The sequence below is a fragment of the Toxotes jaculatrix genome, chromosome 9 (genome assembly GCF_017976425.1).
Source record: "Toxotes jaculatrix isolate fToxJac2 chromosome 9, fToxJac2.pri, whole genome shotgun sequence".
Classification (NCBI taxonomy): domain Eukaryota; kingdom Metazoa; phylum Chordata; class Actinopteri; family Toxotidae; genus Toxotes; species Toxotes jaculatrix.
Genome location: NC_054402.1, coordinates 19,995,727 through 20,139,905, shown reverse-complemented (window position 1 = coordinate 20,139,905; position 144,179 = coordinate 19,995,727). Strand labels below are relative to the sequence as shown.

General features: G+C 40.3%; 5 protein-coding genes across 6 annotated transcripts; 2 read left to right on the top strand and 3 right to left on the bottom strand.

Annotated features, from left to right (window-relative positions):
• Nucleotides 1–27,263: 27,263 nt before the first annotated feature.
• On the bottom strand, nt 27,264–38,138 carry LOC121187720 (protein pxr-1-like). Its single transcript, XM_041047110.1, has 15 exons — nt 38,009–38,138; nt 37,420–37,517; nt 36,728–36,867; nt 36,304–36,414; nt 35,560–35,646; nt 33,771–33,867; nt 32,925–32,968; nt 32,820–32,844; nt 29,596–29,666; nt 29,412–29,438; nt 28,669–28,782; nt 28,419–28,532; nt 28,236–28,331; nt 28,096–28,140; nt 27,264–27,972 (listed from the first exon to the last, which is right to left on the bottom strand). The coding sequence occupies exons 2-15, from the start codon at nt 37,439–37,441 to the stop codon at nt 27,589–27,591; spliced, it is 1,377 nt and encodes a 458-aa protein (XP_040903044.1). The 5' UTR covers nt 37,442–37,517; nt 38,009–38,138; the 3' UTR covers nt 27,264–27,588.
• Nucleotides 38,139–38,603: 465 nt separating this feature from the next.
• On the top strand, nt 38,604–44,633 carry tp53i13 (tumor protein p53 inducible protein 13). Its single transcript, XM_041045808.1, has 9 exons — nt 38,604–39,081; nt 39,222–39,299; nt 39,610–39,645; nt 39,922–39,980; nt 40,252–40,330; nt 41,316–41,444; nt 41,901–42,110; nt 42,262–43,405; nt 43,634–44,633. Exons 1-9 carry the CDS (start codon nt 38,965–38,967, stop codon nt 43,738–43,740), a joined length of 1,959 nt encoding a protein of 652 aa, XP_040901742.1. The 5' UTR covers nt 38,604–38,964; the 3' UTR covers nt 43,741–44,633.
• A 335-nt stretch (nt 44,634–44,968) lies between these two features.
• Nucleotides 44,969–68,707, bottom strand: git1 (G protein-coupled receptor kinase interacting ArfGAP 1). Its single transcript, XM_041045807.1, has 21 exons — nt 68,337–68,707; nt 63,738–63,871; nt 63,205–63,317; nt 61,999–62,104; nt 61,503–61,589; nt 61,257–61,387; nt 61,000–61,094; nt 60,880–60,922; nt 60,078–60,104; nt 59,248–59,296; nt 58,681–58,753; nt 57,829–57,926; nt 56,701–56,812; nt 54,893–55,017; nt 53,720–53,872; nt 52,255–52,602; nt 50,846–50,926; nt 50,394–50,470; nt 50,100–50,273; nt 49,302–49,365; nt 44,969–49,150 (listed from the first exon to the last, which is right to left on the bottom strand). The coding sequence occupies exons 1-21, from the start codon at nt 68,386–68,388 to the stop codon at nt 48,935–48,937; spliced, it is 2,358 nt and encodes a 785-aa protein (XP_040901741.1). The 5' UTR covers nt 68,389–68,707; the 3' UTR covers nt 44,969–48,934.
• Nucleotides 68,708–69,772: 1,065 nt separating this feature from the next.
• Nucleotides 69,773–108,659, top strand: ankrd13b (ankyrin repeat domain 13B). The gene is made up of 15 exons (XM_041045988.1): nt 69,773–70,109; nt 85,111–85,246; nt 87,947–88,071; nt 89,190–89,235; nt 89,665–89,808; nt 90,914–91,154; nt 94,341–94,407; nt 95,917–95,998; nt 97,647–97,711; nt 98,972–99,108; nt 100,107–100,264; nt 100,561–100,749; nt 101,331–101,494; nt 104,111–104,187; nt 106,761–108,659. The coding sequence occupies exons 1-15, from the start codon at nt 70,002–70,004 to the stop codon at nt 106,960–106,962; spliced, it is 1,941 nt and encodes a 646-aa protein (XP_040901922.1). The 5' UTR covers nt 69,773–70,001; the 3' UTR covers nt 106,963–108,659.
• A 1,580-nt stretch (nt 108,660–110,239) lies between these two features.
• On the bottom strand, nt 110,240–141,408 carry ssh2a (slingshot protein phosphatase 2a). Of its 2 annotated transcripts, XM_041045987.1 has the most exons (15): nt 141,236–141,408; nt 137,807–137,850; nt 121,757–121,869; nt 121,037–121,101; nt 120,391–120,512; nt 119,977–120,042; nt 119,714–119,779; nt 118,849–119,043; nt 116,090–116,183; nt 115,698–115,826; nt 115,400–115,446; nt 114,674–114,820; nt 114,387–114,587; nt 113,348–114,293; nt 110,240–112,537 (listed from the first exon to the last, which is right to left on the bottom strand). In XM_041045987.1, exons 1-15 carry the CDS (start codon nt 141,296–141,298, stop codon nt 110,858–110,860), a joined length of 3,978 nt encoding a protein of 1,325 aa, XP_040901921.1. In that variant the 5' UTR covers nt 141,299–141,408; the 3' UTR covers nt 110,240–110,857. The 2 variants fall into 2 exon arrangements, with proteins under 2 accessions (XP_040901921.1, XP_040901920.1); XM_041045986.1 differs by lacking the exons at nt 137,807–137,850; nt 141,236–141,408 and adding an exon at nt 128,697–129,213.
• Between the last annotated feature and the right edge of the window lie 2,771 nt (nt 141,409–144,179).

Sequence of the window (144,179 nt, the reverse complement as noted above, 5' to 3'; positions counted from 1 at the left end):
TGACGTTTTTTATGACATTTTGAGGCCGAAAAAAATTTTGACTTTTTTTGCCCGAAAAAAACGCCTTACTATACTATGACGTTTTTTATGACATTTTGAGGTCGAAAAAAATTTTGACTTTTTTTGCCCGAAAAAAACGCCTTACTATACTATGACGTTTTTTATGACATTTTGAGGTGGAAAAAAATTTTGACTTTTTTTGCCCGAAAAAAACGCCTTACTATACTATGACGTTTTTTATGACATTTTGAGGTCGAAAAAATTTTTGACTTTTTTTGCCCGAAAAAAAACGCCTTACTATACTATGACGTTTTTTATGACATTTTGAGGTCGAAAAAAATGTTGACTTTTTTTGCCCGAAAAAAACGCCTTACTATACTATGACGTTTTTTATGACATTTTGAGGTCGAAAAAATTTTTGACTTTTTTTGTCCGATTTTGACGCCTTACTATACTATGACGTTTTTTATGACATTTTGAGGTGGATAAAAATTTAGACTTTTTTTGTCCGAAAAAAACACCTTACTATACTATGACGTTTTTTATGACATTTTGAGGTCGAAAAAAATGTTGACTTTTTTTGTCCGATTTTGACGCCTTACTATACTATGACGTTTTTTTTTACATTTTGAGGTCGAAAAAAATTTTGACTTTTTTTGTCCGATTTTGAAGCCTTACTATACTATGACGTTTTTATGACATTTTGAGGCCGAAAAAAATTTTGACTTTTTTTGTCTGAAAAAAACGCCTTACTATACTATGACGTTTTTTTATGACATTTTGAGGTCGAAAAATTTTTTGACTTTTTTTGTCCGAAAAAAACGCCTTACTATACTATGACGTTTTTTTATGACATTTTGAGGTGGAAAAAAATTTTGACTTTTTTTGCCCGAAAAAAACGCCTTACTATACTATGACGTTTTTTATGACATTTTGAGGTCGAAAAAATTGTTGACTTTTTTTGTCCGATTTTGACGCCTTACTATACTATGACGTTTTTTATGACATTTTGAGGCCAGAAAAAAATTGTGACTTTTTTTGCCCGAAAAAAATGCCTTACTATACTATGACGTTTTTTATGACATTTTGAGGTCGAAAAAATTGTTGACTTTTTTTGTCCGATTTTGACGCCTTACTATACTATGACGTTTTTTATGACATTTTGAGGCCAGAAAAAAATTGTGACTTTTTTTGCCCGAAAAAAAACGCCATACTATACTATGACGTTTTTTATGACATTTTGAGGCCAAAAAAATGTTGACTTTTTTTCCCGAAAAAAACGCCTTACTATACTATGACGTTTTTTATGACATTTTGAGGCCGAAAAAAATTTTGACTTTTTTTCCCGAAAAAAACGCCTTACTATACTATGACGTTTTTTATGACATTTTGAGGCCGAAAAAAATTTTGACTTTTTTTGTTCGAAAAAAACGCCTTACTATACTATGACGTTTTTTATGACATTTTGAGGTCGAAAAAATTTTTGACTTTTTTTGCCCGAAAAAAACGCCTTACTATACTATGACGTTTTTTATGACATTTTGAGGTCGAAAAAAATGTTGACTTTTTTTGTCCGATTTTGACGCCTTACTATACTATGACGTTTTTTTTGACATTTTGAGGTCGAAAAAAATTTTGACTTTTTTTGTCCGATTTTGAAGCCTTACTATACTATGACGTTTTTTATGACATTTTGAGGCCGAAAAAAATTTTGACTTTTTTTTTCCGATTTTGACGCCTTACTATACTATGACGTTTTTTATGACATTTTGAGGTCGAAAAAAATGTTGACTTTTTTTGTCCGAAAAAAACGCCTTACTATACTATGACGTTTTTTATGACATTTTGAGGTCGAAAAAAATGTTGACTTTTTTTGCCCGAAAAAAACGCCTTACTATACTATGACGTTTTTTATGACATTTTGAGGTCGAAAAAATTTTTGACTTTTTTTGCCCGAAAAAAACGCCTTACTATACTATGACGTTTTTTATGACATTTTGAGGTCGAAAAAAATGTTGACTTTTTTTGCCCGAAAAAAACGCCTTACTATACTATGACGTTTTTTATGACATTTTGAGGTCGAAAAAATTTTTGACTTTTTTTGTCCGATTTTGACGCCTTACTATACTATGACGTTTTTTATGACATTTTGAGGTGGATAAAAATTTTGACTTTTTTTGTCCGAAAAAAACACCTTACTATACTATGACGTTTTTTATGACATTTTGAGGTCGAAAAAAATGTTGACTTTTTTTGTCCGATTTTGACGCCTTACTATACTATGACGTTTTTTTTGACATTTTGAGGTCGAAAAAAATTTTGACTTTTTTTGTCCGATTTTGAAGCCTTACTATACTATGACGTTTTTATGACATTTTGAGGCCGAAAAAAATTTTGACTTTTTTTGTCTGAAAAAAACGCCTTACTATACTATGACGTTTTTTTATGACATTTTGAGGTCGAAAAATTTTTTGACTTTTTTTGTCCGAAAAAAACGCCTTACTATACTATGACGTTTTTTTATGACATTTTGAGGTGGAAAAAAATTTTGACTTTTTTTGCCCGAAAAAAACGCCTTACTATACTATGACGTTTTTTATGACATTTTGAGGTCGAAAAAATTGTTGACTTTTTTTGTCCGATTTTGACGCCTTACTATACTATGACGTTTTTTATGACATTTTGAGGCCAGAAAAAAATTGTGACTTTTTTTGCCCGAAAAAAACGCCTTACTATACTATGACGTTTTTTATGACATTTTGAGGTCGAAAAAATTGTTGACTTTTTTTGTCCGATTTTGACGCCTTACTATACTATGACGTTTTTTATGACATTTTGAGGCCAGAAAAAAATTGTGACTTTTTTTGCCCGAAAAAAACGCCATACTATACTATGACGTTTTTTATGACATTTTGAGGCCAAAAAAATGTTGACTTTTTTTCCCGAAAAAAACGCCTTACTATACTATGACGTTTTTTATGACATTTTGAGGCCGAAAAAAATTTTGACTTTTTTTGTTCGAAAAAAACGCCTTACTATACTATGACGTTTTTTATGACATTTTGAGGTCGAAAAAAATTTTGACTTTTTTTGTCCGAAAAAAACGCCTTACTATACTATGACGTTTTTTATGACATTTTGAGGTCGAAAAAAATGTTGACTTTTTTTGTCCGATTTTGACGCCTTACTATACTATGACGTTTTTTTTGACATTTTGAGGTCGAAAAAAATTTTGACTTTTTTTGTCCGATTTTGAAGCCTTACTATACTATGACGTTTTTTATGACATTTTGAGGCCGAAAAAAATTTTGACTTTTTTTTTCCGATTTTGACGCCTTACTATACTATGACGTTTTTTATGACATTTTGAGGTCGAAAAAAATGTTGACTTTTTTTGTCCGAAAAAAACGCCTTACTATACTATGACGTTTTTTATGACATTTTGAGGTCGAAAAAAATTTTGACTTTTTTTGCCCGAAAAAAACGCCTTACTATACTATGACGTTTTTTATGACATTTTGAGGTCGAAAAAATTTTTGACTTTTTTTGCCCGAAAAAAACGCCTTACTATACTATGACGTTTTTTATGACATTTTGAGGTCGAAAAAAATGTTGACTTTTTTTGCCCGAAAAAAACGCCTTACTATACTATGACGTTTTTTATGACATTTTGAGGTCGAAAAAATTTTTGACTTTTTTTGTCCGATTTTGACGCCTTACTATACTATGACGTTTTTTATGACATTTTGAGGTGGATAAAAATTTTGACTTTTTTTGTCCGAAAAAAACACCTTACTATACTATGACGTTTTTTATGACATTTTGAGGTCGAAAAAAATGTTGACTTTTTTTGTCCGATTTTGACGCCTTACTATACTATGACGTTTTTTTTGACATTTTGAGGTCGAAAAAAATTTTGACTTTTTTTGTCCGATTTTGAAGCCTTACTATACTATGACGTTTTTATGACATTTTGAGGCCGAAAAAAATTTTGACTTTTTTTGTCTGAAAAAAACGCCTTACTATACTATGACGTTTTTTATGACATTTTGAGGCCGAAAAAAATTTTGACTTTTTTTGCCCGAAAAAAACGCCTTACTATACTATGACGTTTTTTATGACATTTTGAGGTCGAAAAAAATTTTGACTTTTTTTGCCCGAAAAAAACGCCTTACTATACTATGACGTTTTTTATGACATTTTGAGGCCGAAAAAAATGTTGACTTTTTTTGCCCGAAAAAAACGCCTTACTATACTATGACGTTTTTTATGACATTTTGAGGTCGAAAAAAATTTTGACTTTTTTTTTGCCTGAAAAAAACGCCTTACTATACTATGACGTTTTTATGACATTTTGAGGCCGAAAAAAATTTTGACTTTTTTTGTCTGAAAAAAACGCCTTACTATACTATGACGTTTTTTATGAATTTTTGAGGCCAAAAAAAATGTTGACTTTTTTTGTCCGAAAAAAACGCCTTACTATACTATGACGTTTTTTATGACATTTTGAGGTGGATAAAAATTTTGACTTTTTTTGTCCGAAAAAAACACCTTACTATACTATGACGTTTTTTATGACATTTTGAGGTCGAAAAAAATGTTGACTTTTTTTGTCCGATTTTGACGCCTTACTATACTATGACGTTTTTTTTGACATTTTGAGGTCGAAAAAAATTTTGACTTTTTTTGTCCGATTTTGAAGCCTTACTATACTATGACGTTTTTATGACATTTTGAGGCCGAAAAAAATTTGGACTTTTTTTGTCTGAAAAAAACGCCTTACTATACTATGACGTTTTTTATGAATTTTTGAGGCCAAAAAAAATGTTGACTTTTTTTGTCCGAAAAAAACGCCATACTATACTATGACGTTTTTTATGACATTTTGAGGCCGAAAAAAATTTTGACTTTTTTTGCCCGAAAAAAACGCCTTACTATGCTATGACGTTTTTTATGACATTTTGAGGTCGAAAAAAATGTTGACTTTTTTTGTCCGATTTTGAAGCCTTACTATACTATGACGTTTTTTATGACATTTTGAGGCCGAAAAAAATTTTGACTTTTTTTTTCCGATTTTGACGCCTTACTATACTATGACGTTTTTTATGACATTTTGAGGTCGAAAAAAATGTTGACTTTTTTTGTCCGAAAAAAACGCCTTACTATACTATGACGTTTTTTATGACATTTTGAGGTCGAAAAAAATGTTGACTTTTTTTGCCCGAAAAAAACGCCTTACTATACTATGACGTTTTTTATGACATTTTGAGGTCGAAAAAATTTTTGACTTTTTTTGTCCGATTTTGACGCCTTACTATACTATGACGTTTTTTATGACATTTTGAGGTGGATAAAAATTTTGACTTTTTTTGTCCGAAAAAAACACCTTACTATACTATGACGTTTTTTATGACATTTTGAGGTCGAAAAAAATGTTGACTTTTTTTGTCCGATTTTGACGCCTTACTATACTATGACGTTTTTTTTGACATTTTGAGGTCGAAAAAAATTTTGACTTTTTTTGTCCGATTTTGAAGCCTTACTATACTATGACGTTTTTATGACATTTTGAGGCCGAAAAAAATTTTGACTTTTTTTGTCTGAAAAAAACGCCTTACTATACTATGACGTTTTTTTATGACATTTTGAGGTCGAAAAATTTTTTGACTTTTTTTGTCCGAAAAAAACGCCTTACTATACTATGACGTTTTTTTATGACATTTTGAGGTGGAAAAAAATTTTGACTTTTTTTGCCCGAAAAAAACGCCTTACTATACTATGACGTTTTTTATGACATTTTGAGGTCGAAAAAATTGTTGACTTTTTTTGTCCGATTTTGACGCCTTACTATACTATGACGTTTTTTATGACATTTTGAGGCCAGAAAAAAATTGTGACTTTTTTTGCCCGAAAAAAACGCCATACTATACTATAACGTTTTTTATGACATTTTGAGGCCAAAAAAATGTTGACTTTTTTTCCCGAAAAAAACGCCTTACTATACTATGACGTTTTTTATGACATTTTGAGGCCGAAAAAAATTTTGACTTTTTTTGTTCGAAAAAAACGCCTTACTATACTATGACGTTTTTTATGACATTTTGAGGTCGAAAAAAATTTTGACTTTTTTTGTCCGAAAAAAACGCCTTACTATACTATGACGTTTTTTATGACATTTTGAGGTCGAAAAAAATGTTGACTTTTTTTGTCCGATTTTGACGCCTTACTATACTATGACGTTTTTTTTGACATTTTGAGGTCGAAAAAAATTTTGACTTTTTTTGTCCGATTTTGAAGCCTTACTATACTATGACGTTTTTTATGACATTTTGAGGCCGAAAAAAATTTTGACTTTTTTTTTCCGATTTTGACGCCTTACTATACTATGACGTTTTTTATGACATTTTGAGGTCGAAAAAAATGTTGACTTTTTTTGTCCGAAAAAAACGCCTTACTATACTATGACGTTTTTTATGACATTTTGAGGTCGAAAAAAATGTTGACTTTTTTTGCCCGAAAAAAACGCCTTACTATACTATGACGTTTTTTATGACATTTTGAGGTCGAAAAAATTTTTGAGTTTTTTTGCCCGAAAAAAACGCCTTACTATACTATGACGTTTTTTATGACATTTTGAGGTCGAAAAAAATGTTGACTTTTTTTGCCCGAAAAAAACGCCTTACTATACTATGACGTTTTTTATGACATTTTGAGGTCGAAAAAATTTTTGACTTTTTTTGTCCGATTTTGACGCCTTACTATACTATGACGTTTTTTATGACATTTTGAGGTGGATAAAAATTTTGACTTTTTTTGTCCGAAAAAAACACCTTACTATACTATGACGTTTTTTATGACATTTTGAGGTCGAAAAAAATGTTGACTTTTTTTGTCCGATTTTGACGCCTTACTATACTATGACGTTTTTTTTGACATTTTGAGGTCGAAAAAAATTTTGACTTTTTTTGTCCGATTTTGAAGCCTTACTATACTATGACGTTTTTATGACATTTTGAGGCCGAAAAAAATTTGGACTTTTTTTGTCTGAAAAAAACGCCTTACTATACTATGACGTTTTTTATGAATTTTTGAGGCCAAAAAAAATGTTGACTTTTTTTGTCCGAAAAAAACGCCATACTATACTATGACGTTTTTTATGACATTTTGAGGCCGAAAAAAATTTTGACTTTTTTTGCCCGAAAAAAACGCCTTATTATGCTATGACGTTTTTTATGACATTTTGAGGTCGAAAAAAATGTTGACTTTTTTTGCCCGAAAAAAACGCCTTACTATACTATGACGTTTTTTATGACATTTTGAGGCCGAAAAAAATTTTGACTTTTTTTGTCCGATTTTGACGCCTTACTATACTATGACGTTTTTTATGACATTTTGAGGTCGAAAAAAATTTTGACTTTTTTTTTGCCTGAAAAAAACGCCTTACTATACTATGACGTTTTTATGACATTTTGAGGCCGAAAAAAATTTGGACTTTTTTTGTCTGAAAAAAACGCCTTACTATACTATGACGTTTTTTTTGACATTTTGAGGTCGAAAAAAATTTTGACTTTTTTTGTCCGATTTTGAAGCCTTACTATACTATGACGTTTTTTATGACATTTTGAGGCCGAAAAAAATTTTGACTTTTTTTTTCCGATTTTGACGCCTTACTATACTATGACGTTTTTTATGACATTTTGAGGTCGAAAAAAATGTTGACTTTTTTTGTCCGAAAAAAACGCCTTACTATACTATGACGTTTTTTATGACATTTTGAGGTCGAAAAAAATGTTGACTTTTTTTGCCCGAAAAAAACGCCTTACTATACTATGACGTTTTTTATGACATTTTGAGGTCGAAAAAATTTTTGACTTTTTTTGTCCGATTTTGACGCCTTACTATACTATGACGTTTTTTATGACATTTTGAGGTGGATAAAAATTTTGACTTTTTTTGTCCGAAAAAAACACCTTACTATACTATGACGTTTTTTATGACATTTTGAGGTCGAAAAAAATGTTGACTTTTTTTGTCCGATTTTGACGCCTTACTATACTATGACGTTTTTTTTGACATTTTGAGGTCGAAAAAAATTTTGACTTTTTTTGTCCGATTTTGAAGCCTTACTATACTATGACGTTTTTATGACATTTTGAGGCCGAAAAAAATTTGGACTTTTTTTGTCTGAAAAAAACGCCTTACTATACTATGACGTTTTTTTATGACATTTTGAGGTCGAAAATTTTTTTGACTTTTTTTGTCCGAAAAAAACGCCTTACTATACTATGACGTTTTTTTATGACATTTTGAGGTGGAAAAAAATTTTGACTTTTTTTGCCCGAAAAAAACGCCTTACTATACTATGACGTTTTTTATGACATTTTGAGGTCGAAAAAATTGTTGACTTTTTTTGTCCGATTTTGACGCCTTACTATACTATGACGTTTTTTATGACATTTTGAGGCCAGAAAAAAATTGTGACTTTTTTTGCCCGAAAAAAATGCCTTACTATACTATGACGTTTTTTATGACATTTTGAGGTCGAAAAAATTGTTGACTTTTTTTGTCCGATTTTGACGCCTTACTATACTATGACGTTTTTTATGACATTTTGAGGCCAGAAAAAAATTGTGACTTTTTTTGCCCGAAAAAAACGCCATACTATACTATGACGTTTTTTATGACATTTTGAGGCCAAAAAAATGTTGACTTTTTTTCCCGAAAAAAACGCCTTACTATACTATGACGTTTTTTATGACATTTTGAGGCCGAAAAAAATTTTGACTTTTTTTGTTCGAAAAAAACGCCTTACTATACTATGACGTTTTTTATGACATTTTGAGGTCGAAAAAAATTTTGACTTTTTTTGTCCGAAAAAAACGCCTTACTATACTATGACGTTTTTTATGACATTTTGAGGTCGAAAAAAATGTTGACTTTTTTTGTCCGATTTTGACGCCTTACTATACTATGACGTTTTTTTTGACATTTTGAGGTCGAAAAAAATTTTGACTTTTTTTGTCCGATTTTGAAGCCTTACTATACTATGACGTTTTTTATGACATTTTGAGGCCGAAAAAAATTTTGACTTTTTTTTTCCGATTTTGACGCCTTACTATACTATGACGTTTTTTATGACATTTTGAGGTCGAAAAAAATGTTGACTTTTTTTGTCCGAAAAAAACGCCTTACTATACTATGACGTTTTTTATGACATTTTGAGGTCGAAAAAAATGTTGACTTTTTTTGCCCGAAAAAAACGCCTTACTATACTATGACGTTTTTTATGACATTTTGAGGTCGAAAAAATTTTTGACTTTTTTTGCCCGAAAAAAACGCCTTACTATACTATGACGTTTTTTATGACATTTTGAGGTCGAAAAAAATGTTGACTTTTTTTGCCCGAAAAAAACGCCTTACTATACTATGACGTTTTTTATGACATTTTGAGGTCGAAAAAATTTTTGACTTTTTTTGTCCGATTTTGACGCCTTACTATACTGTGACGTTTTTTATGACATTTTGAGGTGGATAAAAATTTTGACTTTTTTTGTCCGAAAAAAACACCTTACTATACTATGACGTTTTTTATGACATTTTGAGGTCGAAAAAAATGTTGACTTTTTTTGTCCGATTTTGACGCCTTACTATACTATGACGTTTTTTTTGACATTTTGAGGTCGAAAAAAATTTTGACTTTTTTTGTCCGATTTTGAAGCCTTACTATACTATGACGTTTTTATGACATTTTGAGGCCGAAAAAAATTTTGACTTTTTTTGTCTGAAAAAAACGCCTTACTATACTATGACGTTTTTTATGACATTTTGAGGCCGAAAAAAATTTTGACTTTTTTTTTCCGATTTTGACGCCTTACTATACTATGACGTTTTTTATGACATTTTGAGGTCGAAAAAAATGTTGACTTTTTTTGTCCGAAAAAAACGCCTTACTATACTATGACGTTTTTTATGACATTTTGAGGTCGAAAAAAATGTTGACTTTTTTTGCCCGAAAAAAACGCCTTACTATACTATGACGTTTTTTATGACATTTTGAGGTCGAAAAAATTTTTGACTTTTTTTGCCCGAAAAAAACGCCTTACTATACTATGACGTTTTTTATGACATTTTGAGGTCGAAAAAAATGTTGACTTTTTTTGCCCGAAAAAAACGCCTTACTATACTATGACGTTTTTTATGACATTTTGAGGTCGAAAAAATTTTTGACTTTTTTTGTCCGATTTTGACGCCTTACTATACTATGACGTTTTTTATGACATTTTGAGGTGGATAAAAATTTTGACTTTTTTTGTCCGAAAAAAACACCTTACTATACTATGACGTTTTTTATGACATTTTGAGGTCGAAAAAAATGTTGACTTTTTTTGTCCGATTTTGACGCCTTACTATACTATGACGTTTTTTTTGACATTTTGAGGTCGAAAAAAATTTTGACTTTTTTTGTCCGATTTTGAAGCCTTACTATACTATGACGTTTTTATGACATTTTGAGGCCGAAAAAAATTTTGACTTTTTTTGTCTGAAAAAAACGCCTTACTATACTATGACGTTTTTTTATGACATTTTGAGGTCGAAAAATTTTTTGACTTTTTTTGTTCGAAAAAAACGCCTTACTATACTATGACGTTTTTTTATGACATTTTGAGGTGGAAAAAAATTTTGACTTTTTTTGCCCGAAAAAAACGCCTTACTATACTATGACGTTTTTTATGACATTTTGAGGTCGAAAAAATTGTTGACTTTTTTTGTCCGATTTTGACGCCTTACTATACTATGACGTTTTTTATGACATTTTGAGGCCAGAAAAAAATTGTGACTTTTTTTGCCCGAAAAAAACGCCATACTATACTATAACGTTTTTTATGACATTTTGAGGCCAAAAAAATGTTGACTTTTTTTCCCGAAAAAAACGCCTTACTATACTATGACGTTTTTTATGACATTTTGAGGCCGAAAAAAATTTTGACTTTTTTTGTTCGAAAAAAACGCCTTACTATACTATGACGTTTTTTATGACATTTTGAGGTCGAAAAAAATTTTGACTTTTTTTGTCCGAAAAAAACGCCTTACTATACTATGACGTTTTTTATGACATTTTGAGGTCGAAAAAAATGTTGACTTTTTTTGTCCGATTTTGACGCCTTACTATACTATGACGTTTTTTTTGACATTTTGAGGTCGAAAAAAATTTTGACTTTTTTTGTCCGATTTTGAAGCCTTACTATACTATGACGTTTTTTATGACATTTTGAGGCCGAAAAAAATTTTGACTTTTTTTTTCCGATTTTGACGCCTTACTATACTATGACGTTTTTTATGACATTTTGAGGTCGAAAAAAATGTTGACTTTTTTTGTCCGAAAAAAACGCCTTACTATACTATGACGTTTTTTATGACATTTTGAGGTCGAAAAAAATGTTGACTTTTTTTGCCCGAAAAAAACGCCTTACTATACTATGACGTTTTTTATGACATTTTGAGGTCGAAAAAATTTTTGACTTTTTTTGCCCGAAAAAAACGCCTTACTATACTATGACGTTTTTTATGACATTTTGAGGTCGAAAAAAATGTTGACTTTTTTTGCCCGAAAAAAACGCCTTACTATACTATGACGTTTTTTATGACATTTTGAGGTCGAAAAAATTTTTGACTTTTTTTGTCCGATTTTGACGCCTTACTATACTATGACGTTTTTTATGACATTTTGAGGTGGATAAAAATTTTGACTTTTTTTGTCCGAAAAAAACACCTTACTATACTATGACGTTTTTTATGACATTTTGAGGTCGAAAAAAATGTTGACTTTTTTTGTCCGATTTTGACGCCTTACTATACTATGACGTTTTTTTTTGACATTTTGAGGTCGAAAAAAATTTTGACTTTTTTTGTCCGATTTTGAAGCCTTACTATACTATGACGTTTTTATGACATTTTGAGGCCGAAAAAAATTTGGACTTTTTTTGTCTGAAAAAAACGCCTTACTATACTATGACGTTTTTTATGAATTTTTGAGGCCAAAAAAAATGTTGACTTTTTTTGTCCGAAAAAAACGCCATACTATACTATGACGTTTTTTATGACATTTTGAGGCCGAAAAAAATTTTGACTTTTTTTGCCCGAAAAAAACGCCTTATTATGCTATGACGTTTTTTATGACATTTTGAGGTCGAAAAAAATGTTGACTTTTTTTGCCCGAAAAAAACGCCTTACTATACTATGACGTTTTTTATGACATTTTGAGGTCGAAAAAAATTTTGACTTTTTTTTTGCCTGAAAAAAACGCCTTACTATACTATGACGTTTTTATGACATTTTGAGGCCGAAAAAAATTTGGACTTTTTTTGTCTGAAAAAAACGCCTTACTATACTATGACGTTTTTTTTGACATTTTGAGGTCGAAAAAAATTTTGACTTTTTTTGTCCGATTTTGAAGCCTTACTATACTATGACGTTTTTTATGACATTTTGAGGCCGAAAAAAATTTTGACTTTTTTTTTCCGATTTTGACGCCTTACTATACTATGACGTTTTTTATGACATTTTGAGGTCGAAAAAAATGTTGACTTTTTTTGTCCGAAAAAAACGCCTTACTATACTATGACGTTTTTTATGACATTTTGAGGTCGAAAAAAATGTTGACTTTTTTTGCCCGAAAAAAACGCCTTACTATACTATGACGTTTTTTATGACATTTTGAGGTCGAAAAAATTTTTGACTTTTTTTGTCCGATTTTGACGCCTTACTATACTATGACGTTTTTTATGACATTTTGAGGTGGATAAAAATTTTGACTTTTTTTGTCCGAAAAAAACACCTTACTATACTATGACGTTTTTTATGACATTTTGAGGTCGAAAAAAATGTTGACTTTTTTTGTCCGATTTTGACGCCTTACTATACTATGACGTTTTTTTTGACATTTTGAGGTCGAAAAAAATTTTGACTTTTTTTGTCCGATTTTGAAGCCTTACTATACTATGACGTTTTTATGACATTTTGAGGCCGAAAAAAATTTTGACTTTTTTTGTCTGAAAAAAACGCCTTACTATACTATGACGTTTTTTTATGACATTTTGAGGTCGAAAATTTTTTTGACTTTTTTTGTCCGAAAAAAACGCCTTACTATACTATGACGTTTTTTTATGACATTTTGAGGTGGAAAAAAATTTTGACTTTTTTTGCCCGAAAAAAACGCCTTACTATACTATGACGTTTTTTATGACATTTTGAGGTCGAAAAAATTGTTGACTTTTTTTGTCCGATTTTGACGCCTTACTATACTATGACGTTTTTTATGACATTTTGAGGCCAGAAAAAAATTGTGACTTTTTTTGCCCGAAAAAAATGCCTTACTATACTATGACGTTTTTTATGACATTTTGAGGTCGAAAAAATTGTTGACTTTTTTTGTCCGATTTTGACGCCTTACTATACTATGACGTTTTTTATGACATTTTGAGGCCAGAAAAAAATTGTGACTTTTTTTGCCCGAAAAAAACGCCATACTATACTATGACGTTTTTTATGACATTTTGAGGCCAAAAAAATGTTGACTTTTTTTCCCGAAAAAAACGCCTTACTATACTATGACGTTTTTTATGACATTTTGAGGCCGAAAAAAATTTTGACTTTTTTTGTTCGAAAAAAACGCCTTACTATACTATGACGTTTTTTATGACATTTTGAGGTCGAAAAAAATTTTGACTTTTTTTGTCCGAAAAAAACGCCTTACTATACTATGACGTTTTTTATGACATTTTGAGGTCGAAAAAAATGTTGACTTTTTTTGTCCGATTTTGACGCCTTACTATACTATGACGTTTTTTTTGACATTTTGAGGTCGAAAAAAATTTTGACTTTTTTTGTCCGATTTTGAAGCCTTACTATACTATGACGTTTTTTATGACATTTTGAGGCCGAAAAAAATTTTGACTTTTTTTTTCCGATTTTGACGCCTTACTATACTATGACGTTTTTTATGACATTTTGAGGTCGAAAAAAATGTTGACTTTTTTTGTCCGAAAAAAACGCCTTACTATACTATGACGTTTTTTATGACATTTTGAGGTCGAAAAAAATGTTGACTTTTTTTGCCCGAAAAAAACGCCTTACTATACTATGACGTTTTTTATGACATTTTGAGGTCGAAAAAATTTTTGACTTTTTTTGCCCGAAAAAAACGCCTTACTATACTATGACGTTTTTTATGACATTTTGAGGTCGAAAAAAATGTTGACTTTTTTTGCCCGAAAAAAACGCCTTACTATACTATGACGTTTTTTATGACATTTTGAGGTCGAAAAAATTTTTGACTTTTTTTGTCCGATTTTGACGCCTTACTATACTGTGACGTTTTTTATGACATTTTGAGGTGGATAAAAATTTTGACTTTTTTTGTCCGAAAAAAACACCTTACTATACTATGACGTTTTTTATGACATTTTGAGGTCGAAAAAAATGTTGACTTTTTTTGTCCGATTTTGACGCCTTACTATACTATGACGTTTTTTTTGACATTTTGAGGTCGAAAAAAATTTTGACTTTTTTTGTCCGATTTTGAAGCCTTACTATACTATGACGTTTTTATGACATTTTGAGGCCGAAAAAATTTTTGACTTTTTTTGTCTGAAAAAAACGCCTTACTATACTATGACGTTTTTTATGACATTTTGAGGCCGAAAAAAATTTTGACTTTTTTTGCCCGAAAAAAACGCCTTACTATACTATGACGTTTTTTATGACATTTTGAGGTCGAAAAAAATTTTGACTTTTTTTGCCCGAAAAAAACGCCTTACTATACTATGACGTTTTTTATGACATTTTGAGGCCGAAAAAAATTTTGACTTTTTTTGTCCGATTTTGACGCCTTACTATACTATGACGTTTTTTATGACATTTTGAGGTCGAAAAAAATTTTGACTTTTTTTTTGCCTGAAAAAAACGCCTTACTATACTATGACGTTTTTATGACATTTTGAGGCCGAAAAAAATTTGGACTTTTTTTGTCTGAAAAAAACGCCTTACTATACTATGACGTTTTTTATGAATTTTTGAGGCCAAAAAAAATGTTGACTTTTTTTGTCCGAAAAAAACGCCTTACTATACTATGACGTTTTTTATGACATTTTGAGGTGGATAAAAATTTTGACTTTTTTTGTCCGAAAAAAACACCTTACTATACTATGACGTTTTTTATGACATTTTGAGGTCGAAAAAAATGTTGACTTTTTTTGTCCGATTTTGACGCCTTACTATACTATGACGTTTTTTTTGACATTTTGAGGTCGAAAAAAATTTTGACTTTTTTTGTCCGATTTTGAAGCCTTACTATACTATGACGTTTTTATGACATTTTGAGGCCGAAAAAAATTTGGACTTTTTTTGTCTGAAAAAAACGCCTTACTATACTATGACGTTTTTTATGAATTTTTGAGGCCAAAAAAAATGTTGACTTTTTTTGTCCGAAAAAAACGCCATACTATACTATGACGTTTTTTATGACATTTTGAGGCCGAAAAAAATTTTGACTTTTTTTGCCCGAAAAAAACGCCTTACTATGCTATGACGTTTTTTATGACATTTTGAGGTCGAAAAAAATGTTGACTTTTTTTGCCCGAAAAAAACGCCTTACTATACTATGACGTTTTTTATGACATTTTGAGGCCGAAAAAAATTTTGACTTTTTTTGTCCGATTTTGACGCCTTACTATACTATGACGTTTTTTATGACATTTTGAGGTCGAAAAAAATTTTGACTTTTTTTTTGCCTGAAAAAAACGCCTTACTATACTATGACGTTTTTATGACATTTTGAGGCCGAAAAAAATTTGGACTTTTTTTGTCTGAAAAAAACGCCTTACTATACTATGACGTTTTTTATGAATTTTTGAGGCCAAAAAAAATGTTGACTTTTTTTGTCCGAAAAAAACGCCATACTATACTATGACGTTTTTTATGACATTTTGAGGCCGAAAAAAATTTTGACTTTTTTTGCCCGAAAAAAACGCCTTACTATGCTATGACGTTTTTTATGACATTTTGAGGTCGAAAAAAATGTTGACTTTTTTTGCCCGAAAAAAACGCCTTACTATACTATGACGTTTTTTATGACATTTTGAGGTCGAAAAAAATTTTGACTTTTTTTTTGCCTGAAAAAAACGCCTTACTATACTATGACGTTTTTATGACATTTTGAGGCCGAAAAAAATTTGGACTTTTTTTGTCTGAAAAAAACGCCTTACTATACTATGACGTTTTTTTTGACATTTTGAGGTCGAAAAAAATTTTGACTTTTTTTGTCCGATTTTGAAGCCTTACTATACTATGACGTTTTTATGACATTTTGAGGCCGAAAAAAATTTGGACTTTTTTTGTCTGAAAAAAACGCCTTACTATACTATGACGTTTTTTTTGACATTTTGAGGTCGAAAAAAATTTTGACTTTTTTTGTCCGATTTTGAAGCCTTACTATACTATGACGTTTTTTATGACATTTTGAGGTCGAAAAAAATGTTGACTTTTTTTGTCCGAAAAAAACGCCTTACTATACTATGACGTTTTTTATGACATTTTGAGGTCGAAAAAAATGTTGACTTTTTTTGCCCGAAAAAAACGCCTTACTATACTATGACGTTTTTTATGACATTTTGAGGTCGAAAAAAATTTTGACTTTTTTTTTGCCTGAAAAAAACGCCTTACTATACTATGACGTTTTTATGACATTTTGAGGCCGAAAAAAATTTGGACTTTTTTTGTCTGAAAAAAACGCCTTACTATACTATGACGTTTTTTTTGACATTTTGAGGTCGAAAAAAATTTTGACTTTTTTTGTCCGATTTTGAAGCCTTACTATACTATGACGTTTTTATGACATTTTGAGGCCGAAAAAAATTTGGACTTTTTTTGTCTGAAAAAAACGCCTTACTATACTATGACGTTTTTTTTGACATTTTGAGGTCGAAAAAAATTTTGACTTTTTTTGTCCGATTTTGAAGCCTTACTATACTATGACGTTTTTTATGACATTTTGAGGTCGAAAAAAATGTTGACTTTTTTTGTCCGAAAAAAACGCCTTACTATACTATGACGTTTTTTATGACATTTTGAGGTCGAAAAAAATGTTGACTTTTTTTGCCCGAAAAAAACGCCTTACTATACTATGACGTTTTTTATGACATTTTGAGGTCGAAAAAATTTTTGACTTTTTTTGCCCGAAAAAAACGCCTTACTATACTATGACGTTTTTTATGACATTTTGAGGTCGAAAAAAATGTTGACTTTTTTTGCCCGAAAAAAACGCCTTACTATACTATGACGTTTTTTATGACATTTTGAGGTCGAAAAAATTTTTGACTTTTTTTGTCCGATTTTGACGCCTTACTATACTATGACGTTTTTTATGACATTTTGAGGTGGATAAAAATTTTGACTTTTTTTGTCCGAAAAAAACACCTTACTATACTATGACGTTTTTTATGACATTTTGAGGTCGAAAAAAATGTTGACTTTTTTTGTCCGATTTTGACGCCTTACTATACTATGACGTTTTTTTTGACATTTTGAGGTCGAAAAAAATTTTGACTTTTTTTGTCCGATTTTGAAGCCTTACTATACTATGACGTTTTTATGACATTTTGAGGCCGAAAAAAATTTTGACTTTTTTTGTCTGAAAAAAACGCCTTACTATACTATGACGTTTTTTTATGACATTTTGAGGTCGAAAATTTTTTTGACTTTTTTTGTCCGAAAAAAACGCCTTACTATACTATGACGTTTTTTTATGACATTTTGAGGTGGAAAAAAATTTTGACTTTTTTTGCCCGAAAAAAACGCCTTACTATACTATGACGTTTTTTATGACATTTTGAGGTCGAAAAAATTGTTGACTTTTTTTGTCCGATTTTGACGCCTTACTATACTATGACGTTTTTTATGACATTTTGAGGCCAGAAAAAAATTGTGACTTTTTTTGCCCGAAAAAAATGCCTTACTATACTATGACGTTTTTTATGACATTTTGAGGTCGAAAAAATTTTTGACTTTTTTTGTCCGATTTTGACGCCTTACTATACTATGACGTTTTTTTATGACATTTTGAGGCCAGAAAAAATTTGTGACTTTTTTTGCCCGAAAAAAACGCCATACTATACTATGACGTTTTTTATGACATTTTGAGGCCAAAAAAATGTTGACTTTTTTTCCCGAAAAAAACGCCTTACTATACTATGACGTTTTTTATGACATTTTGAGGTCGAAAAAAATTTTGACTTTTTTTGTTCGAAAAAAACGCCTTACTATACTATGACGTTTTTTATGACATTTTGAGGTCGAAAAAAATTTTGACTTTTTTTGTCCGAAAAAAACGCCTTACTATACTATGACGTTTTTTATGACATTTTGAGGTCGAAAAAAATGTTGACTTTTTTTGTCCGATTTTGACGCCTTACTATACTATGACGTTTTTTTTGACATTTTGAGGTCGAAAAAAATTTTGACTTTTTTTGTCCGATTTTGAAGCCTTACTATACTATGACGTTTTTTATGACATTTTGAGGCCGAAAAAAATTTTGACTTTTTTTTTCCGATTTTGACGCCTTACTATACTATGACGTTTTTTATGACATTTTGAGGTCGAAAAAAATGTTGACTTTTTTTGTCCGAAAAAAACGCCTTACTATACTATGACGTTTTTTATGACATTTTGAGGTCGAAAAAAATGTTGACTTTTTTTGCCCGAAAAAAACGCCTTACTATACTATGACGTTTTTTATGACATTTTGAGGTCGAAAAAATTTTTGACTTTTTTTGCCCGAAAAAAACGCCTTACTATACTATGACGTTTTTTATGACATTTTGAGGTCGAAAAAAATGTTGACTTTTTTTGCCCGAAAAAAACGCCTTACTATACTATGACGTTTTTTATGACATTTTGAGGTCGAAAAAATTTTTGACTTTTTTTGTCCGATTTTGACGCCTTACTATACTGTGACGTTTTTTATGACATTTTGAGGTGGATAAAAATTTTGACTTTTTTTGTCCGAAAAAAACACCTTACTATACTATGACGTTTTTTATGACATTTTGAGGTCGAAAAAAATGTTGACTTTTTTTGTCCGATTTTGACGCCTTACAATACTATGACGTTTTTTTTGACATTTTGAGGTCGAAAAAAATTTTGACTTTTTTTGTCCGATTTTGAAGCCTTACTATACTATGACGTTTTTATGACATTTTGAGGCCGAAAAAAATTTTGACTTTTTTTGTCTGAAAAAAACGCCTTACTATACTATGACGTTTTTTATGACATTTTGAGGCCGAAAAAAATGTTGACTTTTTTTGCCCGAAAAAAACGCCTTACTATACTATGACGTTTTTTATGACATTTTGAGGTCGAAAAAAATTTTGACTTTTTTTGCCCGAAAAAAACGCCTTACTATACTATGACGTTTTTTATGACATTTTGAGGCCGAAAAAAATTTTGACTTTTTTTGTCCGATTTTGACGCCTTACTATACTATGACGTTTTTTATGACATTTTGAGGTCGAAAAAAATTTTGACTTTTTTTTTGCCTGAAAAAAACGCCTTACTATACTATGACGTTTTTATGACATTTTGAGGCCGAAAAAAATTTGGACTTTTTTTGTCTGAAAAAAACGCCTTACTATACTATGACGTTTTTTATGAATTTTTGAGGCCAAAAAAAATGTTGACTTTTTTTGTCCGAAAAAAACGCCTTACTATACTATGACGTTTTTTATGACATTTTGAGGTGGATAAAAATTTTGACTTTTTTTGTCCGAAAAAAACACCTTACTATACTATGACGTTTTTTATGACATTTTGAGGTCGAAAAAAATGTTGACTTTTTTTGTCCGATTTTGACGCCTTACTATACTATGACGTTTTTTTTGACATTTTGAGGTCGAAAAAAATTTTGACTTTTTTTGTCCGATTTTGAAGCCTTACTATACTATGACGTTTTTATGACATTTTGAGGCCGAAAAAAATTTGGACTTTTTTTGTCTGAAAAAAACGCCTTACTATACTATGACGTTTTTTATGAATTTTTGAGGCCAAAAAAAATGTTGACTTTTTTTGTCCGAAAAAAACGCCATACTATACTATGACGTTTTTTATGACATTTTGAGGCCGAAAAAAATTTTGACTTTTTTTGCCCGAAAAAAACGCCTTACTATGCTATGACGTTTTTTATGACATTTTGAGGTCGAAAAAAATGTTGACTTTTTTTGCCCGAAAAAAACGCCTTACTATACTATGACGTTTTTTATGACATTTTGAGGCCGAAAAAAATTTTGACTTTTTTTGTCCGATTTTGACGCCTTACTATACTATGACGTTTTTTATGACATTTTGAGGTCGAAAAAAATTTTGACTTTTTTTTTGCCTGAAAAAAACGCCTTACTATACTATGACGTTTTTATGACATTTTGAGGCCGAAAAAAATTTGGACTTTTTTTGTCTGAAAAAAACGCCTTACTATACTATGACGTTTTTTATGAATTTTTGAGGCCAAAAAAAATGTTGACTTTTTTTGTCCGAAAAAAACGCCATACTATACTATGACGTTTTTTATGACATTTTGAGGCAGAAAAAAATTTTGACTTTTTTTGCCCGAAAAAAACGCCTTACTATACTATGACGTTTTTTATGACATTTTGAGGTCGAAAAAAATTTTGACTTTTTTTGCCCGAAAAAAACGCCTTACTATACTATGACGTTTTTTATGACATTTTGAGGTCGAAAAAAATTTTGACTTTTTTTGTCCGATTTTGACGCCTTACTATACTATGACGTTTTTTATGACATTTTGAGGTCGAAAAAATTTTTGACTTTTTTTGTCCGAAAAAAACGCCTTACTATACTATGACGTTTTTTATGACATTTTGAGGTCGAAAAAAATGTTGACTTTTTTTGTCCGATTTTGACGCCTTACTATACTATGACGTTTTTTTTGACATTTTGAGGTCGAAAAAATTTTTGACTTTTTTTGTCCGAAAAAAACGCCTTACTATACTATGACGTTTTTTTTGACATTTTGAGGTCGAAAAAAATTTTGACTTTTTTTGTCCGATTTTGAAGCCTTACTATACTATGACGTTTTTTATGACATTTTGAGGCCGAAAAAAATTTTGACTTTTTTTGTCCGATTTTGACGCCTTACTATACTATGACGTTTTTTATGAATTTTTGAGGCCAAAAAAAATGTTGACTTTTTTTGTCCGAAAAAAACGCCTTACTATACTATGACGTTTTTTATGACATTTTGAGGCCGAAAAAAATTTTGACTTTTTTTGCCCGAAAAAAACGCCTTACTATACTATGACGTTTTTTATGACATTTTGAGGTCGAAAAAAATTGTGACTTTTTTTGCCCGAAAAAAACGCCTTACTATACTATGACGTTTTTAATGACATTTTGAGGTCGAAAAAAATTTTGACTTTTTTTGCCCGAAAAAAACGCCTTACTATACTATGACGTTTTTTATGACATTTTGAGGTCGAAAAAAATGTTGACTTTTTTTGTCCGATTTTGACGCCTTACTATACTATGACGTTTTTTTTGACATTTTGAGGTCGAAAAAATTTTTGACTTTTTTTGTCCGAAAAAAACGCCTTACTATACTATGACGTTTTTTTTGACATTTTGAGGTCGAAAAAAATTTTGACTTTTTTTGTCCGATTTTGAAGCCTTACTATACTATGACGTTTTTTATGACATTTTGAGGCCGAAAAAAATTTTGACTTTTTTTGTCCGATTTTGACGCCTTACTATACTATGACGTTTTTTATGAATTTTTGAGGCCAAAAAAAATGTTGACTTTTTTTGTCCGAAAAAAACGCCTTACTATACTATGACGTTTTTTATGACATTTTGAGGCCGAAAAAAATTTTGACTTTTTTTGCCCGAAAAAAACGCCTTACTATACTATGACGTTTTTTATGACATTTTGAGGTCGAAAAAAATTGTGACTTTTTTTGCCCGAAAAAAACGCCTTACTATACTATGACGTTTTTAATGACATTTTGAGGTCGAAAAAAATTTTGACTTTTTTTGCCCGAAAAAAACGCCTTACTATACTATGACGTTTTTTATGACATTTTGAGGCCGAAAAAAATTTTGACTTTTTTTGTCCGATTTTGACGCCTTACTATACTATGACATTTTTTATGACACTTTGAGGTCGAAAAAAATTTTGACTTTTTTTTTGCCTGAAAAAAACGCCTTACTATACTATGACGTTTTTTATGACATTTTGAGGTCGAAAAAAATTTTGACTTTTTTTGCCCGAAAAAAACGCCTTACTATACTATGACGTTTTTTTATGACATTTTGAGGTCGAAAAAAATTTTAACTTTTTTTGCCCGCAAAAAACGCCTTACTATACGATGACGTTTTTATGACATTTTGAGGTCGAAAAAAATTTTGACTTTTTTTGCCCGAAAAAAACGCCTTACTATACTATGACGTTTTTTATGACATTTTGAGGTCGAAAAAATTTTTGACTTTTTTTGTCCGATTTTGACGCCTTACTATACTATGACGTTTTTTATGACATTTTGAGGTCGAAAAAAATTTTGACTTTTTTTGCCCCAAAAAAACGCCTTACTATACTATGACGTTTTTTATGACATTTTGAGGTCGAAAAAAATTTTGACTTTTTTTGTCCGAAAAAAACGCCTTACTATACTATGACGTTTTTTATGACATTTTGAGGTCGAAAAAATTTTTGACTTTTTTTGTCCGATTTCAACGCCTTGCTATACTATGACGTTTTTTATGACATTTTGAGGCCGAAAAAATTTTTGACTTTTTTTGCCTGAAAAAAACGCCTTACTATACTATGACGTTTTTTATGACATTTTGAGGCCATACTAAAGCATGACTTTTTTTGGCCGATTTTGACGTCTTACTATACTATTGAGAAACTGATCAGCATACAAAAGAGAACAGAGTGACATGCTCATATACACACATACAGCACCTAGTGGGGGAGAAGACATGTCTTTTGTACATGTGAAATACATTTGAAATAGTTCTTAATTGTTGAGAAAGTAGAGAAAGCAAAGGATTTGGACATGTAAAGAGCACACAAACACAGTAGAAATGTAGAAAATGCACTAGAGCTCTGTAGTGTTCCAGCACAAAAAAAAAAATAACAGTACATATAAAAATACAAATTCAGAAAAACAGGTAAAATTGACTGCAACATATCTCTTTTCTGCATCACCAATAGAAACACAAAGAAGAATATAAGACATCATTCATCAATCTGAAGACACCACTGAACCAAACAACTATTCCCACTAAAGTCCCACCTCCTTATATTCATCCATTCATTTTCTATACCGCTTAATCCATCAGGGTCGCGGGAAGCTGGAGCCTATCCCAGCTGACTATGGGCGAGAGGCGAGGTACACCCTGGATTGGTCGCCAGCCAATCGCAGGGCTACCTCCCTACATTTAATCATGAAATGTGTATGGTTAAAATACAAAGTATACAATGCTTTGAAAAACAATGTCTAACTTTTAACAACAGGCTCCATTAACCCGTTTCATCAACATCTCTCAAACTGAACACTGTGTGAGTTATCCTCTGACAAACTTCATGATACTTTTTCTTAACGTGCAACTTTCTTGTAACCACATTACACATGTAGTCACATAAACACAACTCACTCAAAGTACAAATGTCCATTAAAGTTAAGTAAACTTTTTCATATATATATCCATAAATACTAGGATGTATTTAACCAAGGACATCCTGGTATTCTTAACATATGTGGCTGAAAATAACACCATTGAAATGTCTACACAAATTCTAAACAACACTAAAGTAATTTACAAATAACACATTGTCCATTAAATCAAATTACATGTCTGCACAGATAATCAGGATGACCTTCACACTCTCAACTCATTTATATGCTCATATGATGATACACCCATTGCGCCCCCTGTTGGGAGGGGGCCATGTCTTTTCTGTTGCTCTATACTACTGTGCTTCTCTGGGGAGAAGAGCAGGAGAAAGGAGAGGACATAGGAGGACTCTTGTGCGTGGCTGTGCTGGCTGCGACTCCCATGGCTCACAAGCGGTGCCCATCGCTGCTTGCAGCTTTAATTTGTTTTGTCTTTTTTTTTTAAATTTCTTACTTTACATTTGGACTTTTCTGTCTCTGAGCCCAAGACATGGAGCTGTCAACCTGTTGATGTTAGTCTGCAAAAGCTGTAAACTGCAGTAGGAGACAATAGCGTCTTCTCAGACTGTCTCCATGTACGTCAGGACATTGGACTTGCTAATTACTGCTGAGCCTCTGTGGAAGGGTTTGCAAAGGTCACAAGACCACGGCAGAACATGCTGAGGAGGCGTTCCACAGGCAATACAGAACTGGAATGTGATGAAGTTTCGAGTTAATGGACTGATGGATAGATGACTTCAGAGACTCCCAGCAGACTTTCCACCCTGCAGGGATGGATGCACTGGACTGTTCCACCACAGTCTGTGTCAAAGCAGCAGACACCAGAGTCAGGAGAAGTGAGAGAGAGGCAACCAAAGGTAAGTTCTGACGTCATGTTGAAGGTTTCCTTTTTACTGATGGCTAATTTTTTTTCCCTCTGTTTGACTTACATGTCCAACTTTAAGGAAGGCTGGAAGGGGAATGTTGTGGCCTTACCTGATCCACCAAGCCCTGGACACCGCCTAGATCTCCGGACCTCACCTCTGAAGGACTGTTGCAGCCCACATCCCACAAGTCTGCAAGATGGTCTTCAAACTACAGGACATAACCAGGAAGTGAGTCTGCTGCATCTAGGAGGTGGATGGGCTGATTTTCTGTGTAGTGAAGCTCAAGTGTTGATTAAGCACAGACCATTTATTAACTCCGCTGTTGGAACTGAAGTTTTACCAGCTCTTCACTTGTGATGCCTGAAGCTCATAGATCACGTGTTATGAATGAATTTTCCAGCTATATTTTTGTTTTTTTTCTTATATTCATAAACAAACAAAATCTTTGTATGTGTGTCAGAATCAGAGAAACTTTTGTAATCCCTGGAGGAAATTCTTTAGTTACAATTAAACTCCCAATAGAAAATGAAGAACACGCAACATAGTACGCAGAAGAGTCTTTTTTTTTAGATAAATTTAAATTCTAAATAACAAGTAGAATTAAAAAAAACTACAATACCCACCCCTTAGAATATACATATACCCCAATATCAGTCTTCATATTTATATGTACATCACAGGTCTACTGTTTATAGTGATTACTGTTGAGGTAAAAAGGCAGAGTGTGAGCAAGGAGACTGATGACTGGTTTAAATGGAATTATTGATAGAACATTGCTGTTCTGATCTGATGAATTGGTTGTAAATGTGTTTCTGATGTTGGCTTTCAGCCCATGGATGATGTTTTATGAATGCATTTAAAATCTGTATTGGCATCTGAGATACATTTGTGATCACATTTTTTGAAATTGAGTAAAATCATTGATCAGTAAATGGTGGAGGGTACACAGGCAGGTCTGATGTAGATCGATTGGGGATCCTCCAAAGTAAGAGTTGTTTTTTTAATAGTATTCAGCCTGTGTCCTGAGCATAGTTGCACTGCTGTCCATCATCACCACCCAAATTTTGGGAGGGTGAGTTGGACTTTGAGGTCAAACACTGGCTCGTCTCACTCACACTGCCAAGTTTCGTTCCAAGGGGAGACTGGAGTAGGACCTTTCTGGTTTGAAGTAGGTGCAGTGAGGAAATGTTTTGCGAGTCTTACATTTTTTTTTGGCGTTGGCACATAGGGAGGCCTCCGGGCAGGGGAATCTTTCCCGCCCCTGTAAAGCGCTACATATAGTCAATCGTGGACAAGATTCACTGCAACATCAAGCGGCATGGGGTTATTTGGGTCAGATTTAAGTGTAGGTGGGTTCGTACCTTTTTTTTTTAAATTGCGTGGTGAACAGGGTAAGTGAAGGAAGCCTGGCAGAGACATAACTCAGATAGCTCAGACGATTTTAAAGATGCGCCCAGTTTAGGTATATTTGCTTCATTTTCCATCTAGTGGTGATGATGAACGCAGTGACCACTGTGAAAACCTAATAGATGTGTCAAGTTTACCAGGTTGAACAATAATGATTAATTTGCTCCTTCTGAGCTACGTGCTATTGACATACTTGAAGTTGAACACCTGAATCCAAACCCTCGAGAAACTGTCTGAACATGTGCTGGTATCTGAGTTTTTTAAAAGTTTAATTCTTTGTATTGTCTTTTATTTAGTGCTCACATTTTGGCAGTATTTTGGTGTTATTAACAGGATTCAATTAGCCAGAACCTCTCCGTTATATAGTGAATAAGGTCAAACTGAATCGACTCATATGACATAAGATGTGATACTAATATGACATAGTGCTGTTGTAAATAGTTATTGTTCATTTAGACTGTTGCTGACTGTCTTAAAGCTGCATTTTTACTAAGTGAGTGATTTTATGAATGAATTTCAAAACTGTATTGGCATCTGAATTATGTGTATGTTTAACAGAAGAAACCATATCAAATTATTGTTCTAACTTTAGGTTCTTATGATTTGGGATATTCTGCTGTTTCCAAGGTTACCATTCTCAGTTTGTACTGTGAGGTTGGTATTAGCTGTTATTGTGCTCTCTCCTGATTGTTAGCTGATGCTCTGTGTCATTTCCAGTCTCTGGTCAGTCTGTGTTTAAGTATGTTCATGATATAACTGAATGTGATGTAATTAAAGACCCAAAGTAATTTCTTCATATTTTATTAAATTTTATTTAAATCACACACACACACACACACACTACTATTGACATTCTTCCATCCTTTATCCTCCCTAACTCCTCTTAAGATCTCCTACTCATTTTTATCTCTTTCCTCCCTTTCCTAACCCCTCTGTGCCCCCATCCCCATCTATCCATCCTTTCTGTGTCCTTCCTCTACCCTCCCTTCCTTCCTACAGTGATTTTCCATACTAGCCCATTCCTCTCCCCTCTGTGAATCGGACCCTTTTCTATCTGTCCTACGCTCCCTCTCTTCTTCTTCTCCCACCCTCATCATCATTGATCATCTAAGAGATGAATGAAAACTGATGTTAAATAACCCTGTCATATTATTACCTGCTGACTGTTACTTTAAAGTGACGCTACCTCCAAGACAACTGGCACTGAAAATGTGGGAGAATCATAATAACAGGCACAAGAAACAAAACAAATAAAATCACCTTGTTTTATTCTCCAAAGCAAGAATTTGAAATTATTCCATGTGATTGTGAACATTTCAGTTTTTTTATTCTTACCAATTGAAAAAAAAATCATTTTCATGGTATTATCTTCCTCAACTTGAAATTTTTCACCATGTCAGAATGCATGTTTACCCACTAGCTCCTTTTATTTTTCATGATGAGCGATCATATTTGTCTTGCATAAAACCTGTATCATTAGAACATAGCTCAGTGTCACATTCAGCTTCCTCCAATGTCATGTAAGACATGCTGTTTAAAAATCAGTAACATTATTATTTTGATCTATGACATGTCATCATTGGTAAGGCTTGGGGCCTCTCAGTAGATCACTTGAGGTGAGGTGGGTGGTGGAACGAGTCCCCATGTCTCCAAACCTCCTTGGGCTCCCCATCAGGGACTCCATGGGGCTGACAGGTCTGCGAATGGTGGCCCTGTCTCCCATACTCAAGGAGGAGGCAGAGACAGAGGGCTTGGATACAGATGAAGGAGGAGCAGGATCCAGCTTTAAAACAGGTTTGGAGGGGAGCGACACAAAGGAGGTGACAGGAGCACCACCAGGCTGGGAGCTGCTGCCACTGGTAGCAGAAAGTCCGCCACCACCTGAACCTGAGACTGTTTTTGGCTCGCTGCTTTGCTCGCCATCAGGGCTGGTTAACCTTACAGAAGGTGAACAGACTGTCTGTGAGGAGAGATTAGGGCAGTTTGCTTAGCTTGAGGAAATATCATCTTGACCCAAGAATGAAGTAAAGCTTGTAATCACCCAAAACCTTTTTCACATCATTTATGTTACGAGCAAACTTACGATCTTCTTCTTCTTGTCAGTTTCACTTCCTGATGATTCTGAACTCTGGGGGGCAAACAGAGAACCAATAAGATTCAGACTTTTCACCTTCACAGGGAACATAATCTAATGATATTCCCATTTGAGAACGAGTAATTTACCTCCTTCTTCTTTTTCTTGTCTTTCTTATCCTTTTTGTTTTCCTTGTCACTGTCACTAGAACTGTCAGATGAACCTGATGAACTGGAGCTTGAGTCCTGATCAGATTTAAAGGATGTCAATCATCTTTTTTTTAAGAACAACATGCACAAAGTTGTATTTTTGATCATCACATACTAAATTACCTTCTTTTTGTCCTTCTTCTTTTTCTTCTTCTTGTCCTTCTTCTTTTTCTTCTTCTTGTCTTTCTTCTTCTTTTTCTTCTTCTTGTCATCATCACTGCTAGAAGAATCTGAGTCCTTGGATGTAAACACAGTAACTGTGTCACTGCGCTGCCATTTTTTTCTTGTTTTGAACGTTCTATTTTAATATGTGCTGGAAATCGCACATACCACTTTAACTAGCACCAAATACAACATGTGCACATTGCTTTACCTTTTTCTTGTCTTTCTTTTTCTTCTTCTTCTTCTTCTTGTCCTTTTTCTTCTTCTTCTTTTTCTTCTTATCATCATCGCTAGAAGAATCGCTGGAAGAGTCAGAAGAAGAATGCTGGAAAGAGAAGTGAAATCATTATATTACACATCACATTTCATTCATACAGTAGTACTTTTCCCTTCTCCAGAAGTTTCAGAATTTTGTCTTTATTAAACTTTTTTAAAGCTTTTTTTGGAAATCTTTGCCAATTTTCAGGTGTTAATATCCCCAGAAGTTGTTTGAAATATTATAACTCATATTTTCAACCAAAAACCCGGAATGGAAAACAAAAGATGAGGCATTCTCACCTTCTTCTTCTTCTTTTTCTTATCGTTCTTCTTCTTCTTATCTTTCTTCTTCTTCTTTTTCTAAAGTAAAAAAAAAACTTACTCATGGTGAATTGTGCAGCCATTTATCTCAGTAAATTTGGGTGCAGATCAATCATTTACAGTTTAGAGAATATTGTATTTATGAATGGATTTGTGTGTCATCTCACTTTGTCATCGTCACTATCAGAGGAAGAGGAGGATGAGGATGAGGAAGAAGAGGAGCTGTCATCAGAAGAGCTGGCCTTCTACAAGTATATCACTGAGAGTCAATAACAGAAGTGCATCCTTGTTCTTTAAACTCAAAAAATCTCTACTTAAAACAAGTAACAACAGTGGAAAAGGAACCATTTTTAAACTTATCACATATTTTTTTACCTTCTTCTTCTTTTTCTTTTTCTTCTTCTTGTCATCTTCGCTGGCAGAGGAGGAGGAAGAGCTGGAATCCTGCTAAACAAAAGTGCCAGGAATGATTTACTATCAGTACAATACACAGCTGAAGCTCTCAAACCAGCATGAGTACAAGAAATGGAATACACAGAAGTGTTGTGAAGACACAAACCTTATCCTTCTTCTTCTTCAGCTTCTTCTTCTTTTTCTTCTTCTTTTTCTTCTTCTTTTTCTTCTTGTCATCTTCGCTGTCTGAAGAGGAGCTATCAGATGAAGAGGAGCTGGAGGAGTCCTATGGATCAAATCAAACAAAAAAAATATATCATTTTTATCCCGACATGCAAAACGTGTCACAACATGATATACAGCCCTATTTCTACACCATCAGCAGATACAGTATAAACACAGTGTTCATGGCTCTCTGTTTACCTTTTCCTTCTTCTTCTTCTTTTTCTTCTTCTTATCCTTTTTGTCATCGTCACTGTCTGAAGATGAGCCAGAGTCCTGTAAAAACACAGAAAATGATTCTGAAAAAAAAATTCACTAGGAATTTTGATCTTGATTGTCCTGTAACATAACTGTATTATATTAAAAAATAAGTAAATACTGCCTGAGTACATCGTACAGACTAACGCATTCTTCTTCCTTAGCAGCATGTACAGAGCATGATTACCTTTTTCTTCTTCTTCTTCAGCTTCTTCTTCCTGTCCATGTCCTGGCCTCCTTCTCCCTCATCATCGCTCAGGTGGCCTTCCTCAGTAGCATTAGGGAATGCCTTTTCTCCCCCTGCTGGACAGGAAACTTCCTTACAACCACAACAAAAATACTTTTCCAAACCTCCGCTCGCTGTTTGATTTGTGTAAGAGCCAGAGCTGCCCACATACCAGCCGATGCAGAGGACAGTTTGCCTTCTGCTGCTGCTTTAACCTCTTCAGTTTTGACCTGTCATGACAAAATGAAGCAGTGACTTTCAGTGTGTTTGTGCGTACACTACTGGTCAAATGGTTTAGAACACCTCCATTTTTCCTGCTGTTAAATTTACATAATACATTGTCTGAGTTGGAGATTTTAAAAACAAGGAATCACTGAATCTTCTTGTTGAACTAAATTTAATCAAAATTTTTGACTCATCCAGCAGCCAAACAAACGTGTGATGTTGTTTCTACAATAGAAACGCAAATTTGTTTGGAAAGCTCATCCCAACACTGTTGAAGAACTTCTCACAAATGTGTTGCACTTGCAGGTTTCTTTGCTTTCACCTCCTGTAGTGTAGTGTAGTGTAGTGTAGTGTAGTGTAGTGTAGTAACACACTCTGTTCCAACATTGCCTTTGTACAGACAGAGAGTTTGTTTGTTAGTCATCAACTAAAGTTGGGTAACCTGTAGGAATCGTTTGTTTGAAAAGTTTGTATCAACTTTCAAGGCTTCATTTTCTAATCCAGGTTAATCAATTTCTTTATCCCTGAATAATGGCTGTTTTCTGTGAGATTTACATGATTTTTTGGTGGCCTTTCAGTTTACCACTGACCTTCATACCATGTAAGGTTATTCATTCAAAATTCAAAATAAAAACTGGAGAAATAGGGGATGTTCTAAAAGTTGTGTCCGGTGCAGCATGAATACAAAAATGTGTGAGTATTTCACCTTGTCAGCATCCTCATCTTTCTTTTTATCTCCGTCAGTACTTGGTCCTGCAACCTCACCACCTATAGAAACCGAGAAAGTCCAATACTGTTGCATCAAAACCACGAACAGTGATGATCGTTGTTGTGATTTCCATGCCTTACTGTGTGTTTCTGAGTCACCAAAAAGAGGAAACACTCACCAGCTGCTGAAAGAACAGGAACACTGCTGAGCTCATTCTGCTCTTCATCCTGTGAAAATACAGATGCAATCAAGCTCAGGCTTATGGTATAGACTGTGCCCTTTTCCCCTGTAAATCTACATATACAGAAAAGCACACCTAAGAACATACTTCTGTAACCAGTGTACAGACCCATTTCATTGTCTCTGTAGTAGTAAAGAATCTGAATAAACAACATAAGGCGAGGTGTTGCAGCCCAGTGGTAAAACTATCTATCTTTACATGCCTTTCTCTTACAAGCCCTGACAGGCACACAGACTACTACTCATTTTCTCAGGAGGCATGTGCACCGTTGGGGAATCAGGTTTGTTCTGCGGCCCAAAGTGAATACAAGCCTTTCCACAGTCATGCAATGAGAAATGAAGAGTTGTCTCTTAACCCAGATACTTTTCCCAGTTACTGCATAACTTAACAAAACCTAAGCCTCCTGTATACAGAAAACACAAAAGGAAACTGTGACCGGACCTGAAAACCTACATTCTTTATAGGCTTTAGGCTTTTTAAAATACAAGAAGGAGAATTTTACCATTGTCTTATCCTTCTTCTTCTTCTTTTTCTTGTCCTTCTTCTTCTTCTTCTTCTTTTTCTTCTTATCTTTATCGCTGTCAGAAGATGAGGATGAGGATGAAGAGCTGGAATCCTGTGCCATTAAAAAATAAACATTTCAGTTTGCCACTCATGCAAAAATGTGTAAGACTTGCAATTTACAGTATTCTGCATCACAAATCATGCATTACTAGTCACTGGCAAGAAAATGTAGAGTATATTTGACTCACAGTCAAACCTTTTATGATTAACATGATTAATTAACATGATTATTGTAAAGGTATTACTGTATAGTTTCTGTAGAATCTTCCCAGTATTGATTTACATACTAAATAATTGTAGTGCTTACAAACAGAACAGGTTGAAGGCTGATTGGGACGAATGAAAGAACCTGCTTTACCTTCTTCTTGTCTTTCTTTTTCTTCTTCTTCTTGTCCTTTTTCTTCTTTTTCTTCTTCTTCTTGTCATCTTCGCTGTCAGAAGAGGATGATGATGATGATGATGAAGAGGAGGAGCTGTCTGAGGAAGAGGAGCTGGAGTCCTGTAGAAGAAGAAGGAGAAACTAAATAATTAACACATTAGTTCTGATTATTATACAGAGGCGGAGCAGAGATCAGTTGTTATTATAGATGTATAGTGTTAAACAGTTCTTTAAAATCTTACCTTCTTCTTTTTCTTCTTCTTCTTCTTCTTCTTTTTCTTCTTCTTCTTTTCATCCTCACTGTCAGATGAAGAAGAGGATGATTCCTGGGACAGAGGAAGTACAGCAGAGATATTAAGTCATATAAAGGTTTACAGTGTTATTTATATATTAATGATTCATTGTATTATTTAGTGATGTGTACTAACCCAATAAAACAGTTCATTATTGCTGTGTAATCTGCTGAATTGCAAATCTGCACATTCCACATACCTTCTTTTTCTTCTTGTCCTTCTTCTTCTTCTTGTCCTTCTTCTTCTTCTTCTTTTTTTCTTTCTTCTTGTCACCCTCGTCATCTGATGAGTCCAAATCCTGAAACCAACAAGTAAAATTCTATAATGACAAGTTTAACAGCATGTTTAAAATGTAAGGTCATTTGTTTTCTCTCTCACCTGGATCTTCTTCAGACCCTCTCCAGACACGTGTTCATCAGAACCTGAAAACATTTCATACGTTCAAATATAAAGCATTTGTTTACTAAATGAAAAACTGATTCAGATTCTGAATCAAAATATTTGATTCAGAATCTGAATCAAATATTTGATTCAGATTACATTTCATCACTGCTAGAGATATCAAGGGAATTTGTAGACAATCATGCAGGTCTGAATATTGTTCAGTGTAATTGTGTTTATTTCTTCCCAAAAACATTCATCTAACTTTTTATTCATCTAAGTAAATGAAAGAAATTAAAATCTGAATGAACACGTTTTCATGAGCTGCTGTAAACACAGAACTTTTTAGAAACTTATTGACTATATCTGCAATAATAAATATCAGAACGTGCATGTCAGAGTTTGAAAGACAACCCATTCTCCTCTTTGTCACCACATACTTAAACTGACTTGGGAGATCATTCGATAAGTGGAAGATCTGGACAGACTGCAAGTTTCAGCTGAATTCTGTAAATGTGCCCTTTAGCAAGAGACCAATTTTAAAACGCACCACTTTAATCTTTTTTAAATAATGTTTACAGATGAATCTAAGCAGATGTAAGAAAACAATATTTAAGTAAAACAGCAGAAGACAAGATAAAATTTGCCACTTCTTGCAAATAATATTTCAAATTTTGGGACACAAGAATACATTAAAATGGTATCACCTGAAGTGGGACTATGATATGCAATATAAACTTTTGTAACTGTGAACGCACAGAGCCTAAAAATGCATTCACCTCTAAAAACATCAAACATCAAAAACAATTTCACACTGCAAATGAGACACGCTGTTTCTCTTACCAGCATAAGATATGATAACGTTGTCCCAGACGTACTCTTTCTTCTCATCCTTTTTCTTCTTCTTCTTCTTTTTCTCTTTCTTCTTCTTCTTGTCATCCTGCAAGGGAGTGTTGATTCATTCATAACTGTATGTCAGATTTTTTTTTTTTAATTATTATTCTAATGCATATGTGCACATGCATGAAGGTTGTTTGCAAAGTGAGTTTTAGATTTGCCTAATAAAGTTTAATAAGAGAGATAAAGATATCACGATCAGGGTTGGGTGTCCTACTAGTTGTAGATTAAGAGTTTTCTGCCCTCCCTACAATCAGATAACAAACATCTGCACCTGCTGCGGTCATGTAGCCAAAACTAACACATGAGAAATGATATGCACAGACTATATGACACATGCAGTATTATAAACCGGGTGCACAAGTATGCAGTACTACTACTACATATCTATACATGTAAGCATGAACACACACCCACATTTTTGTGACGTCTGGGGCGTTTCCACTCAAATAACACTACACAGATCACACATGACTTTATTGTCATGTCATGACTTGCTGTGTTGGATACGGTAATGAAAAATACTAAGCATTTGTGATTATCTTTGTAGTCAACAACCATGAACTGTAGCGCTCTTCTCTCTGCAGACTACTTGTTACTCTGTACTGGGCATGAGCCTCTTTGCAAAGATAAATAAATAACCCAAACCTTCTCTCAAAGTCTTTATTCAGTCTCCTCATAGATTATACACTTTTTCCCACAACAATAGACAGTGTGATCCAAACATTGTTACTGGGTGTGTTCCTCTACTGGTCAGATAACGTCTGCTATCAGATTCAGGTCATTAGAGCCTCCGCCTAGTGCCCAGGGTGAAATGTATTCCAGTGTTGCGTACACTTACTTTTCCAGTTGTTCCCCTCTTGCAATTTTTAACCTTACTGTTCTACATCAAAGTCAGTCCTATCAGAAAGTGAATCAGTGAGTGGAAACACACATTGTGGAATACAACAGAAATTCAGCCTCAACTTTTTTCCTTTCCTTTGTCTTAAAAACTTGCAGTGTCACTTGCTTTTCCTGAATCTCCTGATTTTCCACCCACGCCCCCAGAAAATGAGTGAGACATCATGCCATCATGTGACTGCAGTCACCTGCAGCAAAATGTTACCAATCTGGACAAAAAGGTGAAATACTTTAAGTGTTTGTGTGCTCTTTGATTTACAGCCATTTCAAAGCTGAAACTGTTGACAAAGTTGGGCTCATCCTCAAACTTGCCAAAATGCAAGATAAAAGCTCAGTGTTTCAATTTCTAAATATGCTACAGTTAAATTTTACAGCCATTCCAGCCTAAATACTCTTCTGACAGCTTTTATTGTCAGCTCTGACAAACTCACATATCCTCACCTAAGGCAGTGACATAGTTAGAAGGGACAATCTGCTATGAGCTGCTGTGAAATTGTTTGTGCTTGTGGCCGATGATTTAATTTAGCAGTGCTGCAGGAAAGAGCTCTAAATCTAAAGGATTAGCATAAACAACACGGCACCGTCAAACAACAGATCTGCAGTTTCTTCAACTTGTTTGAGGGAAGTATTTTGGATTCAGTTGAATCCTGAGAGCTGTGCGCAAGGAACTCTCAAAGGGCTCAATGCAAACAATGTAGGTATGGAGAAGTCTAAGGCAAAGCTCTGTGGTACTGAAAGGCATGTGATGACAGCAACTAGTGTGTGACATGTTGCAGCAAGACAGGAGGAGCGAGGAAGAACAGCAACCTCGCTCAGCACTTATGCCATAACTTACCTCACTGTCACTGTCTGAAGAGCTGCTGGAGGAAGAAGAGGAGGAGGAGGAAGAAGAAGAAGAAGAAGAAGAGGATGAGCTGGAATCCTGTTGAGAGCAAGGAAGGGAAGTTATTGCTCAACTTCATTTGCACAATGAACAGGTTTATTTATACGCTCCTTTGTTGGTGAAAGTGGTAAATGAGAATCTAAATGAATGAGTCACTACAAACACACTGCAGTGGGGCTTTGTGAGAGCCGCTTAGAGAAGGCGCAGTGCCTGGCAGCAGAAGGGAAGGGCTTTTCAAACACTACATGAGCTGCTTGTTTTACAAAAAAGACACACAGATGCAAAGACACACACACACACACACACACACATATTCACGCCCATACCAGCTATGTCGTAAGCCAGTCAACCCCCTATTGCAAAATGACAGATGATTGACATACTAAAAGTAATTCCATTCTTAGTTCTCTCCTATTTGACTATGTGAAGCCTACGCTGCACTTCCTCCTCTGTCAGATGTCGGGACTGTTCAAACTCATGATTTCTGCAAAGTAGCCCAACGTGTGTAGCCTCAAATCAAGGAAACACCCTCAAGAAGCCACAAGATCAACTGACTGTTGTGAAATGACATGACTTTATCTTATTAGATACGTCAGACTGAGAGATTTCAAGAAAATACTCAATAATAATATAAACATTTAACGGAGGTTATTGCATGATTAGAGGTGAAGATGAGATTTTTTTTAAGACACATACTTTTTTCTTCTTCTTCTTCTTCTTTAACTTCTTCTTCTTCTTCTCTTTCTTGCCAATGCCCTCATCTTCGCTGTCTGAAGAGGACAGAGAGCTGTCTAATGAGTACAGCTCCTGGTGACCGGCAAAAGAAGAAAGAGCAGAGATTTAATGTGTCCTTCACAATCATTACAATTAGATGTCTGAGTGGAATAAACACACACTAACAGAGTCATTAAGCATAACAGTAACACTTAATGTTTTTACTATGATGCAGTTAATTAATTTGCAACTGCAGGTCCATTTTTTTCATGTTGGATTAGTGTCATGAAATTATAACTAGTGGATACCAGACACATAAAGCTTCTTGAATATACGGTGCTAAAATAAAATGGATCAGTGCAATCAACTGATTGTTATGTGTCCTTTGAATATCTCTCCTGCTCACCTGTCCACCTCCTGAGGGGTGTCCAGGCTGCCTTTTGTCTAGCAGGTCTGCAGGCTCTGCTACCTCAGCAACAGGCTGCAAACCACCAGGAGGGGCAGCTGCTGGCGGCTGGACACCTGCAGCGCCTGCTCCACCTGGATCTAAAAAGCACAGGGATTAGAGATTAGAGATGTTTTTAGAGATGTCTTTTTTTTTTTACTTTAGAATCCTTAAAACTCAAAATAAATGAGCCTACAAACTGTAAGGAGGATAAACTGTTGAAGCAACCTATTTTATGATCATGGCCGTATCAAGACAAATAAGGGAAACGTGTGACTGCACTTCCTTATTCTCCCACTCTCCCACTTCCTCAGGTTAAAACAGAAGGGAGTATAGTTCAAAAAATAAGATGCTAAATCGATAAAATGGTGCCTGCAAATTGATGACTTTTTCGTGCCATAAATACAGAAAAATGTCCAAATATTACGGTGCCACACCCCTAACACACAAGGAAAGAAGACAACGTCTTTGTTTTGTGTAAATAAATTACATTAATTTAAAAAAACACCTCTATGAAACAGCAATGAATGAACAACTTGCTTTCTTCCGGAAATGACTGTTTTCTGCTGACTAAAGAAAGAGACAAGCACGCACTCATCAAACTATAAACTAGTCAGACTGCTACACAAATCATAGTCGAAAAGACAGCAAACCTTTGGGGAGGGTGGACTCCATACAGGTCCAGATTACTCCTCTGTCCACAGACCCAGATCTCCTTCAGACAGACCCACCTGTGCAGTTGTGTGGCAAGCTGTGGGTGTGTAGAGCCAGAGTTTTTATGGGTGGGGAAGCAGGGAAAGTGTCAAGAAGACTTCCCTACCACAACTTTCAAAATAAGTCCCACTCTGAAAGAAAATATTTAATATTACAAAATCTGCAGCTACTATGAACTTAATGTACCAGGCCTGCTGTTTTCATAAACATTTTCTTCTTCTGTGAGAGACAACTTACAGATTGTAAGCATTTATTTCAGAGTATTTTATACTGTCTCTTCTATTTTGAAAACAACAACGTATTGTTATTCTCTGAGTCTTAAGCACCTAGAATGGCCAACAGGTTGTTCTTGTTTCACTGCCTCGGGTGACAGGGCAATAGCCTGTCTGCAATGTGTGCATGAGTATAAAGTCCAGTGGTCCTGCGGATAAACATTACTTTTACTATGTTTGACGGGGAAATACCAGTTGCAAAAAAAAAAAAAAAAGAAAAAAATAATAATAATTATCAAATTGTCATCCATCATACCTACTGCACGACTCCAGTGGAGTAGGCTTGTTTGTTCTTATTTCGAGCAGCTAAGGAACAACACTTCGTCTGTAAACACGGTCGCAGAGGTTCTCTTTTGTCTGTGGTAATCACGCACCAACTGTAAGAGATAAAATAAACAGTTTAAATCAATAAACATGATTTAAATCATGTAATGCTGTTGTGTCGCCTCCCAGTGGACATTCAGAGGTATAACCACGGGGTCATATTTTACTACCAGTCTAACTTCTGTCTTATGCTCCTTTCCAGCTTCCGTAGTTTGACATTGTGTGAAGTTAGAAATACCAGAGTCTGCTAATTCCGGATATAGATTTTTATCATTAAAATAAAAGAAAATATTTTGTAATTAAAATTGAAAAGAAAAAAGGAATACACGATGAATTGTACATATTTACAGAATATATTTCGTAAATACTTAACTGACTCATTGGATACCAAAAAAAGATGAACATAAGATATTAGCATAGCTAATAAAGTTGGTACAAAAGTTATATTTTTAAATTCCTGAGGAAATCTTTCTTTCAACAATTGATCTTTCAACAATGTAGAGAACTTGACAGATGTGTATCGTAAAGTGGTACAGTTGTTATGGGAGTCAGTGACACTTTCTTTTACCTTGTTCTGCTTTAAGTAACTGTGTCCATCTCATTATTATTGTACTTTATAATGTAGAACAGCAAGCCAACGTTGGCTTAACCTGAAGAGGACGGCGAACACACGGCCCCGTGCGGCGGCGGTTACCTTTTTAACCGTCATTCGCACGTCTCACCCGCTCCTCTGTTATGGGACTTTGCCAAATAAATATTGTCCTGAGATTATGAAAGGTCAGTTCTTTATCAGCCGATCTGTAGCTAGTGGACCAAAGGTAAGCTATGACGACTAGCTAGCGTTAAATGTGGGTCCCTTCACACTTTAATGACTGACTGGTTGTCACCATGCCGTGCCAAACGACGTCCCCGCCGCTGACAGTGACGGTCCTGGCCGCGCTGTGGGTCAGTTTGGGTCGGTGCGGTGTCTCCGAGTCTCCCGGGCCAGGATGTGACAATGGAAAGGTACGGTTTAATACCTATTATGTTTGCTGGTGTGTGTGTGTGTGTGTGTGTGTGTGTGTGTGAGAGAGAGAGAGTGTGTGTAAGAGAGACAACAGCGTTCTATATGTTAAGGTATTATGTGTATGTGTGTGTGTCCATAGCTCTCTTTGGACATGGACCTGCCTGCTGATGCTGGTTATTGGGACTGTTCAGTGTCTACCTGGCCAGAGTCTACTCAGGTAACCATGGATACGACAAACCTCATCGTCGTCATCATCATCTGTGTTAAACATTATGGCCTCACTGACTCTGATGGGTGCGGTGTGCTACAATACACTTGTAGCCAGGAAGTTTAAACAATCATGAGGAAGTTATTGTTGTGGTAAATCCTGTGCATGTGGCACTGCCAGTACTATCAGTTTTCAGCTCCCTGGCTCTCTTCTGATCACTTCACACGAAGGCAACATACAATTCAGTGGCCATTGTTTAGGTTGTTCAGATTGCTCTCTCAGTGCTTTAACCTGTGTTCACTCCCTCTCCTATCTACAGAGACATCCCAGTATTGACACAGTGTATGATCTCGAGGTAAGTAAATGCTTTTCCAAGCAACTGCTGGCTTTATAGAATTTTCCCTCAGCCTTTGACCATCCAGTCACTAACATCACATGGCTGTTTCCTAAAATCAAAGCCCATTCAGATAACCTCAGTGCTATATCCAAATTAAAGTTCACAGTTTTCATGCTAATGCATGAAATGAGCCAAAAGCTCCACCCTGCATGGTTGCTGAAAGAGTGGGTGTTTAGAGTTACCCCAGGAACAGAGTGAAAAAATCTAAGTGGATCTAATTTCTTTTCACTGCAGCCAGCCAGGCAGATCTGTATGGATGAACCTATCTCCTACAGTCACACCATTCCCAACAGGTAAGACTGTGTGGACAGATATATTATCCAGTAGGCTTAGCAGAGATGGAAAGTCCTTCTCTGAACGGCCACACACACATCAAAGGCCTTTAGTTGTTAAATATAAATACAGCTGACACGCACACGGACCTTTAGTCACACTGCTTTTATTGTCCTTATCTGCTGCTTTTTAATGCTGCAATTAAGTTATCGACAGATGTAATTTTTTTCACATATAGTCGAGCTATCCAGGATGTTAAGTTGTGTGTCTGTGTTTGTGTGTGTGTTGTAGTGGAGCGTACAGACCTGTAAGGGCAGAAAGTGGAGAGTACTTGTACTGTCCTCCTCAGCGGTGGCTCAGTAACTTGCACGTAAGTTGCAGCGTCAGTCATCTCTTGGTTTTGCTTCAGCCTCTGTCTCCACTCTCACTGCAATTTAATCACTTGATCTGCTTAGTACAGAAAATGAAAAGATATTTATATTCAGGGAATAGATGAAGACACTGACAGTTTTAATAGTAACTGTGGTTGTGAGACACACTCCAGTATACATTCAGCACTTGTGACTATATACCACAAGGTATTTAATGTTGCAGTAAAAGAAAATGACCTTTTTACTTTGCCTATTTTAAAATATACCTACATCTGTTTAACATTTGAATCAGATCAATTTTTAAAGCAGCATGATATCACATAAGTGATATTTATTTTACATTACATGCCATATTAGTTTTTTTATATCATGACAAACAGGGTTTATTGAGTAGTTCAGTGGTTGTGTACAGCAGAATACAGATTTCTGAATTAACAGCTTGCTCACAGTCCCTTTTGTCCTGTTTCCCAGTCTGGCAATCTGTTTAAACCTGAAATGCATCAAACTGGGGAGTTAAGACACAATCGATGCATTGTTTCCTTGCAACTTAAATTAACAGTAACACAGGGAAGGCTGCCAACAACTCACATTCGTTTGGACCCTTTGGTTGCAGAGCTGCCATTGCACATGGACTTTCTTGAATATCAGGGATTTAACAAGCAGTTATGGCGTGTCGGGGATTTTTAGCCTGTTGTGCATCATAATACCAGAATGCTCTGTAGCTGGTTTATAGCTGGTTTAACACATTAGTTAGTGGTTGGCAGATGTTTTTCCCCACAGAAGAAATCATATTTTTTCCCTTTAGGCATCTCTGTCAGCTGAAAGACATTATTCACAGATAAGGAGAGAATACAATATTTACATTATTTTAAGCACTTAGTTATTTTGCGTCATCAATTTTGGTGAAAACTAATTTGGTGGCAGAGGATGGGGACAGTGATAGTCACATGTGAGATTGAGTTTTTGTTTCTGTGTATTTTCCAGCATGGAGCTACTGTTTTGCTCTACCACCCCTGTGCTCCTCTCCACGAGCGTCTCCTGCTGTCTGTCCTGGCCCGCTCCTGTTTGTCGGACTACATCGTCACCCCTCATCCACAGCTCAGTAAACACATGGTAAGAAAACACCTAATGTCAGTGAGATTAAACTTAAAAGTTTTTCTTTTCAGTTCACACGCCGCAATATTTTGAGCTGTGCAAACTTTGATTACATGTCTTCAGTAGCTTAGTAGGCCTATCAGGTATCTGTTAATCCACGTCTAAGGGTGTAACAACCTTTGTGTGGGTGTAACAGAGAGTCTTCAAATTTTCAGTATGTATGTTGAGGCAGTCCACAGTATGTGAAGTGGATGAGACACACTACATAAGAGGTGCCAGAGGCCTTGTTTGTGTCATTACAGTTTTGTTACAGTGTTACATGTTGTTATTGGAGGAAAGAGGCACGGATGACTTTTGTTACAGACGATTATTACAAACGATTAGTGTCCCATGACTTAAATTAAATCAGGAGGTGAGCTTCTATGGAAGAAGATAAAGAGGGTGGTGAGTGTTCACTACTGTCTCTGTGTTCAGCCAGTAGCTTTGGTGTCCTGGGGTCGCACTTTGGAGCTGCCTACTGTGGCCTCTTCAGACGTCTGTGATTGGCTGGAGACCACTACAACCACAAGAAATAAGTTCAGAGGTGCGAACCACATCAGAAAATACAACCTGCTGTTGACCTGGCCAGCTAAGCAGCACGGACTGCAGCACACACATCCAGAGGAGCGTTCAACAGAAATTAAGGTTCGGAGACCTCACTGATGATTATGCTGACTTTGTTGATGCACATGTTAATTATCAAGGATTTTACATGTACTGTATTAAAAGCAGTGTTGAAGAGTCATTTCAGCAGTCTTGTAAGAGTCTCTAAGTAGCTGTTATTGTAAATTCCCAGGAGTCTCTGAGGCAATGCTGTGAGCAGACGGTCTCTTCTCTGCTGAATGAGGCAATGGGGGCAGAGCTGGAGTCCACGATGAAGAAGGAGAGCTTGAAAAAAATGGAAAAGGGAGGGAAAAGCAGACAGATAAGAGCTGCCATCAGAGAAACACAGGAGGACGCTAAGGATAAGAAGGAGAGAGACAATACAATACACGCTGCCGCCTATTTGGCCAACCACACCAATAAAACCATCCTCAGGAGGACACTGGGACCATCAGCTGATTCTCCTCCAATGAACAGCACACTGTCAGATCATTCTGGTCCAAGGGAAGCTCAATCCAAGATCCAAAATCTGAATCAGAGCCTTACACCCAGGCCTGTAACTCCTTTGGGGTCAAATATGTCTACACTTAGAAGTGATTCTTCAGAATTGAGGTCTTCTGAGTCCCAGAAAAGCTGGCTAACAGTACAGCCAGCAACACTGCAGCTCAGCCCTAAACACACAGACCCCAAAAACAAAAACCCTTCAGCGGACGTGGATGTTCTTGCAGATCATAACCACACTGCAAGGCCTGTAGCCGTGGCCTTCAGTTCCAAAAACAAAGGTACTGAGTCAGCCAAACCGGGAGACAAAGACTCTGCTAAACACAGCATAAAAGAGAACAGCTCTAAAGAGAAAAACTATGATAAAGTTATCACAGCAGATGGCAAGATGAAGGATAATGAGGTAGTAGATGTAAAAGAAAGGGAGTTGGAGCATAAACAAACACAGAGTGCCACACACTCTCACCACAAAAGTGAAAACAGTGGCTTTGATTCTGTTTCCAAATCCCAATCAGAGTCTCCACCCCAGCCACAACAACACCCACACCCACAGTCAGCTATTTACCTGCCCAACAGCCAAGACTGTGACAGCTGCAAGTCAGGCAAACACTGTGACTGCACCAAGGCCTCAGCAGCCGAGGCCCGAGCCGCCATTGTGAATAAGGGGTTGCCGAGGACCCCCAGGACGGATGAGGCGGTGTGGGCGGCAGCGGCGCTGGGCTTCCTGCTGATTCTCCTGACGCTGTCCGTGCTTCACACTCGCCTGTACCGGCACTGGAGAACCACGCCCAGCCTTTACTGGCATGACCCACGCCAGGACTATGACAGTGTGGCAGGTAAGTGGACCACAAAGGGATCCGTTACCAGTCCTGTTAACTAATCAGTTCCTCCTTGGCCTTATTAAGTGACCTTAGTTCTGTGAGGTCTTTTAAATAGCCTTTTTTAGAGATTTTGCTAATTAATACAGGCAGCAATTTTAGCATAACCATAAAACCTCTTAGGTGGAGACAAAAAGGCCTCTTTGTTTACATCAGTAAGCAGTCTAATCTGTGTGTGTCTTCTAGATGTGATCCGCAGGAGGTTGCGAATTGCAAAGAGGAGGAGGAAAAGGGGCCGAAGACAGGAGTGTGTTCTCCTGCCGAGCTCATCCAGCTCCGATGATCTTCCATAGAAAACATCCCCAAGAATGCCAAGAATGAGCCCCAGTCTCATGCCTGTAGAGGAGGTGAAGAGTGGACTTTCTCCAGAGCAGAAGAGGTGATGTGTTGAATATACATGGACCCGTCTTGTACATAGTATGCTGTTTATCCGACAGGGCTGGACTGGACCACCCTTATCAAAAGGGCAGACGTGCTGCTGGATAACCTAAAAGCAGAAGATGAAATGAAAGAGTTTTTGACCACCCAAAAGGAGTGCTGTGTTATGAACAGCCAGATCACAGAAATTATGTATACATGGAGACTGGTATAGATTTAACCTAAACTCAGTTTTTCAAAAGTACAAATAACAACTAATAAAGAAGATTTACAAAAGAATCAAACCCTATAAACTTTACATCAAGGAGTCCAAGAGAAGCCCCCAGGTTTTATTTAGTGCACCACAATTGTTATATATTTGAACAGCTTCTTTCATTACATCTGTCTGATCATAGTCTCCTACACAGTGCTCAGTTAATAGGGCCCCATTTTCTACGCTCTGTGTATTACAATCAATATTCATTTTCCAGCTCTGGCCTTGTCAGTTTTTCTATTTTTTTTTTTTTACATTTTTTGTCACATTTTGTCTTTATTTTGTTTTTATAAGTAGAAGTATGGTAATATGTTGCTTTTACCTGTAAAAGTTTAGTATGTGAAAATGTAAGTTGCTGTTCTAAGCAACGCTGTGTTGTCAGTGAATGGTACGCACATGTGAATCGCTGTATTGTAAAGACGTTTTTAGGCAGTCTATAGAGAAGAATTCACATAGACAATAAATTCCTTGACGGAAGTATTGAGTGTGTGAACTCCTGTTTGATGTTTTCTCGAATAACACTTGGGGACTTGGGGAGCAAGGGGCAAGTCAAATATGGTATAAATACAATTTTAATGATTTGTTTTAATGAAGAAAATAATTACAAAATTTGACTCAAGGAGGCTTATTATCGCTGCTGGAATGAAAAATCTTTTAGTGAGACATTTTAAGAGCAAGAATATTTATACAGGATGGAGTTAAGTATTTAAGAATATTTATTTAAGATTAAATTCAGGCAAAAAAAAAATAATTTGTGAGATTTCTTTTCTTAGTGAGATGAACTCTGTCCTGTAGTTTAATTCTGGCCCTTTGCCCTTTAAGAGGAGAGTCAGGGCCCTCAGTCTTGACTGAAACTGTCCTTAACACATTTAGAAATGTAAATTCACACTCTTCCCTGTTGGAGAGAAGAAACTTACTGCAGACAGATCCAGGACAATTAATTTGTTTTATTATTTTATTACAAATGTACAGCTTATGAGCTTCCATTACGATTGACCTTTTTAAGTCATTGTTTTCTCTACTTTATACAGTTTTTAACGTCTTCTGTTAAAAGATAACTCTCCCGTCACCCATCTCCCAAAGTGTAGAGCTGTGAAGAAACACAGGGACAGCAACAGTACAGGCCAGAGTGCACTGCCAATGGCTGAGTATCAGAAGCATGTGTTTGTGTGTGTGTAATTTACTGGCTGCAAATATAATGTTTGTACTTGTGGAAGGCTTGGTCCGACTGATAAGTGTTGAGGGGTGTGTGTTTGATGTTGGAAAAGTATGTGCTGAATTCTGGACATGATGAAGGTGTAGAGAGCGTGTCGGACATGAACTGACCGAAGCATTTAACATTCACACGAGAGGCACCCTACGCAGTGTCCACGAACTCGGAGAAGGACTAGGCCATGTGCGTTTTAGACCTTCCTCCCACCGTTTTGAGATGACTGTAGTGCTAAGCCGAAGTGCGCTTCAGACCTTTTCTAATTCCCCTATCCCAACATCAAAGCCCTGCGTCCTGCACCTTATGTACCTGAACTAAGACCTTTGGAAGAGTGCAGTACATAATGTAGATCCTACTTCATCCAGCTGGTGTTTGAAAATAGTGCAACTAAGACCACACCTGGATCAAACTGTTGTTCTCACGCTAAACGTCCTGTGGATTCTAATAGGATCATTAATATGTACAATATGAAGACATAAATGGGGGTAATACCACAGCATAACCATACTCAAGACTTAAAATATCTACAAGTACATCAGGTGGCAAGACTAAAGAGCTGAATGACGATTTGGCCTGAAGCTCACTTGGGCAAACAAATAGACAAATATCTCATAAACATAACCCTAACATATAGCTTAATATAAAATATAGCATGAAAATATATGTTCAATATATATGGCTCTAGTCTAAAAACCTGGGCGATCATGATTGAAGGGACGAGCTTTCCTACTGGCCCCTGTGTGTGTGTGTGTTTGTATTTCTGTCGTTTCAGCAGTCAGTACAACATCGCTGTAACTCAGCCAGTCAAACAGGAGATGATGATGATGTGCAAAGGCATTCAATATCAAACAATGATACATTTCAAGAGTCTTGTGGACATGATTTGTTTTGACAGGGAACAGAGAAAACACCCCAACCTCATCCTACAGAGACATGTGTGCAACTGAATGAGAGACTGAGGAACACTGACAGTCAGACACCCCGAGTGATGATCGGGGAGGGGGTGGGGGGGTGGGGGGTAGTGAAAAACTAAACATGAATAAAGTGGACAGTGAAGTGCTGAAGGTGGTCTGGCATCAGTCTCTCAAAGTGTTTGGGGCAAATTAAGGTCTAATTGCTTCTTGCTGAAAGGCAGCAATACAAGGAAAAAAAATGAGATGAACTGTAATTGCTGTTTGAAGGATGCTGTTGTTTCAGGCGAGTAAACTGAATGTGCAGAGGCCACGAGCAATGAGGAAGATTACAGAACAGGCCGAAGCAAGAAGAACCAACTATTAAAGCCACAAACACTTTGAGAAACGAGCTGCAGAATCATTAGAGAAAGGTTAGAGGTCAATCTAAACTAGAAGAGGACGGTCCTCCTGGCAGCTAGCAGAGACTTTATAGATCCCATCTGAATCCTTAGTTACAGATATGACCATATTTGTACGGCACAGTACAAGACTTAAACCTACAGTAGGCTAAGTGCGCTACATTAAAAAAAAAAAAAAAAATCTTTGTTCCCAATGCTGTCTCTCATTAGCAGAGTTCAGAGACAGTGAGCTAGAAGTGAAAACTTCTGTGGCCCAGATCAGCAGGCCGTGACAGAGAATCAATCAGAAAACAGAACGTGGGCTTGATTGTGCTTTGCCACACAGTCTGAAATGTGAAAATGATACATGGCAAAGAAAATCAAGCACACTTGAAGTGGATGAATCAATGACAAACCAATAAAGTTTCATTTTCAAATAAATGATATGATGAGTATCTCTCACCATATGCACGCTCCAGGTTACTAGATCTGGTGCTTTCCACAGGTCTACTTAAAGCTTAACTGCCCGCATACCAGTATGTCGTATCAACACAATTTGACTCAACATTTGTTAACATGCATGTAAATGATGGATGCTGTGTCATACAAGCACCCAGGGGCACACCAGCCATGTCCATAACATACTGCTTTAAAGCAAGACCAGGGGCAGGGGTTTAATCCTCATTCACAAGCTGGGACCAAATGGTGCGCTTGATTTTATTATCCTGCTTGGCACAGCAAAAAAATGAATATGGGATTGATTCTGAGATGATTCCACTGGTTCTATTAAATGAGACAAACTGTAAGATAAGTCAAACGCATAATGACAGCTGAGGATACATGAAGAGAGCATTTTGATCCAGGTCCTGTCATAACGCACCAAGGGGCTTTCAGTCTGACAGAAAATCAAAACCAAAGACAAATCTACCCCACCCCAACACCCACTCCCCTTTGGCAACTGTTCAGCCCCTTGGCCCCAGGACATTTTCCAACATAATAGAAAAACACCTCGACTGTCACCCAGAAAAGGAGCGTGACAAATGTTGACGACCATTTCACAGGTTTTTTTGTTTTTTTTTATATGTGTATGTGTGTGCATGTTTTCTTAAATCCCAGTAAGAGGTTGAGCACAATACTCCCATCTGTCTCCCTATTCCACTAAATGAGAATCATATTTGAGACAATGAAATAAACATACATAAACAGTTAAATCAAGATGACAGTCAGTAAAAATATCAATACAAAAAAAAACAATAGGCATGATAAACAATAACAATAAATCACAATTATTCCAGTGTAAGTGTTTTGTTCTTGTAAGTCAGTAATGTTTGTCCTCAGAGGCGCAGACCAAACCAATCTGCATATTCCAAAAAAAAAAAAAAACACAAAGAAGAGAGAGAAAAGAAATTAAAACATGCCAGATCATGCTGTGTACCACCAACAACAGGGGGCGATGACATGTTGCAGAAAAGCCGGAGCCCCCTGCAAAAAGCTAACCCAGGAGGAAGCGTCTCAGAGCCCGGGTGGGGTGTGAAGTGGGGTGGCGTTAGATGGATCCCAGGGGGTCCTTCGCTGCACCAGGAGCTCATCCTGTACGGGACGGGATAAAAGACAGAGAGGCCCTGTGTCTGGTTGGAGAGAGAGAGAGAGAGAGAGAGAGAGAGGGAGAGAAGGGGGCAAAGGAGCAGGCCGGAGATGAGAGGAGAGGAGAGGAGAGGAGAGGAGAGGAGGAGCGTCCTGACTCCTCACAGGATGGAGGGACGGAGATGGAGTATGTCGTGGTTGGTCTATCTACTTCCCTCTTTTGCAGCATACACCTCCTCCCTCTCCGATTAGGGTAAACAGTGAGAGGGAGGGATGACGAGTGACAGGTGAGAATAAATAAAGCAGTAACCTCTCAGGATCCAGTTCACTGTACATTGCCGCCATTGTATTTCACATATGCTTATCACAGTTTAACGGTTTATTATACACATCTGATTCCAACTGTTCATTGAGGTTGCTCCAGGCTGTAGTTCCCACGTTGGATCCTCCCACTCGTCCTCCCCTACTTTCACTTCCACACCTGTGGAATTTCTCCTTTTTCTGTTCTCTGTAGTGTTTCTACTAAACCATCAGTGCTTTCGTCAGATTCCTTTCCATGCATTTTCCAAACTTCTCTCTAGTTTTCATTTCCTCATCGTGCCCATCATTCTCTCGGTCACTCCCCCCTCCCCAGTTCTCCCATATTTAGTGTCGTCATATCATCCTTCCTTCTTCCTCTCCTAGAGGCCCCTCCCATACCTCTTAGCCCACCTGTGCATTGATCTGTTCTCTCTCCCTCTTCCCTCTCCGTCCATCCATGCATTTGTTGGGTCACTGTTTCTTCTCACGAGTGGTGATGGTGACCAGTTGCTTGGCAGCCTTGGCGATGTCGTAGGCGCACTGGATGACCTGCTGAGTGAGGAGTTGGTAGTCCACGGCGGGGGCCCCGGGCTCCGAGGGCGCTGCCTTACGGCACTCCACCTGCAACCGTGAGGCACTGGAAGCCAACAGGCGGAGGGAGCAGTGGACTGCATCCAACGCTGGGCGCTACAGAGAAATGAAGGGAATCAAAACTCAATTCACATGGTGGATGGTGCAGGATTTAAACAGATGGAGGAAGATAAAGAGAGCAACGCCCAGACAAAGACGGAGAAAAAAAGAGACAGGAAAAAATGAAACATAAGTAGAGAAAACTTACTTTAGGAAAGAGTGAGGCCATCTCAGTGACAGCAGAGTGGATCTTCTCAGAGCACGGAACAAAGCTAAGGAAGAGCGAAATTAATTAACTTGGCAGCCGACTCTAAGTTTTAAGTTTAAGTTTTTAAGTTTTAAGTTTATACTTTATTGATCCCTCTTGGGGAAATTACTCTTTGCATTTTATCCACACAAAGTGAACAAAACACACACACACAAGCATGCACATGCTCTAGAGATGCTGTGGCAGGGGGCTTCCCTAGAAGGAGCCCGGGGAGCTGGGGTAGATCGGTGCCTTGCTCAGGGGCACCACGGCCATGGTCGCAGAGGCGGTGGCGGGCGCGTCTCCTTAACCACCACCCATATCCATTGTGCTTGGTCGAGGAATCGAACCAGCGACCCTCCGATCTCCGGGTCGTCCAAAGCCGCTCACACACTTGCTGCACCACGGCCGCAACAAAGATTAAAGCAACAAAGCTGTTCCTGTTGCTTTCACACCAAATCTCTTCATTTAAAACACACTCTAGAACTTTATCTCATTTAGTTTAATTTTAGTAAAACCTGTTTTGGATAAAACTCTGGTTTGGACTAGAGATGGAGCAATTGCAGATGCAGGATGACAATCCCCAGAATTTCTGATTTAAAAATAAAAAAAGATGGCTCTGGTGCTAAATGTTCCTGTAATTTAATGTGTTCAATTAGGAGGATCAGGTTGCACTAGTCAGCAAGGACATAACGAGTAGTATTTATTCTACAATAGACAAAATGTTTTCCATCTCCTTAGTCAGTGTCTATCACCCACCTGTCATGTTTGAACTCCTGAGCAGCCCTGAGCAGCTCCTGGATGTTCTTGGTCACCTGCTCAGTCTTCAGTATGACATCCTCTGTGCAGGGAAGGGTGGGATCAGGCTCCCCCGCCTCCCCACCTCCCTCCTCAGACTCCCCACGACCTTCCTCTTCACTACTGCGGCCCATACTGAAAAGAAGAAAACACACTTTTAATAATTACCACCTTGGGAAAGAGTTCACAGTCAAAAAGCTTCAGATAAAGATTCAAAAACACTCCTGTGTACAGCGACTTGGCCGTGAGTCTGACCTTAGCGAGAGGTCGTACGTTTGTGTGTTGTCATAGTCACTGTCTGTTCCACTGCCGTGCTTCTCTGGTTTAGAGACCTGGGGAGGGAAACACAGCACCAATATGTTCAATCATTACACTAATCACAAAGTTCAAGCATTTGTTCCCATTTAAATGTGATGGTTTCCAGTGGGGTCCACAATGTTGTTTAAATTTGCAGCCAAATTGGAGTAAAGGAGAAGATTCTATCTTTGGTTTTTGAACATCTGTAGTCTGAACTTTTCTCACAGGACGTTAGAGATTATCTGTGACAGAAATGCTGGATTAGGCTCCATATTCCTCGCAGTATTTGCAGGAGACTCATTCTGATAAAACAATGTAAGCCTATAATCTCAACTTCCTGAATGGACTGAGTGCTGTATCATGAGAGTGGGAAAATGCATCTAAAAAAAAACTAAACTCTGTAAACTCACCATGTATCTGCCCATCTCTGTAGATCCAGACAGATGCTGGCCTCCATACGGCGCTGGACCCCCTGTACTACCCTTCCTTACCTGCCAAGAGAAGCAAAACAAGGATGGAGAGAGGAAGAGAGAGAAGACAGAGATGGACAGATAGAGATGAGATGCAAAAGAAATGGAGAAGGAAATAAAAGTTTTGCAGAAAGAAATGGATGATGAAATAGGAAGGGGAAAAAAGAGTGTGGGGGACAGAAAGAAGAGACGTTTTTATAAACAGTAGAAACACAAAATGCAGGAGCCAGTGAGAGCAGCACCAGATCAACTCAGCAGCTCACCCATCATCCTATCAAGACTGAATGCCTCTACAGTTATCAAAGACTGAAATTCAAAGAACGCGCAGCTAAACTAACCAGCGATGAACAGCTACATACCACACAGAGCATCTAAAACTGACTACACATACTATAAGCTATTGTTGACTAGTATTAGAATGCACAGTAAGCAGAAGTGGTGCACAGTGTGAGAATCCTACATTTGAGGACGAAGTGACAAACAATGCAATGACAGACAGAATGCTTACATCCAGAGGATGCACGGCTGCACTGCAGTGAGCAAAGGACAGACAGGTGAAGAGACAGACAGACAGAAAGAAAACAGACAAACAGGTAAATCTTTGTGGAAAAAGATGGTGAACTGGACACTTGACTTATCGTCCGTGGAGGTTTTCGGTAGTGATAGGAGACAGTGTATTTGCATACTGTGGTTTCATAGATGTTGCTGTAAGTTAAATGCTACTAAATTCTGTGCCTAGTCACCTAGTGATCAGACATTTTACCATTGTTCACAGATCCTCTTTCATCTACGTCCTTCTCTAGTTTGTGTGCGTATGTGTGAAACTGTGTGTGTGTGTGTGTGTGTGTGTGTGTGTGTGTGTGTGTGTGTGTGTGTGATCCTAGCATCTCCCGATCAAGCAGCTGTCCAGCAGCAGGAGAGCTAACTGGGAGGTCAAAAAGGGTTGAAAATGTAAAGGTTAAAGGGTGCAGAGCAGACTAGAGAGCGGAGCATCAGCAGTGTTGCCAGGCAACCAAACAGACAAGACAATCCCTTTTTCGTCCATCCTTCTCCTTCAGGTCACACTTGTGCACTTCCCCGTTTGTGGTGCTAAAAAGCACAGGCTGAGGTCTGATTGTACTTCAACAAAGCAGTGTTACACTTTCACATTTAAATGTGGATCATGCACAACTGGAGCTTTCAAAGAGAAGGACCGGCAAACTCAGATGCAGGGAGAGAGAAAGTCAAAGGGAAAATAGAGAGATCAGGATTGGACCGTCACCCATCAGCCAGGCCAAAGAGAGCCAATCAGGGCCACCAAAAGGAGGGTGGGAAGTAAAGGGGGCTGGGGGGGGGGAGTTCTAACTTACGCTGGGTGTGTTGAGGGGCTGCAGGCGTGCCAGGGAGTCCAGGGCTGGGGGACCATGGGCCGTGGGGCCGGGGGCTGCCCCTGGCTCGTACATTGAGAAGGCCTGGCGGTCCCTCCGGTGGGAATAGGAGTTGGGGGCGACTGAGGAGGGCACAGAGAGCCCCGGCGGGTCCACTCCTGGCCCAAACCCACCCAGACCCCCTCCGCCTATTCCTCCTCGCATCACACCCCCTTGCCAGTGGCCTCCTCCACCTCCTCCTCCACCAGGCCCCCCCACCCCATGGCCAGCTGCCCCCCCAGCCTGCTGGCCCCCCCGCAGAGCACTGTTCTCTGTCTGCATCCGTGTGATCTACAGGAGAGGAGGAAGGGAGCAGGGAGGGATGAGAGGATGGAGGGAGGGATGGAGGGAGGGACATGGGGAGGTTGAAGGGAGGGGGGCGGGATGTCAACTGAATAGTCAAAAACAAGCATCCAACCATGTACCGTAAAAGGCTCATACAGGGCTTCATATATTAACTCACATCATTACTGGGGAGGGAGGGTATGTGTGGTAAAGACACTTCAATAAGTTACATGTCAAGGCAGGGCTAGCGAAGGGATGGGGGGAAGGCTACATACCTGTATATACACAGAGTTTGCTTTAGAGGGGTCAGCGAGGGGTATGCAATGTTGACTACCATCTCATTTTGTTTGTTTGTCTCATGTTTAGTTGTGTACATGCATGTTTGCCTCAACTCTTCACTGAATCCTCAGTCGAGGGACGACAAGAACACATGAATGAATCATGAGTCACGTAAGCTGACACTGGCAGCCACTAATGAATACATTAAGCTAATGACGATGACTCACAAGAATCCAAATGAAGCAACGATGAACAACAAATGAGCAATATCAAAACTAAAAATGTCAACTAAAATGAGAACGGGTATTTGTAGCACCCTCGCTCCGACATGAGAATGACAGCTGCTTTAGTTTCTACATAACTCTGAAAAGCTGTCACCAAATTCATCTTCCAGAGACAGCAGTGTAGGAAACTGACACCCTGTCAGGAAACATACATCAAATTGCAAAGTTATTAAAATATTGACCTGTCTCTCCATCATCCTGCCCTGGTTCAGTCTGATTCACTTTCATTCTCGCTCTGCCAACCTGTCTTCGTCACTTTGTCTTGTGTGTTTTCAATATGACCCTGTCATCTGGGCATCATCTCCTATCCGATTTTATATTCCAAACTTTTTAAGAAACAATTCATGCTAACCTTTCTTGCATCATCCTATCTCTCTTCCTTATGCCCTGTTGCTCTCCACTATTAGTACATAAGAATTTAAAAAGTAAATAAAATGTCATGTGTCTCTCCTGCTCTGTATTCCTGCTCTGTACACTGGTTAAGGTTCTGCATATGTGGACCCTCTGACCTTTTTTGCCTGATTTATCCATCCTTTCTTTCCCCCCTTCGTACTCCCTACCTCCTTCTGGAGCCGCCGGAGCTCCTCGCTCAGGTTGTTGTTGACCTTCATGAGCTGCTGCACCTTGGCTTCTGAGGACGCCAGTGCCTTCTTCACCTCCAGGTACTCCTGCAGGGTGATGGGACCATCTGACAAGTCCGACGAGTCCATACTCTTGATTCATACAGGCAGGTGGACAAAAATACAGAGGGGTGGAAAGTGAGGTACAGACAAAGTGAAAAAAAACTTGGGAGATTTGCGTAGCTACTGCAGTTTTTATACACAGGTAGCATGGGTATATACAGTATGAATCAATGGCGTTCTAGCTGGGTTAAAAAACAGAGCTTACTACTGTGTGAGAGGAGGAGGGCTGGCCCACAGCCTGCAGGGTAGTACTACAGCTGATCACACATACAAAGACAGTAGAGCCTTAGTTCTACTCTCAATACACCATCCGCCCCCACTTCCTGTGACCCTGGAGCATGCTCAAACTCAGTCCTATACCACTCCCTAAAACCATTAAAAAACATTAAAAACATCTTTCATACACTAGTCTTCAAAGCTCTTTGTTTACAGTTCATCCACCTCCTACCCAAACTGTCTATTTCACTCTTATGCCCCCACTTAATACATACGTTCAGTCACATTTCATACCATACCATTCTTAAATCTTACAAGCACAACAAAATAATGAATGCACATATTTCAAGCATGGTGATGGAGGTGGAGCCTCTGACTCGTGGTCTGTCAGTACTTTGCCCACTGAGCTAAATACATTGACTGTTGTTTACTTTGTCATTTCTACCACTCCCACTCCTGCACCACTTCTCCCCTCATTCTCTGTCTCCTCTTCCCTCCCTGTACACAAAAACTCTCTCTGTATGAACAATGCCTCTCTGACAGGGACCCAGAATAGCTGATGATGTCACTCAGGAGCTATGTGGCAGCCCTGGCTGTGGCCACTCCCCGCAAAGCATGCTGGGACAAGCAGTCTTAAAGAGGACACCATGGAAAAGCTTTGCTGGCTAATATTTTCAGACACTGAGTGAGAGGAACCGGACTGAATTTACTGAGTAAAACTGCTAGTGTGTCAGCATGCGCTGAGTTGTGTTTTAGTGGGTTTTACCTTGAAAAAGTGTGTTGTATATTATTAAAGTTACAGAAGTAGTAGTAGTAGTGGGTCATGTACTATACCTTCGCACGGTTGCTGCGTTGTGTGTTGTTGTTGTTCTGAGTGGTCAGCTCGCTGTCTGTGTCTTCATCAGATGCTACACTGTCATAGTCATGCTGGTCATCATCAATGCCGAGGTCCAGTGGGTCTGGCAAAGGAAAGAATGTGCTCATTTATTACAGTTCTTTCAATACTGAGTGTATCAGCCCTGCTCTTCCCTTTCATCTCTCTCTAGGGACTGCTCAAACTGATACTACTGCTGACTGATTTTGGCCAGCTTATCCCTACTTATTTCAATGTGGATCTCATGTTGGTTTCAAATAAGTACCAGTTGTTGATGCACATGATGTAAGTCAAATGTCTGCACAGATAAAAATATACCACCTGGTCTGGCACAGATTTAGCTCTAACAGTAAATCCCAAAAATCCTCTTTCCCTTCTTCTCTAAATTGCTGGATTGTACCCGTTCATCATGTTGCTGCTTGCAGCTATAATCACAGTTGCTTCTAAAAGGTTTTTAATATGCTTTATAGCTTTAAAAAAAAGCGTCATGCTGCTCACACGTGTCTTAAATTGCCTCCCGGGGACAAATAAAGTTCTCTGAATGTGAATCTACAGTATAACACTGAAAGGTGTTGGAAAAAGTCAACAAACTGATTTTCATCTATCCCTATTTGTAACTGGGTTAAGTCACAATGCATTCAGAAAGTCTTCAGACCCCTTCATTTTTTCACAATGTGGTATGTTGCAGCCTTATGCTGAAATAGTTTAAATTCATTCACTAAAACAGAGGTGTCCAAACTGTTCCACAAAGGACCATGTGGCTGCAGGTTTTTGTTCCAACCAAGCAGCAGCACACCAGACTTGACTCATTTAATCAACTGATCTCAGTCTTCAGACAGTTGATTGGTCAAACTGTGTGCTCTTGATTGGTTGGAACAAAAAACAGCAGCCACAAGGCCCTTTGTGGAACAGTTTGGACACCACTGCACTAAAACACCCCCACAGCCTGATGCTGCCACCACCATGCTTCACCATTGGGATGGTAGTGAGCAGGTGATGACCAGTGACAGTTCAATTTTGGTTTCATCAGACAAGAAAACCTTGTTTCTCACTGAGTCCTTTAGCCCTTTAAGTTTCACCCATCTCCACACAGGATCTCTGGAGCTCAGCCAGAGAGGCCGTTGGGTTCTTAGTCACCTCTCTTACCAAGGCCCTTCTCCCCCAATTGTTCAGTTTGGCCATATGGCCAACTCTAGGAAGAGCCGTGGTTGTTCAAAACTTCCTGTTTCAGAATGATGGAGGCCACTGTGAAGCATAATTTTTTCTGTAGCCTTCCCCAGATCTGTGCCTCGACACATGTCTCTGAGTTCTGCAGGCAGTTCCTTCAACCTCATGGTTTGGTTTTTGCTCTGATGCGCAGTGTTAGCTGTGAGACCTTATTTAGACATCATGTTCAATAAATCAAATTTACCACAGGCAGACTCCAATCAAGTTGTAGAAACACCTCATAGATGAACAAGAGAGATAGGGATTGGAGGCAACTGAGCTAAATTTCAAGTGTCAGAGCAAAAGGTTTGAATATTTATGTCAATGTGATATATCTGTTTTTCCTTTTTAACAAATTTGCAAACTTGGGTGTTGGCTGATGAAGGAAAGAATGAACTTAAATATTTTTTAGTATAAGGCTGTGACATAAAATGTGAAAAAAGTAAACAGGCTTGAATACTTCATGAATGCAGTGCATATGTTCTTGTTTTTGCTCTTCTTGAGAAAGCTTCCCCTCAGCCCTCAGTCCTAATCTGTCTGTCCTTTCCTCCCAGGGTCTCACCAGTGGGGCTGCTGAGACCTTTTCCCTGCTGTCTCCTTTTGGCGTCACTCAGGATGTCGATGATGAGCGTGGCAAACTCCCGAGCGTTGAAACGGGCCAGCTTCTGACGGCCCTGAGAAAAGAATGAGTCAGGACTTAGGATTTTTATTGTTATCTAAACACATGCACACTCTGGCATGACCGTCTGAAGTGCAGCAAAAATTTCTTCTAAAGAGTTCTATCTAGAGTTGTGCAGTATGCAAAAACAATCCAGCCCACAGTCATTGCTTCACTGCCTATGTGACTTCTGTGGTCAACTACCATGTGCTGTGGAAAAACACAGTCATACTGAGGACTCGCAACACACTAACACACGCACTCAAATACACAACATCACAAGTGTGCTCATACATTCACAAACATTAGCAGTGAAACATAAAACGTGCAATTACACTAGCATGCTGACATCCATGTTTGAGAATATAAAGGTCAGTTTCCACTGCAGTGCTAGACTGGAATTACTACACAAAGCGATGTGCTATTCAAAACACACCAGTTTAAAGACAAAAGGAGGTAAAAAAAAAAGTTCAACTCTAAATGTGTTTCCCACCATAAATAGACAGTAGTTCCTAACCACAGTGAACTGCCCAATCAGGGCAGAGCAAACGTGGCGATTTGGGTGGTTTTTTTTTTTCCTGTGTGTGTATACACTCGTGTTAAAAGTCAATGTTTACACTAATGAGCCACACAGATGAGGCGAAACTATGTGAAAGGACATATGGGATTTCTCTCTCACACACAGAGTGAGGGAAAGGGAGGAAAGAGAGAGAGAGGAGACAGAGAGAAACACAGATGGATTACATCTTCCCTTCTTTCTCACAGCTGAAGAACATCCCTTGTCAATTTCACACTCATTCTTCCCCCCACCCCCAACACAGTGTCTAACAGTCTAAGATATCACAAGGCTCTATCTTTTCTTTGTACTTGCCAGTTCTTTCACCTTTCTCTTCTTTTCTCACAGTTTTGTCACTGTCTTCAGTCCAAAATGTCTACAGTTTCTCAAATATGTATTTATTTGTAACAGCCAATAGGTATGAGTGTATGCATGCTGCCTGTCGTTATTTGCATTGTATGATTGTGCATGTTTACCTGGTTGCGTGTGGCAGAGTATTCAGGATTGACTGGTAGGAAGGGCACTGCGCTGCGTTCTGTTACCAGAGTGCTGTGGTTCTGGGTCGTAAGCCACACTAGAGACAAAAACATGAAGCAAAAAATAAGCCTGTGTGTGTGTGTGTGTGTGTGTGTGTGTGTGTGTGTGTGTGTGTGTGAGAGAGAGAGAGAGAGTGTCTTCAGGCCACAAGGTCGTCTTAGCTGGAACATGAGCGGCCAAACACCCGGTCCATCCACCCACACAGACACATAAACAAGTACAGTGAAAAAAGAAAAAAAACATCATAATAATTAGATATTAAACCAGGATTCCAGCCCCTACAGTGCACTGCTGTGCTCTGAGCCCTCCCACTGTGTGTGGTTCAGTGTGTGTATCCTTGCTACTTACCTGCGGTGCATCTGTCAGAAAGCACAATTTGACTGCTACCGCTACTGAAGTAAAGGGAAAGAAGAAAAGGAAAACAGAGAAAAAGAGCAGAGGAGGAGGAGAGAGACTCAAGAATTTCTGAGGCACTTCCTCGCTCGGACTCTCCTCCTCCTCCCTCCCTCACTCACTCCATTTGGCCTTCCTTTACAGTAGTCATTTTCCTTTTCTCCTCACTGTGTCCTTCAAATTCACTCTGTTCTCTCAACATCTATTTTCTCTGTGAATGTCTCTCTTTTTCTCTCCCCCACTTCCCTCTCAAAGTTCATGTCAACAATGTCTTGTGGAGGTGTTTTATACTTCAGTCAACATCAAGTTTCCATAGGGAAAGAGTCAAAACGCAGGCAAATATTTCTCCCACGTAGAGGACAAAACAGGGAAGTAATGAGTGAGGAGATGAGGCTTACCTGCATCGTTTTCTCTGCGATCCACCTCATCATAAACATCCATCGCTAGCTCCTCAAACAGCCGATTATTGAGCTGTCAGACACAAGCAAAGCGACCCCAGATATATCAACATGTATGTATTTGTACATGACTAGTGTGATAAACACCAGTGTGAAAAACAAGCTGATGTATCTGGGCTGCAATTTTTAAGTTTTTATCTGACAAGCTGTCTCATTTGGAGCCAACCATCACATTTTTCCAAAAACTTCTGTGTCATGGTTTGTGATTAAAGTCCTTCAGATGTTAATAACTGACCATCAGGTCTCCGTTGTTGATTATTAGCATTCTGTGGGGCTAAACAGATGGCCCTGGAGCAGACAAACATTATTTTGGCAAGGAGCAGAAATTCTGGCTGTGACACAAACCAACTATTTTGCCCCCTTTTTATTTTACCAAGCACTTAACTTTTTACATCACCTCCAGGGCATAAGAAAACTGGCTAAACTTTGACCCTACACCTGTCAGCAGAACTGTAATGTAAATGTACAATAAGCCGTGATTTAAACTCAGACTTCAACCCAACTCACCGCTTGGAGCTTCTTCTTGGCAGCCTTGGCCAGTTCTGAGAGGTCCAGACTGAAAAACAGAGATGATGACAGTCAGACAGGCATCAGAAAGACATGGTGGAATAAAGAGACAGAGAGGGAGGCAGGGAGGAAGATGTGGAAATGGAAAGACGAGTGAGGACTGGGAAGGGTAATGCGCTAAAATGGAGGGACAGGGAGGTGTGATGCTGGTGTCAGATTGAATACAATGGTGACTGTCACATTAACCTAAAATTAATCATCTGTACAGTCCCCGGGACAGGGTGTATTTGTGGTTTTGCAAGCCACTGCTAGATAACTAAAAACTATAAAATCTGAGCGTGTATTTATTTAGTCAAAGTGTAACTTTCTTACTATATGCTGCTGTAGACTAACTGCATGAGATATTAAAGAGCTGTCAAACGCTTTAATATATTGTTTTATTTTTATTTTAGGTAGACTAAATTTACTTCAGAAAAAACTCTTGTTTTTTGTTGCCAGAAATGTTCACTAAGCATACTGGTATATGCTAATGTACAATTTGGATATATGGTGATTTCTGGTGTGAGTCTCCTGAGCACAGCAGCACCTTGCTTACTGCAGGAAACCCTCTGAACCTCTACTGCCTAACAGCCTTTAGTCATCTAGAATATTTCCTTCAGAAGTAACTGCACAAATCTGTTTTCTCATGATTTCCCTTTCAAGAAAACGTTGAAGAAGAGGCTGGGTTGAATTCAACAGAGAATTCTACAAAAGATGGGATAGCACAGACAGAGGACTGAAATGAAGGAAGAAATTCTGGGAACCAAAAGGAACAAGGAAAGTAAAGATACCTCTGTGTCGGGCACTTAGGACGAGCTCTGGCTCCACCAAGCGCAGCGAAATGGAGAGAACAGAAAACGAGTGAGAAAAAGGAAGAAACAGACAGAAAGAGGGGTAGAGAAGCCACATCAGAACAGCTTTAATTGTTATTATCAAGAGGAAACATTCACCAGAACAGAACAGTTGCAAGTGGAGTTAGATGGCAGCTCAGAAGCAAGACCCACTTCAGTGGCAAATAGTTTTTGAGGTGTGCGTGGTTTAGCTGCCTTACATGTACATTGTTGAGTAGGACATATTTTTTTAAATTCTTCTTTGCCTCGGCTGAGAAAACCCAGCACCTCTCAAATATTTGAAAGAAGCTGAGCCAAGTATTACTGGACTTGATTTATCGTGGCCTGACTGTGCACCTCCCAAATCAAACCTGCAGTTTAGGGATTATTAAACCAAGCACACCTCAAGGATCTAAATCATCGGAGTTACCTGTAATACTTTAGATTAGGCATTTACAGCAAACAGCCAGCTTTGACAGAGATGCCAAAGACCTCGTTTCTCTACCTCCTTTTTTTGGGTGGGGTTACATATACTATGGTGCCACCCTCTGGTAAGACCACTAAACTGCATCAGTATCAATAAATCCGTGCCAGGGAGACGCAGTGACAAGAAAAAGTAATAGAAGTATAACAAGTGAGGTAGCTGCAAAGTTCAAGGATACCAACAAAGGTACTTCATGCAATCAAACCACACCATGCATGCTACAACAGAGTGTTTGTTCATAATCAGCTTAACACAAAAAAGTACTCTCATGGTCCATACCTGTCTGCCATTTGAGGAATGATATAATGGCCATTCTTGTGATCTGAGGAGAGGAGTAGAGAGATTAACTGTTTTGCTTAAGGGCATGTGAACTGCGGGTGGACTGGTGCAATGAGTTACCTGGACGCCGTCCACACAGGTAAAAGGCTAGCCTGTCCGTCAGCTCATACTGACACTCCACAAGCCGCTCTGCTAACTCTATATGGCCCGCCTGCCTGGAGCACACAAAGACACTTTTATTCTACTTTCTTACTGTTTTTACCTCACTGAACTCTTTTTCTTTTTCCCAACATAACTGTCACATAACACTTTCAATGTGAGATTTCATTTAAATGCTATTTGTATTATTAATGAAGTGTGTTTTCACTGTCTTGTACCTTGCATAGTCCATAGGCGTACGTCCGTTAACGTCAGGTGCTCCGGGGTCTGCACCGTACACCACTAGCAGCTCAGCCTGCAAGATCTGGCCTGCCTTGGCTGCCACATGGAGCGGTGTAGTGCCTTTTTCCTGGAGGGTCAGGTACACACACAGAGTCAGGACAACAGGCCTGGCATAAAGAGAATAACTGAACAGCGTGGCTAATTGCTAGACGGGGTGAGTCAGCAAGCAGATTTTTCCTCACCGGGTGGAAGAAGTTGGCCTGAGCGCCGAGGGACAGGAGCCGAAGACACGTCTCTAAACTTCCCGTCCGCACACTAGAGTGAAGTTGCTAAGAGAGAAACAAAGAGGAGGGGGATTGAGGAGAGAGATGGAGAAATAGAGAGATGTGGGTGGAAAGATTAAACATCATGGAGAGAAAGAAACAGGCAGAATCCCCTTATTAGCCCAGTGGAGCTCCACAGCATTAGAGATCATTATTACATCCTGCTGTGTCATTCAGATCACTTCCTGCCAGGGGGTGTTATCAGCGAGAGTGCAAGTGTTAGTGTTTGTGTGAGTGAGTGCACACACATAGATGAGTATGCATGTTTATGTATAAGGTCTCCCACTGACATCTATTAAAGAAACATCCTTTGTGCTTACACATGCTGTTCTACAGTATGGCTATATCTGTATAGGCTAATTAACCTGACCTCATTATGTCTTTGCCCCTCAGCTGTGAAATACTGAGTCCTCACCTTACTGAGGTCCTTGGTAGTGACGCCATCATCATCGCGGCAGGGCAGCTTGTGCACAAAGGCCAGCATCTGGTATTTGGCTCTAATAAACTCTGACTTAGTGGGACTGCACAGGAAGAGAAGGTAAGGTGGTTAGCACAAATCCAGACCTCAAAGGAAAACAGGTTAAAGATAAAATATATCAATACAATTCCTGTCAATGTAACAAATAGGTTATGCTGTGCATAACATTTTCTTCGAAAAACCACTATGGATTCTTCTTTTTGCAAATGCCCTTCAGCATTATGAGTGTATAAAAATGTACACAAAACTTTTGTTAGGACAGGTCCCTGTGGGACTTGAAACCTGACACAAGCTAAGGTTTATGTTTTCATACTAATGGGTTGTCCTTTCAGAAACTAAAGACCATTTTCCATTCGACTGCGCAAGCATGATTACCATTTTCCAAAAAAAACACGGGGAAAAAATGACATGGCATTGTATGAGAATGCATGAAGTGGGCATGAATTGCAAACTACTTTCAAAACAACTGATTTGTATTTGGACTGGGGAGGAAAAATCAAAGACTGAAGTAGTTCATTCTTTGACTTTTTTCTTTTTTCCCTTCTCCATTTAAATCTTTGTGCTGGGTGAAAAACACAAATAAAAGCTCACCCACTCTCTTATTATATGAATGTCTTGAGTAAAGGGCTAGATGCCAGCAAGACTGCTCTTTCAAAGCAAGCCATGAGTGTGGCTCCTTCACATTTTACTTTACAATAATAAACATAGCAGAAAAAACAGGAACTTCCTACTGATACTACAGATAATTGATCTCCAGAATGAGCCAAAATTGACAGGTTATAACTGGATTCCTGCTTGTTTTACAAAGACAGCATTCAATAGAGCAGATTTTACACATTTACCTTTCAAGCCACTGAACCTCCCATGGTTGTATTTCAACCAAAAAAAAACACACTGGCAAAATTTGTTCTGTATTTAGTTATACAAAACATCCTATGAGATAAGAGAAAACTGTTTGGAGGGCATTAAGGACAAACTGGGTGTAATTACTCTTCACTGGTGAAAATACCAATTATGTTCAGAAAGGTTTTGTAACATTCCCGTGTAGAAGAGACAATAATTTCCCCCAGAAAAGGTGACAGGAGAGGGGGGTGTGTGATAGTATTGTTCTGTGTATCTTGAGCCAGCAGGGAGTCTACTTACTGGACTTTGTCCTGGGGGTTGGGTTTCCTACGACCGCTCTGCACCTGAGCAGGGTCCAGGAGACTGTGTTCCCATATGGAGTTGGCCCCGTTGCTGGCCAAGGTCTGAACCATCTGAAACACACACACACACGCAGTCGTGACTCAGTTATGGTACACCACGTACAAGAAAATCACCACCATCACAAGAAAATTGTTGAGTGATGTGACTTTGCATCTCTAGTGCAATACTCTAAGTCCTGAATTTACTGATTTTAAAAATGACCAAAAACCTAAAAAGAAATATAGACAAACAGGTTTAGGTGCTAAATTTAACACTGATAGAGAAAGAGACAAACTTTTGTGGAAACAATACACACAGATAGAAAACTGTGAAATGGATAAGCATCCTGGGCATGCTGAGTCAGATTTCTGTAGTAGTGCTCAGCTACTGTGGCAGTTTTCTGGGCCTCACGTACTGAATTTGATTTACTTTTTCCAGCCTTTGCCTGCTCCTATTTCCTTTTCCCTCACTCTTCATTTCTCAAGCCGTACCTGCAGAAGTGCGGGAGGCCATCCGCTGTGCCTCAGGTGTTTGACTATGGAGATGTGGCGCCCTAAGCTGCGGTGGACCGAACAGCATTCATCGCAGATCAGGACCCCTCGGTTAATACTGGTCCAGCCCGGGTCTGACAGACAAAAACATGGATGGTAGCACATGTTTCATAAACAGGCAGTTTGAGATGGTTAAACTGTTGAGCATTACAAAGAATCTTAAGTTATTCACCACAACATTCACTTCAGTCCAGGCTGCACGAAAAACTCACTTCTCTATCTTACAGTAAACCCCGCAATATCCTAGCAGTGTAATGTGCAGGGTCTAAATTACAGTTTACTAAAACAAGATGGTATGATGCTATTTTTCCCAGAGAGACGTGTGCTCCATCTATGGTTCTACCCTGCCCAGACTTCATTCAAGGTTAAGTCAAACATATGCTCCCTGCGGTGAGAAATGTTTCATGAAATATGTGGATATGTATAAACAAACAGCGACAAGCATAAAGATGAGGAACAGCAGAAAGTGTAAAAGTATGATCATCCTCTGTCACCAAGACTCCAATCAGATTTATAAATCTTTCAGAAAGCACAACAGAATGTGGAAATGTACAGTACAATGCACATTAACAGAAAAGCAGGCTTGCACTTTACTTGATCTGCAATTTCTATGAGTCAAATGGCTGTGTTAATGCAACAGGATTGTAATTAACAAAATTTCTTAAAAAAAATACTGAGTTACTGGGAGGTATAGGAAATTAAGACAAATTTAATTTTTCAATAATAATAGTGATCTCTTTCCTTGCAATTGTATTCAGTATTTAGACATTAAAATTCTCAACAGTAATATTCTCAATCTGGCTATTTTGTCACAATAAAAAGAAATGACACATGAATTATCAGCTTGTACAGAGTTATATTAGCTACAGCTGAAAGTGCTATTTACCAAATACCTGGCTAAATCTGGACCATAAACACACTGTACATAGGCTGGATTCTTCCAAAATTCCCCATAGCTCAGCTCACTCTGTGAATTGTTACTCACGAATGAACTAATACATGCACAGAGCCCAGCTTTAATAACGTGCCTGATAATGGTGGGCTAAATTGATCCAGTAAGAATAATTTAAACCTAGTCACGTCAGTGTTGCACAAAAATGCAGAAACAATGTGCAGCACGCAGGACTGAAGGTCAGAGTCAAGGCAACACAAGTCCAAGTTTTATATATAGGCAGGTGCGTGCCTTTCCAAATCATGTTCAATCAATTGAATTCATCAAAGGTAGATTCTCATCAGTGTGTAGAAACATCTCAAAGATGATCAAGAGAAATGGGAGTGTCATAGCAAAGGGTCAGAATACATATCAGACCCTTTGCTATGTGATAATTCAGTTTTTCCTTTTTTAAATGAACTTGCAAAACTTTGTTAAATTCTGTTTTCGCTAGGTCATTATGGGGTATTGAGCGAAGAATGACAAGGGAAAAAATGAGTTTAAACTATTTTAGCATGAGGCTGCAACACAACAAAATGTGAAAAAAAAGTGAAGGGGTCTGAATACCTTCATGACTGCACTGTATGCTCAAACACATTTACACACACAGAAACATATTCTTTAAACAGGCACAGATGTGTGTGAATGAGGCGAGGATGGAAGGGGAAGCAGTGAAGGCCAATGTCTACTGACACTGGCAGACTAGTCCTAGAGTCTGGGTCATATTTATGCCCTCAGGACCCTGATGTGATGAGCAGCTCACAGCTAACACAGTCTGCAATATCAAAACAAACACACTTACATGCACTTGATGCATGCGCAAACACACACATCTACTATCTGTATTAGTCACTCTCAGGCTGGGATAAAACTGTCTGGGCTTAAGGTATTAATGGAGCTAAAATAGTCCATCATCAGATAAACTGACATGCTGCAAGTTATTTTTCCTGCAGAAAAAAGTAGCAGCAAATGCAAAATGTTTTGGTAAAAGCTATAGCCTAGTTTAGAACAGTAGCCTGTAGGCTTTAAGGGCCGGACTGCAGCAATTTAATTCCTTAATCTGTGTAATAAATATAAAAACTCCCATAGGCTATGCGATCTGCTTGGCTCCCTAGATCAATATGAGGCTACACCATTAAGCTATTAGACCTGGACAGACTATTGGCAGCAGTATATTGGCCAAATCTGCAGCATGACATAATTTAGCCTAAAGTTGGCCGAATTCGTCAATACAGCATTGACATTTGTTTTTATAACTGTCACTTAAGCCTGCGTAAAAACATGTATTGTATTGAGCATTAATGGTGAGTGATGCCATTTCAAGTCTGGAAAACTCTTGCGGAAATTAGCACTGTAAATGCTGTATAAATTTGACTGTTAACTGACTACACTGATATTTATAACACTTTTCATAAATAATTTTAATATCGAGGAGCAACATGTAGGTCTACTTTCAGGTTGACATCGCTAAAAGGTTTATTTCAATTCATACATTATCACCTCTAAGGTTTGCTTTTTAAACTCAACCAAACACAGGTCAAAACATCAACAGCATCGACTTGACAATACAGCACAATATACAGATTTGACGCCACTGTCAAACTGCTCCAAACGCCTGCACAAGAGCCTCAGTTTCTTATACAATTGCATCTGTGTTCAATAAAGAGTTTACCAACATGACAACATGATTCATTGTTGCTATAAACCCTGCAGATTGCCATGGCGTGATATTAAAGACTCCTGAGGCTTGGCTAGGACTGGGGGAATCAGTTGTCCTTTGTAGCCATGCCATCAAGTTATCCCCTAGTATGACACAAAGCTGGGTAGCAGGGAGGTGGCCTGTCACCAGTGGCTAGGTCAGCATTTTGCAGAACGCACTGCGTGTGTGTGCATGTTGTCGTAAGGAGGGGCTACATACAGATAGCTCATGGTGGTAGAGGAAATATACAGCCAGTAACAGGTATGCTGACACAAACAAGCTAACTACATTTACAAAAAATATGTCATTTAGTCTAATTAAACCCATGAAAATAAACTATAAAATGAACATGTATCTCTTCTTTTTTCCCCAAACAGGATTAATCTGTCAGGGATGTAGCACATTAATCATACTGTAAGTTGCTATAGCAATCAAGGAAAGTGGTTCAAATGGCATTGGTTAGTGCTGATCAGATTATGAAAAGCAACTGAGGGGGCAGGAAGACAGACAAACAGATGCTGAAGTGAAAAGGTATGTGTAAAGTAGAAGCAGTGAACAGGTTCAGGTCATAAAATCAGTAGCAAGGTGTAGCCAGCATTTTGAACACTTTTTATAACATAAGGGCCCTAAAGCTTATAGACAGTTATGCACAGCACAACACACATACACTCCTGTCAGGGGGAGCAGCTGTGAAGAGAGCAGCTGTTGTAATACATGTACACATGAATGAATACAAAAAAAAAACACGCACACACACAGAAGCCCCAATAAACAAGTGCTTCAAACTAAACATGAGGGCATGTGAGGTTACATCTGCAAGGCAGGGGCAAGGGAGGGAATATCTAAGGTTGTTTTGGCAGCATCTCCTTACCTCACTTTCCTACTAAAACAGATGGGAGAAGCGAGGTAAACTTAATCTACAAATGAGTGTTCATTGCAGCGGTCATATCTAAGTCAAACCCACCAGTATGGTTAACATGGTCCTGTCTGACAGGTGACCTTTGAACATATTTCAATTTCACGATGAATCAGGTTCAGATATTTCACTTTACGGTGCCTTTCAAATGAATTTTCTTCTGTAAATTCCCTCAGCGTTAGTCACTTTTTATTATTTGAAAACTGTGGAGGAGAGTATATACTGTCATGAAATAAAGGAAAAAAGCGTGGGAAGTTCTTTCAAGGTTTTTAGATAATAATTTTACGTGAATTATCAAGATCTAATGTCAGGTACCCTTAGAACGACTGACTGGTAGCTGACGCGTTAGCTGAATCAGCTTAGCAACAACTTGCCGTTTAGCAAAAGTTAGCTAGACTAGCTAACGTCGTAGCTAAGCTAGCAGCGTTAGCCAGAAACACAAAATAAAAATGCCACGGCCATGATGTGGCATTAACACAGGGATTTTAAAATTTAAGCATGCTACTGTATGTTAGTTCATTAAGTGCAAGCTAAATATTTAATCACAGTTAGCTACACAGTGACTCAAAAACGCTAGCTTCTTAGCCAGGCTAAGCTAACGTGTTAAGAAGTCTATCCCGGTCACGAAAATCAAAACAAACGTCTCTCCAAGCGGCGAGGCGACATAAATCTGACACTCACATCTTCCACTGCAGCAAACAAACTGGTCGCCTTCACATGTAGTCTTAGTCAAATAAATAGACATATCTAGCAGCTCAATTGAGCACATTAAGGTTTAGCAGCTATTAGCTAAGCATATTTCCCGTTGTGATAACGCCTATTTTTCACTGTTTATTTTGGGCCTAAGCGACGCTTGGTAGCCCTGGCCGTTTTCCTGCTCTGCGGACCCGCTGACAGTGACAGGAGCGTCGGCCCTGTTGTCCCACCATATCGCCCTCTCGACGTATTGTTCCAGTGCAGTAATCTATTTTGATTTATTTTCCTCCTCCCTACCTGGCGCACTGCAGTCGGCGCAGACTTCTGTCCTCTGTAGCTTTCTTGACATCTCGAAAAGTGGCTGAAATCGAGAGGTGGATGTCGGCGATGATGTGGTTGCTCGCCCTTTTCCCCCGAGCTACCGACCGACGTCTGCCGTCAACCGATGCGGCCCCTGAATCCCCGGAAGCCGGGTGGTGTGATCGGCTTTCCCGGCCAGCTGACAGTTGAATTTCCCGTTTGTCCCTGCGGTCTCTTCGCCCACGTTCAACACTTAACTCCAAGTCCAGTGCCAAGTTTTGTGAACATAGTTAATCTGACTGTTTGTGTGAGCCCTCATATCGAAATACTAAATCTGTTCGTCGCATTGCCTGCAACTCACCGAGAGACGGCAGCTTTCTACCTGTCAGTTTCCGCACACACACCCAACATCCCTGCAGCCTCTACCTATGGAGGGGCAGGGAGGGGTGAGGGGGCAAGACATAATCATATTCTTTAAAAGGCAGGATGGATTTCACAAACAGATCAAAACAGAAAATGCACCATTGTTTCATATTTTCTGGCCAAAATGTAGTTTGTTGTTGTTAGACATTTATAAGCATAATTTAAATGTTAGACATCATATTGACTTGAGCCTACCATTATTATTTTATTATTATTAACAGAACTGGTTTAATAAAAATATTTACTGCAGATATTTTGTACCCTAATAGTCAACTGACAAAATAACCAAAGATCAGTGCTTCATATGGTCCCTTTTTGACTTCTCTTTCATACTTAATCTCATGAAAGCTATTTATTTACTTAATTATTTACATAAAATTCTTAGGTTCATTTGGAGCTTTGACAGCTACCAGATAAAGATATTCAATGCATAAATGTATGTAACACTCTCATCTCTATTATTATTATTTGTATTATTTGTATTATTTGTTTATGTCTTAGGCAACAGTGCAGCACACTTACAAACACAGACGAAAAAAAAAAAAAAAAAAATAAGCTGACACTGGGCGAAAGGAGGGGTACACCCTGGACAGGTCGCCAGTCTGTCACAAACTGACACACATACAGAGAAACACTATAAAAAAAATAAAAAATAAAAAAAAAATATATATATATATATATATATATATATATATTGACCAAAGGTGTTAAACTTTATCTTTACATGTATCTTTACATTTTAAATCTATACATTTTTTAATTTGAAAAAAATACTTGTGATTTCTGCGGTGCTCTTTGATGAAGCAGCAATGACAGCGGATTGGCTGCGTGTGCGCACATTTCATTGCAGCTTGTCAACGCATCTTTTCTCAGTCACCAGCGGATGGGAGGAGAGGAGGAGGATAGATGTGTTAGAGTAGGCAGGGGAGATAGAGAGGGGAGGCAAGAGGTGGAGGAGCGGTTGGTTAAGAAATAAAGGTGTAGCCTAATATACTGAGACAGTCAGACGAGGGGGTTCTTTCTATAGCCTTAATGATTTTCACGGGGCTTTGGCGTTTATTCTAGGCAAAACGAGTGGAGAATCATTCACTGCTCCTGACGCGTAACGCTGCCCCTACACGCCTTTGGTCATCGCCGCCGGAAAAGGATGATAGGCTTGATTATATAACGTAAATTAAGAACAAAGTATCCTGAGAATCCACAGTGAAGAAAGAGAAGGAGGCAAACTATGATCCGAGGATGATTTCTGCTAAGAAAACTCCGGAGAAGAGTCGTTATCCTATCCACTATTTGGTGTGGCACAACAAACACCGACAGCTGGAGAAAGAGCTGGCAGCGAACGAGCAGGTGAGGCAGAGAGGAGCGATCAAACACATATCTCCTTACAGATGTAGGCCTGTGTCTTCATTATATGCGATTATTATCTGGGCGTGTGGGTCCATTAATAGGTAGAGATTTAGATGCCATCCAAGGACCATCTCATACAGGAGCTCAATAAAATGGGAATAGCGCAGTTAATTGTTATCTGTAGGGTGGAGGGAGACACTTGTAGACCTTGTCATGGGACTTGAATTTAGACTTTTTTGGTACTGTCATTCATTTTTATATCACGGACTGAATCACAGACTTCATATGTCAAGGATCTCTGTTATTTTCTGCACTGAGGCTTAAAATATTCATCCTCCCAGTGATTTTAATATGCATGGGAAGTTGTATCAGGAGTTAATTCTTGGAAAAATTCCAAGTTCAAATGACTGCAATTCATACATATATATAGTGTGTGTGTATATGTGTGTGTAAGAAGCATTATTGTGTGATCTACTAAAAACTGTAGGCTCTCTACCTTCCCACCAGCACCTAAGCCGTTTGTGAGTGGGTGAGACAATGCGGATACTAAGCATGTGGGCGAACAGTTGCCAACCACCACAGTAAATACAGTAATGGAATCATTAAGGTACTGTATTAGGTTTCCACAGAAGATGTTTGTCATAATCAAAAGGACAGAAAATTATCATCACCCACTGGTTAAATTGGAGTACTTCAGCTTAGGGTGAGGGACTCGATGATATGATAAGAATTACACTAGTGTGTGTGTGTATGTGTAAGAAAGAGAGTGACTATGCAAGTGCATATTTTTTTTTTGCAAATGTATTGAAGCGCTTTGCCATTACATAAGAGTTGCTCTGCAGGTTAGCAACTAAACAGATTTTTGAGTGCATGCATCATGCAGTGGTCTCAAGACATCACACTTCCACACACATGTAAGCACACTTGCCCACACATATTTATGCACACTTACTTGCACATGCACACCCTTACCGTCCTATGGTTATAAAATCATAACCCACGGAAACCTTCTCTTTACACCAAAATAATCAGCAAGTGCCCCAAAGCCAGCCATCAACTGGTTTACTGCAATCCCTACATTTACAGTAAGGGAGTGCAGCAGTAACATTTACCATTTAACCCTTAACCATAATTATGACTATTGGCAAATAAATGGCAAAACTGATCACACCTCAAAGTGATGAGGCTCTAAGAACTATCTAAGACCTTTGGTATATAAGTCACTGTCAGATACTCTGTTTCATAGAAAGGGGAGCTGGAAATGAACCATGTATGCTCTAGAGGCAGAGGAGACAGCGAAACCTTTTCAAACCCTCGTAGCTTTGCCAGTGTTGTTTACTCATTTTCACACTGTTATGGCTGATCACTGACATAAAAAGAGCAGATCACCAGTCACTGTTTCTTTAGTTTCGAATTCATGGGTTCAAGGTATGGGTTCCCTGTAGACTACTCACAAAAATCCATCTTTAGCCAGTAGCTACACTAGCTGCACGGCCCCCGACAAGTGTCAGTAGTCCGTTGGTCCGTCAGTTCGACACTTTAGTCAGTCCAGTTTGAAATGTCTTGAAAAATACTGGATGATTTGCCGTGAAATTTGGTACAAAGCACAGTCATAGTCCCTATTGACATGGATGTACTTAGGTAAACTTTCACATGAAGTTCTCCAAACTGAAACTTTTTGCTGTTTATTTTTTTACAGATGGGCTCAATAAATTAGTCCTCTCAGCCCCATAGCCATTCATTTTTTAGGAATCCTTGTATCAATAAATATTTTATGATGCAGATTTTATTACTGTTCTGGCTGTGCATTTGGACCAAGGATCTTTATATCATACTGTATCGTTATTATTTTTATAAACTAAGCCAAACAGACTGCCTTGTAGTTCCTTTTACTACATTGCATGGATGCAAACACAAATCTGTGGAGCATCTCAGGTACCAAAGTGTTTAGATTCAAGAAAAAGATCTGATGCTGATCCATGGTCTCTCCTCTTTTGTTTGTGCTCAATAAGGACTTATTGTAGATCTACAGGACAGTCATGATCAACTACCATGGCAAACAAATATTCTGTTGATATATTTTTTTAATGGTGTTCACCACAGCAGAAACTTCATGAGACATGTCCTTAAATATAGCAAAATTTAGACCTATGCCAACCCCTGCCATCTCTTTCAGTGAATCCCCTGGCTTCTTGATGATGACTGGATTTCATGGGTGCCACACTTTTTACTGCAATATGGCTTTAAAACTGTTTAACAATGTCAAAAGAAGCACTAACAAAATATAGAGAGGAAAAGAGGGAGAAAGGCACAAAATAAGACTTTTTCTGTATTTCACAACCACTGTTCCTTGCTCTTTTCATGCCATCTCAGGGGCACTCTCCTAGACCTAAACCTCAGTTATCAGCTCGCTCTGTTTGATGGCAGATCAGAGCAAGCTGTGAGGAGAGAGGTAGTAAAATACAGCAGAAAACAAAAAGCTTCACTTCTGGCTTTTATTTTTTTGGTTTTTGTTCCCCCTCATTGTTGATGAACTTCTGCTCAACCTCATCTATAACTGTAACTACAAAACACCTCTGTATTGCTTACTCTCTTGCTTATTGTCAGTGTGTTTGTGTGTGGGTGTATGCACATGTAAGTATGCATCATGGATTTGCATGTGTTGTACAACAGTGTTTTTTTTTTTTTTTGCATAGTCAAACATTTTACCCTCCACATGAATATATGTCAGCTACTAAACTAATAAAATTAGCATTGCGTCAGCATCAGATCCCCGAACACATTTGGCATCCAGTTTATGACATACTTTAAATTTTAAACTGAGGCCCTAGTTTATTTGTCCAATACTTCTTAAACTAGGACAGCACACACACGACATGCCTCAGACTCCAGCTTCTGTCAGTTACAGACACATGAAAAACACATGCATACACAATATGATGCTGGTGACAGGTGTCAAGACGCATTCTGGGTAACTGTGGCTGTCCCATGGCTCTGGCTGGCTCAACACATTTTGACATCACAGGGTTTTGTTTTTTTATTAAATATCCGCAGGCAAGCGATGGAAGTCGAAAGCTGCAGGAATAATGAACAAAGTTGATGGTTATTTAAATGTAAATCTTTCCAGAGCTTCCGAAGTGCCCACTCTAGGAAATTAGGACACCAGTATTACTGTACCAAGTATGTCCAAGCCCTAGTTGGCCTGCCTGATCACATGCATTGACCTAGACTTGGATGCTAGATTTGGATGCTCAAAATTGGAATAGTGCTAACCAAAGCTATCAGCCTACATTTCTCACTGACCCACTGTGACAGTATCCAGACAGACCAACCAACTGAGAGAAAACATGGTGGAGCAGGTACAGTTAAGGTGGTGACTGTAATTGTGCAAATACCAGTTCCACTGAAAATAGATATAGGATGAGATATGTGTAGGTTTCATATCTGTTGTTTATTACATGTGTCAGTTTAGCCATAGGTTCCTGTCTCTGGGGCAAAACCAGCACTGTGACCAGTTTCCTGTCTACTTATGATGGACAAACGTTTGTCTTAGCCGTTTAAATGTTACAAAAACACTGAAACACTGAACATTACTCTATTATTTTCTGCTCATAGTACAAACAGATGGATGTAGTTGAAGTCTTGTATCAGCAGTTGAAAGCAGTAAGCCCTACTGAAGGAGATAAGCCAAAATGAGGAGGCCGGTCTGGCAGATTAAATCCAATTCATGCAAAATTTTATTTTTATTTTATTTTAAATTATTTATTTTTTCTAGATTGGATAGCTAACAGAAATATCCCACCCTCATTTGACATATACACATGTACGCTTGTGAGACTAAAGTGAGTTTATGATCCACTTCTAGAGAGAGAAAAGACAGAGGCAGGTTCCTAATTTGGGCAAGAGCCATGACTGAAAAGACTGAACTGACTTGTTGTGAGAATATGTTACAATACATTACATTGTGATTTTCTATGATATCACGACAGGCATGAGCATATCACAGTATGGCTGTGCTGTAACTGCCAAAATAACAAAGGCAGCATTGTGTCGATATTGCATGCTAATGTTTGGTCTCTGATGAATTCAATTCCCTCTCAGCTATGCAGGAACAGTATAACATCACTGACCTCTGCACTGTGCCACAGCAAAATATAGGTACTCTACAGCCATCTCCATATCAAAACTTTTTAAAAGCCTGCTTTTCCTTTGGTGAAATGACAAGTCTCATTTCATTTCACTATGTGCATGCATCAAATATCCAGCAGTGTTTCTGACTGCACTCTTATTTCCTTCAAGCACAACACAGTGGATGATCGGTGTGAGATGGTTCTAAAAGTATTTTAAAATACCTGTTTTTCAAAACTTGTGGTATGGGAAGTCTCTGTAGGCTTCAGTGTTTGCCCAATGTTCCATAAGCAACAGAAGCATGTTCCATATGTAACAGATTGCATGTTTGAGTGAGTGATTGGAGCAGAAATTCTGCCACGCCAGGCTACAGTGGAATAATTGGTACATCGGATATCAATGTTACGACGCAAAGCCAGAGAGAGGAAACCTAACATAGTAACAGGAGGAGTGGTTGAATAAATGCCAGAGACACACAGCTGACAACAGAGAAAGTGCACAGAGAAAGATAGAGATGGGATGACTAGTAAAATGGGAAGAATAAGCAGTGGATTGAAAAAGAAAGGATGAAATTTCATCAGTTTTCATCTGTTTTCACCAGAGTCATAGAACTAGATGGGAGCAGGGTAGGTAAAGAGAGGTGAAATGGGTAAAGCAAGGAGGCAACATTCACTGACAGACTGAACCAAGCAGTGGGGGCACAAACAAGGTGATGACGGGAGTGAAGACAGAGAATAGAGAAGAGGAGAGGAGGTAGAGAGGAAATAATGACAGACTTTGACCATGAACAGAGTCTGTCTGGGTTGCACACAGACATAAAAGCACAGTGTGATTGAAAATGAACAGGGCCATGTAAGGAGTAATGGTCTATCTCAAGACAAAGGCAGGAAATGACACAAAGATCTCTGCTCTCTGTCTCTGTTGCTGCTCCTGGTCCTCTCTCGGTCTCTGCGCCTGACCCCAGCTCTCTCTTTTTCCTTCAGTGCGTGGTTAGATTATGATGCCCTCAGCAAGGTGCTCATGTTAAATCAGCATTATAAAATCTCATGCCAGGTTTATGGCTTGAGGGAACGGAGCCATAAATTAAGGCTCTCGTGTTCCTTGCCTTCACTCTGGGCCTGAATTGTTACGCCAACCATCTGCTATCTGCTTGCACCTGTCTTCTACAAGTCTCCTCTCTTACCTTCTCCCCTTGTCCTCTCAGTGTTCTCCTCCCTGTCTCCTCAAATCACATCCACCCACTGTATAAAGTCTTCCTTATCCACTTCCCATGGTGCCTTTCATCCCTCTTTACCTCCAGCCAGCCATCTATCACCCCCACTCTCACCCCTCTTACTTCCCTCAGTGTAATGAAACCCAAGTCCTAATTGCAACACAGCAAAGCCACAAGGAGAAGCCATGATGGTTGGGTTGGGGTCAGATTTAATTAAGTTGCTGAAAGCTTTTAACAGAGAGTGAGACAAAGAGACACAGATTGGCAGTAATAGGTAAAAGGAAAGAGAGATTGGTGATGAAATAAACAAGAAAAATGGCGAGATAGAAAATAAGGTGGTGAGGAATGGAAACAGATACATGGGGAACTGAAGAAGAGAGATAAGAAACCAGAAGTAAAGACCTGTGCAGTTAACAATGGCAGATGCATTTGTCATCTAAAAGAGGCAGAATCATTCAAATCATCACTCTTTGCTCTTCCTTGGACATCATATATTCAATCTCTGTGTTACTGATCCTGTAAAAGTCCCCACCCCCAGGACAGTCAAAAATATCCCTACATCTGAACGGTTCAACCACCATGTTTGACTGTAGGTTGTTTGCACTGCTGTAGTAATCTTCAGTGCAGTTTTGTAGGTCAGCCAGTATTCCATCAGAGGTCATTATCACCCAGGGTGTGCTCAGCATGGGTGTGAATGTCCTGACCTCAGCCTGGAACAAAAGTTCCTGAGCCCTGTGATCATGCAGACTCTGGTGTGTCAGATCCCATTACCCTGGTAGAGGTCGATGTTGTAGCAAAGTATCAGTAGTCAATGAGTCAAAGAGATCTGTGATAACAAGTCACCAAGGATTAACTATTGTAAAACATCTTGAGGATGTTGTAGGATTGTTGCGTCTGGCATTGTGTGGTAGTCTGTTGATAATCTGATGGTAGTGGTGGTTCAGGAGAAGAAAATTGCCTAGTAAGTGTGAATCAACATTCTTATCTGCTTGCAACTATGCATCAGTCTATCTATGCAGTAATATTGGTGCTGAACTGGGCCATGGTGGGAAAAAGTTAAGTTGAGTTCAGGCCAGTTAGTTCTCCATGACCCCCTGGGATCTCCCTGCATGTTGACTGCTAAAAGTGCAGCTGGTCTGCCACACTTGCCCATATTCCTTGAATGAATGGCTATTTTCCTTATTCTAAAGGTTTTGAGTTGTTTTGTGGTTTGGTAACTGCAACTCTTCCAGGCTGTAGCATGTTGTGCTGTTTGCTGCTGTCTGCAGCTAAAGGTGCAGCCCTTCAGAATAACTATGTTTAAGTAAGTTCCTTTTAAACTGTTATAAACAACTTGCACTGTAAGTATAGCAATGGCAAATAGAAGTCAGTCATTTAGTATTTTATATTGTTAAAATTCCATAACTTTCTCTCCTCAACTATGTAAAAAAAATGAAACTGAATTCACAGATTATATCAGTTTGTGGTGGAGGACGCAAGATGTTTTAAAGACCTGTAGAGGGCTATAGTATTTAGTGTTTAAGCAAGTCTATTCGAATGTGATGTAAAAATTGGAATGAAATAGAAGTCTAACTACGCTGTACCCATTTTAGCATAACTGAGGTACTTGAGTTTGTCCACTTTCCAAGGGCAAATACATGAAGTAATGTAAACAAAAACATTTTAAAACATCATGGTTTCTGTTTAATGTGACCTGCACATCTTCTGGCAGTGAAATGCTTAATGTGCCAGAGAAAATGACCCTATGATTTCATTATCAACCCGGGCTGAGCACAACCATTTCTTGCCAGACCACTGGGTTTACCTGAGATTGCTACATAATTCACATGCTCTCTCACACACACACATTCACACACACTCACAAACATACAAGAAAAGAAAGCTGACAGCTGTGGTGTTTCACTCCAATAGGCTACAGCCACTACATTATATGATTATGCTCTTTTACAGCGTATGCACTGTCTGCTTGAGTCAAACAAAAGATTTGCTCTCTCCATCTGTGAGTGTGCTTCCAACTTTGTGAGAATAAGAGCTCCCTCTCTCTCTCTGTCGGCCTGCATGCATGTCTTTCCTGGCGTTTTGGTGAGGTCTGTCAGCTCACTGCAACAAACAGGTGTCAGCACCTTCAGAGAAACATCAGAGGAGCTCTCTCTATGCTCCTGTTGCCATTCTGACAGGTCCATCATCATCCCACCAGTTTGAGCTTTCTCTGTCTCTGCCTGTGTCTTTCTGTCTGCCTGTCTGTCTATCTGTAGAGACTGGGGATGACAGTAAATAGACAAAGTGCAGCGAAACAGAGAAACATTAAATATGCTGGAATGTAGGTCATCTTTTTCACTTGGTATTGGGTACATTTGGTCTTATTTCCGCTGCTCGAATTCACAGTCCTTTAATGCACCTGCAGAAGTGGAAATGAATCTTGGCTCTGTTAAGATGAGTGTGAGATGCTGCAAGAGGTTTTGTTATTCTTCTGCGAGGTTATCAGCACCATTTGTTCTGCTCACTCTATCATCTGTGACGCAGGTTTTGTAATGTCCTTTTATTTCTGAGGCAGTGTCACATTGAAAATGGATCAGGGTTTCATGGCAGCCTAGCGTTTGTCAAAGTCTCTTCTGGATGGAGAATCACAGAGGCGAGAAGGGAGGCAGGGGGGAGGAAAAGTTATTTTTATACTCCTCCCTCCCATCACCACCCTCTGCTCCTGTGTGCCCCATGCACAAACATTTTGGGAAAGCTGCTATATGTGTATATGCACAATTTTGTGTGTGTATGTGTGTATGTGTGTGGTGTTTGTATGAAAGATTGATGTTGGCCTAAGTACCTGCCAAGCTGCATCAGGCCAGGCATACACTGAGTTGGGTGGGAGGGGGGAGGGTGGGTGAGAGAAGGAGCAGATGCCACAGATAGAGATGCCTATCAATAATGCAACCTCCACTGAGCTCACTATTGAGGGAGGGCAAGATGGGAAGGAACGAATGAAACGGGCAGGAGGGAAGGGAATAACCAGGGAAGGGTTTGATTAGAAGACACAAATACTGAATAAGGAAAGACAGAAAAGACAGGAAAGAGAAAGAGGTAGGGAACACAGAGACAAAGGCAGAGATGATGTAAGGAGTTAATGGTGCAAAGGAATAAAATTGTGAGGGTGACGAAGAAAAACAAGGACAGAGATATAGATCTATAAGAAAAGTCAAAAAATAAAAACTGGTAGAGGTGTTAAGGTAGTTTTAGAGAAACAGAGGAAGAAGGTGTGTACAAGTATGGAAAGCAGATAAATGGAGGCTATAAAAGGAAAAAGTGAACACTGTGCTTCCATTAAGTCAAAACTATATGCAAACACATGCGGGGCTGCCACACTGAGGAAAAAAGAAATTCCTGCATCTCATTATAAATGCAAAGTTTTCTTCTCATAACAAGGAACTATAGTGTATGTCACGATAACAAGAACATTTTCTTCTTATAATAAAACAGTTTGACATGATGCTGATGGTGAAACTTCAACTATTTTTAGGAGAACAGGAGAACAGGCTCAATGAAGAAATAATGCCACATTATAACGTCACTTCTTCCTGTGGTTGAACTAAAGAAAGTTTCTGCATACCAATGACATTGCCATCTGTATTCCTTAGCAAAAGGAATAGGTTAGAAGATAGCTCTGTAAGGAAGTTAACTGGTTCATCCAAATAACGACACTCACCCATCTCTGCAGTAGCAGCAGCAACACAACTTTATTTATAATATAATTACACTGATTACAATATATTAGACATTTGGGGAAATAAGCATAGTCGCATTCTGTCCAACAGTTATATAACAAGACTGATACCACTCTCATGTATGCTGTTTCCCCGTTTCCAGTCTTTGTGTTAGGCTAAGCCAACTGGACAATGACTGTATCTTCATATTTAGCATGCATGCATGAAAGTGGTATCAGTCATCTTGTCTCACTCTTGGGAATAAAGCAAATATGCATATTTCCCAAACCATTTTAACTATTTCACTTTACAATGCATTTTGAAGTTTATTTTACAAGCTAGCTTCAGCTTACAAAACCTATGAGTTATTTACTGAGAGACTATATGACTGTGCCAGATCGGAAATACAGTACTCACTCTGAAGTAAAGATAAGAAACACACTCCTACATGTGTTATCAAACTTTGCCAAAATTCAACTGTTTTAATGCATCAAGTTCATTCTATAGGTTTTGCATTTACAGTAACTGGTAAAATTGTAGTCTGACAAGTTATTGAAAAAAAAAATCTTTGTCTAGCCAGAAACACTCTACTGTACATAATGTGTCACCACCCATGTGGCACACCCTTCACCACAGACTCTGACCACTGTATGCCCTCCATTGTGATTTCATTGTCTAGTGAAGAGTGAGAGCCAAGAGACGAGCAGGGATGACATAATGTCCCTACTGTAACTACAGAACCACACAAACCAAACAAGGCCAATGAGACTCTGTGTGTGTGTGAGAGAGAGAGAGAGAGAGAGAGAGAGAGAGAGAGAGAGAGAGAGTGAGTTCCTGTTTTGTTATTGGGGGAGGGGGAACTCAAAGTGTTCTTCATCATGATTTAGTTCTGAGTTTGTGTGTGTGTGTGCATGTGCTGAACATTGTTCACATGTGAATGAGTAAGTATGTCAGCATGTCTGCAGGTCACCATGTAGTGGTGGGAGGACTGTAGCTCTGAGTGGATTTAAGTGGTGCTCCTGTGTCTGTGTGCGTATGCATGTGTGTAGGTGCCACTGACGTTACCGTGTTGCCGTTAAGCACATCAAAATGCTCGATGAACCACTGCTTGCCCACACCTCTTTTATCTGGAGTCCACAGTGAAAAGTCTCTACGTGCTCTGATAACACTGACTGTCGTCTGTCACCCTATTCAATTTCTCCCTGTCCCGGCTACTTCTGATGCAAATTGGACCAAATGAACAGTTGCGAATCACAGAGGCTGCAGTTTGAGACTGACGCTGTTTTCAGATAACGCTGCAAGGTGTCATCAAAGCAAATTTCTCCCATACTGACGCGAGTCGGTTTGAAAATATGAAAAGGGGTATGTGTTGTACTGGTTATCAGTCGTAATGAAGGAGAACTGGTGATGGAGAGGTTACTGGATCAAAATATCAATCTGCATTGGAGATGCCTGACCCTTTGAAACATCTGTTTGGCCTTTAGCAAGGCATTAAAATGTCTAAGACTGACAGTGAAGGTGCTGAGAAACTCCTTGGTGAGAATATATGTGTGAAAGCAGGTTCTCAGTTAACAAGTTCTGACTTTGAATTAGGTGAAAAACAATAGGAATAAGGCTAATTGTGAAACACCAAGAAACTGATGTCCACTCAATAACATTTCAGGGTGTAATTTGTCATGGTTGCTTAGACTGACTTGCATTGACCAAAATAATGGATGTGGCAAATAACGTGGCATGCTTGGTAGTATAATGCATCACAGAGAAGTGTTATAGAAAAAAAAATGTAAGCCAAGAAGAAACCAAGGTAATATATTCTCTTGTTCCTGCATTTTTAATCAGTCTTTTACTGAGACAGGAGCTACATCATTTAGGGAGAGAAGGGGAAGCAACTACTGAGGCCACTTCAGTGGATTGTTCTGTTGTCTCCCTGTCATCTTGTGTTATGTATTGTACACAGTTTTCTGGCAGAACCCTGTGCTCTCCTCGACCTGTCTCCTTCCATATCCCCCCTTTCTTCTGTAATCACCCCACTGCCACCCCCTCTTGACTTTCCCTCCCTCTCTCTCTGTCTCCTTACACCTCACCACATATTTCTGTTTATTCCCTTATTAGCATCCCTCGTTCAACCCACCCACCCCCAACCCCATCCCCTTTGAGTCTTTATGCTGCATTTCAGCCGTTCATCCTCAGCTCTTGTATTCAGAGTAATCGAAATTGAGTACAGCTGTAAAATAAGCTTTAACTGATAATCACCAACATTACATGCAGCCACTTAAAGGGGGAGCAGTGGATGAAAGGACAGCTGTGAGACAGAATGAGTCCCATAAAAAGAAAAAAATGAAATGAGAGCCAAGTAGCTTTTTCCTCCTTCGTCCCTCTGTCTCATCCTTTTTTAACCATCAGCTTGTTCCAGTCTCTCTGTTGCTTGTTTATTTTTTTTTTTAATCTCCCTTTCCTGTGCTTATGACATGTGTGAAGGGTTTCTTTCCAAAATACCATATCCATTTTGGGGGGGGGGGGGGGGGGGGGGATTTTTCCAAGGCTTAGTATTAATATTCAGGAGTAGGTTTTAACTTTCTGCTTCATGTTATTTAAATGTTGGACACTTTACTTGCTTTACTTTACTTTATATTTATATTTATGCAGCCTGAACACATGTTTTCTGCAGTGTCCTTTGAGACAGTGCCTGTGCTAAACACACACATGCATACACAACACTGAGGGTGTGTATTTGCATGTTTAAACCTGGACTCTGTTCGCTATGCAGTACACACAAACAAAGCTGACTACTCGCTCTCTTCCCCTGCGTTGCTATGATGCTCCATCCCTCTATTCCCCAGCCTCCACGGCTCCTGAGGGACACCACCATGTTGTTGTTTCCTTCAGCTCCCCCTCCTTGCTTCTAACTGGCTTTCTCTTTCTCCTCTCTGTCCTCACCCATCCCCATATCTTTGTTTTCCAAAGCCATCACTTGCAACAACAATCTGTCATTCCTTCTTTTTTCTGTCTCTCTCCATCTTCACCTGTCTTGTGTGTTACAGTCGGTGCTGACAGGCAGTTTCTTCCAATAGAAATTTCTCTACCCACATTATTTGCGTCTGTCTCTTGCTCTTTCTCTTCAGGGTTGCTTCTGAAAGGGCTGTGCAGAGTAGAAAGCTGTTAACCAAAGAGTCAGAGATTGTACAGATAGTACATCCATTAACAGACTGGAATCATGGTATCATGTTCTTCTTATTAAGTTTTACTTTGCTAAACCCAGTCCTGTGCATTTGGACATTTTATGTGAGTGCTCTTGTTTATGTGATGATTTTTTATGTGTATATTTTTGTCTGTATTTGCATTCGTATGCTTCTCCGTGTTTGTGCGAATCCCTTGTGGTTTTCCTCATTTCCCTTGCACATAGCAGAGACAGAAGGCTGCAGTAACTGATTGATAATATAACTGCCGTGTCTTCCTCTCTGTGTTATGCTTCTCATAAGGTAAACTGTGTCGGACAGCAGCTGCCAGTATTAGGATATTCTACACAGACCACAGTAAACATTCAGGGCAGCTTCCTCTTATTGAGCTGCACTGTTTTTGTGTGGTCTATTCTCAGTTGTTCAAATTAATCTTCAGTACATGTCTTCTCTCTCCACTGCTATGATTTAAAGATTTATTTGGATCAATAAGTGCTCAGACCTTACAATATTTCTGATAATATATACACACTATAAAGAAACACAATTCAAACACTCACAGTGTTCGCCCAACTGGTTTCATTCCTTTTTCTGGAAAGCATTTTCCACAGTGTCCTTAAGGTCTTTATTAAAGTGCTGATTCTAAGTCATGCCACTTATCTCTGAGAGTAATCCTTAATTAGAATTCAAGCCCGCAACGGACTGACAGAACTGACCTTGGATCAGCCTACACCTTGGATAATGGTGGCCGTCAGCTGGATGGCAAATCTGAGATCAGTGCTGTAAAAGTTGCTGATTTTGAAGGAGCACACTGCAGAGTGAGGCAACAAAACAGTGGCGCACAGAACAGCCTGGGGAACAGACAGAGAGAGGGATGGGTCGTTTCACGCAGAGCAATACAGCTAGTAGAAGAAGAGACATGACATCTCATTAAGTGTACCAGCACCATAGCTCATGTAGTAATGAACAGGTTGTATGTAACGTGGGCTCTGTTGCTGTTTGACACGGTAACACTTGTTGGATTGTGGGAGTCTTCCTGATCAATTATGACACGTTACTCTGTCTATATGATCCAGCAGAATGGGTGGCACAGAGGGTGCCAATAACGAGTGACTCACCCAGTCTTTTTTTTTTTTTTTTTTTTCCCCACAGGCCTGGACTCGCACACCTATAAATACACATGAAGACCTGCAATAGATTAGTGCTTTCCAGCCTTGGTTCAGTATTTGACTCACATTTCTAAAATTTACCAAAATCAGATGATACATGTCACAATATGGGATGGATTTTTTTTTCCACTTGACATGTTAATTACAAGACTAATGCTTTCTAATTTCAAAGAAGAACCATAAAAGCCTTTGTGTTTCAATACAGGGATTTTTTTTGCCAAGAGTCAGATGAGGAGATTGAAACTACTTTCATCTCTGTACTCTAAATATGAATCTACAACCAACAATTAGCGTTTAAGACTGGAAGCAGAGGGAAACAGGTAGCCTACCTGGCATTTCTAAAGATAATCCATACAGTAACAGATGTGTAAAAATGAACAGTTGTGCTAGAATTATTTTGCAAAGTCACAGCGCCTTGATGACGCTTCATGCTACTAATAGTAATAACTTTAAAGATCCTGGTATGTGGAGTTTTAAAATTTTGCACAGAGCCCACCTGTAGCTGTCACCCCGATTCCAGCCTTTATGCTAAGCTAATAGCCTGCTCACTCTAGCTGGCTTACAGACATCTACTAAACAGTTGTCAAGGAAGCAAATAGATAAATGATTTCTTGACATGAAAAAAACATGTTGCAGGGCTCAAAATTTCACATGCACGATTTTTCAAAAAACATGTCCTAGCATGCCTAATAACACCCTTTTTTCATGCATTTGTTTGTTTCAAAGATGCACCAAAAGCCAGAGACATCAGTAAGTTAGTATTTTGAGCATCTAAAATTATCTGTAGCTGTCTACCAAATATGTTCTGGTATGTCTGACAGCATTATAAAAGCAGACTGGAATAATTCTTTTCAATTCAGTGCATCAGAGCAATGGTATGATTGATATGAAAGATTAACACTAATGTAATATGGCTGATAAATGAGGTCTTGTTGACATGCTTCTAAATACAGAATGGAGCCAAAAGCTGAAGTGAAGTCTCAAGCATTAATTATGCTTTTTGTTCAGCTATGTTGTTCGGAGTAACACATGTTCAGAAGAAGAAAAATCACATCTGTCACAAAGAGGCTGGAGGTTATATTATTTTCTGGCATGGGAGGTTGAGGAGAGTGCTGCTTGTTTACCTTACCTGCCCACGTTTCCCTGCCAGGATTCAGACTGGCAACCTTCTCTGAACCTCAGACTAACTGCATGTTCCAGGTTTTGAAGACAAGCAGACAGAAAGCTACATAAAAAGCCCTGGGTGTGGAGGCCTGGTTAAAAGAGCAGATAATGTTGCTTGTGTTTTAGCTAAACCCACTCTACCCAGCCCAGAAAATAAGTGGGATGCAGGAGTGCAGCACCCAGCCATGTTGGAGTGGTGACAGATCAATTAGCACCTGTCACTGTCTCTCTTTCCGTCTCTGTCATCATCATCACGCTTGTGTCCTTGTTATATTTTTCTGTTTCTTCCTACCCCTCTGTCTGAGCAAGAAGAGCACTACAATGATACACAATTAACCCCTATTTCCTCTGCCTCTGCTTCATTTCTCTCTGTCCGCTCCCCTTTTCCTTTTTGTTTCCCTCTCTTATACCCACCCACAATTTTTCTTTTCCTCTTTCTCCTCTACTTCCATCCAGACTGATTTAGAGTCTCTGGACCCTCGTGGTCGGACACCTCTCCACCTGGCTGTCACACTGGGCTACCTGGAATGCACCAAGGTCCTGCTGCAGCATGGAGCTGACGTTAGCAAGGAGAACCGCAATGGATGGACCGGTGAGTGTGTGTGTGTGTGTGTGTGGAGGAAAGTGAGTAGAGCTGTGGTAGCATACATAATGTGTAGTATACATAAGGAATCACTGTGTTGTGCGTTGGGAGCTTCATGTGGCATTTAATACAATAATATATTGTTGTCAAAGTAATTATGACACTGTGGTATAATTAGAGTAAACAATGAGAACCACGGTGGAGACAAATGGTAGTTTGTTCCTCACACTAGTGGTTCAAAATTATGACCACATTTCAATTCTTTTACCCCCTTTGGTGGATAAAAATGTTATGAATTAAAGCAGATAAAAGCAAAAGCTAGCTCTAACTGCACTGTAAGTGTGTCATCCTCCACACAGAAATGTAAGGTTCCCCACAGTCTGGCCTAGCCTAGAATTTTATCATTCTTATAGGGTAGCCCTTTTTAACTCAAAATGTGGTTATGGGCAATGCATTATTTGTTTATTTATTTATTTTACAAATTATGAAAACATAGCAACAAAATCTTTTTCTGTTACCGGGAAACAAATCAGGAGCTAATAAGTAGCAAATAAAAAGTGGTTTCTGAGTAACTAGTTCCTGTTCTGTTCTGTGATGTGTTTAAATGTAGTATTCAAAGTAAAAAGACATCATGTTCTGATCTTGCATGTTTACAGACAAGAAGAGTTTAATATGCCAAGCATGGCCTGTCATCTGCAGTAACCCAGTGAAAAACTCAATCACAAATTGCCTGAAAATGCTGTAGTTTTGGTAGTGGCCCCCTTGGTCACAATAAGAGGATGATAATAATATATAATGTCTGATACATTGTACACTGTATTTGCAAAATAGTCCACAGTAATGTTTCCCACTGGCTCTATTTTACATGGGCACTGATGATTTTAGCACAGTTTTGGCCCCTTAAAAAAAAAAAAACTGCTCGTGAAGCTTCTCTTCACCGCCTCTCTAACAGAAGGAAAGTGGCTTCTCTAAGACACCTCTTCTCTGCTGGCACTGTGCAGTGCAGTGTGCAGTTAAGCCTGGGAATAAAAAAAACTGAGCATGAAATCAATTAATTTTTTAACCTTGAAATTATATTGGCTGGTGTAACAACACCCTTTACTGGAGTCCAATATCCCTTCTTCATCCAAAGTTTTTTGTTGGCACATCTATTGATTTGTGTCGTGTGGCAAGTGAGTTTTTTTTTTCTTGATGGTAATGGATTAAGTGTTAGAAGGGAAAAATTGCTAATTTGAGTCTGTGGTTGCAGAGTGTCATTAAGTAATTCTCTTGTTTATCCTAATCTGATTATTGTCACTTGTTAGTCAGTGGATTATTATTGTTATAACATCACTATAAACCAATCATCCTCAATGTTAAAACCACTGACAGCTGAGATGAATATTATCACGTGAAATGGCACCTGTGAAGGGTGAGATTTATTAGGCAGCAGGTGAACAGTCAGTTCTTGAAGTTGATGTGTTGGAAGAAGGAAAAATGGGCAAATGTAAGGATGTGAGCAACTTTGACAAGGGCTAGATGACTGAGTCAGAGCATCTCCAAAATGGCAGGTTTTGTGGGGTGTTCCCGGTATGTAGTGGTTAGTGCCTATCAAAAGTGGTCCAATGAATAACAACCGGTGCGCTGGCGACAGGGTGGCGTGTGCCCAGGGCTTTTTGACGTGTGTGGGGGGTGAAGGAAGGCTGACCCATATGTTCCAATCCCACAGAAGAGCTACTGTAGCACAAATGACTGAAAACCTTAATACTGGCTGTGATAGAAAGTTGTCAGAACACGCAGTGCATCGCAGCCTGCTGTTTATGGGGCTGTGTAGCCATAGAGCGGTCAGAGTGCCCCTGCTGGCACCTGTCTGCTGTTGAAAGTGCCCTCAATGGGCATGTAAGAGGACCATAAAGCAATGGAAGAAGGCGGCCTGGTCTGATGAATCACGTTTTTGCAACTTGTGGATGGCCGAGTGTGTGTGTGTGTGTGTGCATTGCTTACCTGGGGAAGAGATGGCAGCAGGATGGACAATGGGAAAAGGGCAGGCTGGTGGAGACAGTGTGATGATGTTATGATGCTCTGCTGGGAAACATTGGGTCCTGGCATTCATGTGCATGTTACTCTGACATGTACCACCTACCTAAAGACTGTTGCATACCAAGTACACCCCTTCATGGCAACGGTATTCCCTGATGGCAGTCGGCTCTTTCAGGAGGATCGCAGGATGACGTGTCCTTCCACTCTGCAAAAAATGTTCAGGAATGGTTTGAAGAACATGTCAAAGAGTTCAAGATGTTGATTTGGCCACCAAATTCCCCAGATCTCAATCCATTCAAGTATTTGTGTGGTGTGCCATAAAAACAAGTCTGATCCGTGGAGGCCCCACCGTGTTGTGGCTGATCGGTGTAGCTACATGTAGATTGTTTCAGCTGTGTGTGTACATGTGTTAGCCCTTCAAGTTTGATAATAAAGAAAAGAAAGGAAATTGTTCTATAATTGTTCAAGCGTAGAACAGCCTGTAAGACTAACAGCGAAGTGGCGGTCTGATGAATGATGGGCGAGCTGCAGTAATTGGTCGTACCAGCTTTTCCTTTGGCCTACTTCAGTTTCTCTTCAATTCTCACTGCCCCCTTAAATTGCTCAAGTACATAAATTTTAGATGAGGCATGAGTGATTGGCTCTGTTTTACTCTCAGTTTTTTTTTCTCTCTCTCTCTCTCTGTTTCAGTTCTTCAGGAGGCGGTGAGTACCAGAGATCTAGAACTGGTGCGTCTCGTGCTTCGTTACCGTGACTACCAGAGGACTGCCAAGAGACTGGCGGGCATCCCCGTCCTGCTGGAGCGACTGCGCCAAGTGGGATTTCACACAAACACACGCACAACACTTTGATGCACTCATGGAAAAAGATACTCTCGCATGACCACACACACACACGCGTGAACACAAACAAGCATATATGCAGATTACATACATGAAACACAAACTACAAAGGCAGATCAACGGGATTTGTGAGCTGAGATTCATTCATTCATTTTAAATGTAGATGAATCTTTTTAACATTTACATCTTCGTTTTAGGATAATATATTTAGTTTTGTTTGAAGGTATTAATAACATTGTTTACTATCTGACAGGGGAAATACACACAAAGGAAATGTCTCAGTGTTGCAAATCTCTGTCTCTGGGCAATCTCAGCCATTACTATCTCCTGAAGGGGTTAGGAGGGCCATCATTAAAGCCACAATAGCAGTAATGGACATATTTGGACCAGAGACACTGAAAGCTGGTTATGATCCAGAAAGGAAAAGTGTGGAGGTGCAGGAGATCGTGTTGAAGCTGCTGCAGCAGTGGAGCCGCAGAGAACAGGGGTAAAGATGCAGGGAACTGCCTGAGTCTGTCTTCCTGTGCATCTGCTCCAGCAGGCTCCCTGAGACACACACACATCATCAAACACACACACACACACACACACACACACACACACACACACACACACACACACACACACACACACACACACACACACACAACCTAGCATACTCACATGGTAGACACAACACCCTCACACTTTGAAAACGACAATAAGTACTCACACTTAAGCACATATACACTTGCAAACAACCGTCACATCACAGTGTTCCTCATCTGCTGCTGCTCTCACCCACATCATTCTCCCCTCCATCCCTCCATCCATCAGTTCTATTATTAACCCACATACACACACACAAATGCACACGCACACAACCTCTTCTCTGTGCCAGTCCCGCCATCTTTGGCACAGACAATAAAGCAGCATCACTGCATTTGTTCACTCTTTTCTCTTGCCCTTTTCCTCTCTCTGTCTATCCATCTTTGAATTCATCACTCTCTTATCTCCCCAACTTTCTCCGTCTGTCTTCCACTTTATCAGTGTCCATTGTCTTCTTATTTCTTTTCCTCTCTCCCCGTCTCCTCCTCTGCTCTCTGTTCCAGGCCCAGGACTTCTATGTGGAGATGAAATGGGAGTTTACCAGCTGGGGTGAGTCCAGACTTTGTGTCATTCCAGTCAGTAAAACAGTCCAGTGCCGACCAGTCAGGACTAATTGTGTTATTGTCTCCCTCTGGGACTGAAGAGGCTGGTTTCTTCCTGTTGTACTGGACTCTGATGCTCACACACTTCCTGCCCAGTATAATGTAAACAGCACTTTATCCAAAGTACTTTACAAAACCACAAGTGGATTAATTTTCTGAGTTGCTATAGTGGGATTGTGAAAAATTGTACAGTATGTTTTTGCACATATTAATGTTGTTACATATAGCTATGGGAATTTGCTTGTAATGGGCTACTGAGCCCAACAACTGCCAGTGCAAAATGAAATCACTAAGAACTGCTGGATTAAAGCCTGTACATATCTATTAGAAATAGCACAGTTTGATTTTTTTAAAGTGCGTCTCTGTTTGTTCTTAGTGCCCCTGGTGTCTCGTATCTGCCCCAGCGACACGTACAGAGTCTGGAAGAGTGGTCAGTGTCTCCGCGTTGACACCACCCTGATGGGCTTTGAACAGATGACCTGGCAGAGGGGAAACCGGAGCTTCATTTTCAGGGGACAAGGTCAGAGGTCAAACTCTAGCCCTCACTCTGTGTGTGTGTGTGTGTGTGTGTGTGCGTGTGTGTGTGTGTGTGTGTGTGTGAGAGAGTGTGCTGTCAGGATACATTTATTTCTGAAGCACTTCTACTAAACTTTTAAGTGTTTAGTACAACAAAGAAAATAATACAGAATGAACTGTGAGAGCAGATGCACACAGGGAGTCGGTGAGCGTGGTGAAGAAATAGTACAGCACTTAGCCCTTCATAAAATCACGACTTATTGTCCTTACACTTCGGCTTTTGTACTGATTAAACAAATGAGATACGATGAGCTTCAGAGGTGATAGTAGGCAGCTAAGCAAACAGTCTGCTGGTGGTAGATTACCACACAGACATGAGAGTGGTATCAGTCTTTTCATCTAACTCTCAACAAGAAACACATGTAAATTTCACACAAAAAAAGGTATGAAGCCAAATTGTGCACCGGCTTATGAATATAATAAGTGTGTGTTTGTCACATTGTCCTTTACTGGATTGCTTCCATGCCTTTTCCTCTCCTTTCCTTCCTTTATCCCTTACTCTTCTTCAATGTATCTTTGGTTTTCTATGCACACAATGAAAGCGCCTCACTTTCAGCACCAAAAAATGTGATATCAAGGATCTGATAGAGATATAGTGATGAAGCATTGGGGCAGAAAGATCATAGGCTGCAAACAGTCTATGTGAGCAATGGTGCTGTTTGTATTCTATTCTATTCTAGTATAATATTGTACAAAATGAGATTGTGGGGGCACCAGATACAGCAAGACAACAACACTGTTTCTCCTGGGTGATCATGTGAATTCACAGGTCCAAGTTGAACAAAGCTAAAGTTTAAGAAACACTGTCTTTCATTTATCCATCACATTGTCTTCCTTTAAGTGAACGTGATATGGAGCAAATATTCACAGGAACTGGTCCAGGTGTGATTGCACCTTTACTTTCCAGGATGATCCTCTCCCTCTCACGGCTGCACAGCTCTTTCCACTCAGTCGATTCTTTACTGACTCCTCTCTGCATTATTTCATCTCTTGCTCTCTAACATTGCCTTCATTTTTCTCTTTTCATCTGTCACCCTCTTGCCTTCCAGACTCCAGCGCAGAAGTGATGGAGGTTGACCATGACAGGCAGCTGGTGTTCTGTGAGACCCTGTGCGTCTCGTCTCTCACGGCGCTTTCACCGGGCCGGGCGAATGGGGGCGCCTGCAGCAGCACCGCTGCCGGTTTGGGTCTTCTGGGGGCGATGCAGCCCAGTGATGAGCAGGTAGCAGCCAGGCTGTCTGCCCCTGTGGTGACCACTCAGCTGGACACTCGCAACATTGCCTTCGAGAGGTCAGACACAATACCGACGTACAGCAATCTGTCATTCATATAAAATTAAAGTAAAAATCCTAGCTATAAAAACAGTGGTTTCTGCTGTACCATGAATCTCTGGTCCCATTTTAAGGAGCTTATGTTTTCACTCTTGTCTGTTTGATGGTTTGTTTGTTTATTTGCCAGCAGGATTATTCAAAAAGTACTGCTTCACCTGCAACAGAAAATCCGACATAAAATCTAAAACATCAAGCAATATTAAGGAAAGTGATAAAAAAAATAAAACAATGCCTGGATCGGCCTCTTTAACTGGATCTGTACCAAAATTCTTCTTCCTTGGCCCCAGCCCTCTACTATGTTTGGTGCAAATCAGTTCAGTAGTTTTTGCATAATCCTGCTGAAAAACAAACAAACAAACCAACCAACAAACAAACTAACAGACATGGGTGAAAACATAACCCTTGCAAGAGGTAATAAACATCAAGATTTGGTATAACATCCCTCAACAACAGTGAGGGCTGCTTTCTGCTCTCACCATTATGCAACAGCGTCTAACAATCATAGATAAATATCATTTTCTCCACCAGCAATAGCCTCACTGCAAAACAATACAATTCAGCCAAAGGACATGTTCTGAGTGTTGGCTTGTGTTTTTTTTTTTTTCCCAAATGGAGAAAATCACTCTTGTGTTTTTATTGTTGGAGTTCTGTCACTCTTTTCACTGTTGCCGTCTCCTACGCTACAACCCACAGCTGAAGGGAACAAGTTCAGGCACGTTCTCTGGTGGCTGTCATAATGCATTTTCACAAAATGTAGAAAAACAGTAGCAGAGGCAGCAGTAGAAGGGGAAGCAGAGACAACAACATTCATGTAGAACTAATTGCTAGAGTTCATTGAACACCATGTGTAAATCCACAGCAGAGCCGAGCTGGGGAAATGTCCCTGTACAAATGAATGAAGTACAGATGAAAATTTGCCTTCTAAGCTAATTCTTGCTCGTCTGCTTTTTTTCTTGTCTGTTGAAAAGAGAATACCACAAAAAAATGAATCAGAAAAATAAAATAAAACCAAGCTAAATCATTATTTTGTGATTCTTGTTGCCACATTAACCACTGTTTTGCATTGGCTCCCTTGATGTCATTGCATTTTAATCTGTTGTCAAAACACATTTAATCTTTTGTGTCCAGTGTGAACTGATTGGCTAAAAATATCTAAAATGGCAAAAAACAATCAAAAAAAAGTGCCACAAGAAATCCTGATGTGGAGGTAGTGAGGAACAAATTAGCTTTAGGCTGAGTGAGTCAGGCTCAGACAGTTTCACAAAAACTCAACACTCCAGCGCAAGTAAAATGGACTGGTGAACATGGAGATGGAGCGGCAGATAGCAGAAAGACAAGATATGAAAGAGGCAGAAAAGATGCAAACTGACTCGATGAAAATGGAAAAGAATGGAGAAAAGCAGGAAAAGGAAAATGGGATGAGCAGGTGTGCAGTCAATTTAAGAGCTTTTTAATATACTAACGATAGAGGTTTACATCTCAATTTCACATAAAGTGACACTGACGCAGAGATGGAAAGGAGGTGAGAAAGAGGTGGGCCAAGCAGGGGCACAGAGGACAAAACTCATCTCATTCTGGTCAGGTGGAGAGAGAAGACTGATGTGATGGAGAGAAAGAGAGAGGGGTGATTGAACAAGGGACGTTTTGGACAGAGAGGGATGGAGGGGAGAAAATGGCAAAGGAGAAGGATGAAAGAGGGATAAAACAAAGAGGAAGGAGCAAGAGATTTGGAGGAAAAGGGTTGAGGAAGAGAGATGAATGGGACACAGGACTATGGGGGAGAAAGCGCTATATGTAAGCCAAAACAGGAGGAAGTCATTGGTTTTGGAGGCAGGAGGAGAAAGGGGAGGAAAATGGACTGCAGAGAGACTGTAGAGATAGATAGAGATGCAAGACAGGAAGTGAATGATAACTGATAAGAAGTGAAGGAGTAAAAAGATGCTCAGAGAAGTGAGTGAGGAGAGGCGGTGGCTGAGGGGTGTGGGGGGTGACAATCATCTCCCTGTCAGATTTGTACCTCAGTGTCACCTCTGCGCATTTTCCTTGGTCAGCACTCCTCTCTACATGCCAGTAATCTATTTATGATGCTTTAGAGTGAACCACTTTGTCAAACACCCCAGACAGGACATCCACCTCTGGAGATACGTCTTCACGAAGCCACGCACAAAAACTACAGCACTGCACTTTTGCTGTTTTAGAGTTGAACAGACGAGTACAGAGTTCACTGAGCCCTCAGTAACTGAGCTGCAATATAACTTCAGAAATCAGACAGAGACATAATGTTAGGTGACATTGGATTAGTTGGGGAACAAGAGGATCTACAGCCATGTTAATGGCACTGTGAGACTATATTTCTATAAACAGTGGATTATGAAAGGCTTTTGCACCCACCTGGGATGATCAGGTGAAGTTTCCTCTGGGAACGGGACTGTATTTGGTCATAAAAAATATTGGGCAAATTTAAAGTTTTAACTTGATGGTGGTGGTCAGGATCACCCAGTTAGTGCAAACCACCCCAAAGGGGACATGATGGTCTCTGCAAGATTTCATGGCAATCCACCCAATCGTGGGTGGATTAAATCGATAATTTAGTCTGGATCAAAGCAGTGGACCAGCTAACCAACTGACCTTATCAGCCCTACAGCATACATTTTACTAGCATGGATAAAAATCACCCAAAAACCTGTCTTTCATAAATGTCACATATTTGAAATCTGTTAAAAATACCTGATGTTATTTCAAAAATGTAGTTAGGGACGAATCCTTTAATATGAGGAGGAAAAGACCCTCTAAAGCTCATTTTCTGTTTATTTGGTGGAGAAGGAGTTCAGTGATGTGAATAGATCATGAAAATGGGAAATGCCTCACTAACTTATGGGCAGACTTCCTAATTGGACACTGAACAGCTGATCTTCACTGATGACAAACAAGAACAATGGCTGCAATGTTTTCAGGCTGTATATGACAGAGAAAAACCAGAGCCTGTGACTTGCAATCTAAGGGGATATCATTGGTTTTTACTCTCCATTGTAATGTTTTTGATATTCTATTTGGTACACTGCTTGGGACAGGTCAGTAAGCTAGATCAGCTGTGAGTCGAGCTCACAGAAAACTGATCTGAAATGTGCTGAATCTTGTGTTGCAGGAATAAGACGGGTATCCTGGGCTGGAGAAGTGAGAAGACTGAAATAGTGAATGGATACGAAGCCAAGGTAGCGAACACAACGTGCTGCTCAGACTGATGTCTCACACTGTCCAGAGAAACCACTGCTGTCAGAGCTCAGTCTGATATTTCCTGAGAGTTCACTTCACTTGGAGAGTTTAATTTCCAGAATGAATCACTCCCAAAGCTATTTTAAAACCATTGCTGTAGACATTTGAGGACATTACCTTCTGCGTTTTTAAATAGTGACAAATGGATTTCGGGAATCTGTCATTTAAAGATGATTTTGTTTTTTTGTTTTTTTAAATGTAGCAGTTAAGCACAAATCCTTTACCCTGAAATGAGGAAAATTTATCAGCACATACGACACCAGGTGACCTCTCAAATCGAGTTAAAAAAAAAAAAAAGATGTCTATCATAGACACGTGTGTTACCTTGACCCCATTTGTTTTCCTGACCCCCCCAGGGGGATCGATAGGAGACAAGTGTCAGACACCCAGGACCATCTGTCACTAGTGGTTTAAAAGCACTTCAGACAGGCTCTGCAGTAAAATACTGCTCCCTGAAAAGCATCTATTTTCTGCATCATTGATTTAGAGTTACAAACGTAAACAGACAACTCGTGTTGAGGGTCTCTCCTCCCGGACGCTTTTTGCCTCTTCCTTTCCCTTCTCTGTCTTCCAGTGTAACCTCGGAATCAGCATCCTGCTCAATTTTTAATCAGTATTTCCTTTTTTTTACGGACACTAGTGAGGAATTCTAGTTTTGTGCTGTGGACTGTAACTGGAAGAAATTGGCCTGCATCCTGCAGATTTGGAGTTAGGAGTATAATGTTACAAACCATGATACTCAGGGTTTGGTGCGCTTTTTTGGGGGGGTGGTGTGTCACGGTTTTGCTCACTGGTCATTTATACTGTAAGGATGATGGCACTCTAACATTTACATTTGCTCAATAATTAGTTAATCCTAATGTCTCTTTTGGGGTCCTGAAGATCCTTTGTCCTCCTTAACAGCTTAAAAATACTTTGACACTAACTTTTTTTGCGAGTTGCTTATAAACACAATACAGAAAATACTGTATTACTCTTGCTTTGGCTCTTTAGGTGTAGACTGGCTTTAAAACATGGTTTAGTACAATGGCTTTTGCTCCAAATCTGTGATTGGTGTTGTTGTAAAACACTACTCCTCCCAAATCCCAAATCACAATTAAGTCTTTAGGGATTTGTGAGTTTTATAGCAGTTTGCTGATAAAAGGTCTAGCAGCAAGTTAATTGAGGTACATCACTATGTAGGATAATATGCTGTACATTTGTCACTTGTCTGTGAATGACTTTAAGGGATACAAAAGGAACACACACACACACACACACACTATATGCATGGAGAGAGAGAGAGAGAGAGAGTTAATTAACATACTCATGCATTTGTTCAATCTACAAGTCCAGGTCAAGTTTACAACAGAAGAAAACAAAAAATACTGAAAGGGGAACATAAACGTTGTAGGAACGAAGTAAAGCCACTGTCAGCTAAGCTCAACAATTGCCTTCTTCTCTTTCAGGTCTACGCAGCATCCAATGTGGAGCTGATCACTAGGACCAGAACAGACCATCTGTCAGACCAGAACAAGAACAAGACAAAAGGTAGGTCGCTTTATTTTGACAACTGTACTTCAGCACCAAATGAGCATTAGAGCATTGTCACCTCTGGGACCATCAGGATGCTCTTCATGTGCAGTTGCATCACAGCTGCAGCAGCTGAATTTCTCCATTATCACATCTGTGCCGCCGTAACTTCCAGCCTAAGAGCTACGACGTGTCTAATAAAAGAGCCACTGATGAGTAATCCCTCTCACCTGAGCTCAATGAGCTCACCCGGAGGCTCTGGCTAACAGCCCACAACGTTCACTCGATGGCTTCGTCTCGTTTTCTGGTTCAGATCATACATCAAACAGGATTAGCAGGCTTCCCTCCCCGAACTGTCGCTGTCAGCCAGGATCAACCATCACACGCTCCTCTGAGAGCTCCTCGCTCCTAGGTCACAATCCCCATCTGCACTCTACACTAATATGCAGGAAGAGGGTGTTCTTAGAAGCATTACTGACTCCTGAATGAGTGACTTACTCCATTTGCCCCTTCCCTTCTGCTACTTTTCACCATTTTGTTAACACTGTAAAAAGCTTAAAGTGCTTTAAATATATCCTAAGACAGACACATACATACTGTATCTTGAGCCAAACTGCAGATCATTGGCCAGAAGGCAAAATATGGACACCTATCATATAAACAACACTAAGACACCACTGACATTAACAATAATTGATGGACCTCAGCATTGCGTTTAGCACTCATTCAGTTTCTGGTAAGTGAGGACGACCGCAGCACCGGTACTGTCTGCCCGCACACTAATGAGCTGGTCGTATTTCTTTGATGCTCACATCTCTCATATCTAAATGAGCAGCAGCTGTTGGTGTTCCCGTGCACTCTAAAAATGAAAGGTTCAGTCACTGAAATATAATTTTCTCAAACAGCTTCTTACCGTGAGTGATGGGCTCCTACATGAATGCACTATTTTCTGCTAAAGTAAAAACCGTTTTGATCATTTCCCATGACAGTTGTTTTTTTTTTTTTTTTTCTCTGTGCTCTCCTCAATGGGAAAAGTAGGATAAAGGTGATATCATATACTTTCATACACCAATCAGGATTTAGCGACATTTGTAATCAGAACCTGGTCATTGTTCGCGGGTTGTTTGGTCCCTGTCTGTCAAATCTGATCAAACTACACTGACACGGTCCTGATGAAGCAGGTGAGCTGAGTTTTTGTAGAAAGAGAATGTTTGGAGTCCAGAGGTACAGTGAAATATCTACCAGGAAATAGTTTTACTGACTATTTAAAATGCTTTTTAAACTTTTAGATTATATAGGTTTTCACAATTTATTCCCACATTAAACCATAATTCACATCAATTTGATTCATTTCTATTTAATACAGTCTGGCTTCGCTCATTTCGGCTCAGATTCTTAGCAGAAGATAAGGCCACAACACAAAAGCTTGATATAATACAATGAGTTATCAGGAAAGTAACACAGCAGATACTTGTAGTGGAGATAAAGAGCACATGCTTCATCATCTCTTGATGAATGGGCGCCAAACTCTCCGGGTTTTAAGTCATCTTTAAGTGTACATAAACTCAGTTTGGAAACTCATGCTAACAGGACTGAGTTTGTGCATTGTGATTGTGTAACTGTGATCTCTCAGTCTAACTCATCAGTGCTACGTGTCCCTGATCAGGTGGGAAGACTCCGCTGCAGAACTTCCTTGGTATTGCAGAGCAACACATGGGGCCTAACAACGGGGTGAGTCAAAAGTTTATTTAGATGTCATCAGTTTAAAAACTTATGATTTCAATTTTGGGGATTTTCAGTGGGTTAATAAAATGTCCGAAAAGCATTTAAAAATGTATTTATAATTAAAAAACAACAACTTGGGGTTAATCTTTTTTCTGGTTTCTTGGAAAGATTTTGAGATTTTGGATGTACAAGGTTTTTGCCTAAAAACACTGGTATGGTTTATGTTTTGACTCTGACATTAAGACTGGACTGTAGAGGTATTTGTGGATAAAAACCACCTTGTGAATGTCCATCATAGTGTTAACAGAGATCAGAATCAGCCCCATGACCATTGCCCTTGTGAGTGAATTATCACTTTCATTATTATCATCCTGACCATGACCTCCCCTCTTTAGATGGACAGGGAGTGTGTGAATCCTGGCTGCTGAGTCCACTGTGTCAACAGGCGAGCATGCCTGCAGAGTAAAACAATCACTCAGTGGTTCAAGCCTGCTCTCAAATATTGATTATGTTTTATAATTTGTTTCTGCAGGAGAGCATCTATGACTCATACCTCCCTCCTAGTCCTCTTTCTGCATTCTGCCTTTTCTCTCGTTTCCACCTCACTGTTGCCTCTGCTCTTTTCAACTCCCTGTGCCTTTCTCCGTCTTCTCCCTCCAGACCACTGTTTGCTCAGCAGAAGCTTTTCGCAGCCTTTATGTTTGCTCTGCAGATAATTTGCACAAGTGTAAAGATGATTTTGCCAAACCCTAAATTTTAAAGCAAGGCACTGACTATGATTATCTGCAACAAGAAGAACAAAGTCTTTGGCAGCATGTACCTCTTCCGGTAATGGTGGCCTACCTTTGACAGGTTTATTAAATTCACACTCAACAGTTGACAAGTGAGCGACTAATTAGCGCAGCAACCCAGCAGATTCGTCTCTGGTAATGATGTAAAACTGCTGGAGTGAAAAAAAAACTGCTTTGTCATTTGCTCTCAAGTTTGGGCTTGAGAGCAAAGCTTTCTCTTTCATTGAGCTGTTGAAAATGTCAGTAGGTAATAGGAAGGCCTTGAAATCCCAGTAGGTGGTGAGTTTTTTTTTTCTTATACAGCAGAGACTAACAAAGAAAGTGAGTTTTAAAAGCCAGAAATCTTTGCACTATGTAAAGTCATCTTTAAGTCACTGGTATTGATTAACAGTCCTTTTCCCTGCAGATTTTACTGGGAACGAGTGAAAGCCTTGAATAAATACAATTCACTGAATTCATTATTTACTATCTGCAGGCCCTGGTGACCCAGATGTCAAGTCCTGCTGTGACCAACCCCGCAGCGCTGACGGCCGAGGAATACTTCAACCCCGGCTTGTCACAGACTCAGAGGGACATCGGCCACCCGTGCCAGCTCACCACCAAGACCCAGAGGTGACACAGGCTGACAGGAAAACAGACAGGCAGCCATGCATTCGAGCGGAGTCGCCCTCCAAACTCACCGCCAAGTGCCAGGGCTGACAGTCTGATGGACAGAGTGCAGACAGACACACGCTCATACAAGCAGAGTAAAATCAGCCGTCCATTACAGCTGACCACCAAGATCTTGAAGTGAAAGACGGTGAAAGTGGGCGATATATACACACACACACACGTCAGGAGTAGGTTTTTACAAAGCTGGTGGAGAATCACACAACTAGAGACAGTCTGTCTCTGCAGTCTATCACACCGCTCTGACTCGATGACTCATGAAAAGCCATCTTTATTTCACGATTCTACCAAAATAAACAAAACAACACATAAAAACGAAGGAACGGGCAGTGACCTGTAGAGACTGTGAAGAAGACAAAAAAAAATGTGTGAAAATGTGAACTCAAAGAGGGACTCGGATCATGTTATTTTTTCTACCATAGCCAGTTTTATTGGATTTCACTGTCATGCCCATTAATCACATCGTCAGTCTCATGGATGAAACCAACAACAATCTCTCTTTTCCACCTGCCAACCTGCCATCCACTCATCTGCCCTGTGTTCCTCTAACAGACTATTGGCCTGTCTGTCGTTTTCAGTCTGTTTCATTGTTCTTCTGCACTTAATAAAAAGTGACAGAACATCGTGAGGATGTTAGGTTGCAGAGCTGCCTCTCAACCCTGTGTTCATTATTGGATGAGTTAAAATATAAGCATTGATTAGCCTCAATTTGAACAGGACTCAGCAGCTTGTGGACAAGTCTTTGTTAGCTGATGTAATCAATGTCTTTGTGTACCTCTGGCCAAAGAACCAATTGCTTGAATGAGGGCATAAATTGCCTCAATTATACTTAAGTCAGAATTGTATTCGGTAATTTACATCAACAAACTCTTCGTATGTTACTGGCCAGCTTACCAGCGTGTTCACAGTGTGTGTGTATGTGTGTCTGTGTGTGTTCCCAGGTTTAAAGCCAAGTTGTGGTTGTGTGAGTCCCATCCTCTGTCCCTGGCAGAACAAGTGGTGCCTATCATCGATCTCATGGCGATCTCAAACGCCCTGTTCGCCAAGCTGCGCGACTTCATCACTCTGCGCTTGCCGCCTGGCTTCCCCGTCAAGATCGGTGAGCTCTGGGAGAGTGAGATGGATGGAGGGATGAAGGGAGGGAGGTTAAAATGATGGCTGGTTAAATAAATGGATGATGGGAGATTAATAAGTGGATACAAAGATGAATGAGAAGAAATGAAGACAAACATAGAAGGGGACGAAAAGGGGACAGACAAGATTGAAAATTTGATCACTAACAATAAAAAGACTTAAAATAAGGACATGCGTGGTCAACTGAATGATGAGACTGATACAAAGACTCAGTTGACAGATAACTGCAAAAAAAAAAATGTTTCTCTCCACTCTCTGCAGAGATCCCTCTCTACCACATCCTAAACGCCAGGATCACCTTCAGCAACCTGAACGGCTGTGAGGAGGGGACGGGCGGCCGCGTTGACAACGACGTCGGGGTGGAGGGGGATGGACAGAGAGACAACCCAAGGACAGACACCCCATCTCCAGGCAGCGACTCCTCCAGTGTCTCCAGCTCCAGCTCCACCAGTGAGAGCACACTCCAGTGTTTGCTGTTGCTGCTGTATTATCGTGTCATCTCTTCTTGCATCTTCTTCTTCAGCTGATGATTAGTCTCAGCTGTAGAACTTTACACTCCATTTTTATTTTTTTCAGAAAGCTTTTCTATAAATCTTGACTAACCTTTACTGTATAACCTGGGCCATACTTCAGATGGTAAACAGAGTTTACAGTTGCTTGATAGAGTTATGAGCAGTATTTATCGCTGGCTTCGAATACAAGGTTATGCTGTTAGTGTTGTAAGATTATGGCTCACTTACATCACCCTATCACTTAATCAGAATCCCAACAGCCGTCTTTAAATCTGCAGCCACGTGGAGGGGAGATATAATTTATTGTGTGACTGCTCGGAAGGAACCTCTGTAGAAATCTTTGATGTTATCTTGCAGAAGTGCCTTATTTTGTTCTGGATTTCTCTTCCTTTCACTCAGGAATTGCTCCTTCCTTTTTCCTTTTCCGCGCTTCTCCTTTAGTCTGGTGTGGTCTCCATTACTGTTCGATAACACTCCTTCCCATCTCTTGCCCTTTGCCTTCCCTCCTGTGTGCTGTAGTGTCGTGTCGAGCCGGAGAAATTCCCCCATGTGTGTTTGAGCCCCCGCCTGGATACACCATGCTCGGTGGCAAACAGAGAGACAGCATGAGGGAGGAGGAGGAGGACCTGCTGCAGTTCGCCATACAGCAGAGTCTTCTGGAAGCTGGCTCTGAATACGATCAGGTGGGCAGACTGTGAGACTCCTGAGAGATTATCTTCTGTTCTGAAATTAAAGAAACACCGGTCAGGCATCTTAAAACAAGATTTTATTTAATGGACAGTTTGCTAAGCCCCACCCGCCCTTAGTTACTGTTGTCATGTCTGTCAAGTTTCTGTTCTCACATGGCACAAATGTAGTTTACAGTGAGGATGCTGGCTGATGTAAGGCTTCCACTTGTGGTTTGCAGTAATTTTTGGAACAATTGGACCTTGATTTTAAACATAGGTAGATGAAAGCAGACCTCTCATTTCTATCCAGTGGCCATTAATTTTTCCAGCTTAAATAACTGTCACTGGCAGATTTTATCAGCTAACTAATGAGAGCTCCATGAGTTAGTTGAAAACACTGTGTGTGGCTGAACTTTTAATATTTCTAGCTTACATATCAGCTGAACGTGCAGCTGTTCTTGGCTTTGAGAGTTTTATAGTGATTCTCAGCTCATTAGCCGTCCAACACATTATGCTATGGTTCATAATGTTGGGTTCCCAAGTTTGTTTCTGCTGCGCCAAAGTGGTCCAAAAGAAGCAGGTATTGCAGGTTTGAATGCTGAGTATCGCGAGGAGTCTTGTCAACAATCAGTTATTTCACCTTTGACTGTGTTGAATATTTTGGCTCTTGCACTTGTAAAGGAATATATGCTCCTACGTTTCCTTGCAAAGTGCCAGATGGATACAGATTGCAAAAGTTTTACTTTTCAGGATTCAAGACAAGTCACAAAGTCATGTAGCCCTATCAACGATATTGTCCCTCTGAGACAGCTCATACAAATGACAGCAATAAATTTACCAATCAGTCAAGCAAGACCAGACAAATAGACACAGTGAAGTAGAAAAAAAGCGACTATAGTTTCAAAATAAAAACAATCGATACTGAAGTAAAATCAATAAGTAGAATAAATTGCCTGTGATGTGTGAGGCCCAGACCCATTATATCCAACACTGCCTCTGGATAGGTGCTGTTTTGAAATCCCAGAGATCCTGGTCCTGATAGTCCTTGGCCTCCTTCCAAAGGTACAGAAAGAGAAGTATAAATAGGCTCAGTGAGACAGGTCAGAGAACATCCTCTGACTTTTCTAAGCTTGCATACAGGAGAAGAATGTAGAGGAGAGAGAGGTGAGGTTGCAGCTCGGGATTTTGTACCGTGGTTGAACTGTTGTGCTGCTGCTTCAAACAGGGATGAAAAAAGTGATGGCACTTTTAATTACAGCTCTAATCCTGAAGCAAGACGGGTGTTAATGGACCATACTGCTGACATTGTATGTTTTACAGCAGTAACTACTGTATAGCCTCTCATCTTCTTGGTTGTAATTTCCAACCTTTCATTCACAGTCTGCGTCTATTTTACACGAGTATTAAACCTAACTTGCAGTGTCATGAAAGTTTGTGTGGGGCTTGTACTTGTGCGTTGATGGATGACATCTAATGTCCGATAGTCGATTGTCACACAGAAGCGCATTCACAGCCTGCTGATAAATGAGAGAGGTGGATAGCGTGTACATCCAACCCTAGTTTGGTACAGGTGGAGGACAAAAGCAGCATACAAAGGAAACAGAGAGGTCATCCACACATTGAGTGTCACAAAGAGGGTCCAGGGGTCTCTAACTCATGCTCAATGGCCATTGTTGTTCTCTCCTTGAGTTACCACTTGAAAAAAACTCCTGTGTACTTGTTTCTCCAAGCTCTACAACTTGAAGCTTAGCAGCTGGTCGCTCCCCTTTCTCTCCCTCTATACTGTCCCTTCATGTTCAGTAGAGTACTGCTGCTTTCTTCGTGCTGATGAGACAGGAAGCAGACACATGAAGTCCATGAAACACTATTCAGATGTCCACCTCTCTTAAATCGGCCGGCCTTTCCATTCAGTTTAGAAAGAGACAGTCAGATGTCTGGTTCACTGTGGTAAATTTGCACGTGTTTATTTTTGCAGTATTACTGTAGGATAAAAGACTGTGGAAGAATCACAATGTGAAAAAAAAAGAAAAAGAAATTAATTTTCAGGCCAGATGTTACAATAAATACTAAACTTGTGGGGGACCTTATGAAATTGTTTTACAGAACCCAGTCTGGCTCGCAGGCTGGTCGTTTGAGACCCCTGGTTTAAGCAAAGATGTTATTAAACTGTATTATGGGAAATGGAGGATCAAGTGTTTTAGGAGGGGCTATAAGTCTGATTATCTCAGCCTCCTCTTCAATTTTGATCATTCCTTTTTTATTTTCCGTCTCTCCCAATATTTAATGATGCCATATTTTGACCTACAAGGTCTTTGTCTGGCAGCACTGATGTTTTTTCAACAGACAATAAGGAAACATCAATTTTATTGGAAGGATTTTGAGATTTTAGCATGTTCTTGAATTTCAGTGGCTGCCAATTTGCTATTTGCCAGTTCGACTCTCATGACCTGGACGTCAGAGTGGATGTCTCAGAGGTACTTTAGCATACATTAGCAGCAAAAATCCCGTAGGGAGGGAGGATGCTCTTGTTTTACACACCTCACCATTTCCCCCGTCTTTCTATGCTTCTGTGTGCTCACTTCCTGTGCTTGCTCTCTGACTTCCCAGTGCGGCCTCTTCTTTGTTGTCTAGGTGACCATCTGGGAGGCACTGACCAACAGTAAGCCAGGAACACACCCCCTGTCCTGTGACCCAAGTCGACTGGAGAGGTCAGCCTTACAATAGTTTCTTCTTTTATGGCATTCACTTGCCCTCTTCTTTTGTGTTTTGTTTTTGTCCACTTTGTTGTGTAACTGATACACCCATCCATCACTTCCTTTGCCTCCATCCAAAATCTAACCCCTCTATGATCAGTAATTCAACCAGGGGCTGCAGCTAAAGTTGGATGAAAGCGCCAATTGTTAAAAATAAATGGGACTTTTTATCTTCAAAAGAGCTGGAATCCTCAAGAAACATAAATCTCTATGAATGTCAGGACAAAAAGCGACGTATCCTGCCATTTCTTCACCCATATTGTCTCTAACTTCCTCTCACTTCTGTTACATGTTGTTATTCTTCAGTGTCTTGCACTCTTCCATTGTATTTTTTCCATCCAGCGATTCTTTCCTTCCATCCCTGACTCACATCCTGTATTCCTGTCCTGTCCTCCCCTGCTCTATTCTTTTATCCATCCTGCTATTCTCCTCTCATCTCCTATCTACTGTTCACTACTGAGTGTGTTTGTAGAGAGAGAGAGAGAGAGAGAGAGAGAGAGAGAGAGAGAGAGAGAGAGAGGAGGGGAGACTGGAGGATGAGAGAGAGAGTTTCCTGCTTTCACAGTCGACACTGATGCTGTTGACTTTAGGCTGTTATCTTCAGACAGTGTTTTCTCTCTCTGTCGTCCCTATTTGTAGATGAGTGGATGGATAAACAAACATTGTTCTCTTTTTCCCTTTTTTTGACAATCTGGCTCCTGCAGTGTTTACTTACACAAAGTTAGAATGTTAGGGGAAACTGGATGTCGAAACACTGTTGTTGACAACGAAAAACTAAAACTGGAGTAAACCCAGACTGAATACTTTTATAGTAAGGTGGAGTAAACTCATAAAAAATTACACTGAAAGGTTTGTGTGGTGCCCCGTCCTGCAATTTGACAAGAAAATCCATGAATCTTTCAACTAAAGTTATTTTAACCTGCCCTCTTTGATGACAAGAGGTTTATGAGTTGTGACTAGCAGTGAATTTCTGGGTTAACCAGCATTACACTTCCCCTGTAACGAGCTCAACATCTGAATGTTGTAAACTATTAATAAAGGGCACTTATTTTAATATTTCTTTTTTTTTGGCTTTTCAGATCAAGAACAAGATGTAAAAGTAGCACCAGTGCAACGTAGCTTCAAACTAATAGTTTTTTCTCTTTTGTTTGATCTAAAATCTTCCCAATAACTCTTAAAAGACAGGTCACTTTTTCACACCACTTTCTTATTGTAGCTTTTTTTGCTGCCTGCAAACAAGAATTTTGTCGATGTATGAATCAGGTACCAATAAAATACTTACAGGTTCCCTCTGGTTCTTAAATGTAGGTACAGTGGAAGAAACCATAAACATGGCTATGGGGATCAAGGGAGTAACAGTTGGGCTTTCTTTTTTTTTTCTTTTCTTTTTTCTTTTTTTTCTTTTTTTTTATGGAAATAAAATAAATTCAAAGTATTTTTGGAGGTACTGAGTATCTACAGGGTAGGTAAAGTTTGGGAAAAGCCCATATACTTTTTTTTTTTTAACTGTGTAATGTAAAAGCCAACGAAGACTTCTATTGTCATCGAAGGAGGACAAACTATAACATGATAAAACTGTGTAGTACTATGTAGATGTAGGAGGTTGAAACATGGCTAATCTTTAATGTTTGATGAGGAACCTGGTAATTGCTGTTTTAAATCTTTAACTACACAGTAAGAAGATATGAGGCTGTTCTCCTCCTTTTGATACTTAACTAACATGGTAAGAAAAATGTTATTCACACCATTTTCCCCACAGTCGTCGTTTCCTTCTGCTGTATCTACATTTATCAGTATCAGTAGGAACAATACATGTTTTATTGGTAACTGATTCATACAACAAATTTACACTGGAAATTGTAGGTGTTACCAGTATTTCTTATATAACCTCCTCAGAGTTACCATGATGTCTTTTATGACTTCATTTGGGTCTAACTGTCTCATTTGATCCTAATTCTGCTGCAACAAATATAAGTTAAGTCAAAGAGTCACAGGTTTCTAATTTCTAATAAGCCAACAGCAAAGGTTAGTGAATCAACTGCAACCATAAACACTAATGAATCGTCAGTAAAGGGTTGTTACAACAGTCCATAAAGTCTGCAACTGTAAATTGTAAAGTTAATAAACACATTTTGCTCCAGATGCTCTGCAGCTCTTCTCCAGCAGAGGATAAATTGCCAGTTGGAGAGGAAGAACTTCAGACATACCAAAACAGAGAAACATTAAAGTGTCAGGTCGGAGGATAAACACCAGCAAAAGAATTTACCACAACCTGGCAACCCAAAAGTTGTTCTTACTAGTGGTATATGACATTAGTAACTGATTTATCAACCAATGATTAAGCATTATATTCCCTTTCTGAAGCCCAGTTTAAAATGTGTCACCATAAAATTTAATCTAATGTAAATTTTGTAACTGCTGTGACCTTAAACTGAGCCTCTGCAGGTTCAGGAATGTGTCCTGAAAGTTACATACTTACAGACTGTGATCTTCTTTCCTTTATTTGCCTCACTATTTCCCCACCCCAGGACCCCCCAGCACAAGCCCCGCCCCCCCACCAGCCTCTGCTCCACCCCCTCCAAGAAGCAGCCGACCACCTGCAGCTACGACGAGCAGTTGCGCATCGCCATGGAGATCTCAGCCCGGGAGCAGGAAGAGGCAGAGCTGCGGCGGCGGCAAGAGGAGGAGGAGCTACAGCGCATCATCCAGCTGTCACTCATGGAAAAATGAGAGCTCAGTGGCCCAGCGGGGTGGGATGGGAGGGGTCTGGACCAAGGACACATGGGAGAAAAGGGCGAAAGGGGCTACTTTGAAACTTTTAAGCACACTCTGTAAGTGGCAGGAAATAATAATCGTCTTAGTGATTTCATATGATCAAATCACCGTCTCCTTTCTCTCCCATCGCCTCACCAGACCTCTCCCATGAAGCCATGGGGTGATGTGGCTGTCCAGGCCTCAGACAGCCAGAGGGGGACGCCGAGTTTCCTCTAGCTGGTGCCACACGGTACTTTTCTTGACCAGTGCCAGTTTACAACCAACAATATATCCAATACAACAAGTTCCGAATGCCTCCTTGAATGAGTGATTTCTGTCTGTTATCAAGTGTGTGTGTGTGTGGGTGTGTTTCAAAACCAGCTCTCTGCACAGGGGTCAACAGGTCACCTTCTGCCCTGTAAACGTAGTGTGTTAGGCCAACTCTCCGCTCCAGCACTAACACACACGCTCACCGAGTCCTTTTGCCACCAAGTTGTGTGGTTTCAGTCCTAACTGTGATTGTGTGGAGGGAGCAGTGACGAGTCAGGGCCGGTGGTGTGGAGAATACTGTAACCTTCTTCATTAACGGTTGGTCAAGTTGAATTGAATGTCCAAAAAAAAAAAAAAAAAAAAGAAAGAAAAAGAAAACGATTTCCTCAGTTTTTAATGAGAAACATTACAAAAAAAAAAAAAAAAGGACTGGTACATTTTTGTTTTTGATTTGCACAAAATCCAGATGTACTGTACTTAGCTTGTGGGTGGATCACATATATGACTGTTAATGGATGTAGATGATGAGTTTGAGCACAAAGTAAACTCGGGCCAGCTCTAGGTTTAGCCTGACGTGTTAGGAGCACAGATACATGATGAGACGACCAGATGAACATTCGGTGTGCTGACCACGCTGTGTGTGAATGTTAATGAGTCTGTCGCAGGCCTGGCTGTAATCCAATCAATAAAGGGACAATGCTTGTGGTTTGTAAGTGGATTGTGGAGTAGAAATGTAACTGAAAGAGATTTTCTGTATATTTGCATCTACTCACCTTACATGAGCAGATGATTCCTGTGTTTCTGTGTAGTCACGGTACAGTGTGTGTACAATATTTCAGCATGGTCTGCACCCGCGTGAGGTACGATTTGTCCCGACTTGAGTCCAGCCTGGAGACCTGCAATATCAGAGGAAGATCTCTGAGGGAAAATGTTCCCCCTGCTGTAGAGGCTGACAGCAGACAACACACAACATGCTGGAAACAAAAAGTGTCAGATCACCCAAAACATCACAAACAAACAAAACAATAGCAAAAATAAATAAATAAATAAAATTACAACAGATTGGAAAGATTGTTCAAGTCCTGGCTCTCATGACTGTAAGTAACTTAATATTGCAGGCCTCGAGGCTCGATAAAGACCGGGAAACATGTTTTATTGCAAGAGACAGGGGGAGAGAGGACCAGCTTGTTTTTGTTTTTTCCTCCCTTTCTTTTTATATTATTTCTTTGAAAGAAATGTAAAACTTTCACACTCCGATATCAGCACAAACTGAGGAGAACCACCTCTCTCTCCTCTGTAATTCCTAGTTAAGCTTGCCTGGTTGATAAGAAAAAATATTCATTTTTTTACTTTTTAAAAAATGTTGCAGCAGAGAGATGCAGCCTGATGTTTTCATGGTGTATGCTGGGAAGTGAATTCAGATAATGAGTCGAATAAAGAAACATCTTTTGAAGCAGCAACGTACGAGTAGATTATTATTTTTTAAATCCTTTTTCAAATTACAGACAACCCCCACCACCGCCACCCCCACCACCACACATACCTTGAGTTCTAGCTGCAGCTTTCTTCTCCGAGTTAGTTTTCCGGCCCTCTCTGGTAAAAGACGGTGACAAAAGCAATTAATTTCTCACGAGATACAGAAAGCTGCAGCGTCAGTCAGCACCAGGGAGAGCTGGTCTGTTTTTAGCTGCTTCCACCTCCATCATCCTCCCTGTGACATGGATTCCCAGCACCTCAGCCAGATCCAAGGGGCTTTTTGCTTGTAGTTATTTTAGGCTTGACAGGGAGGAAAAGGACAGCTTAGAGACTCTAAAGCCTCTAAGAAACACCACTCAGTGCACCCAGGCTGCTTTCATGGTGGGTGAGAGAGAATAGGAAAAATGAAACAATTTTCTCTGTGAATCAGCAGTGTGCAGCCGCAACATCTCCACTTGCTCTGACTCAGCCCGACGTTATGAATAACATCAAGACGGTGGAAGCGTTGGGCTGCAAGTGTGTGTGACGGGAATCTGTGAAGAGCCGCAGACGTAAAACACAGTGTGTGAGTGTGCGACTATCAGAGAAAGAGAGAGAGAAAGAAGCTGAGAGCATTAGCATGCAAAGAGAAAGGATGCCAATCTCAGCCGTCGCACACAGGGAGACAAACACCCGGCCTCTAACCCTCCTTCTTCTGCTCCACTGATTTTATTCCTCACTGTTTCAACTATTTCCCTGTTCATGACAGTTCAATTTGGGACAGGCGCTGTATAAAACAAGTCCTCCTTCAACCTGTCTGCTCTGTCTACTGAAATGGATTTAATTGGTGAAATCACCAAGGGATCTTAGTTTTCCTCTTGATTCACTACAAAAAAAAAATGGTCTAATTTTTTTTACAAACACAGAAAAACACAAAAAATGAAGCTTGTGAGTTTGATTTGCTTTTTCTTTTTTTAACTCTGGTTCTTTAATGTCATTCTTTCCCGGTCAGCGCTGCTATGTGATTTATGTGTGTGTGTGTGTGTGTGTCACAGCAGGGGCCCCGGTGGCCTACATCTCAGTGTTTAATTACCCACATGAAACAGTAGGTAAAATGTCAGCCTGAAATAAGCTGCTCTGAGCGCTGATGGAGATCATTTCCCCGAGGAGACGGGACTGCCTTGTTCAAAGACACGGCTGCTTGTAGATAAAAAAATGAAAAGTAGAATGTGTTTCTGTTAACTCAAAGGTTATGTGGTTGACCTTCACCCGTTAAAAAGTGGCAAAATTTGACCACAGGGGAAGGTTTGCAGTACTCTGTGTGTTTACTTTCAACAATATAACTCCTGTAACAACACATTTTCACTACACTTTACACACATTTTCCCACCTTCTTCTGTGCCTTCAGACTGTAGTTCTCTGCCTGTCCAGCAGGTGGCAGTGAAGTCAACAATACATTTACAGCCTGTAACTGTCAGATGCTTTCTTCACAAAGTAGGGATATGAGTGAGATTAAGCAGTCAATATCTGTAGTCAAAACAAACGCACCATATTTATTTACTGCTAAAGCACTGAATAAAAAAAAAAGAAAAAAAAAAAAAACATGAGCTTTGTCCTGGTTTAATTAAAAATCTGAATAAAGACATGTTTGTCCACTTTGAAAACAAAAACACTCACACAGAGAAAAGTCTACTGAGACCAGTGCAAACGAATCCTCCCCCGGGGTAAGAAATTGATTTCAAATAAAAAGAAAATCTAAACATTAAAGTGCATGTTTTGAGAAAAAACCCCACTCTTTGTTGCTTTAAAAACTCTGAACAGGCAGCGAGGGTCACACACTGGAAAAAAAAAAAAAAATGGACACATATTGGACATATTGGAGTGCATACAGGATGCACCGGTTCAGTCTTAGTTTGGACATTCATATTTCATTACTGTACATACAAACCTGAACTCCAGTTAAAACAACACATCCAGTGGTTTACATGCAGACATATGTTCGTCATTCCATTCTTACACACTGTACAAACATCGGCGGTTACACAAGTCCTACATTTTACCTGCTACGCATTCATACACATCATGCAACCTCTCTCACACGTGTGCACAGCTCCAGTCGTGTCCGTTCCAGTCCATTGCACTGAGGTTACATCGTATTGTATAGCACAGTGACGGCTCGCTGCTTCTTCTCAGCGGACGCTTTGCGAGAACGTCTCGACGAATGTCCCCTCCCCTGCTGTCGGGACGTGGCGACCGCGCCGCTCCCGCTGCCATCTGGCTCTTCCCTCTCGCCTGTCTCTTCTTTGGGACAATGGTGAGGGGCGGGGGAGAGGAGGCGGGACTGCGGCGAGGATGGGTCGTCACAGGACAGACCTGTCTTTTCAACGCAAGTGTTCTGAGCCAACACTTTCTGTTTCTTCCAGGTGTCGTCTGGGTGAGATGGGGACGTGGAGAAATAGTCCTGGGAGTGTGCTGATGTCGTCCTGGTGTGCGGCCTCAGGTCCAAATCGCTGAGGTCATTGGCTGACAGCTCTAGGCAGTCCAGTTTTGCCAAGGAGGCAGACCTCTTCATGAGAGATGGGGGGGTGAGGCCCGCCTGGCGGATGCGAGCCTCGAGCTCCATGGCTCTGTGCCAGCCCGTCGGCTCCAGGAAACTCTTCCCCTCTCGTCTCTTTCGGAGCCGCTGCCCTCCTTCTTGGCCTGAAGGGGTCTGTTCAGAACTCGCCCCTTTACGAGGTCCCGGCTCTGTGTCCATAGAGTCTCTCAGCCCCTGAGGCTGCTCCAGTTCCTGTGCTTTGCTGTCTGTCGTCTCCAGGCTGACGCCCTCGTGGAGGAAAGCCTGCAGCTCTCTCAGCGTCTGCTGAATCCTCTCCAGCTCCTGACTGCCACGAGCCAGCCTGCTCTGCGCATCGCAGTCGGGGCCACAGCCCCCTCCCCTGCCCTGGGAACTGGACTCCAGCCTCTCATCTGTGTCTGACTCCTGCACTGTCACACCATCCAAAGTCATTTGGTTTGAAGAGGCCTGGGGCAGGATATGACACTGCTGGTTTTGGCTGTGGAGCTGGCTCTGTCCTTGAGACTGGGCTGAGGTATTTAGAGATGATTCTACTAACAGACTAGTAGAGGTCAGTGATGATGTCAGCATATGGCTATCTATGGAAGAGTGCACAGTGACAGGTATAGCACCAGAGACTTGGCTGACATTTGAGTTAGGGGAGTACGGAGGGTCTGGGAGTTTGTGCGTGCCTGAGGAGTCGAGTCTTTGAAGCTCATGTTGTGACCCTGTGTGCTTCTCTCCGTCTTTGGACTTAGCAGATACAGCCATGATCTCTCCCTGAGTGATCCTTTGTTCTGTGGAGTGATGAGGGGAGCGGAGGGGAGGGTGTTCGGCGCTCGGGGAGCACAGGGACAGCCTGACGGGAGGGTGTTCAGTGCTGGGGGAATGCAGCGGTGATCGCTGAGACGCCGCCATCTCCATTTCCTGCTTCAGCTTCTGCTCCAGCTGTTTGGTGGCCCGCCGCACCGAGCCGGTCGGCCAGTCACCAGGCAGCATGGAGGGAGACTGCGGGTGTGAAGGTGGAGTCAAAGAGCCGTGCGTGGCTTCGGAAGACTCCGCCTCCTCCTGATGTCCCAGTCGGACGAGCTGAGGGCTGTGGGAGGACGGTGGGAGAGACGAGGAGGAGACGGAGGAGGGAGTAGGAGGAAGGCACGACGCAGGGTGGCATGTGGCTTCAATCTCAGTGACGATGTGGCGGACTGATATTCCGTTGTCATGGTGAGGGTGATGACTGGCCTTGTCAACACTGTCTTCAGACTGCGAAGATGCCTGAGAGACAAAGAGACAGAGAGCAAGAGACATATTCAGACTGGATTAGTCATAGGCTCATGATGTTTCTCCACTGTGTGAGTATGTGTGAAGCAGTGACAGTTTTCCTTTTATTTAGGTAACAATTTACTATTTTGTTACTACTACTTTGAAATGTTTATGATAAATTATTTTATAATCGTTTAAACTACATAGCATACCACAGATACGATAACTTGACACAAACTAATAAAATTAGAAGAGACACAGAAGTGTTAGACCTAAACTGTCTTCACTCTTCTCTCATCGTCCAGCAGGTGTCACTATGACTTATGCAGATTTAGGGTGCAGTCTGTTCTGCTGCCTTCTGCTTCATTCAGATTCCAGTGTCAGTACCAGTCTGGTTAGTTATGGAAATGTAATTCCTGTACAGCCTGACTAAGAATTCTTATCTGAACTCGATGGTGACAACAACAGAGTAACCAACAACACTTATCAACACCTTCATATTAAGCTCTTTAAGCAGGTGCATGGCTGTAGTCCCTTCGGAGTTAATGAACAGTCCAGAATATGAAAACATGTGAAATCTGCTGGATTAGCTCTACAATAGGAGACTGGGGCAACATCTGCATGGAAAACTGTAACGCACAGACAAACGCTCTGCAGCTCACACACTATTTAAACACTGACACAAGCTTCTCAGCTGAAAGGAGTTCCTGTTCTTTTTCAAAACTGAGGTGTTGGGGAACTGGTCACCTGCAGATTTGTTGCTTATTCGTTCATTAGTTGCAGCCTTGTAAAACTGACTGAAGAATCAGAACGAGTTTGTACCTGACTCCCATTTCCCTGCTCCTCTTCCTCCTTAGCCTGCGTTTCTTCGTTATCCTCATGTGACAGAGGCGTCCTCTGCTGTGCCTGCTCTGAAAGTGTCCGTGTTCTACCATCTTGGGCCAAGCCCAGAAACTTTTCCCTGGCGCTGAAGAAGTCAATGCTGTCCGCGCTGTGGTTTGACGACCCGTCGGCCTCGCCGCGGCTGTCGAAGGCGCTGCCAATCTGTAACTCACTGGGATTGTTGTTGTCGTCACTGGGAGCGAGGTGAAGAACCAGTGGGAGAGGGGTGGTGGTTGAAGGGCTGATAGGGCTGTGTCTGTCACTTGTTAAATCGGATAATGACTGATCTATGATATCTGAGTCAGTGGATCCCAGAGTGAGAGGAGAGATTTCTTCTGAGCTGCTACGCTCAGGCAAACTGAGGGACAGTTCCACTGGTTTGTTTTTGGACATTGAAATGGACAGATGTGTGGGAGGACCCCGGTGAGCGCGCTGGAGTTCAGGAGTAGGAGGTAGGATGTGGAGCGATGGTGGCGGGTGGGGTACAGCAACAGGCACAGTGACAGCCACGCTCGCTGAATTGTCCAGTCTTTCCTCTGGGACTACAGTGGCTGCTCGGGGTCTGGGGAGAGGAAGCAGGAGGGGGTCTTCACAATCTGATCTGACCTCCTCCTGAACCGGTGACTCACACACACCATTGGAGTGTGTGTGTGAGTCAGAGGTGTGTGCGGTGTTTGATTTGGCAGAGTCTTCGGGTTCAGCGCCAAGTGCTTGCAGCACAGCCACGCCCAGGAAGTGATGTAAGGAGGGGGAGGAGGTGGTAGTGTTGTTGTTGTGAGAGTCTGAGTGGCCCAGAGAGTGCGAGGAAGGTTTACACAGCAACTCTGGGCGATCTGATAGGTCACTATCAGAGTGGGAGCGCCATAGCTTATTATGCCGTTGTTTGCTGTGGAAGGAAAGAAAAATAATAGTGTGTTAGCACCAAAATACACCCTAAAGAATGTGTTTACTGTACAGATGCTTGGATATGAAAGCTCACCTGGCCAGCAGAATTCCCTGATACTCCTCCAGCTGTTTCATGAAGGAAGGGTTTGGTTTGGTGACGGCCCGTCTCTCTTTCACGTAGTCGAAGGCGGTGTCCAGGTCCCAGCCGTACTCCTTCATAGCGTAGGCGATCACTGTGGAGGCTGAGCGACTCACGCCCATCTTACAGTGAACCAGACACTTAGCACCGGCTTTCCTGACAGAGACAGAACAGAGAGACTGTGCTGCATTACAGAACCCAAGGAGAACTTAATCTGTGCGTGGGTGTGAGTTTAAGCCTACTTGGCTTTGGTGATGAACTTGTAGGTGTCGTTCCAGTACTCCAGCAGGTTGGTGGCCTCTTCATCGTACACTCTGATGTTGTGGTACTCAAACATCCCTGGGAAGAAGTTGTCTATTTCCCTGGTCACATTCAGAATGTATCGCACTCTGTGGAAGAGACAGGAAGAGGCAGGTTAAGGTGCTGACCTTTTAATGTCAATAACTATCAGTAACAAGTGTGATGAATTCATCTTTCAGTGCATTCATTATTCAGATGATGAAGGCATAGCTAACACCACACAGGTTGAACATGGCTGTGAAGTATTTGGGAATTCAAACAAACAGGAGGTTTGAAAGAACTAAATAAAAAACAACCGGGCTGTTTACTGTTGATGCTATGAAAATATATATTTTATTTCTCTCACTGGTAAAACAGGACAATTAGGAGAAAATGAGGAAAGCTCCGAAAAAAAGCAACAAAGTGGACCTTGTGTTAAGATTATTTTGTGAGAAAATCTATTTACTTTCTGCATGCATAACCAATTCATAAACTACAGAGAGATTAAGTCCACTGCATGAACTTCTGCACAACAATGCTTTGATGCAGCAGGGATGGATTCACTCATGTCTTTTAGAAAACATATTTGACACATGTCCTATGTATTAAAATCCAGATAGTGACATTAGTGCGTGTACCTTTGGAGTAAGTTAAATATCACAGGAGTCCAGTATTAACTGATCTCTTACCCACTGTTCTGCAGCTCCTCCAGGTTGGAGGCGTTCCACTCAGAGCCCTGGAGGCAACACAGGTCCAGTCAATATCCAGTGTACACAAGTATATTCAATGCATAAGAAAACAAAACCTCAGCTTTCAGACAACCAGCTGTGCATTACTACATGGACAAAAGTCTTAAACATGAACCTACAGATATATATATATATATATATATAGTGTGAGATACTGATCTGTTAATATCATATTTCTCATATAAAGTGGTCGAGCAACAGGAAGTTCCACAGCGACCACGGGACTCCTGGTTCTTACCAGATAGACGTGTTCAAAGATTTCAGTGGGGCTGTCCATCTGTCCCAGGATGACTATCATCTCGTTGTCTATGAACTCCTTAAACTCCCTCAGATTACACACCATCTGCATCTCCAGCTCCGTTCGGATCTGAGGAAGAACAGCAACAATTCATGGAAGAACCATGACTGTTAATGATAACTCAGAGCTAAATCTGTGGTAAAAAAAGGAGACTGAAAATAAAGTCTCTGAATTGATAAATTCAACCCGTTCATGTGAGAGTGAAAAGTAAAACACAGTGGTGAGAAGCTGCATTTGAATACATAAACAAATAAAGTGCCAAACTCTGTATTTACAACACCAGGATTTGTGTTAAACCTAAACATCACTCCATCCATCTATGTGCCTCTCACCTCCTTACAGGTCACATTCTCCAGGTCTTTCTGCATCATAATCTCTCGGAGGCGCATCTTGATCAGCCTCTCTGTGCGCTCCCTCTCTGTGGGCCTGTAGATTCACACATGAAAAGCTTTATTAAAAACACCTCTAACATATTTTCTCTTAACCTAAAAATCAATTTTGGACACAAAGAACCACCTTCACAGTCACAGTAAGGATCCCTTGCCTTCTGTTCATTGATTCATTTTCACTTCAGTCTCAATGAGATTACTTGTTCCGCAAGAGAATTGCCACTTTGTCTGATTCTCAGAAACTGGAGAGGGAACAGAAAATCTGAGAGCGTGGCCCATCGGCGATCCACAACAAAGTCCCCTTGTAGAATATGCCTGTTGTTGTGCCTGGCTCTGTTTCTAACCACTCTGCTGGGGGACGCATTTAGCCTTTGGATGTCACGCTGATGATACCAACAAGTGGCCTAATTACCTCTCAGGAGAGAAGAGCTCAGTTTGTCTCGGAGCTTCTCCTTCTTACGTTGTCTAATTTTCTCTTGTTTTGTTACTAACTGATTCCTCACTGTAATAGCACACAGCAGTGCGATGGCCACAGGTGTGTAACTGCCGACTTAAAAGCATCTATCTCTGTTGGAACACTGGAAACAGTCGCCTTGTTTATCTTGATGCTGAATGTCTTGCTGACCCCGAGAGACCGAGTCCACAGGGTTAAGAGAAAGACAAACCCTTTTCACCCTTGCCAACAAATGCGGGTTAGTTACCGACATCGAGTAACACTTTAACCTCACAACAAGCCTCGACTTGCCTGCAGACAGCCTGAGGGAAGGATGGCTGGTCAGAAAAATAAAAGGGGGAAAAAAAAGCAGTACATGTGATGATGAGGGTATGACGACATGAAGAACGGTGCTAATGAGTAACCGAGGTATGGAAATTCTGTCACTCTGTTGACTCTGTGATAGAGAAGCAGCTGAAGGGAATTCACAGTAAGTCCCATAAATCAGAGTAACACGAAAACATGCCAACATCAAACCTCTTCCTGCGAATTCAATGTTTTGTTCAATGGCTCTACAGGGAAACAAGCTGCCAGGTCAACAAACACTAGCTGGTCATGTAGTTTCCCCATGTGCGGGAAGACAAACAGGGACTTTATGACCAACTGTGTGTGTGTGTGTGTGTGTTTGGGTGTGTGTGTGTATTGGAGCTCATAAAGTGTGGGTGGTAATCTTAATGATAAGTGTAAGGGAGGGCCAACACACCTCCTGCAAAGAAAGACTGTGAGGTATGTCTGTTTCCAGGCAGACAATAAATACGGGTGTTTTTTCCTGATTGTCAAGTTTAAAGTATAACTTGCTCTCTCTTTTATGGCCCCACTTCTTATTCTTTCCATCCAGGGGCATCAGGTGCAGCAGCAAAATATCATCCTTCTCCTCCACCTCCTTCTCTCTGCCTACCACCTGCTTCTGTCCATCCCTGTGTTGGTCTACCTATTTGTCTGTCTGGATTCTGTTTTTCCAAACGTAAATCAAGCCGTCTGAAGCCTCAGCTATTTTGGACACTCAAGGATCTCTGAAGTGTCAGTGTGTGTGTGTGTGAGAGAGAGAGGGACAGGGGGAGAGAGAGAGAGAGAGAGAGAGAGAGAAAGAGAGTGACTCAAAATAGGTAGGGAGGCACGTGACTAAGCAGCAGGGAGGGGAATTTCCCTGGTATTAGTAAAGACATAAATCCAGCGGCCTGTGTTGTTGTTCCCTGCACTTTCTGTGCTCCCATGTGGATCTGTTGACAACTCTGTGCCACAGATGACAAAACGGTGTATGCATATAATATTCATGATTCTATGCACTCAGTTCAGCCGTGCCTGACAGTGTGTTTTGGTTTTTGTTTGTGCCTCTCTGTGTTGCTTTTTGCTACCGAGAGGTCACAGACAGCATGTGACCCCCTAGTTCCAGAGTCCAGAGCTCTGAAGACTGATAGCCTGCATCGTCTGCTGTAGAAATGTGGCAACGCTGTCGGCACGTGAAGAGAGGTTAGGCAATGCTGTTGTGAAGATGTGACCGAGCCCATCTCATTTCTAAAGTTGCCGAAATACAGTTACCGTGAAACGCCTTTGACTTTCTCTGAATGTGTGATGCAAGGATGTGCATTTCTGTGACAGAAATGTTCAGGTCTTTCCTGTTGTGCACTTCTGGATACACATGTGTTTGTCCTGTACCCCACACCCTTCACACCCTGCTGAAATGCACATGCATGTGTCACGTACAGGGTTCACATCACTGCTGTCATGTAAAACTCAGCTCTGATCCCTTCTGGTTTCTGCTATACTGTACATATACTGTGTCTATGAAGAATTTCCTACATTTACTTACTTTTTACATCAGTTTTTGAAAAAAATTTCCAACAAAAGAAACTACAACCACTGTTTCGTGAATTTTCACATTTTAGTCACTAAATACTGGTTGCAGTATGCGTTATATATCATTTTAATGCATTATAACCTGTGAGATGCAATGTAGGGTTTCAACACATGCTCTGAATTGAAAACATTCAGAGCAGTGTATTCACTCCACAGGAATTTTACACCACACATCAATGGGGGCTGTGCTACTCTCTGGCATACGAAATAAAAACCTGTGAAGATGACTATGTCCGGAAAGAACCACAAAGCAAATAATATTCCAGATATGCCATCATCAGTGAGAAATCTGGATCTGTGTAATGTCTGTGTGTCTGTATTCATGTGGTCCTCCCTGTGCTCCTCCACTTACAGGTCTGTGAAGAGGACAGGTGAGTTTGCACGGTGCGACTCGACGTCCTGCATGGCGTTCCACTCGTTGATACAGAACTGGTTAGAGGAGATCCTGCTCTGGTAGTAGCTGATCCAGGTCAGAAACAGGCTGCCTGGGTAGTGGTTATGGCAGCGAGCCACCTCGCATGCTTTGTGGAGTGACTGGAGGGCTGACCTGCAGCACACGGTGAGAAGGAACAGAATTCATACTTCAGAGGTTGTTTTGAGAGTATTAAAAAAAAATACATACAAAAATAGAGTGAAGTTTGGAAGGAACAGAACTGTGTTCATTATAGGTGAAAGGAAGAATTATATGAGATGGAGAGAAGGATAAAAAGTGATACAAAGATAAGAGAGGAATGAGTAATAGCATATATGAGAAACATAACAAAGGGGGTAAGCTGAATAATTAAGTGATAAAAACACCGGAACAACAGAGATGAGAAAAGAAGAACAGGAAGATTACAGCAATGAAGACACATAATACTGAGATATAACTGCAGATAAATGAAGGTATCAGAGAATACTGAAGGGAGCAGGAGGTCAGAAGAAGAGCAATGTAACAAAGGGACAAGAAAATGAGGAAATGAAGACAATGAGCAAGGAAATGAAGAGGAAGCAGTGGCATGTGAGACAGGGAGAGATAAAGAAGAGACTGGAAAGCAGAAAGATAATGAGAAAAGAAGGAGGAGGAGAGAAAAGATAAGAAATAGTGGCAAAGATAAAAAGCTGGAGGTCAAAGTCAAAAGGGGGAGTGCAATGGATACAGTTTTTTTGGGCTGCAGCCGTAACCTTCCTGCAACTTTACACAGCTGTCGTTTGTTGGAGAAATAAAGGTTGCTCACCACATGGCCTGGACAGAAACTGGCTTAAAGACATGAACCCTGTTCACTGTGGACACACTAAAACCACTGTGGAGACAGAGAGAGAGAGAGCGAGAGATTAACAGTAATTTAAACTAATAGTTTACAGCCATCTGATAACACAAACAAAACAACTTTCAACAAAACAGCTAAATAAGAGCAACATGTAAACAAGTCATGAGAGCAGTCAGTCAGCTGCCCAGGGGAGCAGTAGGAGGAAGTAGGATGTAGGTGTGGTGCCTTACCCATCTCCATCCAAGTGGATCAGAGTGTCACTCCACAGAGGTAGAACCAGACCCACCGTACAGCAGCTGGCAGGAAGATCAACATGTTAAACAACAGCACAACAAAACAAGATACACTGGTTTGGCACAGGATGACACTCAAATAGAAAAACGGTGAAGGATAAGAGAAAGGAGTGAAGACATAAGCATGCTATCTTTATACTCCACTTTGAAAAATGTTCATTTTAACTGCTGACCACATCATCATTATGAAAAGTATATTACAGTTAGAGGCTTCGAATGGAATAAAAGACATTCTTGTAAATGCAAGAACAAAACAATAATGTCAATATTACTGCAAAAGAAGTATAGGATTGAATGAGAGTTAACGTAACACTAAAAGACAAAGTAGTGTACTGTTGCCATGGCACTGACCTATCAGAAGAGAGAAAGTCCATGCCGAGCACAATGCTCTCCTCCGTGTCCTGTCTGCCATTGGTGGAGACCACCACCATGTAACGGGTTACCTGAGAGTAGGCGCTCTCTAGACGCACAGCCTGAGAGAAAAGACAGAAAGGAGAGATGAGGGAAGGACGGGGAGGGAGAAATGGAAAGACAGAGGAGAGGGAGACTCTGAAAACAGTTGTGTAATGTCTTCTTTGGCTGTGGGGGGAGATTTCTAAAGCCTGAGAAAATAACGTCTCGTATGTAATCAGAGTTATCATGGATTTTTTTGGGAGACTTCAAATTTATTAGGAAGAAAGGATCTATTAAAACACACAACTGAGGTGCAGTTTTGTGGAGATTGTTTCATACTAGGGATTCATTTTATCTATCCTCTTTTTAATCTGTTTCTCATAGGTCCTCTAACTTATAGAAGTGCAATACTAAATTGCTGGAATACTCCTTTATCCAAAGGGTCTTCCATTGTTTTGTTTTTTTTTTTAAAATCTAACAAGCTTCTGTTCTTTACATTTGCTAACAAAGAACTAAAACCAGTCCCTCTGTTTGGCGTAAAATCATAACAATGCCACTTTGCTCCTGACCTTTGCGACTGTGTGTGTCTGTGTGTGTTACTGACCAGTCGGATGGTGTCCTCCGGCCGCAGCACAGTGAACATGGTCTGAAGATGTTTCTGGAGGTCACCTGGACAGATAGGATTTCGAACATCCTCATTCAGTTTCAGTTTATTTTGGACACCAATCACATTCTCAGCATTTGAAGGTTGACATAACACCCAAGATAGTGTATCATTTCCCCTGTGGCAAGTTTCCAGTGCACTCACACTGGAGCGTTTTTCTCTTGGGCCCACGTCTGACCTAAACTCTGAATACATCTGAGGGAAAAAATCCCTTTTTATGAAACAAGTCAGGTCTCTGATGCTTTTTATAGCAATGAGCCCATTTCACAACTCAAAAGTCTTCAAAGGCTGCTTTTTCCACAGGCAGTGACAATTTTTTTTCAGATATCTCTGATTTTCCTACTTAATATGCATTATACAAAAATGTCAAGATATTTTAAGCTTTGGGAGTTTTTTTTTTTTTTGTTTTTAAACATCCAACAAACACTGAATGCAGCAGCAAACTGACTGATCTGCCTTGTTGTGGAACAGCTTCAGCAAAGTTAACACCAGCTGTTACCCATGTTGCTGTAAAGGAATGTCCATTTGAAAACACACTATTTAATCTCAAGTTCCTCCGTGGAGTTCATTTCTGGGGCTGAGAGTCAAATGAGGAGGATGGAATTCCCGGGAGATGCTGCAGCTGCCGTTTGTGTATGTACAGTGTGAACAAGTCTTCACCTGTGTGCTTGTTCCTGCGCTGGCTGATCCGGGGCGCAGAGTTAGGTGTGGGGCTGTTACCTCTGGGAAGGAACAGTGCTGCACCTTTTACTGTGAGGAAGCTCTCACTGATACTGGGGGGAAAAAAGAGAAAAGAAAAAAAAAAGCAGACATGAATTGAAGCTTCAAATACACAGATGTGAGCCAAGTTATTTAATCATATTTATTTATTTTGCGTACATTATGTAATTATAAAAATGTACTTCATTTGTGATCACTTCCTTGCACATGCTGACCCTGACTTCTTATAATAAGCACAAGATGGGGACAGGGAACAGACGGGTGTTGTCGTGGGCTTATGTCAGTGTCACAATGGTCCATTCAGCTGGCCTCTGGTCTGCGGGCTCCCCAAATCAGAGCCGACAGACCCGATGCAAGCAAAACAAGATCCAAGCCCCAATGTCAACTTAGAACACAATGTTCTCTGCTCCTCCACACAGCTGGATTACACACACACAGACTTACTCACACTAACAGCTGCCAGTAGGGAGGGATGGAAGGATTGGGAGGAGACCGGGGGTCCGAGAGGGAAGACAGAGCGAATCCCCTCCTCCACAGTGTTGGAGCAGAGATAAGAGCTGGCCAGCACACAGTGCTGTACACCAAAGCAGGTCGTATTAAACACAGTTCTTTTCCTCTCTGGAACACTTAATCTTATTAACTGTGACTGAGGTCACTGCATTGAGGAGGAGGGAACATTATAAACTGTTTCAACTGGATACGAACAGTGAGTGTGTGTGAGCACCTCTGTTTGAATGTGTGAATGACTAGGTTTTTGTTTAGATTCTCAGAGTGGCACACTAACCAAAGTCACACAAGATACCAGTAAACAGGTCGGAAGATCTACTTCTGCAGCTGCTTATGACTGGGTCAAATGACAGGCATGGGACCAGTAAACCACTGCCTCAATGATGCTGCGCAAGAGGTCTGCCACTTAGACAGCAGGCACTTGTCCAGTGGCTCTCCAGGATTTATTTAGAGGATGCAGAGAGCACAAAAAGTACTTCTGCAAGCAAAGATTTAAAGACATTTTAAAAGATTCATCAAGTTTTAAGTAGCACTTGCAGACCAAGGACGAATCTGTCACAGTAACAAAAAACACACTGGGCGTATTGTTTCTGCAGGTTTTGCCAAAGCAGACACCTGAAGTCAAGCTGGCAGAAACTTAGTATACCTAGGAACAGACACATGTAGCCACTACCTTGACAACCAGCCAATCAAGGGTCTTAAATTTCAAGAGAAGCCATTTTTGTTACTTTTACAGCATTTCCACTGTTTTTAATTTAATTTTATCTAATTATCTGTTGGCTTGAATATCTCAGCAGTAGTTTTTTAAAGATAATATGATTTGAAAAAATCAGTGAATCAGTGAAAGTTAGTGCACTGCAGTTGGTCCATAATAAAACAAAGCAAATATTACAGATATAAAGTGTTACTAAAGGTAACACTGATCCAAACCTGGCAAACCTGTTCTGCTAAGCTTGAATAAGGGCAGTTTCGTAGCCTCTGGGGCCAGAAACTAAGGGAAGTACAACTACACACACACACACACACACACACACACACACACACACACACACACAGAAGATCACTGGGATCAATCAAAGGGAGGTGATGATATCAAACCCATGAATAACTGTTGCAGTTAGTAAACATTTAGCAGATATGCTTATTTTGATGGTAAACCACTGTGCTGGATAATCTATCTCGCCCTTGGCAGCAGGCTGCAGGTCTACACTCAGTGAACCCAACTTCTACAGTTCATCAGGTTCTACAGTTCTTCAGTTTCACACTCATGGCAAAAAAGGGCCAGTGCTGTCTGCTATTTAGGTTTCCTGTCATCCCCTTTTTCTCTGTAACTTCATCTCTCCTTCCTCGCAGCCATCCAGTTGTACTTCCTGAATTTTGCTGAGACCATGGATGTACAGGATCAGCACAGACAGACAACAGAGATGAGAGAGAGAGAAAAAACAAAACTGCAGCCTTGTGCTGAGCTTATTTCCCATAACCCCCACACCCTTGACCCAGCTGTTTCCTCTCACTCTTCCCTCTCTCGCTTCCGCTTTTCTGCATTTCTCACAACTTCGGCCCTTGTCCTAGTTTTCATTCCTGTCACTCTCCTCAGCTCCTGCAGCATCATGTCCCACTCAGCTCACACACACAGACTCATGTACTGTACTTGGCAATGACCATGTATAGCAGTGCTACTGTACAATGTCATCTGTAATATAACACTCATACACATGCACGTGCATGCACGCAAAAATGACCTTTTACGCTTGCGCATAGACACACTGACAAAGTGGAACCTAAGCCTGATGGTTGGAGAGCTGGAGGGGGGGGGGGCTGTGAAAGACTCCCAGTTTCTAAAAATACAGTAGTCCTTTAAAAGTTTAAGCTATTAACAGACTCTATTCAGAAGAGTGCAGTCAACTCACTGTACATGGGGTCCTCTCTTTGACATGGCAATGATAGCTCACTGTAAAAGCCTGTATGTGCTCTGATTATTAGGACTGGTTGTAGCCTGATTTAGTACAGGCATACATAGAAGTATGGCTGAGTGCACACAAAACATTCCCCGTCGCACAAATACACACGACCACAACCCACTGATTCCAAACTGGAGCTGACACAATTTGTCAATGAATCAATTGGCCAAAAGTTTTCACTTTCTCCTGTCATATTATAGCCGAAAAGTAATCGATTAATCCAGGAAAAAAAATGCCAGATTAATCACTTAACGAAAATGATTGTTGCTAGCCGGCCTATTCACACACACAAACATCACATTTTCAGACTGAAACCAATCTGCAAATCAGTGAAACCCCATCATGACGTTAGCATTGTCAGCTTACGTAACACAACTACCTGTAAACTGAACTGATTTTACCTGATAAAGCTGTAATACTGACAACACTAACCAGTCTGTTGGCATGTACCCAAATGATCTATATTATAGGTATGTTGAGATTAACGTTATGTTCTTACAAGAAAAGCTACAAGTCACAAGACAACCGGAAAGGTACCCGTTTAATCAGACTAACTGATTCAACTACACAAAGAAGGATAAAGCAAGAGCAAAAATGGAAAGGGGGCAACGAGTTCAATTGAATTTGACTCCACAAAGTATGTGAATGAGGGGTGGGCTGTGAAGGATGGGCGTTAAAGAAAGAAGACCCAGTCAGAGAGTACAGCAGAGAGTGGGGTGGGTCATCTTTTGGCATTCAACCATCCCAGGCTTTGGGCTGAAGTGAGGCGGTAGGTACTTGTTAGGGCAACAGGCACAGACACAATCATCACTATGTAAGGACCACTCCACACAGTGGGCAGATAACTGGGTGACCCCCTCCCCCTCCTGTGCGTGCCCATATTAGTCATTCTCAAGAGGAGAGTGGGATAAATATAGGGCCTGCCTCTATGCATGGCAGGCCAGCCTAAGGCCTTATGAGTTCGCACCCAAGACAGTTACAGCCCATGGGAAAGACAGGGAGTTAGCTGGTGTGTGTTTGTGTTTGTGCATGCGTCCACAGATCCACAGGTGCACGTCCGGCCCAGCAGCTTGGAGACAAAGACATGGAAAATGTGTCACAAGCAGAGGATAGTGACAGATGGATGAGCAGAGTGAAAAGTTCGTGGAGTGTCATGGTGGCCCGGTGGAGGAACATAACTGGCTGGGGACCTTTATCACACGTCATCTCTCTGTGAAACAGTTCAGTACAGACTGTTCGATAGAAACAGCAAAAAATAAAGTTCAAGAACAGATTGTTAGGCAAAGCTGGAGACACAAGAAAGGAGTAGATGAGGGCAGCCAGTACAGAAGAGGGTCAGGACAGATAACGAGAAAGGGATACCGGGTCATACTAAAGATAGACTTTCATCAACTGGCACAGATGCCAGTTGACACACTGCCCAAACCCACTGTCTTCTGTGTATGTGTGAGTGAGGACCACAAGTTTCACTAGAGTTTCGGTTCCAGTTTCCTTGGTAACCCAGCCTGCAGGCCATGATCCGAGCAGCAGCCACCTCAGTGAACTAAACATACCTGACCCAGGCATGCAGCGCTATTCTGAGATGGATTCAAATTACATTTTAACTTACAGTTTAAACAAACTACAGGCAAAGAAACATAAGTGAAGAAGTTCAGCAAAATACTAGTCAAAGCTGCTGAAACGAGGCCAAATTTAGCTCAGCTGGTGGTAACAATGGCTGAATAAGGGCTTCCATTCCCACTTTATAGCTTGTGATGAAATTATGAATAACTTCTGTGTAGTGTACTTTATAACACATGGAACTTACAGGACACATTCATTTGCACACCATCAGACGGCTGGCAACAAATAGGCCCAGCTGTGATACAGGTATCTGGTAGGTCGGTCTACAGTTGTCCTGATTTCAAGTCATTTACTGAAACTAATTACACAAACATAAACGAAGTTATGTAGATTAATTGATTTTGGATGCATCACATGCACAAAGACACAGACACACACACGTATAAGGACTGACCTATATCCAGATGCCCAGATCCCTGTTCAGCTGCTGAAGTCCCTCACGCAAACACTCAACATGCCTACACCTCGCTTTGTCACGTATCAGTCTTATCCGTTTTTTTATGGAAAACACGTACGCAACACAAACACACAAGCGGAGCGGAAGAGAGGGGTTTACTGGTATTTCTAAAATTGGTGGGATAACAATGGTGTTTTAGGAGCCATTTAGCCACAGGTAATACTTAACTCCATCAACAGCCTCGAGGCTTGTAATTATTCATTCAAACCCAGGTTAAACACTAGAGTCCTGCTGACGTTCTGGCGCACACAGGCGTTCACACTATAAACAAACAGACATACGCACACAAACATTAAACATGCCGACACACACGAACACACTAGGTGCTATAAATCAAAGGATGCTAAAATCCCCTGTGTCCTGATGAGTGCCCTAGTCCATCCTGAGCAATACAAAGGAGTGGCAATAAAAACAACCAACAAGCATCATGCAATGTGGCCAACAAAACCAGTAAGTCAGATGATTCCCACATCTGCTGCTATTTACTAGACACACACGCCTGCCAGTATGCACTGTGTGTGTCTCGCACTAAAATCTTCCCATAAACCTTCCTTGTGCAAACTCACATTAAAACAAAACAAAAACTATTTCCTTAAAAACTGGGTGCAGTCCCATTAAAGACTAAATGTTCAGCTTAAATAACTTCACTGCACAATCATGTGTAAAGCAGCTCAAAAACAATGCAGTCAAGACGCAGGCTGCCCTGTCCTTGACTTACCTCAAAACACAGACAGAAGGCCAATTCTCATGCAGGGCACAACCAAATTACTGACCACACGAAAATGTTACAAAACAACAGCCCAGCACAGGCACTAGAACTAAAGAAACTAATTTTGTCGAAAATTGGGAAATGTTGATTTCATCATCTTTTAATCCAGTTGCGGTAATTTATGCATTGATTTCCCACCACCAAAATCTGCTAAGCTTATCTGAGCAAGATGAGAGTTTGGAAGCACTGGAACAGACTAGCCTTTGATCTGTCCTGAAGGGCAGACTTGTCTTCACCACATGGACAAGTCAACTAAATCCTTCTACATCTCACAAGCAAAAAGAAGACTTTGCCTCGCTTTGCCTTGACGTCTGCAGACACTGTATATCAGAGATAAGATGACTGTAAGATACATCAACCTTAACTTCCTTATATCGCGACAAAGACAATCTCTGGATTAATCTTAATAAATTCAGAACCTATGTAATATTTAGTTCAGTCTACTGACCGGTGGAAAAATGAACTGCACAGGTTTGTATTTTTTAGGTCACAAAATGTTATTTGATCAGATCCTGTAAGCATTTCCAATGTAGTCTAGTACCATGTTACTAGGAGATCTACTGTCATAATCGCTAAGGCTTATAATAAAACAGACATGTTTCCTAGTTTCATAAACTGAATGAGAAGCCAAGTGGACACATGCCAATTTCTGAGTCTCTAAGAAACATCGCCTTCCAATGAATCAGAGACCTCAGACATTAGCGGCAGTTATGAGCTTATGGTTAAACACCAAGTTTCATGCAAAAAAAAAAAAAAAAAATAGAGAGAGAAAAAATTAAAAACATTGCTGTTTTTCTTCTTCTTCAGACTTACTTAGGTTATTTTTTCTGATTGTTTATTCAAGATTTCATTGAAAGTTCTTAATTCCAACTATCAAGATCACTCCAAACGCTCATGCGTTCAAACAAATAACGTCCCCAGCCTTGGACAAACAAAAAGGGAGGAACAAAAATGCCCCCACATAAACTCTTGGTGATGAATGTTTGTCTCAAGAAATCAGTAGCAGTGAAGATTCCCTCTATCAAGTGTGTGTCTAGACCTGTGGAACAGGTAGGATGATTCACACTACATGTAGAGCCATTATGTCTTAGTAAGGACAAAAAGGAGAACCAACATGAGCAAGAGCCTGCTGCGTCACCAGGAAACACGTCTGACAGTGATGAAACTTTTACTAATGTTTCAGATTACTCAGTGTTACAGAAAATGTTGAAATTTGTGACATAAGTCCTACGACAGGACTACCAAATATGTAGACTTGCATTTCTGTGTAAATGTAGTACAGCCTGAATATCCATAATAAAACAAATCAAATTCACATACAGAGAGTAAATCCACAGCTGAAGCTCTCCATTGGAAGTGAAGTTGTGCTCATGTGTTATCAGGTGTTGTACTAGTCTCTAGTTTTAACAGGAACCCTTGTACTCCACAGCACCTTAACCGTGTGTCCGTTATCTTTCTACACTTCCATTAATTAGTGTTTTAATGTACAAAACATTATCAAACTACAGCCTATTCCAGAGTTTATCTACCCTCCACAACTTGCCACTTTTCTTTCAAACTTACAGCTGGTTGATCTGATTTTTTGACACCACCGCGTCGTCGCTGAAGTAGGGCACCATCTTGGCCCCGCAGCAGGAGCAGAAGCTAACCGCCGACGAGCTGTCGGAGCCGGACACGGCGCCGAGGGTCATGCCGGTTGAAGCGGGGGTGGGAGCAGAGGGAGTCAGGTGTTCTTAGTCCGAGAGAGAACTTTTTACTCCTCTCCCGCAGTCATGTGCTCCGGCATGGCAAAGAGGCAAAAGGCTGTCTTCCTCCGGGTTTTAATGGTCGTGATACAGTAAAAGCTGACGAAATACCGCAAAAAATATTAGATGTTTCCAAAGAATAGTTCTGTTGCAATAAATTACGCTGGGCAACTAAATCTAGCACATTGTGTTCCTGTTCCTGTTCTCGGCAGCAGCGCCTGGATGCCCAAGATGTCCCAACAAAGCGAAAGCTGACATTTTAAATAAGTTCCCGTACCGTTTTCAAAACATTATTTATCCCCCTTACAAAACACACTTCCCTTCACCGTGTACAGTACTGAGACATATGACTACGATCAAACTCGTACCGGAGAAGTCATAGGAGGGAGGAGTTGGAGACACGTGTTTTTGGGAAAAGCTGGGAGCCAATGCGGACATCAGAGCAGGAGGGACCGCCCACAGTACCAGCACCTCTGCAGCGACACTTGCTGAGGTAAAAGTTTGTATACAAAAGATTTGGGAACCATGCAGGTGTGTACTGCGCCAGGTTATCGCTTTAGTTCCTCCTTCCGGATAAGCTGTGGTGGGAGAAGTATTCAGATCCTTCACTTGAGTAACAGCTCCAATACAAGTACAAATACTCCATTACACGAGAAAGCCCTGCATGAAAAAAATCCAACTTCAGTAAAAGTACATAAGTATTAGCAGCAAAATGTAGCTAGAGTATTAAAATATAAGTACTGGTTGGTCCCTGTATATATGACTGATATATGATTATATATGACATAATTAGATACTTAAGCCTAAGTGTGTAAGCAACATGTTACTGTTGCAGTTGCCAGAAGTGGAACAACTTCATATAAAGTTTTATATACAGGGAGATGAGTAATGAGAGAGGAAAGAAGAGAAACTAAGTTCTAATCCACAAATGTTTTCAGGTTTTGGACTTTTTCTCTAGTCTTTGATTTCTGTGTACATTGGATCATTTGAACACTGAAATGAAACCATGTGAGAAGTTTAGAGTTTATTTTAGTGGTGTTGTTACCAACTCATAGACATCTGAAATGTGACCTCAGCTACACACTGCGTCAGAAGCCAAAAAGGTTGATCTGTAATCTTTAACAATGTGTTGTATTTTTAAAGCTTGTTATATTGTCTATTGTGTAACATCCTCATCTTAAAGTATCTAGCAACTAAATCTGTCAAATAAATGTAGCAGAGTGTAAGTATAAAGTAGCAGAAAATGGAAATGCTCAAGTAAATATGTGTACCTCAAAACTGTAATTAAGTACAGTAGTTGAGTAAATGTACTTAGTTACTCTCCATCACTGCTGATAAGAGGGAGTGCTTATCAGTAAATTCACTGCCTGTAGTGTTTGGTTGAAAGCTGCATACTCTTGGTACTACATGGCACATGGTTGCCCATCCATAACAGATTATATAACACTGTAGGTCAGGATAATATATTTAGTAATGCTAATAATTTCTTAATATTGTTAAAATAAACTGCTGTGAACGGCTGATTGAGAGTCCCGGTTCAACAAGGTCAATAGGGGATGTGCTCATTAAGCTAATGTAACAGAGTCAATTAAACCCACAAGGGCTTTTGGTTTGGCACTCGGCTCACTGAGGAGACTTCACTTGTCTCCTCTCCACCCTCTTCCCCCAAAACACAAACCTTGTGGCTGGGTTACATAAGAAGTAAGAGAAAATGAGAAACAGGCAGAGGATATCCAGACTGTGCTGCTGTAGCAGCAGCAGCAGCAGGCCAGTGGTATCAAGGTAAAGTGGAGATATACCGGAGCCTGTCTTGTCAAGAAAGTCTGGGGGAGTAATCACCCTTCACATTAAGCTATTCAGTGGTATCAGCTGACATACTCCATGCTGTAAGATGGACACAATGTTTTGGCTCATTTTATAGCCTTTTAAACATTTTATATTCTGCTGGCGTGCCAGCATGTAGGGCCCTATGTAAGCTGACAACAATTTGAAAAACACTGTAAAACTACAGCCCCCCCCCCCCCCCCCCCCCCAACCCCCATCATATCCACACCAGCTTGTGCTAAGTGGCCTAAATTCTAAACTAAAACATCTGCAGCAAAATGACCTCTATGCAGTGCAGCTAGGCTTAATAACAATGTTTATGGAAGGTCTGCTTTATGTTTTGTCTGTTTTCCAGAGCTGAGCAGTTATCAATAGGGAGTTTGACTGAGAAATAGGGCATGATTAAACATGCTGTTATACAACACACATTTGGAGTGTTCACAAACTTTCCATCCCATTGTTACTCACTGTAATCTGCATAGAAAGCTTGTATTCTAGGCCTGTGAACACTACTGAGCTGTGAGTCTGCGGGACAACTGCAGTTGAACTTGCTACTTCTCCTAGAACAACCACAGTGTATGAAAGCCTAGGCTGATGATGGATCACAATAATAATTTCTTAACCAATTCACATGGAGCAAGTCAAACGCAGAGTTTGACACAAGACTTTTTGCATGGATGCAGCCCATAGACACACACTTTGATAAGCTTTAGGATGCCACCCCCTCCATAAACGGGCATGTTGTTCTGTTGTCTCCTTCTGACAAGACACTAAATGGGATAATGAATAATGAAAGGGTCATTTTGGTTGAAAAATCACTTAACTATGTAACGGTGACACTGTTTCTAAATGACCTCAAACTTATTTTGGCATTTCAGTTGTGCAGTTTCTTTTTAGTTATCGGCTGACCTATACACTGATACAGATATATCTGCAATGAGCTAGTATTGGATGATTAGTTTAGCTCTAGAATTAGACCAGAAAAGTGTCGTATTAGCAAAAAAAATCTGAAGAATCTTGTATAAGCTGTACAAAAATCTAATTTTATCAAAAACTATAAAACTGATTTCAGCTCTGTCCTAATTAATTAATGCTGTTCCATTTCAGGAGTTTTTTTTTTCTTCTTCACTGAACATTTTCAAAACTACAGTGAAATATGCAGCAGGTGACTGTCTGTACATATTTAACACTTGACTCAACATGTGCTCTGCCGAGAGCTACGCTGATTACATCACAAATGAAACAAACACAACGACGCCTGTACTCCTGCCGCCACGCTACACTTTACTTCATCTCACCTTCCTAAAGACAACTATTGCATCACAAGACAGACTGTCCACTGAACTCTGGCCACAAAGTCCACATGCACGCAGCCACTTCAGCACTCTTGTCGTGTGGCTCTGTTTAGTGTCATCAAATTTACCAGCACACAGTAGGAACTTATTTGTCTGCGGGCTGATAACATGAGAGTCTGTTGTGGTGTATAGCTAAACCCTGGACAAGTTGCACAATGTTCTTCCACCACACGTCTTCCTCTGTCATTTGACGGGAACGAGTAGAAACATGAGGGTCAGCAATGCTGTAGTGAGGGAGCTGTGTGTGTTTACAAGTGTGTGTATGCCGGCTCCTCGGTCAGTGCATGAAGCCAGCCGTTTACATTTACTGAGCTTGAAATGGGCTACTGTCAGGAAACCTGCTGCGATAAAAGGACCCACCAGTTGAGTGCATACGCCTTTTAGAGCAACATATGTGCTGATTTAAGTACATTCATCCTCCATCTTAAAATACCAACCATTTCTGAAGAAACAGTATGATAGAGATGTAGCAGTGGCTAAAAACATCTGGCCAAACAACATCAAAACACTTTTCAAGACTGAAAACAAAGCAAAGAACAGCCCGGACTACAACGCCTTAAGTTCAAATGTTTGCTGACTACTCAGCCTGCGATAGGAGCACTTAACCTTGGAGAAACAGGGAACCCTCGCAACAGCCAGATAAGACAAAGGCACATCTGTTAGCGGAAGTTGCTTGTGTACAGTAACCAAACATGCACAGCAGCTAAGAAGCACTAGCTGAAGATGTGTTCTTTGGTTTGAGACCCTATAGAAGTCATTTTCCCAGCGCTGGGTGAAATATTTTGTTTGTGTTGGGTGATTTTGTCAGAATAATCCTGTGACATGTTGAGTTTTGAAATGAATATGTTGTGGTCTGTAGTATGTGTATGTCACTTAGTTGGTGAAAATGGCAACTTTGCCAAATTTCACTTTTTATGTCACAGAATCAAGAGAATGGATTTAGATGAATTATAATTGTTATATGCTTACCATTTTAAGTTGGAATATGTGATACACTTACTGAGCTTTTCATGAATTCTGCAAGGAAAATTACCGTATTTGTCGTATTTTGCGCACACAATGTCCTTTTGTGCCACATAACCTACATTCTGAGTATAAAATGTAGCATGTATAACTTTGTGCCCCATATACAATTTCTCTTTTTGGTGGTGGGAAACTGATATATATATGCAGCCTGTGGTCACTAATCTAGGACAAGGACAATCTCATGTTTAAACAGCAGGTGTAGGAAGACAGAGGACAGGTGTGGTATCTACTGTTGGGTGTAAATGACAGAGGAACAGCCCAACAACCTAAAGAGGCATGTCACCACATGAGGAGTTGGTGCTCAAACAGTTTGCCTTTGGCTTGGTGTTTGTTACTGCACCTTTCCCTTCTTGTTCTACTAGCAGCACCCCTTATGTTCTTTGCCTGATGAACCTGCTCTGCTTGTGTGCATCTGGGTTAGAGCTGAGTCAGTAGGGTTACGTGGATATTAAACAGTGCAAGAGGAGACTTGTGGAGCTTCTCAGCCAATGTTTTCTCAGCCAAATGACTTTTTATTCTTATTAAAATAAAGTGAAGAAAATCAAATTTTATTTGATTTTCTTCACTTTATAGGAAACTTTTTATTATTTACTCAGCAACAAAAAGTCCATGCTATAACAGAAACTTCTGTTCCAATCAAACAATACCATGACCTATATTGTGTTCTGTAAAAGGAAATACTGTACAGTAGGGAGACAATGGACAAGCAAGGTCAGAGAGAGAACAACTAAACACCACTCTTTTTTAGTTCACACAGGCTTTTCTCCTCCGTGGCCTAGTTTAACTACAGCAGGTACAATACAATGACACACGCCCAACTTAGCAGTAATTTCTCCTTCAAACAGGCACTCTCTGAACTGCAAACCAAACAGGGAAATGAACTGAAAGCAAGGACGGTCACTGACATTTCAAGTCAGCCATCACAGGTGTGCTTTAACAATACTGATGCCATTTAACCTTTTAGAGCAGTCGCTGTATTCCCATAAATTAAAAACAAGTTTGCCCATACAAACAGTATGTTTCAATCCTGTGACCTTTGACAGATGTGCCATGTCACCTGATAGGCCAGCAGACAGTCACAAGTGAGATAGGAAGCACCTCTTTTGTGCAGCAGCCACAGCAGAACAAACCTTATCAGTCGCTTTCACAACCGTTTTTACAACCATTTTAAGATTTACACGCAGCACAAAACCATCAAATGTCAGTTTTATAACTCTGGATAGAAAAAAAAAAGGTTTTCTAACACTGTCCTTGACAGTGTCAGTCCTGAGGCAGCAGAGTGTGGCAGAGATTCATTATTGCACTGCAGTAACATTATACTTCATTGGTGTGGTGCAGCGGGTACAGGCAGCTGTTTGTGTGTGTCTGTGTGAAAGAGACATTGAGACAGAATAAGAGAGAGAGATACAGGGTGTGAGTCAGTGAGTCGTCCACTTAATAAGGGGAAGAGAAAGGAGACAAAGACACTGAAGAAGTGAGAAAGCAGGACAGAGTGAAAACATTACTACACTGCTGCAAAAAGTTCCCCTCAGTCTCAGTGGCCCCTATAAGATGTGCTGGCCCGTACTGCTACTTGAATCCATATGTAGGGTGGGGAGGACACAGTTAATTGGACTGCAGCTCTTATGTAACACACATTAGGGGTCACTCAGTAAGACCCTTTGCTGCACCCTGCATGGCTTTGTGTGTGTGTGGGTTTGTGCTAATGCTGAGCAAGTGGCAAGCAAGGCAAGTGAGCCAAATGGTAAAACGGGACTATAATGACGTTAGGCATATGGGGAATAAGCTCTGTGTGTGTGTGTGTGTGTGTGTGTGTGTGTGTGTGGTGCACGCACATACATCCATGAACATGACTTCACCAGCTGCTGCCGCTTTGTTGCGTTACCTAACAGATAATTAGGAACACATGTCCTTCTAGGCACTATCGGGGTGTGTTCAAGACTTGCACAAGTGATGTCACCATGTTTCAATTATCAAATACAGTATGTGTGACATAGCTCAAAATCTGTTCCTTCCTATTCCACATTGGGTTAAACTCCACTCTCTTACTAAACAAGTTTCATGCGCTATAGGCACTCAACACAAGGCAGCTGGTTCATCTTGGACCAGTTGCAATAATAAGACTGTTTGAATGGGTTTCAATGTTATTACTGCCACGAGTGAGGTTGTGTTTTCAGACCAGTTTGGTCAGCAGGACATCTCAAAAACCTGGAAATGAATACCAATGAAATCTGATAGAAAGTTAGGCCACTGGCCAAGGAAGTGGTGATTTCTTTTTGGTGCCAATCTGTTTCCTGGTGTGGAGAACAGAGAACAGAAAACATCCACTGTTGCACGACATTTCTACCTTATGAACTATCCAGCATTGTAGACTCTGCACAAGCACATTTCTAACACACACCACTACATTTCCCTGATCCACCAGAAAGCACAAAAATGGTGACCTTGGCTAACACATGGAACCAAACAGACATCCAAAAATATATTATTTGCTATAAGTCAGTTATAGATGCAGTCAGTTTAAGAACCCGCAGAGAAATGCTAACATTATGGCTTTGTTGGTCAATACATCTGTGAAAAAACAAAACAATTTGGGCCTGACAGTTAGTGCACGACACCCTGCTGTGTGAATGAGCTCAGGACTGAGGACTTTGACCCTCCTAACCACTGCTCAGACCAGCAGGAGCCTCAGCAGCTTTTTTTCGTGTGTGTGTGTGTTTGGGGGGGTGCAAGACACGCATGAATGAAATCTGAGAGTAATACTGGATCTCGGCCAAAGCCCAGGGTTGAAGAAAAGAAAGTGACGCAGTAGAGAAGTTCAAGCTCCGTCTCACAGAGAGGAACTCGGAACTACTTGTTAGCACCAACACTCAACCCTGGTACACACTGACAGGTAGCTCTTTCAGAGTCTGGACTCTGGTTGAAAAATGACATTATCTGATGTTACAAATATGACAAAAATGTTACAGTTTGTGCCAAGCATTCAGTTTTACCCTGTGTCTGATGTCTACAGCCCCCTGACAGGACGGCAACATTTCACTCACACCAGTCCTACCAGCCCGCAATGGCCTCACAGGGAAAGATCAAACTGTCTTCGCCTCAGCTGTACACAGTGGGAATGAATCTGTCAATTTCTGCCGCAGTATCTCATTACCTGCTGTATTAGACAGTATAAACAGTAATAACAAGTAGCACCTTAAAAATATGACTTATTACCGATAACATACATTAACTGCTTCACACAGAAAATCAAATGACAAAGCTCAACTGTTTAGAACTGCACTTCAAAGCTCAGATTAGTCGACAAAAGCCCTTACAAAGTCCATTAAAGATGGAGAGGCTGTTTAGGCTTTGATGTTCCTCTCCCTATTAATGATTGTGTGCTAATGTCTCCACAGACAGACTGTAGTGTAGGGATAACATTTAAAGTGACGGAGACTCTGTGGGAGTCTTCAGCACACTGAAGACATACTATTCCACATTCAATAGTAACTGGTTATGGGCATGAAGTCAAACACACACACGCAAATAGAAAGCCTCTGTGTTTCAGCTTGTGCTCTGTAAAGTATATTGAATTCCATTCAAATTCTGCAGAGGGCCTTGGCCCTGGATCCAGCACAAAGCCACCTGAGTCATCTAAACACATAGACAATAACAGCGGTGACGTCCTTGTCTTTTATGAAGATACAAATACATGCGTCAAAAGTAAATCATCTACTCAGCCACAACCATCAGGGAAAATCATGCAAATCAGCCCCAGCTGTGACATCAGTAGGCCGACATAATATTTACAAAAGTACTTACAAAGACACTATTTGTTTGCAGTATGAAAAACTATTAAACACTGTTACCATTTTCTCTAAGTTGCTTTGGCACAATCCTCAAATGACGCAGTGTGAATTTTTCTGTGTATTTCAAGGGCAAACAATGGGCATAAATATTTATAAATTAGTTCCTAATTTACATTAATTAGTTTGACTGACATATTTTTTTTTACTAAACAAAGTTATAATCAGGGGTGGAGATCATTCAGATCCTTTACTTAAGTACAATTCCTAATATCACTCTGTAAAAATACTCAGCCCTAAGCCCTCAACCAATAATTTCAGTTGTACTTGTGCATGCTGTTTGGTAGTTTGATCTATAGCATTGTACTTTTTAAGCTCGTAATATGTTTTGTATGCAAAAATCTTTGTATTTGTACAGTAAGTAGTAATGCAATCTGTCAGATAAATGAATTTCCTTCAGAAATTCAGAAGTCTAAGGTGGCATGAAAAAAACTCAGTGGATCCCACTCAGCTGTAGAGGAAACTTTACTTATGGAGAACACAATTTCCGTGCACTCATACTGACACAATTTCTTTCACTTGTTACAGTCTTGGTTTAAGAAAAGATAAGAGATTCATTTTGGTGGCATTGATAAACTGTTTTTTTTTATTTGGTTTTTTATTTTTATTTTAACACATTAAGTGACCTTTTGCAATTCAAAGGAAGTATCTTGCTGTTCTGTGTGAAATTAATGTAGAAACTGCATTCATGTTTTAAGAACAATAATGCATGCAGTACTTGAGGAAACACCATAAATCTGATGTACAGCCTCCCCCTAGTGGCCTGAGTGTCATCTTACAGTTTCTGGAGATGCTACTGAAATGAAGTATGTGAAAAAACATAGATATTCCAGGAAACTGGAGACACAGTATGACAAAACAGGAAGTGGTCTCACCTCCTGGGCTGGGAGCGGCGGTCATCCTCACCACTGCCCGACTCCTAGACAGAGAAAGTAAAAAAAACAGAAATTAATGTTCAATACCAGCATTAGTTCACATCACCATAGATACCAGCAGCTAGCATTTCAGAAAGAGCACACTGTATTACATTGACCAAAGAGTCTTGGGTGGCAATTGGCATCACATGCTGAGTCAGACTCAATTAACCTTGCATTAAAAGAGTGCTAAATTGCCTGGTGGCTAGGGCGGATACATCAAGCCTTTCATCTGTGACTTCAGTCACAAGGCAGGGCCAGCATGGTATTTAAACTGAGGCTCAGAGCAGGGACCAAGGATAAGGCTGAAACAGACTGCTTGTCCGTGCCCTCCCCACTCTGTCTCTCTCTTTTTCCAAAACGCAATCATCCTCCCCCACCACTGCAACCAGCACAGTTCACCACACACACACACACACACACACACACACACACACACACACACACACACAGACAATTTTAATCCCAGCCTGTTTCGGTAATCCCTCACAAAACTCAGGGAACTTTCGCTTTAGCTCCAATCTGTCAGTCCTGGCCAATACACACAAGCACACACGCAAAACCCACAGACACACATGCAGCATGTCTGAATCCACGGGGATATGCACAGACACAAGACACAGAACAATAATAAAGATGCTAATGCTGGTGCTGATGAATGAAGACAGAAGATGATGCAGGATGAGGAAGATTAGGCTGAGAGCTGGATGCAGCAGGTCAGGAGGAGGAAGGACGGAGTTCATCTATTCCTGTGTCTGCTAGGGGCTTGGAGAAGCAGCTGGGTGAAAGATGCTCTCTACATCATCAGCCCAACAGCTTGCCTTCAACACAAAATATGATGACACAGTAGAAATAGTAGTCTCTGCATGGACGTGAATCCTCCCTGCACACACACACACACACACACACACACACACACACACACACACACACACACACACACACACACACACACACACACACACACACACACACACCTGAAAAAATGCCTTAGTCAGCCAATTTCAAAGGCAAGCATATTTCCAGTGTAGCATTACACCTCTGCAAAGCACTCACACACATTACTGATGTGATGCACCATATACTTCCCATATGTGATTGAACAACATACCATAATAAGCCTTGCCACGGTTAGGGTCTAATGTACAGGCTGATCTCCATGGTTACCATGCCACCGCATGGATGTGTAGGGAGTGGTCTTATAGCCAATGAGAACAGGGGATTTGGTGTGCTGCTAGGCAGATTACTGTACACTACCATTGTAGGGTATCTATTCCCCCACTGTGCTGAAGGCAAATAATGCCAGCTGCATTAATCGATGGGTCAATAATGTGTGTTTAATTTGTAAAAGTGCTGATAAAATGCTTAGGGCGCAGCGTGAGGCGTAGACTCGTAGATTTTCTGAAGTGGCAATGGCATTCCAGCTGCGCCTCTTATGATTACTCATCTTTCTCTTAGGAGCTCATTCCCAGCTCTTACTCTGTTTTTCTGTCGCTTGCCGAGGTCTCTGCCCCCTGTCCACCCTCTCAGCACCAGACATCTCACAAGAGCGCTCACATGGCTGCTTCCCATCAGGACTGGGTCTCATGACAAGCAGCTGCTAACCTCAGCATGGGATCCTTTCACTGCCTCAAAGCTACAAACTCTCACTGCTGGGTCTCAGAGTTATAAATTCATCCTGAAACCGTAACTCATGTGTGTGGTTTCTTTGATCTGGCACAGACTGGTCAAGATTTTAAATGGCATGCATTCAAATGTCGCCAAAAGTCATAATCAAAAGAAAGCTCTGAACTGTAATGCCACCAAGAAATGTGATGGATGTAATCATGTAATGGTGTTTTTGTGTGATGTTAATGGCTCCATTCATGCTGTTCTCTGAAGGTTTTCCCTCAAAATGTGCCACCGCTAGCATGGTTCTACAACCACTCCCAGCCATTATAAGGGTTGGTTGATAAGTTTATGGCCTGAGGTAGACTGAGTCAGTTTTAGAAAACCTAGCACATTTATTTTTCAAAATAGTCCTCTCCTACATGTCACGCTTAGTCCAGCGGTCATGGAGCATACAGTTCCCTTCTTTGTAGAAGTCGACGTCTTGGACCTCCAGAGAGCGGTCCACAGCAGAGATGACGTCATCATCACGGTCAAAAAAGTGACCACTAAGCTCCTTCTTCATCTTGGGCAAGAAATAGTAGTCTGAGAGTGTCAAATCACATCAAATCATGCCAAGGATCTTGTTGGGACAGAGGTACAAGATGACTGAGGTAGAAAATGACTAGAGAAGAACTTATGTTGTCCAATTTCTCAGACAGTGCTGACTTGCAATTTCAACTCCACAAAACAGAAATCCTATAAAAGTTATCAGCTTCAAACCTTCTACATAATCAAAGAGTTTAACTGCGTGTGCATGTAATGATAGCTGTATAACTCATCTCCTACCTTAGACCACAAATTTATCAATCACCCCTTGTATATGATTTTCATGTTTGTCGACCATCTATCTGCTGGGGACTTTCCTAATCCATTCATTGTCATTTGCGTGGCTGTCCCATGTGACTCTCCATTAGACTGGCCTAGATACCTGGAACACAGCCAGTCATTGCAAAACACTGAGGATAGCTCAAGCTGCATGAGGATGAACTCTGGACCAGGTCTTGTTAACCAGAGGTCAGGACCTTAGGTCATTAGATTCATTTTACTAACATCCAGTCATGGGCGAAGGTATCATTATGCCAGCATAGGTCTTATCTATGGCAGCCACACCACCACCACTCCTGCCTGGGTTTGTGTCAAGAGCTCATGGGACATGGGAAGCCTCAAAGTGTCAGAGGGGATAAGAAGACTGTCCCTCTGCGCCCAACATTGTCTGACAGGCCTGTCACACTAACCTGCTTTCCAGGCAGCTCCTCTCCCTTCACTGTCACTCCACTGAGCAGTGATAATAGGAGTCAATGTGTAGCTGTGGTACTGACACGACTGGCAACTTAGACACTTAGCATATCATCTTTATAATCAGAGAATAGACATGTTCACTCTTAAAGCAGACGTTTGAAAACAGTTTTAGTTTTATCAGGCGCTCTGCTCTGGGTTGCCGGGGAGGAAGTGAGTTAGCAAACATGAGCTCTAACTGCTAACATCATCTAACGAAGTTGGAGTTAGTTTGCTGAGCGAGTTAACTTTGAGCAAAGCTAAATAACTTGGAGGAAAACCCAGTGTCCCCCTGTGGGACTGTGACAGGCTACTTTCAGGCTGCAGTATGACGCTAGCACTCAGGTTAGCCGCCCATATGCATCTGCCCAGAGCGGTGAAAACTGGGCTAGCGTTAACGGTAGTCAGACGGTGACAGACTAAAGACACTGAGCCAAAATGTCAAACCAGTTAACGGACACTTACAGACACAGTGGGGCTGGAGGTAGTGCTCGGTGTCGGCGACCGCTGGACGGTGACCAGCGCCATCCCGGCTGCTGCTGCTCAGACCTCGGTCACCTCGGAGACTGAAGCGCCGGGACACCCGACATTATTTTGGCCAGAAACTACAGTACACCCAGCTCCTGAGGTTACTCCTCTGGTCGTTGCTCAGTGGCCCCGCTAGTGTCAAGTTACATAGAATCAACAAGCATATCCGGTTTTCAAAATAAAAACTAACTAAGACAGTACATTAAGCAGTCTATTTGATAACTACGATTTCAGAGCGTATTTATACAATTTTCAAGTAAATAATCATGTATTTTTGTCAGTTGGGGGACCCTCTTAATCAAAAATTTGTACTGTATTATTTGGGGTGGACACTTGCTTGCTTTTATTTTGACAGGTAAAGCTCGGGACTTCCGATATTGGCTTTTTCTAACTGCGGTTGGCTTAACACGACTTAGTCTGCCTTGCCGGTGATGAGCGCATGCGCTGTGGCAGCCAGCTGTCAAATGGTTTTGCGGACTGCTTGATGAAAACTCACACTCCCATTCCTCCTAAGACCACTGCCATAATCGATCAGTTAAGCTGAAAATAATATGGATCAATGTGGTGGGTGGAGCTACTTAAGCTGTTGCTACAGTGTGTGTGCGTGCGTGTGTGCGTGCACTAAGGTATTAGATAGGTGACATACAGCACCATGAATAATGCAACACTGTGTTCCTCTCTATTTCTACACAGGATCTGCTGCAGGAGAAGACCTGACCTTACATCTCTGTACCTCCATGTTTTTCAGTTACACATCTCTCCTGGGAGATGAGATGTGGTGGTGGGGGGTGTGAGAGCAGGGAGCAGGGGGAGGTGTGTGTGTAAACGTGTGTGTGTGTTGGGGGGGGTTAATGGTGAAAGGAAAGTCAGAGGCGGGTCATGAAGGAGGTGAGAGATGAGGGGATATACAAAGCACCTTAACACAACCCACACCCATATCTCAAAGAGCCATGAAAATCTTGATATCAGGTGTCAAATCAGAAAAGACAACAAACACCTTTCCCTTGACTTTTCATGGTCACTGTACTTCATTAAAAGCACAAACATTCTTAAGATATTACACAGTCAGAGTAGATGTTCAGGGATGGGGTGAATGTCGGGGACAGAAAGGAAGGTGTGTATGGGTGTGAGGCTGAGGTCTATACGACAGGAGGCTCATTTTGATTCACTCCATTTCATTATCTGGGTCATTGCCTCCTCCTCCTCCTCCTCCTGCTCTCCCTGTCCTCCATAGCGTTCCTTCCCCATCCTCCATCTTTTTCTCCTCCTTTCCTTTTCATTGATCATCCAATAAGCCCCAGTGTTAAAAGCGCAGGAAGTAGAGGGAGAGGAGAAAGAGAGACAAAAATGAAGCAGAAACTGATTAGGAGGTACTTAGGTAGAGCAGAGAGAGAAAAGCAGCGATTGCCTTGCACTTGAAGAGCATGAAAGGAAAAAGAGTGGACAATGGGTTGGTGAGAGACTCGGAGATAGAATGTAGAGATAAAAATAGAGAAAGCACATGATAGAAATGATTGCACATAAAGAAGAATGACAGAATGATTGATGACTCCCGCATCCTCCCCTCCTCCATATTCCGCCCTGCAGTGTGGGTGTAGCTCATTAGGCCTTACGCACTGTGTTCAAGCGAGCAGCTGTGCATGAATGAATCGTCCTCTATTTGTTTTCGATTGTAGGGGTAATATCCAGGCTCTGCTAAAAGTGAAAGACAAATTGTGTATTTTTATGTGCCCGTAACATTTTAGCTGTAGGTAGCGCTCCCCTCTCTGCCCTCTTGGCTGAAAACACAATATCCAGACTGCATTTATTAGAACAAGATGGATGGCAAAAGGTCAAATGAAGAGGGAGTCATAGAGAGGGCACACAAGGAAGAGAGAAAAAAATAGATCCTCTGCAAACAGGTAAACACAGCAGGCAGGGAGAAACTGAGGGAGTGAGTGTGTGTGTGGGAGAAAACAAGATTAGGATTAGAGCATAGGATGAGGCTACTTCAGGGACTTATGTCAAGACAGAAACAATGGGACTAAAGACAATCCTCCTTGTAATTAAAGCTCTGCTGCACACAAGAGACTGGATCACAGACACTCTGTGTGTGTATGTGTGTGAGTGAGAGAGGTTGGTTGTGTACATGTTCGGTCTGTGTGGACAGTAAAAGAATACCAGTATTGACGAACTATAGCACACTACAGTTTAATGTGAGCAATTTTTAAAAATAATTAATTAATTAAATAAATGCAGATTGAAATAAAACTACATACAAAACCCCTGCAGTCTTTAAATGTCAGTGGTTCCCTGACATGCTCCACTATTCCATCTATGGATATTGATTTCAATCTATTTTTGATGTCATTGTCCATTGCTGAAATTACTTTCTTTTTTTTTTTTTTTCTCCATCTTGAGTCCACACCCTGATCGCCTCACTCACTTCCTCTCCATGGAGCTGCAGTCCCCCCAGTGGTCAGCTCTCCTCAAAACAAGCTGTTCTGACTCTACTGTCATTATACGCCTTAAAACCAACAGGGGGGGATATGACCCCATGAGAAATCAGTTCATGCTGGAGACTGGCCAGTTTAGATTAAGAGAAGCTCTTACAAAGTGGAAGAAGCAAACTACCAAATCCTAAGCCTATACATTTAGAATTGTGACTTGTTTGTATTGTATTTTGTTTTATTTTGTCTCTGTCTAGGATCAGGGGATCTTCATTACAATTTAAATTAGTAGACCTTGGAAATAGCATGAATTAAAAAAAAAAAAAACATTACCTTTAATTTAACAATACAAATTAAAGCATTTAACAAGAGTCAGTTTCCTGTCAGGTTTGATTGGAGTTGTAGTTTGTCCATGCATTTTGAAAGTGCAGTAGTGTACATCTGCACCCAGT

Excerpts from the sequence above, each read along its gene's own strand:
- ankrd13b (XM_041045988.1), top strand. The coding sequence starts at position 70,002 with ATGATTTCTGCTAAGAAAACTCCGGAGAAGAGTCGTTATCCTATCCAC. Across the intron at positions 70,110-85,110 it reads AGCTGGCAGCGAACGAGCAG|ACTGATTTAGAGTCTCTGGA; the intron begins GTGAGGCAGAGA and ends ACTTCCATCCAG. Across the intron at positions 88,072-89,189 it reads TGCTGGAGCGACTGCGCCAA|GCCCAGGACTTCTATGTGGA; the intron begins GTGGGATTTCAC and ends TCTCTGTTCCAG.
- git1 (XM_041045807.1), bottom strand. The coding sequence starts at position 68,388 with ATGTCAAGAAAGCTACAGAGGACAGAAGTCTGCGCCGACTGCAGTGCG. Across the intron at positions 55,018-56,700 it reads AGGTCTCAGCAGCCCCACTG|ACCCACTGGACCTCGGCATT; the intron begins GTGAGACCCTGG and ends TTCCTTTGCCAG. Across the intron at positions 53,873-54,892 it reads AACGCAGCAACCGTGCGAAG|AGTATGGACTCGTCGGACTT; the intron begins GTATAGTACATG and ends GTATGAATCAAG.
- tp53i13 (XM_041045808.1), top strand. The coding sequence starts at position 38,965 with ATGCCGTGCCAAACGACGTCCCCGCCGCTGACAGTGACGGTCCTGGCC. Across the intron at positions 39,082-39,221 it reads CAGGATGTGACAATGGAAAG|CTCTCTTTGGACATGGACCT; the intron begins GTACGGTTTAAT and ends GTGTGTCCATAG. Across the intron at positions 39,646-39,921 it reads ACACAGTGTATGATCTCGAG|CCAGCCAGGCAGATCTGTAT; the intron begins GTAAGTAAATGC and ends TTTTCACTGCAG.
- ssh2a (XM_041045986.1), bottom strand. The coding sequence starts at position 128,824 with ATGACCCTCGGCGCCGTGTCCGGCTCCGACAGCTCGTCGGCGGTTAGC. Across the intron at positions 120,043-120,390 it reads GACTTTCTCTCTTCTGATAG|CTGCTGTACGGTGGGTCTGG; the intron begins GTCAGTGCCATG and ends TCTTCCTGCCAG. Across the intron at positions 114,821-115,399 it reads GAGGAGCTGCAGAACAGTGG|AGTGCGATACATTCTGAATG; the intron begins GTAAGAGATCAG and ends TCTCTTCCACAG.
- LOC121187720 (XM_041047110.1), bottom strand. The coding sequence starts at position 37,441 with ATGGAGTCCACCCTCCCCAAAG. Across the intron at positions 28,783-29,411 it reads AAAAGAAAAAGAAGAAGAAG|CATTCTTCTTCTGACTCTTC; the intron begins GTAAAAAAATAT and ends TTCTCTTTCCAG. Across the intron at positions 28,533-28,668 it reads AAAAGAAAGACAAGAAAAAG|GACTCAGATTCTTCTAGCAG; the intron begins GTAAAGCAATGT and ends TTTACATCCAAG.